This window comes from Ambystoma mexicanum, chromosome 14 (assembly GCF_040938575.1).
Source record: "Ambystoma mexicanum isolate Mex_15411 chromosome 14, UKY_AmexF1_1, whole genome shotgun sequence".
NCBI lineage: Eukaryota > Metazoa > Chordata > Amphibia > Caudata > Ambystomatidae > Ambystoma > Ambystoma mexicanum.
This window is the reverse complement of record NC_090940.1, coordinates 625,279,027-625,419,374: the sequence shown is the minus strand read 5'-3', so window position 1 is coordinate 625,419,374 and position 140,348 is coordinate 625,279,027. Positions and strand designations below refer to the sequence as shown.

Genomic DNA, 140,348 nt, shown 5'->3' with positions numbered 1-140,348 from the left:
CCCACCAATATAAGGGACTCCACCAAACTGCACACCCATCAAGGGCTGTATAAGCAAGAGCCACCCCCAGATATACGTGGCCAGGAGCACACTTCTTGACACAAAGACATTGCATGCACCCAACTGAACAAGTGGATGAAGGGGAGTATTGAAAGACCCAACATCATCAGAAACCCTTCTCTGGAGAAACTCATTGTTGGTAGATCTTAATCTACAGAAAAACTCAATCATACATAACGTGCAGAAATCAAGGAGAGCGAATAGCGTGTTCACGCAGGACACATCAGAATGAACAACATGCAAAAGAGCCTTGGTAAAACTTGGCCTGTTGCCCCACTGGGAGCCATCTCATTGGCTTTCCACTGCCGACAGACCCTAGCACCTAGAGCCACAGTGCAGTGGAATTGTAACCCATAGGTGGTCTGCAATGCACCTCCAGGCAGCCCACCGGTCATTAAGGTCATAACAGTGGCAGTTAGGTTAAGAGTGGGGTGTAACCTAAGGACGGGTGCGCTGGTCTCCAAATGTAGTCATTGGTCAATAGCAGCATAGGAAGGCACCCCTGATCCTCCCAAAATGTACAAGATAATGCAAAGGTGTATGCTGACAACATGCGCTTAGACCATAAACATCAAATCATTCCAAAAGCTTTCTAAATGAGGTATAATTCTTTAATGGTGAGATCTAGCACAAGCGACACGCGTTTTCGACCAATGGTCATCCTCAAGGCAACTCGTTCCATCAATTGGTTTCCCCAATAATGATGTGAGGCATGTACTCTTCCAGTATTAGCGTGAACTTCACAGGGTCCCTTAAGGTTGCCAAACCAAGTTTGGATCTAGTGTCATTGCACGATTCGGTACTTCCCTAGTAACTCAAAGTTATTCTCTGTCATGTTGTTTGTCCTTAGACCCAAATTACATCAGAATCACTGGTTTTGATCCTTCTTCTCAAGGTGCGATGATGGTAAAAATTGTGATTCTCCTCTTTCGATTATTCAATTAGGTCCCAATACCCATTAGTACCTCATTATAGTTCGGGCTCTATCCCACGTGGCTCATTGTACGATTTGTCTGCGGCTCCTGAGGAGGTGGTGCCCGATGAAGACCATGACATCCGTCCCCATGCACTGCTGTTTTTTTTGGTTTAGTTTTCGCAGTGAAGGCCTGGGTATTCTATGCTTGCCTGACCTTCCAGTCTTCAAAGTCTCAGAACACAGAAAATTAGTAGGATCAAAAATCCTGTCATGACACCCCATGCCAAGTGGCCCACTACTGAGGAAGCGTTTTACAAATGGAGGCTTTATGTGGAGGAGACAATGCATAGATAGGAATGTGTTGTAAGTCAACAATGTAACTATGGAAAAAGTTATACATTTCAAAAGATACAGTACAATTAGATTTGGCAGTCTCCACAAAAAAGAAAGTTTATAGCCAACTGTATCAAGCACTCCAAGAGGACTCCCAAGCCAAAGATATTCTCGACTCTTATAGCCCTGCTATGTGGAACCCTCAACCTGATCACCCTTTAACACCTGCATCTGCTTCACCACCTCCATCGGATAAGTAGATAACATTTTACAGCTCAGATCCATCCCACAGCAAATCGCTGGCATATAGCCCATATACTTCCATACAAATACTATGACGTCTACTTTGTGATTGCTTTCAGCCCCCTGACTAATTACATGATAGTTCGAACATTTCTAATCTTTCTGTATTGCATTAGTCATTTTTATAGCACCCTTTAACCATTTCTATTGCCTCAATGCACTTTGTGGTTGGAAGGCCCTCAGTGACCGTAGTCCATGTGTGGGAGTTTCTAAAGAGTTAATTAATAAGATGCATGTGTGCATTTTGCCAGGTTAGGACTTAGGTGGGCTGGCTAAGCTCCAGTAAGCAACCCGGAGGTCAGGCATGTGGGCAGGTGCTGTTGTTGGTTTAGGATAGAGTGCTAGTGCTGAAGATTCAATGTGTGGCATCTAGACCGAAGTTTTTCATAGGTTGGCGCTATATACTAATGGTAGCAGTGTTGAGGTACGCCAGGGGTTTCAGTGAGCCTAGGGAGTGAGGCCAAGGAATAGGTTGGGGAAGGCGCACTGTTTTCCTGCAAAGTAGGATTTCTGCTTTCCCAGGATTGAGGAGGTGGTTGGTCATCCAGTAGTCAATATCCAAGAGGCATGAAGACAGCTCTGGACGGTTGGAGCCTGGCGATTTTATGTTTGTTTTATTATTTGCAATGCGCGCCAAACTCAGAGGTAACAGGGTACAAGGGCAACAAGAGGGTTGTTCAGCTTAGGTTGCATATAGCACAGAGTAAAATACAACTATGGTTACAATGCTGTGCACATCATCAACATTAGACATGCAGAACAGCAAATATACACGGTATGTGAACACTAAATATGGGTAACACTACATACAGAGAATAGTTGGTGAGGGGTACATTATATATAGGTGTACTATATACTAGTAACAAGCTGTTATGCAGTACGGGATAAGTAGACAAAAAGAGAGCAGAGTAAATATGTCATACTCTACATGTTACATACTATAGCGGTATGTATAAATGGAAGCCTGGGAGATCACTTGTGGTACAGGTTAGTTGTCATGTTCCTTAATCCAGTAGATAATATTGGATCTGAATTGTAGGTAATGTAGGTCTTCCCTTAAGGAGGGAGAGTTCCAATGTTGTGCTGCTTTGACAGGAAAACTGCTCCCACCAGTCATAGTGCGTTTAAATATGGGCACCAGTAGAAGGTTAGAGTTGGCCTTTCTCGAAGGACGACTAGATGCTCGTCTAGTAAATCTAGCTGTGAGGTAGTGGGGGGCGGATTGGTGGAGACATTTATGAGTCAGGGAAACTGTTTTGAGGACGATCTTGTCTTTCGTAGAGAGCCAATTGACAGGTCTGAGATGTGGGCTTTCTTTGGGACACTTAAGGCTGCTCTTAAAGCGTTATTTTGCAGAATCTGGATCTTGTGTGTAATGTATTTGTTGCCTCCTACATAGAGGGCATTACAATAGTCCAGCTTGGACAGGATCAGGGCTCTTGCTAGAGTGATGCAGTTGTTAGATGAAAGGAAGGGCTTGGCTGCTCTGATTAATTTACAAGTGTAGGAGGTAGCAGAAGCCAGAGCATGTACTTGTTTTTTAAAAGTAGTGTTGAGTCTAGATGAAAGCCAAGGGTTTTGACCTCCTTGGCCACAGCAATGATATTATCAATTTTCAATGAAGAATAATTCTGATCTAATTTGCTAAGATTCGAGGTGGTGTTCTGTTTTGTCATCATTCAGGCATAGACTGTGCGAGGCCATCCATGCCTGGATGATGAGGTACACACTATTCACAAAGGCCAAATCCTTGTCGTAATCCCCCCGTCAGCGGGATGAGGGTGTATCATCTGCATAATTCTTGTAGGTGATACCCATGCCATCTAGACCATCGAAAAGGGGCTTTGTGAAAATGTTGTACAGAGTAGGAGAAACGCAGGAGCCCTGGGGCACACCAAAAGATATAGGCATGGGGTCCGCGGCTGCTAAAGGGTAGAAAACTCACATTGTTCTGTTGTTGAGGAAGGACTGAATCTAGTCACCTGCCTCTTGGGAGAAATGGGCCGCAGAGTCTAAATGGTTACAGAGATTCTTCTGGTCAACCAAATCGAATGCTGCTGAGAGATCAAGGAGCAGCAGTAGTGCTGTTTTACCCTCATCTCTCAGCGCATTTATTTGTGCCTTAAGGTCTACGAGCGCAGTCTCAATTCCATGTTGGGGTCTGAAACCTGACTATCGGGCTCCTAGAAGGTGGTTATGTTCAAGATAATGTTGGATTTGTAAGTATTCTATCTTATCTAGGATTTTTAAGTAGAAATGGCACTGTAGTGATGGGACGGTAATTAGTAGGTATGGATGGATCTAGATTTTGTTTTTTGAGGAGTGGGAGGACCCAGGAGTGTTTCAGGTTGATGGGTATAGTACCTGAAGTAAAGGAGGCGTTTATAAGTTTAGTGATGAAAGGGGAGAGTTTGCGGGGTGCATATTTTATGATTTGGGCTGGGCATAGGTCGCCATGGCAGTTAGAGGTTTTGAGAGTAAGGATAACGTTTTCAACGTCTTGGATGGATACATTATGAAAGTTAAAGTGGCGAGTGGGCGAAAGGGGGTGGAGGCAGGATGGTTTGAGGCACTAGCGCAATGGTATTGCTAGACTTGGGCGTAGTGAGGAGAGTGTCTTTTATTGTTGATCTTGGATTGAAGGGTTATTTTAATGCCCAGGGCGTTTTGTATGCCCGTGCACCAGTTTTTGTCCTTGAGGCAGGAATCTGGGGCTTGAATAGGGGATTCTACCTCTGAGGATTGCAAACAGCTCTTCGGTATTAGACTTGGCATGAGAAATTCAGAGGTTGTAGGTGGTTTGTTTGGCTAGGATGATTTATTTTTTATAGAGGGAGGCTAGTTTACTCAAGTTGTTCTTGTTGGACTCGGATGGATCGAGCCTCCAAGTTTTTTCACTTTGGCGTTTCTCTTGTCCAATTGCTTTCAAATGGGGAGGGATCCAAATGTTAACATGTTTTCGGGGTTTACTCTTTCTAATTTTCAATGGTGCTATGGAAACAAGAGATATTATTTTGTTGTACATATCTACCATAGTAAATGGGTCTGTGTGGTCGAAAATTGAGTTCAAGGAAGGTAATATCAAGGGGTTAAGATTTTCGGAAGTAATGTTTCTTTTATTTCTGGTGGGGACAGCTGGAGCTGCTATCAACATGCAAAGGGGTGAGGCCTCTAGGGAGAAAGATCAGATAATGGTCAGACCATGGCGGAGGCATTATGGAAGTGACGGTTGTAAAGAAATTGTGCTCAGCAATCCAATCAGAGTCCTGCCTTTGATGTGAGCGGCGCCTGTGATCTTTTGGGTGAATCCTAATTCCTCTAAGGAGTTGTGAATCCAAGTGGCATTTAAGTCTAAAGGGTCACTAAAAATGAGGTTGAAATCTCCTAGAATGAGGCATTGAGGAGTTCTTAAGGTTGTCGGAAAGGATGTTTGTTAGGTCTTCTTCAAAGCAGCCTAGAGGGCCCTGCGCCAATATATGAGGTGGATAGAGACAGTCTGGGTGTTAGAGATGGTAAGCTTGGCGGTGAGGGATTCACACGAATCTGTGTTATGAGGGGATGAAAGTCTCAGTGTTAGGTTGGTTTTAGCAATTATAGCAAGACCACCACCCCGGGAAGTAGTGCAATCTAGTTTTAGGAGGGTGTAATCGTTTGGGATAGCTAGCATAATTGCTGGACCTGCTGCAGGGTGGAGCCAGGATTCAGTAATGGCTAGGTGGTCTATATTTTCACTTTGTAGTAGGTCTGCTATTTCTGTAGCGTGGGCCACCATAGAGCAGGCTTTTATAAGTGCACCTTTTATCCCATTCTGTATAAGTTGAACCGATGATAACTGTGCCTTGTAGTGGCATTTCAGAGGGGTGATGGGCTCTCGGAAGAGTCTGCTATTGAGCTGGAGTGAGTGAGTCTGCTATTGAGCTGGAGTGGGTGCTGGGAATTAGTAATTTTGCGAGAAGTGGTGGTAGCATTACACAGCGCTGTTTTTGTTAGTGGATCATAAAGTGTAGAGCGGTGGAAGATGCATAACGTTCGCGTAGGGGGTAGTATGTAGAAATTGTATACATGGACAGTAGATAGTGATAGTATATGGGCACCTATAGAGACCAAAGATGTTAATAGGTTTTCAGGTGGGCTGATGTAGGATTAGGCATGTAGTATCACGAGTCCAGGAGTACAATAGGGCATCTGAGCACATAGCATGCACGTTGGTGTGATACAGTATAAGTACAGTCTATGAGGCTTGCATGGCATAGCAAATCTAACAGGATACAAATGTATATGAGCATATGGCTAGCGTGGAGTAAGATGACTATGCGATAGTGGTGATATGCTATGACACATGTAAAGTGAGTGAACAAGTAATGGATAGATTATACTGAGTGACATACTAAATGGCAGACATTCTCATGACAAAAGTAATTAGTTAATACCAAACAAGATTTCGATGCAACTTATAATAATGCTAGAAGGCCATTTACAAAGTTGGAAGGCACAACTGGAGTCGAGGAGGGGGACTTGCAGAAGTTGTGCGTCAGTGCACATATATGCATGAGCGAGATATGGGGTTCGAAAAAGATTAAAGCGGCGTACGTTTTACAAAACTGGCAGTATGCGTAACTCAGGTAAATGCAAGTGTAGTCATTTTCTGTGCAGGCTTTGCTTCACTCAAGTGGGCAGGCTAAAGGTTACCTTATTGAAAGATCGTGGGGTAGCTGCTTTGTGGCTTACAGGCAGAAAGGGAAGACAGCTTGCAGCGTAACACGCCGACACACCAGGTCACGCTTGGTCAGCTCAGTCAGAGGTTGGCTTTCTCTCTAGGCCTTACCTCGTTGGCCGGCTCTCACCTGCCGGTGATTCGTAGCGAGGTATGAAGTTGGCACAGCCAATCCAATGGCTCCTGCAGCCAATATGCAGTCAGGCACAGAGTAGGGACGAGGTCAGGCACAGAGTGCTCATACCGCAGCGGCCATCTTAAGATAGTGCGGATCAGTCGCTTTTCAAACATAGTGTGGACTCGCAGTCAATGTGCTAAAGGATATCGGCAGCATATGTAGTTGGGCTGCTTCTTAAGATAATGCAGGCGGGGTGCTTCATTTTAAGGATGATCTGGGTATCGTTGCCGTAGGTGAAGCAGGTGAGATTGTGGGAGTGGATGAGTGCGGGTCAGGGGGTTCAGATAGATGTTGAAGAGGTGAGATAAGGATGCTCCCTGTGGGACACCTTTTGGTACTGGTCATGTCGTCGAGATGAAAGGGCGGAGGAGCACGATTGGCAAGCGATTAAAGATGAAAGGAGATCCAAGTGAGGGCAGTGTCTTTGATTCCTACAGAGTGAAGCATGTTTAGGAGAACGGTGTGGTCTGGTATCTAAGGCAGCAGTGAGGTCAAGGAGAAGGAGTACAGCGCATCCATCTGTTCTTTTTAGGCCGTCCCAGACAGGCACTAGGGAGGACTCCGTTCCTCGGAGCAGTCTGAAGCCAGATTGGCCAGGGTGCAGGAGGTCGTATGCTTAAAAATGTTATATCATACAAAAAAAACGATTAAACAATTTATATGTACTTAATTCTCTATTTAAAACCCAATCATTTAAGAACAATTTTTTCTTTACACAAAGAGGATTTTTGAGTAATTCATTTGTCGATGAGCCAAACTCACAGAGTAAAGTCTCCGACTCAAGACGCCATGAAGACACAACATCAATTAGTGTGGAGGACATCGCCGAAAAAAGAGTAAACAAATAACCTACGGGAGGAAGCATGAAATTCCAGTATAAACGTAAACACCCCCAAGCTATTTCTAAAGAAGGAATACCCAACATGTGGCAAATATCAGGCAATGCAACGCCTTGAGGCAAATGTAGAAATGGTTTCCAAATTCTTGCTTCCACCCAAGCCCAATCTGTCTGTTCCAGAAACGTCTCTGCACCATAAATTGGTTTGGGAACGAATTTTGGATGATGACGGAAATTTGCCAAAACTTAAATCAAGTAGGCACAACTGAGAAATGACTGAAGTGGCCATTAAAGCCATACCTAGCTGGTGCCGGTTTCCCCCTTGTGGCTGATATAGTATCTCCCAAATATTTAAGATGATCCACCTTTTCAAGAGGCCTCCCAGATAGATACCACTGCAGACCTTCTCTTAGGTCACCACAGTTCTTTTTGGACAGATGACTAAAACTTTTGATTTCTCAGCACTAAGAATTAAGTCCAAACCGTTACAATAATAGTTTACTGCTGCAATCTAACTGGTGTAAAATTGAATAAAACTGTCCGCAAACAGCAAATAATTTGAAGAGACTGAGCCAAGTTTAGTTTTAATGTTGTCAAGGGCCAAATAAAATACAAAATGTACATGCTAAATAAAAATGGGGCCAAAACACAACCTTGGCACAATCCTCTATACAAAGAGGAAATCGACTTTGTATAGGAGCCCTGCTTTTCCAGACGCATTCTCATCCTATTGTTTGAATGGAGGGTAATGAGAATATTAAGTAGAGCCCGCTGACTGCTCCATGAGGCCATTTTCTTCTATTACAGGGATCTGTTAACGCAATGAAATGCTTTGGAACTATTGAGGAATGCAACAGTTATTAGTATCAGCCATTTGCTTTACCAATAATTACATAGCTGAATATTTTATTAAGTCTGGACTCCCTTTTTGAAGCTAGATTGATGTACACTAAAAATATTAGACAGTCTGGCCCAATCATGCAGTTTCTCAAGAAGAAAACCACTGAACATTTTATAAGACCAATATAAAGGGGTAATAGGCAAGCAATTATTTGGATCAAGTCTATTTAACTTCTTATAAATTAAAATAACCGTGGCATCAACACAAGATAAAGGAATAAAATGGAAGTGCGTGACTACACTAAAACACAAAAGAGGTGCAGATTTAAGGGTCTCATCCAAAAGGCCATCGGAAGTCTTACATTTTCCAAGAGCCGGAGAAATAACTTCCACATTAATAGATGAACATCACCATCCATGTGTGTCCTCCTTAAAAAGACTTGCGTATGGAGCATCCCCACAAGCATATCTCTTGGCTTAAAGGTTAGTAAAGTGATTGTCCCAAATCTCACTCCTGGGTGCAGTTGTAAGGAAACCCGAGTAAGTGGGGTTTTAATCAAAGACCAGAAATGTGGACCATGAGGGCGTTGAATTATAGCTACCATTCTTTCAGCATTAGACGTTTAAGCGCCCCATTAGCCTTTCCCCAATTTGGTACTTCTGCTTAAGCAGCCTAGTTGAAACAATACCAGAATCACCTGTGTTACAAAACCCTCTCACAGCCCTTCTTAACTTTTCTTTTTTAGCTGTGTTACAATTTTGACAATGTATTATTATTATTTTATCACCACCACCCCTGTTATAATCAAGGATGAATACTAAGTAATAGCCTAGACAAAAAAGGGGCATTATCGGCCAGGAATAAATTTGAAAAGCCACCCCACACAAAGGTATCTTCAACGAGGGACTTGAATCGATGTTGACATATGTGATTTCCAGAGAACGCCATGAGCATGTGCCCTTATTTGTAACAGAGGAATTGGACTATCACCTGATCACGCCAAATCGAATGAAAAAGCCAAAACAAACAGAATATGCTCAGTACCTGTAATCTGAGATTGAACTTGCATTGAGGAACACAAAGGAATTAGGTCCTGGGATACAAAAATACAACCAAGCGTTGAGGCTGTAGTACCATTAGACCATGTCACTATGGGAGGTAAATCACCACCGATGTTCCCGTTTAATATATCAAAATTCTAGACCTTCCCTAATTAATCTACCCCTCCTTTTAGCTATTAAAAGAACAGTTTGCCCTAACTTTAAAACAATAAAATTCCTTATTACGACATTCACTGTTAAAATCACCGAAAACAATGAGAGCCACCGTCATCACAAATATATATAGTAACAATATCAGATAATCACTTCAAAAAGACTCCAGGGTATTCTTTTTGAGGATTGAAATAGATGTGAATAACAAAGGAGTTGTAGTTATTACATCCATAATCACACCATTTAAACTTCACTGCAAGTATATTTGGGTTGGTATTTAGACAACATTCCCAAAGTTGCCTTATTCTCAAGTTGCAATGCGCACAAAAGACCACCCATAGGTGGCCCTTCAAACCTCTAGTCGCAGGCGTGTGACATAAGGTAAAACCATCCAGCATGGGTTTGTCCATGATCCAAGTTTCTTGGACACAAATTAAATCGAATGATTGCCACAACTCCCTTTTCTCTAATAGATGATGGAACCCATGTGGATTTCTCGATAAAATGTTGAAGTTGACATTATTTGGACTTCACTTTGCCAGATAGTTGTTTTTTGTATGAAGCGCACTCACAATCTGGGCCCAATCAGAGGAAACAGTCCTTGGATTTAAATGGGGCCGTAGCACCATCAGCAAATTGAGACTCCTGCGTCTGCCCAAAGCTCACCTTCACCAAAAGTGGCTCACGCACCGTCATTGGGTCATTCAGAGGTACTGTGGGCAAAACCCCATAAATAATAGTACCATCTGCCACTCTGCACAATTCATACCCCATCATCTTCAAATGTGGGGTACCAACCCATGTATCATTTTAGAGAAAAGGCCAATCACCACCCTATCCACTCTAGTGTGTTCCACAAATTCCACACATGCAATATAGATCTCCTTGAATAGTGCAAAAATTGACTATTTAGGGGGTAGTAACTTCTTAATCTAAATTAAAGTCCCAACATTAATGAGGATTATCGCCATACACTGGCTTTACCTTGGATGTGCCTATAGGACGGCATAATTCCTGCTCAGCATCCAATATTTTGTCCTCTGCTCCACCCCCCAAATACTGGAAATGCGACTGGTCATCTCCCTCAACACCTTACCACTTCTGCTTCAGTCCAACCTCCCAGCCTTTCCCCCTACCCTCAGACACTCTCCTCTCCCAGTTTCCACACCCTTGCTCTTCATTTCTCACCCAGTACACCTAAACCCCCAGCACCCACCAGACTCGAGACAAAAACTACCCACCTAAACCCCCATAAATGTTCAGTTCTCCACCCTCCCCAACCCCCCCCCCCCCCCCAACATCTCACATCCCTACCTCTGCCCACCTACTCTTCCCACCCCCCCATAGACATAACCCTCTCACTCAACACAAAGTCCACAGGCACCAGCCGCCCTCCTTACACCACCTCTACCACACCAATCACCCCATCAGGCACCCATGTCCGCCAGGCTACCCCTGAGATGAGCATCACGAAAACCCCCTTCCCTCACAAAGTTAAGTGCATCCTTTTTAATGCCTGCTCTGAAGCAAAAAAATAAGACAGCATCTTTGACCCATCCTCTGACCGACAACTTTGTCCGTGCAGCGCACAGAGCCTTTCCCTCCAGGCTACTCTCATCGCCCACAATAGACCCTCCAGAGATGGCGGATTGGCAATCCTCTTCGAACCCCATTTCTCTGTCTCACTCACCGAATCCCAGACATCCAACGCCTCCTGTGAATGCCTTCTGGTAAAACTCTCACTACTATCGGCCTTCACCCACAGCTTCCTACTCATCTACAGACCCCCTGGATACGACAGATATTTCGCCAACAATCTCTGTGACTCAATAGCTACATTCAGGTAAAATCACCCTTCTCTTACACTCCTGGGAGATTTCAATATCAATGATATGCCCAACAACCCCATGCCTTATCTGCTGGATGACAGTCTTGAGGCGCTCAACTTCTCTCAACGTACCACTGGTCCAACCCACTCAGGTAGGCACACCCTTGATGCAATTTTCAGCTCCCATGACCTGCTTTATATATCTTGTCCAAAACCACTCATCTGGACCGACCACTTTGCCATCCCTTTCCCTATCCACACACCCGCCCCTCCTCCTACAGCTCCCCCATCCCCCAACTCAAATGCTGGAACAAAGTCATGGTCCTCCCCGACATAGCCGAAGCCCCGCTTCTCCGTCCTCCTGCTACATTGCCCCGTGACAGACCCTTAACCATCGATTCCTTCGACTCCTGGCCTAACGACTCACTAGTTCCTCTCACCCCTTGCTCTCCACACCCTCACGCAAAGGACTATGCCCCCAAATCATTCACGCCCCATCTGAGGAATGTCAAAAATCAAAATAACTCGAACGCAAATGGCGAGCATCTAAAACCGATCTCAGCAGATCCATGTTCGCCCTGCACCACCTTAATTACAAATCCGAAAGGCCATAAAAAGCCTATCACAATAAACAAATTCTCAACTGTGGCAACTGCAGCAAATAACTCCACATGATCATATTGGAATTCGTAAAACCTACATGCACCTTTGCCCAATCCACCCCCACACAATCACTCTGCGATTCCCTCTCCCTACATTTCTTCAACACCGCACTTAATAGGATGGCAACGCTTAATACCAAACTGTCCTTGCTCTCCCCCTTCCCTTCACCGATCCCTCCTGATCCCATTTTCCCAACGCCCACTTTACCTATTTGCGACTCCCTCAAACCCATCTCCAGAGACGAGTTCCATGACCTACTATCAGTCAGCAAACCCTGCGGGTCCCCCCTCTAACCCTTGCCCCATTTCTGTCCTGAAAGAAATATTCTTTTACCAGCGCAGGAGAACAAGCGACAGCCATACTAAAGACTCCCTCACCTATGGCATCTTCCCTGAAGCCTTCTAAATAGCACATGTCAAACCACTTATAAAAAAAAGGCATCCCTTGAACCCCAGAATTACAGGCCCATCTCCAACACCAGATTTCTCACGAATCTCATTGACATTATTGCATACTCCCAACTCAACTCCTTTGTAGAATCCAACAATCGCCTCAACAATGCACAATCAGGCTTCAGACAGCGACATGGAACAGAAACCACTCTGATCTCGATCTGGGATGATCTCAAGGTCACTGAGGGCTGCAAAGGACGGATGCTCCTCGATCTCTCTGCAGCCTTTGACACGGTTAACCACTCAATCCTCCTTGACTGCCTCCACTCCCTAGGAATCCATAGCACTGCTCTCAAATGGATTGCATCCTTCCTCTGCAATAGGAAACAAATAACTTTCCTCTCCCCTTTTGTCTCAACTGCTTGCTCAGTGAATACTGGATTACCCCAAGGCGCATGCCTATCTGCTCTTCTGTTCAACCTTGATATGACCACTGTACCTGGAATCATCCACACACACAACCTCTCCTGTTAAAACTACACTGACGATACACAAATTATCCCAAGAAACCCCAAGACCTTGAAGCTTGTCTCCATGATATTGACCGATGGAGGACAAAAAAACCACCTCCTTTTGAACCCTGATAAAAACAAAATCATGGTTTGTGGCAATACTGCCCTTCTGCCACATCTGCTCCCATGGCACCCCTCCCCACCCCGCTGTTATATTAAAAAGCCTAGGCTACACTATGGACTAACCTTTCCAGTCAGATCAACGACGTGTGAAAATGCTGTCACTACCACCTCAAACTTCTCAGATGCATTTTTCCCTACCTCTCCTACCCCAACAGACTTGCCGCAGATATGTCCATGGTGATGTCGAGACAGGACTGTGCCAACTCCCTATACCTGGGAGCACCAGCATACCAATGCAACACACTCCAAAGAGGCCAAAACACTGCCACAAAACTTCTCCTCGTCCTGGGAGAGACAGACCACATCTCACCCGCTCTCCGAATCCTCCACTGGCTCCCAGTGAGATAAAGGGCCACTTTCAAGACCCTATGCATAACTCACCGAGCAGTGCACAAGACCAGCCCAACGTACCTACAAGAGAAGATAAACCCCTACCTCCCACCCTAAGATCAAGCACTGCCCTCTTTCTAGTGAATCGAACCTCTGTCAGGATCGTAGGATCCACCTTCTCAACCTTGGCCCCAGCTCTTTGGAACTCACTCACCCCTCATATTCAACACACCCACGACTATATGACCTTCCTTGAAGCCCTAAAAAGTGGCTCTTTCAGTAATGTCAATTATGACCATCTGAGGCAACTAAGACCTGCAACCAGATTACAATGCTCAGAGATCCAAAGCAATGACGCCACTGAATATGCTTAAGTCACTATTAAGCAAACATGCGCTTGAAATGCAGAACAGCAAGCTCCTTAGATTATAACTCCATCCAAAAACTCACCTCCCATATTACTATGCTTACTCTCTACACCAACACACAATTGGAGTACAGCTACACCCCTCAATCAATTTCGGCCTAGCTACTCACATACGAACATTACTCCATGAACACATAATTCTAATAAAACGCAGCTATATCCACGAAAACCGGCCTAGCTGCACACAAGCATCCTCCACAGGCCTAACGCAGCCAGAAACCAATCTTGGTGTCCATCCACCAGACTGCACATATTCAACTGATATCAAATACCACCACACCCAATGATACGCTGCAGCTACCATTAGGCAATTGCATTGGCTGCCCACATTATTGGTGGACACAAGGACCCTATGACACCTTACTCTTTCAACTGACCTGGACTACGGTCTCCAAGGGTGTTCAACCTACTAGCGCTTTGAGGTCATACCAATGATATATCGAGCGCTATATAAATGACAAAAACATTTGGGGCACAAATCGGGACTAAGGTAATATTGCAATTGCGCAACCTCATGTTTAGTCCTAGAAATCTACCATCTGCGTCTTGCAATACCTTAAGAATTTTCAGTGGGACTCTCCTGCGAAACAGAATTGCCACCCCCGCCCTCCCCAAGTTTTCAAGCCACTGAATGCAAAGTAGGCCCTGGGATATGCCTTACAGACCATGCAATCTTGGGGGAACAAGTGTCTATCCTGGAGAAACAATAAAAGGAGAGAGTGCCTCAAGTCTCTGAGACAGCATTTCCCCAATTTGGGGAATTAAGACCCTACACATTCAAAGTGATCTCCTGGCCCTCCCAATCTCGGTCAGTTTTGCATTTGCCCGCAAGAGCAAAGGACTATGCAGTCCTCCAGCATTGCAAATACCCATTCAGAAATCGATCCCAAGGTACGATGGTTGGTGTCCTACGATACCTCCCGCCAGATGAACGCACCATGCTAAAACTTAAAAATGGGGAAGTACCAGTTTACCCTTTCATAATCAACAATGTTGAAGAAACAACTCAAGTTAAAATTTAGAAAAGAAAACAGGATTCCCTCACATTCGTAAAACCACCTAAGCCCATAACTTCTAAAATCCCAAAAGTAAAAACCAAACATCCCCATATCTAACACTTCGAACATATGTCTGGGCACTGTACCAGAATGTTATCCCCATGAGCCCCAAAGGATTTACACTGTGCCCATCACATCAATACAAAGCTTTCTAACACTTCATCCAGGGCATGCATATGGCCCCATCCCAAGACATTTCCCCCCCTCCCCCAATTCATCCCCTTCCACCCAGCAACCCCAAACTTTCAAGATATCCCATCATATACAATGTTCTCTTCCATCAAAGAGAGAGAGGCAGTACGGTTCCCAGTCACCCACCATAGTCTGGTCAATGGTCAACTCATGGGTGTGGCATTTTCCTCCTCAAGTGGCACTTAGGACATCACAGGCCTCTGCAAGGATTGTTGAGGCGGACCCTTTTGTCCTTCTCTTCAACATCTCCTAAGGGGAAGGACCTAGCCCCCAAATTAGCACCTTTCCTGCCAGCCACCTTGTCCATAAACTCTTCCACTTCTTTATCCGAGGAGATCACATATCGATGTGCACTAAAGTCAAAGATCAGCTTGCAGGGGAACCCCCATGTGTAACAGATTTCATGTTCCCATCGCCAGAATGTGACAGGGCTCATCTTCAGTCTAGCTAGTGTTGACAGTGCTATATCCTGGAATTGTTGTAGGTTTGCCTAGCAAAAACAGTAAGGGCCTCGTGGGTGTGGCTGCCATCAGTATTCGCTCTTTCTGTTGGAATAAAAGTACTCTCGTTAGCACATCTGGGAGATTTCTCTGCACGTGGGACGGGTAGAATGCCCAGCTTTCTTTCTCAGCGAGAGGTTCGAGAAAAAGTGCTGTCACATACTGTACTAGCTCCTGATCTTCAACATGATGGGGAAGCCCCAGACTAAAGTTGTTGTGTCGTGAGCGATTTTCCATGTCCTCCTGCCTGATCTAGATCAGCTCAACTTGCTCTCGACCGTAAGCATCCTGTATTGAATTTCCATCTATTCTTGGGTAGTCTTGGATTGGGTAGCTTCTAAGTCAACTGGTGTTTTCTCTGCAGATCGCACATGATCATCAAGCTCAGCAATTGACCATGAAAATCGGTCGCTTGAGGCCTGTATTTCTCAAGATCTTTCTAGAGCTCAGACAACAGATTTCAGATCTGACTTAGTAGTCAGCACTCCGGCTGGTGCCTCGGCCGTCTGTATAGCACAAATTTAAGCTTTGGTGGCCAGCTGGTGCTTCCCTTTAGTGTCTTGGGCAGCAAGCAGTATTTATATCTCCCGTTTTGCCTTAGCAGGAGTCTTGGTCACATTGGCACAGGGGCAGGGTCATACTCATCAAGGGTCTACAAAGATATAACACCACCCAGACCTTCACTGGCTCCCACTGCACGCACAAATCACCTTCAAGTCTTGCTGCATAATCTTTAAGGCTTCGCCCTCAAGTCACCATGCTACCTCGCTGAGAAACTCAGCGTTTCTGGCAGACAGCGCACCACCAGAAGCCAGGACAAGTGCAGACTTGAAATTTGCCACTGCAAAAAGGAAAGGACCAGAAAAAGAGCCTTCTCTGCCCACACCCAAAGACTATGCAACCTCCTCCCCGTCAGCATTAGACTTGCTCCTACAATACAGAAAAGAACTCAAGACCTACCTCTCCAAAGAATCTCTCCTCCTCAACACCTAGATAAAATCACCCCTCACCCCACCAGACTTGCTAGACGCCAACTGCTCTGCCACCCGGGTCAGTTGTCCCTCCTCCATTATCCTATCCCCCACTGTACATCTGTTCAGTTGTTACCTCTGAAAGGCACGTTGTTATGAATCTGCACTGTTGTATACCTCTGCAAAGCGCTCCGTTGCTTTTCGAAACTAGGTCTGTGCTTAATAAACACCATAACATTAATAGTCTGTCCTGCGCTTGGACCGGGTTCTGTGATGAGGCTCAGATGAGGGTGTGTGGGCCTTTAGTCTCCAGCAGTATCAAGGTGCAATGTAGCAAAGCACGATAATGCAGTTGTTTGCCTTTGGAGGACCAGTCCCCACTCTGCACTGGTAGTCACCCCTGGGGGCAGATCATAAAGAGCAAGTCAGCCAAGACTTCTGGATACAGCAGGATCTCAATGGGGTTCCCTTTGCCCAAACAATATGGCTCTCCAATGGCATAAGCTCCCAGATATAATGGGAGATGCCCTCAGGGCAGATAGGTGGCAGTCTCCTCCTCCAAGTAGCTCACCACCAGGCCCCCAAGGAGACCAAGCAGTCAGACACGGGGTTTCCTGCTAGACGCTGGGCCCCCACAGGCCACCGTAGGGAATGAATGCTGTCTGCCTCAGCCGCGCGGTCCTTGACGTTCAGGCAAATCCATTTCCTTTCCGATCTTTCTTTTCCGCTCCTTTCTCCCTTAACACAGCTGAGAGTTGCCTCTGCAGGGCTTGGGATGGTTCAACCTCAACTCCTGCGTTCTAGTGGTGGTGTCCCTGACTGATTAGATCTACCACCTCCCACCAGTGACAGTATCAGGCAGATGGGTCAGAGCGCCTGGACACCACCTTACTATCTCGACTGAGTCTCACCCGGGGGTCTCGATTGCTGCCCAAAGGGCCCGAGACGGCCAGGTCTTCTCCCGATCTCAATGAAAGGCTCTCACCAACTGGAGTACGATGTTTGCCATGAGGCTCCTACCATGCCCTCCACCTCCTGGAATACCCTCTGGAGGTAGGGGAACTCGTGCTTGAGGAGAGTGCCCTACACACTCAACCAAAGGGATTGCCTTCCCCGATCATGCCAAAATGCAGTGGGGGCACTAGCACTCACCCAGGGACCTCTGCTTTGCTCACTCCTGGAGCTAGGCTGTTGCAAATGTGATAATCTTCATGATGGAAATATTCCACTTTCCTGTTTTCGAAACAATGTAACACAAAGTATTAAGGGCACGATTTGAATTTGTACAGAGGTCAGTACGACCATTGGAGAGTCAGAAGGACGCAGAAACTGATGATATTGCCAAGAATGATTTAGTAACTAATATAAGGCCCATCTTTCCCTATTGCTATGGCTTGTTCCCTACCTATATCACTAAGGTGCTCGCCAGCAAGTGTCCAAATTAGAGTCCACTGTCCCAAAAAAACACAAATCTAACTGATCCTACCACTATTCAAAGAAGCTATGGTCAGGAGAATGACTCCCTTCTCCTGATGATGCAGTGGGCTGCTTTTTTGTTTTTTTAGACTGTATGGTCTTAATATTCAACCTTTAGAAAGTCTGTGGACACCTTTTGTATCAAATCTTGTAACTCTGTTTCCCTTATCCGTATGGAGTAGTCTCGAGTGTGTTTTCCTGCGCTTTGCTTTGTCTTGCTCCTGCATTTATCTTTGTGGGATATATTTTGCTAGTTGGGATCTCTTCTGGGTGGTTAATGTTCTCTTTTTTTCGTTTATTCGGGGTATGCTGTCTTAATGGCTTCTCTTGTCTTCCGTTCATATTACTCCCTCTCTCTAATCTATTCCTTCAGAGCTTTTTTAACACAAAGGGATTCTCCCCTACTCCCAGGGTGGCTTTACCCAATCTGTAATGATCTCTTGGTCAAGGTTTCTCCTACTTTCCTCGTTTATGACAATTAAAATTAGTTATATTGGTATTTAGGGGTTTCGTTCCTTCCACTGGGACGAGTTCCCTTCTCTTCGTAGTATCCTCCCTCAAATATATTCCTCTCGTATCTCTTGAATTACAGAATATTCTCCCCGACCTCTCCCAGGGTGATCTTATCCTTGGTCTAACAGCCTCTTTCTTAGATTTACTTACAATCCACTTTCCCTTAGTGTTACAGTTCAGGTTTGTCAACTTTGCATTTTGAACTCCGTCAATTTCACTGGGACGAGTGTTCCACATATGCCATCACGGGGAACGGCTTAGGGAGTTTGTGACAGGAGGGGGGAGTCGTCCCCTCAGGGGGACGTTTTTCCAAGTGAGGTCCCACTTGCCCAGACCCCTATGCAGGGTCTTGCAGAGCAGGCTCACCCCCCCCCCTCTCGCCTCAAAGGAGGAGTCTCCCCCATGGGGAGAAGGGACAAATTTCAATGATTCGTCACAGACCGTATACTTTCCAGTTTGTATTTTGTGCAGCGCTGTTCATTAAAGATTATTCAAACTAACCTCAACCAAAATTGATCTTGGCATTTGGTATCACCAACAGTTAGCACAGACAAGAATTTGGCTGTTAAAATGCTGGTCTTTATTTTATTTAGCGCTTCATTAGTCCAAGTATGTAAGAGGTTTACCCCATGAAAAGGGTGGGCACCACGTGGTTAGCAATGCCTCAGTGCTAGACTGGCTTAGCTGATAACCTTAGTTGGCAAATATCTATGTGCCTACCGCGCGATTACAAATGTCTACCTTCCTTATACAGTTTAGAATCGCATGCAGTAGACGCCATCCATGAAGGCAAAACTTACCTTATAAAGTTTGTCATTTAGTGTACAGCAACCGTATCTCACTTGAATATGCAGCATTCGTACAGTTAAAAGCAGGGAGAAACAAAACCATGGTCTTATTTCATTCTGTTAATGTGACCAGCCTATTTGCAAAGTGAAATCCTAGCCGCCAGGTAAACCGTGAAAAAGTATGAACACTACACACGGAAAGGCGCTCTAACACGTTGCAAAATTACACCAAAATAGTATAAAAGATAAGAACACTTGCATGTGAATAAAGGAAAGGTGCAATCTATGTTGTGAACTTTATGAAAGATAAGGGAAAGGTTCAGTGTGGCGCAAAAGTCATTCAATGGTAAAAGAAAGTAGTTTGAATCTCATTTTGCCTTTTGGGAATTGAGGGCGGGAATATTGTTTTTCTACATTCACCGGGTTGTATCAAAATCCAATAAATTAAAAAGTCTTTCTTTCAAACAAGCACATCCCGAAATATTTGAACAAAAATACCCCATAATCCCAGAAACCCCTCTTTGACCCCCTTGCCTCCATTGCATCAGTCTTTCACAATCACGTTGCACTCTGCTCTCAAACATAGCATGCAAATAAAGGGGTGCATTCCACCAAAACAAAATGGCAGCCTTTCATTTATCTGCATTTAAGAAAAAATGCAACAACTAAATCTTTTTTTATTGGACTGCATCTTACACATGTCACAATCCCCTGCAATAGTTCTCTAGAGTCACAGCGGAAGGAGAAGGCGTCAAATTCAGACACTGCACACCAGTCCAGGTTTTGAAATATACTTTACATTTCGCATACTTCTGCAATACTGCAAATGCAATACAAATATATTGTTAGAGCTGGTGCACTGAAAGATACTATTCGTACAGTATACAAATTAGACACCTCTCCTTGGAAGCAGCAAGTGTCATTCCCCCACTGAACGATGCACCCAATCAGCCTTCTGTCTGAGACTGATCCACAATATGCTGGGCAACACAGTGAAGGGGGAATTCTTTAGCACCAACTTCCCACATTGAAATATTGTAACTGAAAGAATAATTTAAAAGCAAATTAAAAAAAAATACAAAAAAAGTGCTCCTTAATAAACACAGGGTAACAAATATGCCTTTTTGATTTTTGTAGGTGTCACAGTAGAACCAAGAAGGTGCGACTGGCTTCCAGCAATGTACGTTCTACCAAATGTGAGCTCATCTCATGGAACTGGATATCCATTCCAGAAATGTCAATCACCCACAAGGAGGTAAAGGAATTAAAAAAAATATATAAAAAGATCAGTAGGTTTTGAAATCTAACGTCGGAACAACTGAAGACCAACATTGTGTAGAAGCTCCACATTCTGCAGGATTTTTCCAAGTAGGACAATTAAAATTAAATATCTGATGTTTATTTACTTTTAAAGGAAAAAAAATGACAGCCGATCACATCTCACAATGACTGACAAACATTGCCTACATGTAAACTGTGGGACAGGTGGATTGGGGGTGGCTTATAAAACCCACATTGTTCAAATGGAAAAGGTGATAATTTCCTCCATTTAACATTGGCTTGAGCGCTCAAATCAAACCCAATTACAGAGCACAGAGATCCAAAGAAAATCAAAGCAGCTAAAAATAGGATACACAAAATATTCCAAAGCATTTTTGAACACCAAAGCAGAGCAAACTGAACCCAAATCTGAGAAAACTTGTTCCAACTGCATTAAAAGAGCTGTTCTTGAGCGATCCTAGCAATAATTGTGATAAAATAAAAATCAGACCAATTTACAATAATTTTCTATATTTTTCTTATAAAAATTCCCTCACTCCTAAAGAAACAGTGCATCCAGAACCAGCATAGATTCATTTGTATTACCAGCTTCCTTCTCGTAGCAGCTGTGCCAGGTTTTTCAAAACAACACCTGAAAACAGGGGCCTTCCAAACTATCTGTCTCACCTGGAAGAAGCATCCAAATTATAAAATCTGAAATAATTTATCAAATTCAGAATTTAAATAAAATCAGAGGTTTCTTTGCAAAGGGCAATGGCAAAGAAATGAAAACAAAAACGAAAGCATGCACTCAAACAAGGAGGTGAAGACACATACTATCTATACAGGCACTGGCAGACGCAATTTAAGTGTTACCATTACTGGTTGGAACACCCCCCTCCCACCCCCACCGCATACATTTTGTCATTCACTAATCACTGAGGTACCAATATGTAAGAATGGAAAATTTTGTATTGAAAAATAAAACCTAAAATTTAATTGTTTTCCCCATTTGGAAAACCATGGCAATTTTTGTATGAAATGTTTGTATGCTTACAGAATTTAACAATCAACATTGGCTCTATCCCACCAACAGCAACCAGACATTATGTTCCACAAACAGATTCTTTGTTAAAATGTTTTTTTTATATATTTTACAGTCAGTAGACTTGCAAATGAGTGAACATAGCTTGACTGTTAACCGGCACGTCCTGCAGACACCAGAGGAACTCCTTGCAGTTTGAATCTGTTTCGTCGAGGAACCCACACGCCGTCCACGCCTTAGTGCAACAAATAGGTGCGACACTCAACGAGACACTGACAAGATAAGAGCTGTATGGAAAATACTATGTCCATCGGCAAAGCAGTTCTGTACAAACTGCACTGCGTGCAATGAAGTTCTTTGCAGTGTTGAGAAGTTACTAGGTGCAACATTGTCCACTTAACGCAGCCACAGTTTAAGACGCAGAGCATCTACTCCATTTAAATAGTATCGGAACAGCCGTTTATCCCTCACAAAGCCAAGGTTTTCATAAAGTTTCAAAGCAGACTTGTTTGTGATTTCGGTCTCCAAGACAACCTTTAACAAAAGAAAGAAAAATGGTTTTAATCAAATTAACCACACTTACGAAATTTTTTTTTTTACATATGATAGGTTATTTATTTTTAATTATGATAGATGTAGAAGTTTCTTGGCAAACCCTAGTACAGTTCCACTGCTTACAGATCAGCGGGCTCATTCTTAACAATCGAATGGTGGCCCCTTAAATTAGTCAAGCGCAAACGGTTTTCTTCCTGCAGTTGTAGGACTGTATAAAAGGCAAGAGGGGACAGTCTTAAAGGCATTTTAATCTATGCAGTTCAATGTCAGAAACCCACGAACTCCCACCACCCACATGACTCGTGCCATTATCCCTACATTATCCCTAATCAGCAGCTAAAGAGAGTCCCACTATCCAGACTAAGGAAAACTTTGGTTATATGGTTGTGACAGCAGGAATGGATTGGTTGTACAGTGACACCATACCTCATAAGAAGTAATAAGTATATACCATTTCCCATACCACCATAGATGGAGCACAGTTGATTTTGAAATACCAGAGACCCATTTGAGCAATAGAGAAAGCATCAAACAGACAAGCAAGCTTCTATGGAGTGCTCTGGGATCCCTCTGCCATGCATAGGGGGCCGGGGCTCTTCACTGTGGCCGGCTTGAACATACCAGGGGCATGGTCAGCGCAGGTGGGATTGCAACATTGCGGCCATTATAGAGGACTCGAGCACCTAGAGCTTCTGAGCCTAATATGCTGTCGACTGACACGTTTGCCTTGACAGCAGAGGCTTTTAAGACAGATGCTCAATGGAAGGCAGCTGGTCACCAGCGATTTAGATGCCATTGGTCTCAACATCTTGTACTCCCACCAATATGGTGAAGAGGCGCAAAATTATACTAGCTCCATCGGTGGCATGAAGCCCCAATTACTACCACAAGATGCTAACACCAAAAGGCACAGAAACCTCATTGGACACTCGAAAAGAGTAGTAGGCCAAGGAGCGTAGGAAACAAAGTAAAAATGAGAACGTTCCCGGACCTCCACCTTCAAGATCGGCCCACTGGATTTGATTGCGTTAGCAGACTTGAACAGACATGAATTGAAAATCATACGTTCCTTGTTCTCCAGACTCCATAGCAGGGTATCTGGCCAAATGCCTTACCATCGAAAAAATTGCAGCGGAAAAAAAAGCAGCAAATGCATTTAAAGGTAAAGGGTTTAGTTTAATTATAATGGGTTTTAAAGGTTAAAGAAAAGGTGGTTAGGTGACCCCCTCATTAAAAAGTTTTTTGATGCATTTTTTTTTAATGGAATTGTAGGAATTTGATGCAATGACTAGGAACCTATTCCACCTAGGGGCTCAGCAACAGGTGACATTTTTACATTCAGTGAGGTCTGAGGGAGGTATGTGGCCAAACTATCAAGAGCCCAAGATATCTCTCAATTGGTTTGGCTGGGAGCGATGCAATCTATAGCACCTCTCGAAAGGGTTAGCATTTGAAAGGATGCTGTAGGAAAATGAACCAAGTGCCAACCACCTTTCTAGCCACCTGTTGCACAGAACCGCTAAGCATGTATGGTGGGGCCCGCTGGCACTCCATGCAATGCTGGGGTGCTTTGCTTCCTGAAAACAAAAAGGAAGCATACTCCAGCATAAAATGAGCACTGCCGTGGAGCACTCTGAAAAAACAAAACTATTGGGAGCCCTAAATTGCTGTCTTAGGTGCACTGAGAAGGAGTACCATCCTGCTCAAAACTAACATGACTTAAGATCAAAGCCCATCAAGAGATCCTGGATCTCATTTTCGGGATCAATGCCACCTGTGCACATGCAGAAAAGCAAGTCGCCCATACAAAGACTTGGAGGAGACATCAAACATATTGGGAGTGAAAATAAAAGCAGAAGGACTTGGGAGATAATGTTACTGCCAGCATAGGAGAGCAAAACCAACAACACGGCCATCAGATTTGCAAGCCCACAGCAGTGAGGAAGAGGTAGTGATCAGCATGAGTGGGGACAAGACACCACCACTGCTGAAACAATACATCCTCTACACTTGATGCTTACCCACTTGGGTGGAAGCATAGCAAATCTTCTCAGGAGACAGAGTATGCCAGACAGGGCGTATGCTGTGTGCCTGTCGCTGCATCCAAGGCGCAACACTGTAGATTCCTCAGGTACTTAGCAAAGGAGCAGCACAAGTACAATGTGCACTGCTGCAGCTTCACTAAACTGTGTTGTATGCCGGCCTGAAGACCTCGCTCATGAAAGCAAATTCCTTCAAAAAAGCAAAGGAGGATTTCCAGTTAATGGTCATCATCCTTCTGAGCATGAGGCTTCACAGGAAGCAGTATTCTCTAATGCCAAGGAGCCTCAAGGCTGGGCACAAACAGTGTAAGAATGTCTCCTCCAGAAGAAAGACTTTGATGATTATCATATCATAGATCATGGATACAGCAGAAATGCTTCAGTCACCAGTCCATTGCACACCCGTAAGGAGTCTTCCACTATGGCTCCATTTCTCCCTGGATCTCTACATCCCAAACAGAAGACTTAAGACATTTTGAAGGAATGCACCCAACCCAAGATCAACTATTCGAGAAGAGGGAATCCTGGAAAGATAAAGCAACATTCTCCATCAAACCCGATGATTAGAGCTACTTTTCAAGCAATTATTGTTGAGAACAGGTCGGAGGGGTCGAAGAAGAAGACATCTTGACAAGGTTAATATCACGAGGCGCGCCGAGTCTCCGAAGCAAACACGTTTGCGGAAAAAACGGAACTGAGGCTGCGGGCGTCGTGCATCCTATAACATCGGGTGACGTCGCCCTCGACTGAGGCTGTCGAGGGACATCAACCAGACGCAGAACGCCCTCTGCCGAAAAAGTTTCCGAACTACACAGCTGTGGACATTACATGTCAAAGATGTGGAATACGTTGGAGGACACAATCCATTCAAAAGAATTTGCAAATGGGAATAATTTAGTCCATACTTTGGGCACTTGGGAATTAAATTTTTCCAGGTTGTAAAAAGTTGCTCACATCACCTGGGTATGTTTTGACAAGTAAATACATTTTAATTTCAAAAACATTCGTATTGTTCTTGTAAAATATGCTTTGTGCCCTGTAATTACCATAACTTTAATGGGGTTTATTCCGATGGACTCGTCAGAGAAGAGAACAAAACAGCAGGGCTCACCTTTGTGGCATGCTCTTTGTTGATGCCTGTGGCTTAACTCCACCAGCACAACAGGCACGAGTGGCAGATACCTGCTTGCACACGTTACCCCTTGTTTTGGGAGTAAAAACAGACACGCCGCTTATCTGGAGAAGTTTCATCAGGTTTATTAGACAGAGTAGCATTTTTACTGAGATTTGCACCCTTGGCTAATGTGATTATCCAAGAGAACCAAAGAGAACTAACCTCTTTACAAAATCATAACATTCATTAAAAGCAGGCAACTGCAAAAACTCAATGAGCCCACGCCATCGCGCAATACAACTTTCTCGCAGTGCTCCAATTCGATCATGTAGTTCTTGTGGACATGTAAATCAAATTGGATCTTTTTTGGTGCTTGCTATTTGATTAATGTTAATTAAAGAAAGGTAAGTTTGGTGTATATTTGGAGATCTCACTGTTTGCAAAATAGTCCAGGTAACACGGGACACAAAAACACACCTAGTTTTACAATGCCATAAATATGAACTTCAAACCCATCACTGTCCGCAAATGAAAACACTAAATGAACAGTGCAAAATCTTTTAGCAAACTTCAGAATGTAACTTTTTTCTTGAGTAGTGGAAAATAAAGTCAGACAGGTCCAAACAACTTAAGCAACCTCTAAAGGCACTCTGTAAAGCTGCAGTTAATGATTCAAGCAAGCCCCAATCCTCAACACAAGTCTGGAAATCTTACCTCGTCACAGTCGCCTTCAACCATGGCATAAATAGCTTTCTTAACCAAGTTTGTACCTGGAAGACAAAAGCATTAAGCGGTTAATCTTTATACTGCAAGTAACATTAGGCAATATCAATGAAACTTCTAAACGCCTTCCCTGTTCTCTGCCATCCCTCGCTACTTAGTGCAAATCCTCCCTCTTTCCAATCTACCTTTCGCCTCCTTAGCTGCAGACTAGCAGTTCAAGCGATTTGCATGCATTGGCAGTTTATCGGAGAAGCCATATATCGCTATGAGCTGCCAAGCCTTGCACGATGTGGCATCTGCATACAGTATTGCAAGCTATAAAGACAGCCCATGCTTTCTTTACCACTATTTTGCTTAAGATTTCTATAGTATTTTTCTACATGTGCTTCAGCCCATCAAAATTAATGTTAACAGGCCTGCACGGATATTTTAGTCTTTCAGGGGTACAGAATGAGGTGCATGTTTTGAAAATGGCACATGCCAAAAAAACAAAAAAAAAGAACAAACCTAGAACTGTAACTATACCCAACAAGCATATCCCTTCCATCTCCAATGGTCCGGGCGAAGAGTCTCGTGCTAAACGTGGGGCTAACAAAGGGCAGTTTTGTTCGGCTCTCGCGTTATTAGAATACATTTGAGAAGTAACCAGAACAGGACTGCGAGACTTGTCCTTGGCCTCAAGCCCAGGGATTGTATGTCTCCAGTTCTGAGATCTCTTCACTGGCTGCCCATGGCTGCAAGGATCAACTTCAAGACCCTCTGCATCGTCCACAAGGCGTTCTGGGGCCCGAGACAGCACCACGTCCTTCTCAAGCTCTCCGCTCATCCACCTCCAACTCTCCAAGCAGAGAGTTGGGGGCAGATCTATCTCCTCAGCTGGGACCTGCCTCGGGAACAACCTCTCTGCCTCTCAAACTTGAGCAGAACCACCAGTTTCCTGGAAGCAAGTCAAGACCTTCCTTTTCGCTTCCGCTTTCCCTCTTCCTCTCCCCTGCTGATGCACCCGACTGCTACGCACACTGGTCACCTTCTGAACTCAGGCCCAGGCTCCTGCATGTCCAGTTGCCCTGGCACTGCCTCCAGGCTCCCCAGCATTTAAGGGTCTGTATCTGCAACCCTACAATCCCTTCTCTCTGCACTTATCCCACTGGATGCACTTGTGAGTTAACTGCGCTTCCCCCTTTCACCCCCCCCCCCGCCACTTCTTCCCCCTTCCCTGCACTTGCGCGATCTGAATGACAAGGCCTAGTAAAATCGTTATTTTGTCCTCCCTTTGTTTCCCCCTCCTTGTCTTGTTGTGCCTAGAAACACTTGTGTACAGGCGCATTATAAATGCCACATCATATCAAACAGACTGCATAGAGGAGGTCTCCCAGGCACAAAAGCAGTCTACCCACGCATGAAAGCAGTCTCCCAGGCACAAAAGCAACAGCAGCTTTTTTGGAATGGGTTCCACGTTTCAATTACCCAAACTCCAGGAGTCCGAAACCTCATGCTTGCATTATGAGCTTTTGGACCATCAGTATTAGCCAGCGTAGTCAATGGTGGGCGACATGGGGAGTTAGAGAAGAGGCACATGGAGCAGACTCCTGGTAATTCACAATGTTGCCTAATTTGGATCACTTTGGATTTCACGGGACATGAGTAGGGCAATTCGGACAAGCACCACTTGCTTTCAGTGCTTTTAGAGGCAGATGCACTCCGCTGGTGAGGTACAATGAGGCAGAGATCTCTGGGGAAGCTGTTGGCACTCTTGCTCAGTCTATTTGCCTGGCATTTCCGACGGGGCTCATTCATGGGCAGATCACAGCAATATGCAAATAACTATCCTCCTTGGGTTTAGCTTATGGAGATAAAAAGTGTTTGAAGGGCTCTGAGTGGGTTGCAGACCATAAAACACGTAATGCTAGAATTTGCTTTTTTTTTTCTCCAGAGTCGGGAACTTGTCACGTTTCTGGTGAATCAGAGGAGATGAAAGCTTCCACTAATCACTAACAAAAAGTAGGTTTTCAGATTACATCAGGCCTGGCACTAGTCTCCCCCCCCGCCCAAAGCCCACTCCCCCCCACCCCCCAAGAAAGGAGGCCTTGTACGTGGGACCCGAGAGAGTGGAGGCATTGTGGTGGGGGTATTTTGTTCTAAATGCGACGCAGGAACTGCAAAGAGATTAACATTCTGAGAGGCTGCAATGCAGGAGGCAAGGCCAAGAGTTGTTTGCTTTCCCTGGACAATGATCTATGCCCCACATGATATGTGCACCTATCAGCAAACCCATAAATATCATCACATTCATCCTGGTGTACAGACTACCGACATACGATGCAACCTTCGTTGATAACTTCATAGAAGCCATCACCAATATAGCCATCAAGCACGAACATCTAATCATCATGGGGGACAAACATCTGGTTTGAAAAAAGTCCCGCCAACTCCCAAAACTCACTGATTGGACAACTTACAACCATGAAACTACGACAGCTGGTCAAAGGGACAACACACTCTGCAGGACACAACCTCCACGCAATCTTCGCCAAGGAAAGACTGATCACCACGTTACCACCGATACAAATACCGTGGAGCAACCATCTCATCCCATTCGTGATCAGACTGCCAATGCAAATCTACCTCCACCTGCACTTGAAGAGTGGAATTACTAAACTATGCCCTGAAGAGGACCCTATGGGTCGAAACACATGCTGGCACGCTTGTGTATGGGCTCACGTGTTTGTCAAGTTCTGTATCGGAGCATTATAATTGATCCAAGGTTTTACAAATCTCATGAGCATAATTATATTTGGAAATTCAGTTTCCAGGTTTTGCGCGTTGAATTTGAACTCACTTGTTTTGACAACCCTGTATTCGAACACTGCAACTGTCCCAAGGTTTCACATATTTCAGGAGTATAACTCCTCTTGGTTTTTCAGGTCTCAAGTTTCATGAGTTAAATTGGAATCGGCCACCCTCATTAGAGCTTATCACATGGTCTTGAACCCATTCAAGAATGAAATGAGCGGATGGGCTCACTCACATTGATATTAATGTAATTGTCTGAATAGGATTTTCAGAGCTTTTGATCTTGTTATGCAATATCCTTACCAATACAACTTTTCACTGTTTCTTGCCAAACCAAATTGTGAAAATACTTGCTTTATTCTTTAGAGGAGTGCAGCGTGGCAGAGGGAAATACCTTTATCACTTCGTTATTGGTGGGCTGGGGTTACCCACCCGACCTGTGTACCGCAGCCACACCCATTTTCCATTAATAAGATTACAAATACAGTAAAGAACGTAGCGCACTACAAACCAGGAACCCCACTCCTCTTTCACGTTAATAAAACGATGTTGCTTGTACACACTTATCTGCAGAAGGAAGCCGGCACAAGGTGGCATAGTGGTGGTCATAGACTTATTTGTGCATAAAAAGGCCCTCACTATCCCCATCTCATAAGAGGTGTTTCCCTGCCTCAAAACTATGTCAAATCAAACTCCACCGTCCTGTATCACAACCTATTTCTATCCCTCATAATGCAACTAAAGGATAATCTAACAGAAAGTACCTTCTCCAGGAAAATGTCTCCCATCTCCTGATGCTTGGGTAGCATTTTAAAAGAATGTTCTCTTGCAAAAATAATGCCAGGGGCAATGGCGCTCTTCCACTGGCTTGCAGGTTTCACAAAGCCTTTATATAATTTCCATGTCCATGATAATGGCTCCCTTCTCCTGCATATATCTATACAGTTTCCAATAAAGCCAGGGGGGGGAAGGACTCCCTTCCCCTGGCGTCGTGGGGACCAGGAGAATGACTCCCTTCTCCTGCATTTCTTGACACAGTTCGCAACAAGGTCACGGGGAATGACTCCCTTCCACTGACGTCTAAAAAGTTCTCACAATCTTCAGCTTCATGTACACTTCGCCACTTTGTTTTGGTGTCCTTTGTTGATCACTGGACTTGGTGTCTGCTTGATTGCTCCCTTTTGTTGGGGGCTCCGACCCGTCTCTTGTGGTCAGTGGACGGTTGCCACTGCGCCAAGGGAACTTTCCTTGGATGCTTGGTTGTACTGATTAGGGCCTCCAACCCGGTTATGATGTTCAGTGGGCTTATTGTTGCCACTGCGACGAGGAAACCTTCCTCTGGTGCTGGGTATACAATTGTTAGGGTCCCCGACCAGTCTATCTTCCACCCCCATAACCCTTCTGGTTCTGTTGCATCTCCAGTTACCGTTTGAGGGCTTTCAGCAAGCCACTGGGATTGCCTGGCACTGGGGTTCTTCTCTCAAATGCACCAGGCTCCTCACTCCGTTCCACGCTCTGGTAGGCTGCTCGGCTCACTTCTCCGGCTTCACGTTCAGGTCTGTGTCAGCTGGACCCACGGAGAACTCCTTCCATGCTTCGCTGGCATCCTCCGCTCTCCTCTGACTCTGGTCTGCCCACAGCATTTGAAACTCCCGCTGGTTTCTGCATCTGTTGCCTCTCCCGGCTGGGTTTGACAAGGTAAAACATCCTTCCATTTCTATTGGAGTTTTCATCTTTGGAGAATTACAAGTCTTTTGTATGTTTTACTGAGACCATCTCTATGCCTCCCCTCTGGGCGTCCCAGTACTACTGGACCGTAACAAGTTACACTATAGAATTGCAGTATAGTAAGGTTAACTGGTGCTGCACTGGTATACTGGATGATGGGGTTATTAAGAGAACAAGGAGGTTGTGGCCCAGAATATACGTCCTCATAACCAAGAGGGGAGCCCTCCCCTGGAAGGTCTTCCCGCATGTTAACGCCCCTAGCGGGAATATTGGTTAGCGGCCGTGCCACCAAGAGCTCCCCCATGTGGAGAATTGACTTTATTGAAAGATTTGTCCCAGGGCCCTTACAAATTCTATTGAAAATATATATTCTGCTGCATTAACAACTTAAGTACGAGTGTAAAAAAAAAAAAAAAAAAATCAGGTTGGTAGTAAGTAAGATTTAATTCTGGAGGGGAGAGTAGTAACATTAAAACGTGATAGATGCAAGGATGTCAACTTAACATTACCACTCATTGCTCTGCACTACATTCCATGCCATGCCATAATTCTTTAGTATGTCGGTGCCATTACAGAAGGATCAAGACATAAGCAAACGGCTCTTGGTTCAACCATCAAAAGGTGCAGTTCAGTCTCAATTGCTAGTCTATGTACCCTCTTCACTGGAACACAAGCATTTTTAGGCTTTGTGGTCTCACAGTCCAGCAGTTTGGGCAGGGCTGCTCACATTAGTGGAAGGGCCAAGGCCGATTCTCAGATGGTGGTATGGAAGGCTGACCAGAGCAATAACAGTTATGAATGATTCAGAGACTTACACCCATCCTTTAGTTTTTCCTGCTAGGTGTAAGCCAGAACCTTTGCAGTGGAACACACATAGGATGAGAGAAGATACGAGGAGAGACACACATCCTACGAGCAGGTTTGGTCATTCACTCACCCATTGACTAGCTATGGCTATGTGGAGGCCTATGCAGTGATTGAACTTGGGATGAGTTCACCAGGAGCAAAGAGCAGCTCCGGGTACCAGGCATAATCAGTTAGGCAGGAACTACCTGCGGAGAGTACATGCGTGCAGCAAATCTAACTTCATTCTAGGGGATTTTAACTGTGGTTGCTTCAACCTCTTGGATGCATCAGCTATGCTATTGAAGTCTACGATGGCCGACCTTCTGTTTGAGCAACCCGTTACATCATCCACCCATGAAAAAGGTAAAACACGGGACTGGGTTCTATCTCAAAACATCTGTGTTGATGTACATAAAAGTCAATGCCTGTGGTCGGACCATCATCTTCTGGATTGGAATGTCACCATCTCTCCGGTCCAAAAAAACTTACAGAGGGGTGTAGGGCCACCTTTAGAAATATCCATAAACTTACTCCAGCAGCTATGGCCCCTTTCTTTGCACCTTTGGTAAATGACTTGGCTAACCTTAATTTGGCAGAAGAACTTTCCAATGTCTACTGTAAGACACTGGAACTAGCCGTTGAAAGCTTAGCGCCAGTATAATCACATTTAGTTACAAAACCACCTGACAAAAAATGGTTTACGCCTGAAATGCGGGTCCTTAGAAATAATGCTTGTGTGGCACTTACTGGGATACATCCAAGTCTAACAAGCATAAACTCTTATTTGCAAGCTGTTAAAGACTATAAAAAAGGAATTATGATCTTCGCATTTCTGCAGCAGCGTCCAGCTCAAAAGGAGCTTTTTAGGACCCTTAAAGAGCTTGAAACCACCTTTTCTCTGCCTAGTCAGATGGTAAAAAACGCCATATGGTGTAATAATATCCAGGAGACTCTACTGGATAAATCAGAAAAAACACAGGAAAGTATCAGTCTCAAAAATAAAGATTATCCAATGGGTGTGAAAATCGTCTCGGAACAAGCAGTTCCTAAAACCGTACCAGAGTTTACATTCACGACCATATCAGCAGTATTTGTCGCAAACTCAAGCCCACTAATTGTAGGGGTGAGGTTTGCCCGGCTATTACTGTTAAAGCCTTTGCTCCACATTTGGCGCCTATGATTACAAAGTTTATTAATGCCTCTTTTAGAGAAAACTCTGTCCCAAGTAATACAAAACAAGCGTGGTAATCAAGTATGGATTTCACCACTTATAAAAAAAGCCTTCTCCTGATCACAGTATAGTGGGCAACTATCACCCCATTACGAATGTGCCCTACTTGCTGAAGATCCTAGACGAAGTGGCTCATCTTCAGATCTAAGCCTTTCTGTCCGCTCATGACATCTTGGGGTGCAAACAATCTGGCTTTAGAAAAGCCCATATTACGGAATGTACCCTCTTAGAGCTCAAGACCAACAAAATACCAACCATGGCAGAGGGCAAACTACCATGCTCATGCTTTTGGATCTCTCCGCCACATTTGATCTTGTGGATCACACTATCTTGCCAGAGAGATTAGTCTTCTGCGCATTTCTCCAAACCAGCGATGAGTAGGTGAAATCTTTCCTTGCGGATCGCAGAGCTAGGGTATTTTCTGAAAGTGTCATGGCTGAGGAGTTCACTGTCTTATGTGGGGTCAGGGTCCCACAGGGCTCACGCATGGCACCCATCCTTTTTAACATCTGTATGATCACATTATTCGAACAGTTAGATAAACATGGTGTGGTGTGCGCAAACTATGCGGGTGATAGGCAGTGTCTTGTGCCCATGACTGGCGAGTATGCACGTGATTCTGACTCGCTAAATTCTGACATTTTCCAATCATGGATTCAAGTAAATAATCTGGACCTTAATGATTCTAAGACGGAACTTCTGTTGCTGGGCACTGCAATGCACTTGAAGCTTCATGCGAAATATCCATCCTTTAAAATTGCAGATTGTCATATTAATACCCAGAACAAGGTCAAGACACTGGGTGTGATCCTGGATCAGGAATTGGCTATGAAAACCCAGGTTAATTATCTTGTCTCCAGCACGTATTATTTGAAGCTTTTAGCTCAACTGCGGCCCTTACGGTCATCGGTAAACTGTGCTGCAGTGGCTCGTGCCATTATCGGAGACAAGATTGATTATTGCTCCAGTCTATTGCTTGCTATTTCCAAACAGGATTTGACCCGGTTGCAGGTGATCCAGAATAACGCTGTGCGCATTGTGGCAGGACTGAAAAGCAGAGACCACGTTACAACGGCTAGTAGAGCATTACACTGGCTCCCCATTCGTACCCACATCATCTACTGCATGATGTGCAATACGCAGAATTGTATCTCAGGGCAAGCCCCCAATTATTTGGCCAGTCGCATTCCGCGCCTATTGGCGCGTCGAGTGCTTAGGTCAAATAATACTGGTTTATTAGAGACACCGAGAGTGCATCTGTCTTATGTGGAGCATTGATCTTTTCCACATGCTGCTCCACAGTTGTGGAACTTGCTGCCGCTAGAACCGAGGTTACGTACCAACCTGCAGCTTTTCAAGAGCAGATTGAAAACCCATCTATTTGAATAAACTTTGTCCAATAATGTGACTGCGCGTCTATAGGACCACCCGTCTCCACCCTCATTCCCTGCGGATACTTTCTGTTGTGGGTTTGTTTGTCCTGTTGGCGCCATCATGTCTCCGGGCTCGTTATCAGCGCCTTACAAATATAAATAAATGTCCCTTGGCTGAGTTCTTTATCCTCCTCGATATACATTCACAAACATACACAGTCAATATCACATATCTAGGTTTGTATGACACCATTTGCCACAGGGGTCAAAAGTAGCTCCTGGTACTTGTTGGTTTCAAGCAAACTAGGCTCCCTGTGGCTATAACCAGGAGCTAAAGAGCTCCCAGCTCCTGGCAGTTATGGACCCTGCCTATGGCATTACTACCAGCTACCTACCCCTCAACGCCGAAACATACCCTTTGGGAAATCTTTGAGCAAGCTCTACCACAAATTAGCATCAATCTCAGTGCTGTATAGTACCCGACAGTGTTCTAGCTAAGCATTCTTTTGAGTTAATTACTTAATTGCCTCTGTAAATGAGCTCCATGTGTGATAATCTCTTAATGTGTGTCTTCAGCTGTCAATTCAACAAGCAATATCTGTGCCAATGCCTCTGTTCCTTGCGCAGGAGTCCTGTCTAAAACAAGCAATCGCAAAGCCAGCAGTTTTGGCTCGTGACAGACATTTGCCAGGCAATTACATCATATGCCCAGGTATTCGCAGTGTTCCCCTGCTGTTCCCATTTTATGGCCGGGTGATACCCTTGTGGCAGTGCCTGACAAATGCCTATCCATGCCTAATTAATAAACGCTGAAGATGTTGGCTTTGTCAATGCAGGTTGTTTTTAGTTTTTCTCCCCAAGTGAAAGTGCATATGCCCAGATGTGGGTGCTTTGTTTTCTTTGCCTGGGGAAATAAGCTGCACCTCACAAGGCCCTACCTGAAAATGGCAAGGCTAGGATGGCAAGTATGGACCCGTTTCAGATCTTCTTCCAACGAGTACCAGTGGGGTTCCAAACTAAATAGAATTTATCTTTGTCTGTGTGAAAGCCGAACCTGAACTGTCAGAACATTTAATGATTCTCTCTGAGAAGCACTGTGAGAGTAACTAGTTGGCATGCAAACAGAATACATCATGTGTATTGTGGGTCTTGTTTGGAAAGTATGGTGTAAATCATGAGTGCTGGGTGTTTAGGCAGTGCTGTAAATTGAAATTATTTGCTGTGGGACCCCCACCAGTGATGGGAGGCTTGATCCCATCCCGGCACCCCAATAAACATTTGCCTCTAAGAACATTAATAATTTTCACATGGAAAATAACAAGAGAAGGAATAAGTTACTTGCCTGTAACTCCGGTTCTCCAGCATTGGTATCGTTCATAGATCCACATGCTATGAATATTCCCTGTAGTCAGGCTGGGAATCTTCGGTAACAGAGCAGTGTAAACTTAAACTGAAAACTTTCAGTCACTTGTGCACTCTATCCTAGTCATTTTGGGTCATACTGCTCTCAGATCACCCACCTTAGCTCCTTTCTGTCGGCCATTTTAAGATTTGGCAGTAAGGGCCAAAAGATGAGTCATGCGAGGGTTGCATGTGAATCTATGAAAGAGACAATGCTGGAGAACTGGAGTTACAGGTAAGTAACTTATTTCATCTCCAGCATTGGTTCATTCATAGATTCACATGCTGTGACTAGATTACAAAGCAGTATTACACCACCACCCATGGGCGGAAGCGAGCTCCCAGCATAATTTAACACTGGAGACTTACCCACCTCACGCGAACGGTCTTCTGCAGAACGTCCGTCGACACAGTAGAACCTGGTGAATGTATGCACCAATCTCCAGGTGACTACATGACAAGTCAGGAAGCGGAATTCCAGAGAGAAAAGCAGTGGCTGCAGCTACTGCTCTGGTAGAGTGAGCTCGCGGCCTGCTGGGCAGCGGTCTAGCGGCTTGCTGATAGCAGAATGAGATGCAGGCAGAAACCCATCTTGCAATGGAGGACTTTGAGAGAGCCTTCCCAGGCCCAGAGGTCCAAAGGAAAAACAGTTGATCGGTTGTATGGAAGGACTACACGCCACAATGTACACGCCACATAGAACTTCCAGGGCGCGCACAACATCCAGTGTGTGCAGTGTTCGCTCTGCTGGAGATGTTGGTGTGCCAAAGAAAACAGGCAGAACCACCTGCCGAGTTAGGTGGAAGGCCTTTGCTTTGGCACCAATGTTGGGTTGGTATGTAGGACATCTTTGTCCTTGTAAAATGTCAAATAGGGCGGTTTGCAGGTGTCAAAGTGGTCGCTCCCTGGGGAGCCACACGTTTTTAACAAGAGAAGCTGGTTGTTGTGCAGTTCCCACTTGCGCCAAGAGCGTAACTCCCTGCTGAGGGACTCCACCAGAGTGTTCTGAATTCCCAGTAGATGAAGGGGAATGAGAAACATGCCCTTCTGTAGAGCCCAACGTCACAGGGCTTGGAACTCCCTGGAAAGCTGTGGGGACCTTGTTCCTACTTGTTGCAGACATTGACATTGTGTTGTCGGTGTACATTCGTACCAGTTTTCCCCCCAAGAGGGGAAGAAAAGGCTTCAGGGGCCAATAAATTGCTCTTAGTTCCAGCAGGTTGATGCGCCTGCTCTTTTACTCCTCCGACCAAAGGCCACTGGTGTGTTGGTCCCGACAGTGGGTGCCTCAGCCCTCCAGTGAAGCATCCGTTGTGGTGGTGGCGTGATGGTCGGGCAACCTGAAGGGGGCACCCGGCACCAGATGGTCCCTCAATGACCAGCAGCGAAGGCTCAGTTTGAAAACCGGTGTTAAGAGCAATCCAGTCATCCCAGAACACTGAAGCTTGGATCCAGCGGGCATCCAGGAATTCCTGCACCCGTCTCATGTGTAACTAGCAGTTGATCAATGGGATGCACGATGACAACACCCGCAGCAGGGATTTGTAGTTGCGAACTGGCATTACCCGGGTGCTGATGAGACAGCGTACCTTGGGTAGAAGAGCTGCCACCCCTTCTTCTGAGAGTCCGGCAGTGCAGGTTTAGGTGTCGAGGTTTGTTCCGAGATAAGAGTGCCTGTTGAGATGGAACTAGGCACGACTTTGGGAAGTTGGAGAAACCTAGTTGCTGTAGACACTGTATGGTGGTGGCAGTGTTGGTTTCTGCCAGCGGATAAGAGGGGACTCTTACTAACCAGTCATTCAGAAACAGGTAGACATGAATGCCCCTTTGCCGCAGGGGAGCCACTACTGGCGCAAGGCATTTGGTGCACACACGTGCAGCAGGCCCAATGGAAGGGCATTGAACTGATAATGTACTCCTGCCACCACGAAGCGTACGTAGCGCCAGTGTGAAGGCAAATAAGGATGTGAAAGTAGGCATCCTCGAGGTCGAGGGATGCAAGAAAATCTATGCGAGGTTGCTGGGACACACCTGCTTTAGCATGACAATGCAGAATGTTGGCGCCTTTAGGAACTTGTTGAGCACCCTCAGATCCAATCCAGGCCTCCAACCCCTGACTTCTTGTGCAGACACATTTTCCATACCAGAAAGTAGAGGAAGCATACTCCTGTGCCCAGCTCGTCCTTGGAACCTTTTCCACTGCGCCCTTCTGCTGCAGAGCTCGCACTTCTTGAGCAACATCTCTGGTTTGTGTGCGGGAGGAATGTCGGTGGATAGCCCATGAACTCCAGCGAGTGGCCATGCCGGAGAAGGGATGGCAATCGTCAGTCGGGATGTGTGCCCATTCCTCCTACCACAGGGGTGCTGAAGTGGGCGGACATGGCCCTGGGCTGGTCATGCTGGTTTGCCGTACTGGCCCTTGGACTAGGAGTAGCCACAGCGTTGCTGCAAACCCCTATAGGACTGGGTCTTCTTTCCGTACTGTACCCCGAGTACAGGGTTTTATAGGAGGAAGACTGGTACATGGCACAGTTATCGCGCAAAGTCCTGCCACAGTGCCTTTTAGCTGAACAAAAGGACTGGAGCCTCTGCTGTAGTGTGCCCAAGGAGCGATCGGTTTCAGTGTTTGTTTTTATGGACTGTAAGGACTCATCCACCTTCTTTCCAAAAAGTGCAGATCCGTCAAAGGGCGTATCCACAACCCTGGACTGAACGTTGTGTTGAAAATGTATGGCCTTGAGCCAACTCTGCCTACATAGGACCGCTCGATTCACTTGCTGGCGAAACTCTTTGTCGGCAATGTTCACAGGAACTGTAATGGCATGATCTGATGCGAACTCGCCGTCATGGAAGATGTCCAAGGCTTCTTGCTTTTTGTCATCTGGCATTAACTCCAGCAAGAGACCCAACTTGTACCACAGTTCACGATCATAAGGTGCGAATATGGCCATTGCATTAGCCACCTTGATAGCTGTGGTGGTAATGATCTTCTTACTGAAGAGGTCAAGGCCTTTGCCTTCCTTGTCTGGGGTAACAGAGCAGGATGGCAAAAGGTTAGCAGACCTTTTTCTGGCAGCCTCTGAGACAAGTCTGGTGTGGGTTGGGTGCAGAGGCAGCACTCTCTCGGGTTCTGTACTTCGCTGAACCAGTCTTTTAGCCAGGGCAGTTGCGGGATGCATGATGGTGATAAGGCCATATGCCCAGACTTCTTCCAACAGAGCGAGTTAGACATGACAAATATCCTGCGCTGGTACAGCACTCTCTCCTTCAGCACAAGGCCGAACATTGTGGCCGCCTTGGACATGAGCATGGAAGGCCCTTACTTCATCAGGAGGAAGGTGAGTGGAACGTCATCTGGTCCACCATCAAGATGGGGGTTGGGGTGTGTGTGTGTGTGTTCCAGTACCCAACAGCCTCTGCGGTACAGACTGGTGCTTACCCCTTCTGGGGGGACATGGGATGTTATCCCTTTGCATGAAAGGTCCAGGGGCTCCTGAACAAGGGCAACTGGGGGCTGGAGCAGGCAGCTGCTGTTGCAAGGTCACCCCCAAGTGGTTAGAGTAGATAAAATGTCTAGTGACATGTCTCTGTGGAGGCAGCGATGGCTCTGGTAGATCAATGGCTTGAGCTGAATGTAAAGGAGTTAACGTGGTAGCCTAATCAGTCTTGCCTCAACCCCGCAGTGAACTTCTGGAATGTGATGTCCTGCATGCTGGCGACAACAGTGACATAATAGCCTCCTCCACATCTGATTTCGATAGACATGGCTCTGGCACCACAATACCACCTCCAGCAGGGCCACCCCAAGGTTTGGGAATGATGCCCATGGACGGGCCAACAATGCAGACACTGTTCTTGTGTGGGTGTGACACAAGTGACAATGGCAACAATAGTATGGGAGGAACCACTTTTGCCCATCAATAAGGTTGACCGTCATCGACGAGGGTATCACCGACGTGGACAGATAGTCGACAAGATAGTTGTGGTCATGGCCATTGATGTTTTCATCAATGACACGGTTGTGGTTGATGACTGTTTCGTTGATGACAAGGTAGCCGTGGCCGTAGACTGCTTTGTTGGCAGTATGCAGTCAGATGCATCAACGGCTTGGGGTAGTGGACCTGGAGTGAGGCTTGGTTGTCGACGAGGACTGGCTAGTCGACGATGAGCCGGTTTTCAACATTGAAAGTGAAGAGTGGCCACCAGACTTCGACAGACTTTGAAGACTTGCCTCCCTGGAACAATGGAAAAGGCCTTGGCTCTCTGCTGACACCCTTTGGGCACTGACCTTTGGTGAAGACCAATCCTAGTGCGAAGATCTGGGCTTGTCGCTGGGGGTGCCTTTATTCCTCTTCTTGCTGGTGGTCTGGACTTCAAGCAACCTAAACCTCCTAACTAGAGGTGGTTCGCTGCGCCGTCCTGCCCCACCTCAAGGAGGCATGACTCCATACTAAAGCAGACTCAGAGGTTCCACCGGTGTCCTCGAGCAACGCAACGATTCCTCAGCATCTTGTTGGAGAATGACTGGCAGATTTCACAGTCTTGGATGACAGGTTGTGGATGAAGGCAGTAGAGGCAGTCATCGTGGTGATCATCCATGTAGACATTCTTGAGTCCACAGCGGCTTTTCCTTGTGGATTGCACCATGAGGTAGGCTCAATGCACAGACAAAGCTTTGTCTGAGATTACCTGCAGGAGGAATGGTCCATGCAGGTAGCACTGTCGCCGCCAACGCCAGTAGTCTAGTAGATGTCGAAAAATATATATTTTTCATAGAAAAGTTGTTAAATTCCAATTTTAATTGTAGACAGGTTGAAGAGATGGAGGACTCCCTACACTATCATTCAGTAAAAAATCTGAAGATAGCCGACAGGGGAGGAGCTGAAGGAGGTGTTCCTATGGAGTTTGAGCAGTATGATCCAAAATGACTAGTATAGAGCACAAAAGTGACTGAACTTTTCAGTTTAGGTTTACACTGCTCTATGTAACTGAGGATTCCTAGCCTGACAACAGGGAATATTCACAGCATGTGAATCTATGAAAGAGCCAATGCTGAAGAAGGTTTTGTTTAATGTTGCGGGCAAAGTATAAAAGATACATGTTTTAAAACTAAAAAACAGCATTTAAATATTTCCTAAAGAATGTAATCAGATGTGGATTTAACATTTGGACAATGGACAAATGCCCATATCCCCCCCCGCACCACCCCCCCCCCCAAAAAAAAAAAAACACCCTTATGCCCCTCACCTCAAACACAGCCAGGGCTGCACAGGCCCTGCCTTAATGTGTCTGAGAGGCAGATTATTTACAAGAGGAAGTGATTGGAGATGCAAAAAGGTAACTGCCAGTGACCATTGTTGTGACACTTTTTTCTTTAATTATATAAGGTGGGATTGTTGGCCAACTAGAAATTAAGGGGATGCAGAACAAGCTATGTGAAACAATGACCTAGTCATGCATTTCATTTCACTTTGTCTCATGACATTTTTTGTAAGTTCTCATTTTCTATGCTGGAGCTTGTAGGCTTCCATTTAGGTTGAGGAAAATAAAGCTACAATCATAGGGGGGTCATTTTCCAAGTCTAGCAGAGTGGAATAAGTGGTGCTAAAAGCATTAATCGCCACTTTTTATGCGCTGCAGGATTTTGTATGATTTGGCAGGCAAAGTTGGAGAGCAGATCAGAATTGACACGTTTGCCTGTTCTTACATGTCCGCAGTGCAACGGGTAAGGTGTTTATCGGACACTTTTACTCGCTAAAAATAGCCAAATACTCCCAAAACACAAAAACAGGAAGTAAAAATACTCCCAACAATAAAGGACCTTGGGGTCCTACTTTCACCCACACAGCTCCAACTTCAAAATCTTATCTGGAGCACTGCATGTCCCCCTATCGAAACCGATTGGTTTTCCACCAGCATGTATTTTTTCATGTTGGTAGAACACTGTGATAAATAACCTTCAGGAGACAGGCAGGTGCTGAGAATTATATTTATTCCAACTGGATAAAGGGTCCTTAACAAATCAAAACATAATGTCCTCTGGTTCACTTCACCAGGGTTTGATCCCTTCAGAATATGGTGAGGCAGTCCTCAAGATTTTTCTATATCGTGGTGTCTGGATAGGCCCACCACTCTGGCCTTCGTTCCTCCTCTTCGTTCCTTCCCTGCAAAATGAGAGAACCTCGTCAGTTTCTTTTGGCGGGCTTTTATGGGCTACCTTAGCATCAAGCCCCCACCAATCGCCATCAGCCCTGACCAGCCGGCATCCTATTGGCTGCTGCCGGATTGACCCGCCTCCCATAAAGGCTGCCGTGCCTGCATGATTCCAACCAATCCGCTGGGAACTGTTGAGGCAATCACGTGACCCAAAATATGGTCGCGTTGGGTATGGGTGGGCCCTGGCTCCAGGCGTCTTCCAGCCGCGATCCGCGGCTCGCTGAAGGGCGGATCGCCCCCCTTCCTTGTCAGGGAGGGTCTCCGTTCCCCTCCCGTCCCTAGGCCTGGGATCTCTCCCGGGCGAATGCGGCAGCGACGCGCCGCGTCCCCGAGCAACGGCCCGCCCTCCGGCAGGTAAGTGCAACGGTGACACGCCGCGTCGCCGAGCATCGGCTCGGGCTTCCCCGCTGCCGGCGCAGGCGACCGCCGCGAGAGGAGCGGTCGGTCCGCCGCCTCGGCTCTTGGTGCCCCCAGACCCAGGTGCGCCCATCACCCCCTGCGGGGGCCAATGCGCATCCCGACACATACCCACCCCAGTCCCAGGCCGATCGGGCCGGGAAGCGCACCTAGACAGGTAATCAGCCACCATCTGGAACCGGGCCGGTTTGTGAAGCGTGAGGAAGTCAAAAGGTTGCAGAGACAAAAACCAGCGGAGCACCCTCTGATTAGTGTCTTTATGCTGCGCAAGCCATTGCAAGGGAGCATGGTCCGTGTACAAGGTGAACCGGCGACCCAACAGGTAGTATCTGAGGGAGTCGACGGCCCATTTGATCGCCAGACATTCCTTCTCTATAGTGGAGTACGCAGCCTCATGTGGCAGCAGTTTCCGGCTGATGAAGCATACAGGACGCAGATCACCCTCCTGGTCCTGCGAGAGCACAGCCCCCAAACCCTGGTTTGAGGCGTCCGTTTGTAGATAGAAGGGTCGTTGGAAGTCTGGACAACAAAGAACAGGGTTTGAAGAAATCCTAAGTTTCAGGTGTTCGATGGCGGCCAAGGCGTCCTTGTTGTTTGTCAGGTTTGGAGCACCCTTGAGCCTCAAAGCATCGGTCAAGGGGGCAGCCAGAGAAGAAAAGTCAGGTATGAACCTCCTGTAATACCCAACTAGCCCCAAGAAAGCCCGGATCTGCTTCCTATTGGTGGGAGTCGGAATGTCAAGTATCGCCTGAGTCTTGGACAGTTGCGGTTTCAGGACACCCCCACCTACTATATGTCCCAGATACTTGGTTTCGCGAGTTCCGATCGTGCTTTTCTTTGGGTTTATATGTAAACCCGCCTTGTGCAGATCGGTCACCACCGCTTTCAGATGATTCAGATGAGCTTCCCAGGATTCGCTGTAAACCACAATGTCGTCCAAATAAGCTGCCGCATACCCGTCATGTGGTCGTAGGATGATATCCATTAGCCTTTGGAACGTGGCGGGGGCGCCGTGTAGTCCAAAGGGTAGGACCTTGTAATGATACAGTCCCTTCGGCGTGGAAAAGGCGGTTTTCTCCTTGTCCTGGGAGCGCAAGGGAATTTGCCAATATCCCTTGGTTAGATCTAAAGTGCTTAGAAACAGGGCCGCTCCGAGGCCTTCCAAAAGCTCGTCCATGCGTGGCATCGGATACGCTTCGTACTGAGAAATAGAGTTCAGTTGTCTGTAGTCCATACAGAAGCGTGTGGATCCGTCCGGCTTGGGTACTAGCACTATGGGGGAGGACCATACGCTGTTGGATTGCTCTATTATGTCCATCCGCAGCATTTCGTCCACTTCGGCCGTGATGACCCGTCGTCTGGCTTCGGGGATCCGGTATGGCCTAAGCCTTATAGTCTTTCCGGGCTCTGTGTTGATCCCGTGTTCTAACAGACCGGTGCGACCGGGCAACGTAGAAAAGGCATCGGCGTAGGGAGATAATTTGTCCATGACGTCTGCTTTCATGTCCGGAGAGACGATGTCGCCCCAATTGATGGCTCCGAGGGTATCGGGAACGGTGTTCACGGTTTCCTCTGAACCTGGTTCCTCGGGTTCTGCGAACGCACTCATACTTGGTTCGTTCCACTCCTTTAACAAGTTGACATGGTATACCTTGTCGGTGGTGGTCCTGTCAGGTTGATGCACCCGATATGTGACTGGGCTGAGTACGTCGGTGATCTCGTATGGACCTCGCCATCTGGCCAATAACTTGTGGGCAGAGGTAGGTAAGAGTACCAGTACTCTGTCCCCAGGTTTGAAAGTTCTCATCCGACTTCCCATATTGTAGTTCTTTTCTTGGGACGATCGAGCCTGGTCGAGGTTGGCTTCGGCCAAGGCGCGTAGAGCCGTTAGATGGGTTTTTAGCTCCTCTGTGTATTCCGTGAGTGACATCTCCTCGCTGGCTTCCCATTCCTCCTTCACCAGATCCAATATTGTCCTGGGTTGCCTTCCGAATAGGAGTTCGAAAGGGGAGAAACCAGTGGACGACTGGGGTGTGTCCCTTAACACCATTAATACCAGAGGCAACACCCGATCCCAATTCTTGGCGTCTGGTCCCGTCACTCTCCTCAGCATTTTCTTGATGGTCTGGTTATAACGTTCGACCAGCCCATCTGTCTGGGGATGGTATACCGAGGTCCTTAGTTGTTTGATCTGGAGTCGTTCGCATACCTGCCTTAAGAGGACAGACATGAAATTCGTGCCTTGGTCCGTGATTACTTCCGAGGGCAGCCCCACCCGAGCAAAAAACGGGATAAGCTGGTCGCACAGAACCCTGGCCGATGTCCCTTTTAATGGAAATGCTTCTGGGTATCGGGTGGCGTAGTCGACGATCACTAACAGATATTTGTACCCCCTGCTAGCGGGTTCCAAAGGACCGACGATGTCCATACCGATCCTCTGGAAAGGAACCGTTATGAGAGGCATTTTTTGTAGCGGCGCCTTTGCTGGTAGGACACCGCTGGTCAACTGACATGTAGGGCAGGTTTTACAGAATTGGGCCACTTCTCCATAAATGCCCGGCCAGTAGAAACGTTTCAACAGGTTTTGCTGGGTCTTGAGGGAAGCCATATGTCCGCCGCAAGGATGGTTGTGAGCCAGTTGCACCACTAGGGTACGATGTTTTTTTGGCAGCACCAACTGCTCCTTGGCGACCCCGTCTTCGCCCTTATATCTGCGATACAGCAGACCCCGGCGTAGTAGGAACCCCGGTCCCCTGGCTAGATCTGGTTCCCCTTCTTGCGTTGCCCTTTCTCTTGCCACCCGTAGAGTCGGGTCGGTTAGGGTTTCCCCCCTAATGGTGTCTTCGTTCTCCTCCAAACTCCAGTTGATGGGTCTGGTCATGTAACTAGCCTGACACCATTCCATCCGGGTTCGCCTTTTCCGTCCCTGCCAGGGGCCCCGGGAAGTGGATTCCGTCCCTGGGGTATTGGGCTCGGGTGGAGGGTCCTTCCTATCTTCCAGAGCCTTCAAGGCCTGTTCAAACCCGGGGAGGTCAGTTCCTAACACCACCGGGGCAGGTAGACATGGCAGGACGGCAGCCTTCAAGGGAGTGGTTGTGTCGTTTAGTTCTACCACCACCTTCTTCATTGGGTAACACTTTACATCCCCGTGAATACACCTGATAGGCACTGTTATGTTAGACAAGTATGGTGTGCTACTCACGGTTGGTGCAATGGCGGTCTGTCGGCTGCCGCTGTCGAGTAGAGCACGCACAGGTCTGCCATCAACCCTAATGTCTACCACGTAGGGTCCCGGGATGCTCTCCTCCGCTCCCGGATTCAGGTACCCGATGTCCATCGGTTCAGCTGTTCTCCTTCTGGGGCAAAACCTGGCAATGTGCCCCCATTCGTTACACTCGTAGCATTGTGGTTGCTTGTAACCAGGCGCTGCTAATGGATGTTTTTCCTCGACTCCTATCTTCTTGTCTTCGGACTTTCTGGGGTTGTCATCAGCATGTCTCCATCTCGTGGTCAGGGTTCTGCCGCCCCTAACCGTAAGGGGATCGGACATTGGGATCGCTATCCGGGCTGTTACCGCAGTTGGCTGTAGCTTCTGGTGGCCCGCCTTCTGGTATGCCGAGGCAATATCCACCGCCTCAGTCAAGGTGGGTCGGTGGTGCTGCCTGACCCACCTCTGCATCTGTCCGGGCAGGGCTTCGATGAACTGCTCCAGGATTATTTTGTCAAGAATGGGTTGATTAGCAGGGGTTGGAGGAAGTAGCCATTTCTCGACCAAGTCCTTTATCCGGTAGTATAACTGGCGCGGGTTTTCCCCCACCCTGAGTCTGGTCTCTCTCAGCTGTATCCGGTAGGCTTCTTCGTCCAAGCCTAGACGATCCAGAACCGCGGCCTTAATTTCCCCGTAAGGTGTACTACCGTTGGGGTTCACCGCCTGGTAGGCACCCTGCATCACCCCAGAAAGAAGAGGGGCGACGTACTGTCCCCAACGGTCGGGAGGCCATTGGGCATTTCTGGCGATCCTCTCGAAACTGGTGAAAAAGAAGGCAGGGTCTTCCCCCTCCTTGTATTTCTGGAGCAGAGCAGATGGCACCAGTGGTTGGTTTCTGGCATTGGCCACCACATCCGTGAGGCGGGCTATGGTCTCGTGTTGTTTGTCCTGGGCTGTGGTTTGTAGGGAGCCCTGTAACTGGATGGCTTGCTGAAAAGCTTGCCTATCTGCGGCCGCTTGTTGGGTTTGCAGTTGTACTAACTGCTGCAGTTGCTGCTGCCCTTCCGATAGGGTCTTGATCAGTGCCTCCATGTCGTTGTCGATCCCACCTTCGTCGCCAGTGTGATAAATAACCTTCAGGAGACAGGCAGGTGCTGAGAATTATATTTATTCCAACTGGATAAAGGGTCCTTAACAAATCAAAACATAATGTCCTCTGGTTCACTTCACCAGGGTTTGATCCCTTCAGAATATGGTGAGGCAGTCCTCAAGATTTTTCTATATCGTGGTGTCTGGATAGGCCCACCACTCTGGCCTTCGTTCCTCCTCTTCGTTCCTTCCCTTCAAAATGAGAGAACCTCGTCAGTTTCTTTTGGCGGGCTTTTATGGGCTACCTTAGCATCAAGCCCCCACCAATCGCCATCAGCCCTGACCAGCCGGCATCCTATTGGCTGCTGCCGGATTGACCCGCCTCCCATAAAGGCTGCCGTGCCTGCATGATTCCAACCAATCCGCTGGGAACTGTTGAGGCAATCACGTGACCCAAAATATGGTCGCGTTGGGTATGGGTGGGCCCTGGCTCCAGGCGTCTTCCAGCCGCGATCCGCGGCTCGCTGAAGGGCGGATCGCCCCCCTTCCTTGTCAGGGAGGGTCTCCGTTCCCCTCCCGTCCCTAGGCCTGGGATCTCTCCCGGGCGAATGCGGCAGCGCCGCGTCCCCGAGCAACGGCCCGCCCTCCGGCAGGTAAGTGCAACGGTGACACGCCGCGTCGCCGAGCATCGGCTCGGGCTTCCCCGCTGCCGGCGCAGGCGACCGCCGCGAGAGGAGCGGTCGGTCCGCCGCCTCGGCTCTTGGTGCCCCCAGACCCAGGTGCGCCCATCACCCCCTGCGGGGGCCAATGCGCATCCCGACACACACCAATGAATTCCTATAGAATCCGCCTGACTTTCACACCATGGTAAAAGCAGGCAGATTAAAAAAAAAAACGATTATGGATGGCACCCACAATCGTTAATTGTGGGAGGGATTTACAATTTGCAAGACATGTAGTGGGAAAAAGTGTTTCAAATGTAATATTTAGCAGCTTTTTATGCTTTAGCAGTACTTAAAATTCAAATTGCCTTTTTGCAAAAAACTGCAAACACGAGTTGTCCCATCGGTGCAATTTAGGATTCAAAACCAATTGACTTATTTTTCGTCAAAACGTTTCTACAATGATGTATACAAAGTCAGGTTGGTTTATCATCTGACTTTTTAAAGTAATTGTAAAAAATGTATTATTTTAGGTTTTCAAAACCAACACGTGTACGAACTTGATCTTGGAAGATGCTGGTCTCATTACAGGTGTGGCAGTCTGGAAATAAGGGTGCCGGCAGCAACGTACCAGCACCCTTTTCGATCACCACACTACAAATCTGCCGGCAGTGGTAATTATGCCCGGCATGTCTGACCTGCCAAGCACAACAGTCCCAGTATGCAGACCTGTCATGGAAGCAATGGCACCGTTGGCAACAGTGCTGGTGCTTCCGTGTCCCCATACCCATGGAGTCCTATTGGACTCCATGAGAATGAGGACTTAAACTTTCCCCGCCTGATATCCCGGTACTTGTAATGTCCTGGTGGCACCGGGATATCAGGTGGCGGGAACGGTGTTACGAGTTTCCAGTAGCAACCCGCCAGTAACACCGGTGGGTCACCGCCGAACTTGTAATGAGGCCCACTGTCCCTTACATGAAAATCAGGTGCTTCTAGAAGCGATTTAGTTCACAGAATAAGCAGTTCCAAAAAAGCCTCACTCATGGTTTAAAACGCTGGGCAGCACATGTTTCAGGACCTGCCAAGAACAAACACACTGCACCTTTCAGGCCACATTATTGAACAAAGCCATCATGGACAAGTCCATATTATAACCAGTACATAAACAGTATGTACCAAACAATGATGTACCGGGGCATGGCATGGGAGGAAGGGCCCCTACTCCCTGCCAAGCCCCAACGGGAGTGATACCTGGAAGCTGGAAACCCCTCAACCTGCACTGTCAGCCGCCTGATTCCCCCACCTCCCCTTCACCCTGGCTCACTCTCCTACATGCTAGCACTTCATTGTGAACTCATCTCAATTAAAATGTTCTGCAAAAATGCAACAAAAAAAAATCAAATGTTGAGCTTCGAAATGTAATTTTGTTAATGTATTTTTCCGGATCGGGAGGGCATTTTTGGCTGGGTCACGGATCTGGGAAATTAATGCCAGAACTTTCTTTAGGGTACACATACACTTGCATACACCCAATGGAAAAAAATTGGGGCCCCCCGATCACAAAGCTGGCCCATCCAGATGATAATTCCCGGAGCCGGGCCTGGAATACGCACATACCTCCAGGAGTTTTGGAAGGAGGTGGGAAGACAGAGGGGTTGGTTCTTCCACTCCAGATCTACGGTGCAGGAAATCACTGCAAAGAGTAAACGGTCTACAAGTGTGCAAACCGTTTGAAAGCAGGGGTCCACGCTCCCAGGAAAGCCATCTGGGCTAAAACTCTCTATACATTCAACCAAACTCTGTCCACCGGCACCTCTAACCCCTGCTGGAAAGAAACACCTCCCTGCAGCTGGTGCCACAGATCTCTCTCAGTCAAAGCTCTTGCAGCAGTATGCCGAGAAGCAGTGTTGTGAATCAGCTGTTCAAAAATGCATAGAGAAACCATTGAGCCCAAAGCTCCATTATAGAGTTGGCCATTTTGTAGACCTGGTGCAATATTGCTGGCCGGGAAACAAATCGCAAATATTGCTTTTAAGAGCTTTTGTTGCCAAGCTACTTCAAACATGGTTTCTTGCACTTCCGAGTTATATTAGAGAGGTTCTGAACCCATAACTGCTCCTCAGTGATGCACAACAGTGCCCTCGATTGGCCCATTGCATCTCATCTAGAGCAGTTTTTTTACTGGTGCCATCTTGGAATGGTAGAACACGCCCCGCCTTACACCCGTCACTTATGCTCCCTAAAATTTGGCAAATACTACCAAAAAAGTTAGGGTGTAAAAATAATCACAACAAAAAATAGAAATACAGCAGAGACAAACCAACGCGAGAGGAAAGGCTCTGAATAGACCTGATCCGAAAAGAAAATGCAAGTTAAATAGGAGTATTTTCACTTGCATGCATTACTAGGCAAACGAAGTAGGGTGTTTAGTTGTACAATATATTTTACTCACCTAAAAAAAAAGTGTAGTCCCAAAAATATGAAGTAAAATACTGAGCTTTGGAAGCACCTCACGTTGTTAGTTACTTTCATGTCTCTGGAGTGCTTTTCTCGTTTGTTTGGCATTTAATGAGTGAAGAAATCGATGGATTCCATTATAGTACATACTCGATGTGATGTAACAAGATATTCTAGTGAATTAATCTCTCCATTACATTATTGGAGCACTCTAGGCGGATTTTAGAACAGAAAGGCCAATTTGGTGTTTGATTTAAAACCTGGTGTAAGAGGTGCTACAAAACGATGGCGATTAACTGTAGCAAGATGCGTCTCGTGAACATGGGCACATTACACATTGGTGAGAAATGGAGGAATTCACGGCGCTGCTCTTTGCGATCCTGAGCAACCAGACAGACTCCTCCTGGCTGTTCTGTTGGAAGTGTAGAATGAAGCACATTAGAGGAAATCCTTCTAATTTCTGGCAAGGAGTAGATTGAGAGCTAATTAACTCATTTTGCGGCAAATATATGTGGGTTGGGGAAGGTGAATAAATTATATAGTGCGGATAAAGGGATCTATAAATCTTGTTTTTGAATGTGTTTTTGAATGTGTTTTTTCTTTCACTGGTTCTATTCGTTTCTATTGCCCTATTCAGAATCAGTTCAATATATGTACGTTTCATGTTTTAACCCACATCAACTTTGATGTATGAATGTGTTCTCTGGTTCTCCTTTCCCCGTTTGTATTAATATTAAATACTAATTCAATTTGTAGTTTACTTTCACTGGTTTGTCTTTTTAAAAAAAAGTGACTCTTGAGCACAGGAAAAAGTCCTCTCAAAGTGTATCGAAAAAATAACAATGAAATGAAAATTGTTCCAAAAGTGGATTTCTTTTTTGTAAGTTAATCAGTATTTTCTACCCCATATCCACATTAGCTCCAGGGGGTACCCCTATCATTTGTATTACAACTCGCCAGAGTTAGGCAGTTTGGAGGAGAAACGAATGACCTGCTCATGGAGATGAGCTTGGCTGTGGAGGCTGTTGTGGAAGGAAACGCATCAAGTGGCGCCACATGTTGAGTTCAGCGTCAAGATAAACCCCAATTGTCTCAACATGCTTGGAGACCTGGATGGTAGTACCTTCCATGCGGAAAGAGGAGTAGGATGGGTCCAAGAGTTGACAGTGAGAGGAGCTCACGATGAGAAGCTCAGTTTTCTCATCGTTGAGGCAGAGGTTGTGGGAGGCCATCCAGTTCTCAACGACAATATATGGTTGATTGTTTTGACATCCGGGGCGTATTCTCCGATATAGGCAATAGAACTTGCGTGTTGTCTGCAAAGTTAGTGTAAGGGATACCCAAGGCTCTGAGGTGATGAAAAAGTGGGCTGGTATAGGTGTTATACAGGGTGGGGGAGATACAAGAGCCCTGGGGAACACAAGGAACAGGTATGGAATCAGCAGTAAAGTCGCCAAGGCCCTAGCAGTACACTCAAAAATGATTTAATCCAATGAGCCGCCTGATGAGAAAAATTGAATTTTGTCAGGAGGTGTTGGCTGAGGACATCGTGATCAATGAGGAAAAACACTCTGAAAGATCTAAAAGAAGTAGGATAGTCATGTTGCACAAATCGCGGCTGCTATCCAGCTGGATTTTTAGATCCAAGAGTGCAGTTTCAGCACCTTGTTTGGGTCTCAATCCAGACTGTCTTCAGCCTAAGAGCTGGTATTGTTCTAGGTAGATTTGAATCTGAGAATAGACAATGCAGTCAAGGATTTTGAGGAGGGAAGGTACTGTGGTGATGGGCCGATAGCTAGTAAGGAGGGTTTCTTGATGAGGGTTGAGACCCAGGCTATTTTGAGGCAATTCGGGACATTGTTGGAGGTGAAGGAGACGTTAAGGTCATCTATGGCTGGTGCACGCAGAGTTTGATTATGTGGGCAGGACAATCATCACTTCGGCAGTTGGAAGGTTTGAGGTGGTGGTATCTTCCATGGAAACCAGGGAGAAATTGAAATGGGAGGAGGTGAGGGAGAAGTGGGGCAGAGCGGGGAGGCGGGGACAGAGCTGGTGCTTAGCTAGGAGCGGTTTCTTGGTGGCAATTTTGAGTTCGTGGATTTTTGTTTGAAAGGGATGCCTGGATTGTTGAGCACCAAGCTTTGTCGAGGAGGACAAGAGGTGGTAGCTGCAGGGGTTTCCAGCTCTTTAAGAATGACGAGTTCCTTGGAACTTGAGCTGGTTTTGGTAATCCTAGTATTGAGTGATTTGGCTTTAGTCATTATGGGGGTAGTGTTGAAGTTTTTGGAGGCTGTGAGGAAAGCATTATCGTTGACTGGTGTGGGGATTTTCTTCCAGGTGTGTTCCAAGGCACGTTTGTGACGGCGCAGAGTAATGAGTTAATCAGAGAACCAGCTGCTCTTCTACCTGGTTTGGTGGTTCTAGGCTTAAGGGGTGTGTGTTGGTCAATGGGGCTTGCGAGTCGACCGGTGAGGGAATGCAATGGGGTGTTTAACCAGCGTGAAGCTGGTTTCAGTGAGTCTGCACATATTGCGAGAGAGGGTTGCTGGGCTATGTGCCAGTTGAGCATGGGATAGAGAGATCACTAAGAGTGGTCAGACCAGGGCCAGATGGACACGATGGCCACCGAGGTTTAGTGTGATGATCCAATCCAGCGTGTGCCTTTTAGAGTGGGTTAGGGAGTTGGTGAAGTGCATGTCTGTGAGGGACTTTGTGAGGTCATTGACTCTACTTTCTGATGCATCATTAAAGCCTAGCTTGAAGTCCTCTAAGACTAGAAACTCGGTGGCTGGTTTGATGAAAGGGGAGAGGAAAACGGGGCGGTCAGGTTCTGGGCAGTTCTGGTGGTTGGGTTGGCGGTAGATGAGGTTACCGACAGTGGTTTGCGGGTTGATGAGAGGCTTAGACAAGAGCAATTTGTAGAAAGGTTATGGATGGGTAGGGATTTCCCTAAAAGGTCAGATGTTTTGCTGATGAGGGCGACACTGCCTCCAATTGTGGCTACTCTATCTGATCTAAGGATGGAGACATTTGGTGGACTGGCGAGTGAAAGGGACGGTCCTGCCGCACTGTGCAGCAGGGTTTGGGTGATAGCCATGAAGTAGAGGTGGGGTTGGTCTATAAGGTCATGGGTGATGGTGGCGTGAGCACAGAGGTAGTAGGCATTAATCAGGGCACCATTGAGTTGTAGGTGTGTGTCCCGTGGGGGCTCACTCTTGTGAAGATCAGGGGTAGCAAAGAGTGGGCGGGGGAGTGTCTGACGGCAGAGGAGGGGGTCTGGTGTGGAAGGAGATGCAACAGATTCTTTCTGTATCCACAATGGGAAGTGTGTTGTGCCACAGTGCGAGTTCTGGGCCGACTTCTGGAGCGCAACTTGAATAATCTCACAGTGCCTAAGCAAGGTTGTGAACGCGGGAGACTGGTGGTGTGGGAGTTGGGTTTGTGTGCTGCTGAAGTAGGACTCAACCTTTCAGTGAGTGCTGACGTGGGGTATAAGCAAGCAAGATGATTCAGTGGAGGATTGATGAATTGTTAGCGGTGGTGTTGGAGGGGCGAGGAACGAGGCAGTTGGGGCCCCTTGTGAAGCTGGTGAGCGGAGACATCACGGGGGGGGGGGGGGGTTTAGGGATGCTGATGACAAACTTAGTACAAATGCAGTGGTGGTCTTGTTTTTGCAGGTCTTTCGGCCGCTGCCATTAGCTAACTGGGGCAGCAGAGTATCTTGCAAGAGTGTGTATACATGCGCAGCATTGGGAGCGTCCTGAGCAGGTGAGGCAGGAATGGTGTAGGGGTAGAATAGGGAGACTTCAGTGTTGCTTGGTAACAGGTTAATGCCACAGGGGTTCGCTAATGTGTTATCTACAGGAGTGCGGGAGCATCTGGCACACCACAGGGATAACAGTTCAGGCCGGGGAGGAATGCCATTGGGGCTGGTGTGGGGCGACACACAGCTGTAATAGTAGCAAGGACGACACTAGTGTACCTTACTCACTGCATGGGTAGCATGGCAAAATGGAGACAAGAACGTGGTTGGGGCTCGTATGGGGAGACCTACCGGTTAATATTAGCTGGGACGACGCTCGTGTGCGCTACTCACTGCATGGCTAGCATGGCGCAATATAGGCAAGAATGCCATTGGGGCTGGAATTGACAGTATGGGAAAATACATAGGAGGGTGGTTCAGTAGAGGATGAGGTGCTATTCTAATCACTATGATAAATGTGAGGAGCAGGAGTCGTATCAAGGAAACTAAGACCGCTGTACGAAGCTTGCTTGTGTTGGAGAGGTGGATAGATCACATGGATTGCCCTGTGGCTTACATCACAGAAGACGTAGGGATCAGACACAGCCATACGTGGACAGCAGGGTTTGAAAGTGAGGGAAGCTGGGAGCTATTTAGCTCCTGCTTCTAGCCTAGTAGAGCCTGGGTAGCTTGAAACAAACCGCTAACAAGGAGCTACTTTTGACTCCTAGGGCCAACGCGTGCCTTCCAAACATGTAAATGTGACATTATCTTTGAGTATTTGAGAATGTTAATACAGAAGAATTACAAGAAACCTAATACACATTTAAACACAATGGTTCATACAAAATGGACACAAAAATAAACGTGCATCGCTGGTAGCTCATGGTCCCTGCGGTAGCCGGTGCCTACAGGAGGATGCCCAACACCCAGGAGCTGGTTGTAGCTCCTGCTCATCGAATCTCAATTTCAAACCCTGGGACAGGCACAGACAGACATCTCAAAGGGCCTTAAAGTCAAGCCTTGCTGTCGTGCAGGCATCGCCAACACAACCTCCACCTCTCCCTCTCCTTCACTCTTGTTACGGCACTAGCACTGTCCGAGACCTAGTAGTAACGTAATTGTCAGATTCTTTTCACCCCATTCCTCCCTCTCTCTTGTCTTGATGCTTCAAAATACTTTTTGCTGTATAGGGGCATTAAAAATACCCAATAAATTAAATAAAACCCGGATGCAAAATCCGGATGCATGTTGATGGGAAAGGAGGTTTGCAAGTTTCTTTCTCCCCCAAGAAAAATAAAAACTATGCAGCCCCGGTTCCCATGACATTTTACAAAGTTGCTGATGCATGGAGGTGTGAATCACTTGTTAAGCAACTAATGGTTTAGTGCAAAACTGGTGTGAGTAGGCCCTATGTTTCTCAAATTTGTTTTAAGTTGGAGAGTTTATTCTCAAAACAGATCCACTCATGATGACACGACTTGTCTTGTATCCGTTTAAGACTGCATGACATTAGCCAAAGAAGGGACGTAATGTAAGTTCTAAATCAACCTTAAAGCAAAGGCATTCTTTCATCCGAGACTAGATACCTTCCATAGCTGGACTCCCACCACACGTTTCCCTCGATGCCAGATAAAATCCTCAGTTCCCTTATTTTATTTATTTGCATTTTTAAAGCGCTCACACAACCCGGGGGCATTGAGGCGCTGATACAGAATCGTTTTTTTTGGTCTTAATTGCATATTTATAATGTGCTTAAATACCCAGAGGTTTCTAAGCGCGGACCCGGGGATCAAACCTGTGTTGCTTCGTGTCGTCTTGCTTCCAAGGCGAGCACGTTGCCACTGAGCTATCCTCCCTGGTTTGAAGTCTGTTTCCTAGTGGTTTGTTCGATGTCCGATGCCAACAAGAAGCAGTTCACTTGAGGCAGAACTATCCTGTTGCTACTTTTCTTCATAACTGTTTGCTCCCAATAAGCCGCCCTCCAACAGCAAGCCTTCCCCCATACTTTATTTGTTCCTTTGATGAATAGTACCCCAGCTGCGTGCCACATTACAAAAATGCTGAACACAAAGCTCGCGAGGGGCTTTCGTCCATGTTTTCTATGCATGACCATGTAAAATAAACCCCCAAAAAAGAAATGCCAGCATTTTCAACAACATTGATACCATACGATATGCGTTATCCTTGCACAACAGACAGAAACGCGACTACACCCAGACATAGGCATGTCCCAGCAGGAAACAGCCAAGAAAGAAAAAAGAGTAGCAAAGTGATGCACTGGCTGTATATATTGAAGCAGGCACTCTTGTTCAAGCTGAAAGAAACCCGATGTTCTCCAGACAAAATCATCTTCAAATCTAACTCGAGCGCCCCCGAGTGTGCCAAGGCGCTCAGTAGTAACATTTGTTTGCTTGCAGCGCCCCCTTCTGGAGACATCCTTCAGGCATCCCGTTTTATCCTCCTTGAAGCCTACATTAACACGACCTGTTCTACCTGGTCATGCACAACACAATCGTTTTTCCCCAAAAGGTGGTGCAAACCTTGCAGGAACTTTAAAGAGGCCATGCCATGCCATGCTTTACCCACCTATGCCATTCCTTCTATATTTGGAATCCACAGCTAACATGGCTATATAACCTCTTCGGAACATCTTTTTGTGCATATCCAACTTGCAGACGATGGCACCTACGCACTCCTCCCCTACCATGGCCTGAAAGACAGAGAAAGGTTTTAGGATTCAATTTCTAAAAGACATTGAAAGGCAGCCAGGAAGGGAGCAATTTGTCCTATTCATTAAATGCGTTCAATATGAAAAACAAAGCACCCCAGGAAGCAACTAATACAGATTGGTATCCAGTGATTTGAACGAAAACTTTACTCGAGGCATTTTTTACCAGAAAAAAAGACAAAATATATGGGGGGGGGGGTAAGGGGATAAAACAGGCGGGGAGGGGGCTCAGAAGGATTAAACACACGGGGAAACTTTTGGGGGAGCCCTCCCCCAAATAAAAACTAAAATCAGTAAATTATGCCTCGAATACAAAGTTTTGGGTAAAATCACATGAAAGCATCCAGATTGCACGTGATAAAGTATCCCATAAACACGATGCTCTTAAGTGCTTTCCTTAGAGGTGTGATCCAGTGCATTTATGGCCCGGTGCGGCTGTAGGGCACTGGGGCTCTAATTCAGAGATTCTTCTGCTCCCCAAACCTCATGAAGTCTATAGGCCTCAGCGGTCGGCTGCAAAAACTGGCAACACTTAGAAATGGGTAAAGTGCTTAACAATGACATCACATTTAACCTGGTTCAAGTGACTATATTAGCAACAGTTTAAGTAAGCGAAAGAAAAAAAGGGGAGCAAGCTATGTCAGAAATAATCAGGAGAGAGAAAATAGGGGGCGAAGAGAGAAAAGAAATGAAAGGGGATTAAGTAGGGAGCGTGAGAGCAAGAATGTGAAAGACAGGCTGACTGGTAGAAAGAGACTGGAAGTCATGATAGAGGTGTGTGGTGTAGAAAAGAAAAAAGGGGGAGGGGAGAAAGAAGGGAAACAAATAATTAGAATAGCAAAACTGAGACAGTGGGAGAAAGGCGATCAAGCAAGAGGGGACATATGAAAGGAGTAGCAGAGCCAGCCACTGGCTTGGTGGGGCTTGAGGGAGTTGAAGGCTGAACTCTTGCTCAGCCTAAGGGCTCAAGGGGGAAAGCCTACAAAGTATCTCACTTCTGAAAGATAAGACGGGCTCAGCAACAAACACCTAAAAGCTTTGCCTGCCCGTATCAAAATACCAAGTTGAGGAAGTCTGCTCAGCTTTCAGAAGGATTACACGTTCAACGATTAGCGTCTCTTTGTGACACTAAATATCATCTCAAAGTGGCACAGCGCCCTGCTTGAATCGTCCCCATGCCCTGTAGCGGATCTGGAAGAGAGTGGATGGGTTTGGTTAGTTGGGAGGAGAAAGAAATGATTGTGCGCTTGAACGCTTTCTAGGTGTGAAGCGAAGGAGGCATCAAAAGGGGCAGCCTCGTGCCTACAGAGTGGGCATTTGTTGGCCAGGGGGTGGAGTAGGTCAGATTGAGTTTAATATGTACTTTTGAGGTGTTGAAGTCTGGTGCAAGGACCTTTTTTCATGTGATGTCTTCCAATTGTTTTTGAGCGCCAAGCAGTGTCCTTAGCAGAATGCCGGGGATGGTATGGTGGGCCATTCGGTTATGTCTGCGCATGTAAGTCATGCTATTGAAGTGTTTTCTCTGCTCAGCGTAGGTTAAAATTTTGTTCTGTTGAGCATTGAGGAGCCAGACTTTAAACTGTGGACTACTCTTAGTAGTGTTTCCCACTGTCTGGCCACCATACTGGAAATGTTTAAGCATATGTGCACCCCTTTACAAAAAAAAAAAAAGAAAGCTGCTGTGCTAAATCTTCTAGTTTCTAACACTAGGTTGTTTCTCGTCTCTGGTTTGTTGAGTGTGATTTTGTTTTGAAGGAATTCTGCATCTAGTGCTTTGAAGCCGATGCAGACGGTGGTATATTGGATGCACTTTTTTTTTTTAACTGGTAGCCAGTGAAAAGCTTAGAAAAGCTGGTATTGTGCGTTCTCTCCTGTAGGAGTCTGGCTACTGTGTTTTGAATCTGTTGAAGTAGTCCAGTATACCTGGGTAAAAGCTGCTGCATAGTCGATTCTTGAAAGACCCAGGGAGATGATGGGCAGCACTCTGTGTACGACGGAGAGGTAGGGCATAATCGGTTACACATGGATGAGATGGTACAAGCCTTTTTTAAATATAGTGTTGACTTGGGGTTCCAGCCAAGTCTGTTGTCCATCAATATGCCTAGGTTCTTAATCACAAGATTGGTTTCGGGCAGTTACCTATTTCCAGTGGCCATCAGGTGGGGCGACTAATTATTTCTGGGTTCAATTTTGGGTAATTGGTCTTCATTCGTTTATTTGCACGAGGCAGCTGCTGGAGATTATTCGTTATTTTGTATATTATTTGCATGTCATCTGCATAGTTTTAACCAATGAGGCCATAAGACGTTATGCTCTTCATCAAATGGGTCATATTGATGTTGAAGAGGAGCGTCAAGAAGCTTGATCCATGCGAGACTCCACGGGAAGTGGTTCAAAATGGAATGGGGGCAGGTTTTCTGTTGCTTCTGTTAGGAATGATCTCATCCATTGTAGAGTTGTGATATGGCGTCCGGTTTCTTCAAACCGGAGTGTACTGTGGGTTAAAAGTGCTGAAGGGTGCAGAGATGTTGAGGAGTAGGAGTGCCACAGTGATGTCGTTGGGTGGAATTTTGAGGTTGTCCCAATTGGAAACGGGTGGAGATTTGGAGCTTCTTACAGGTCTCTTCTAGGGATCAATCTAGTAAATTAATACTGTGCATGCTCCAAGGTGTGGCTACATACATAACGCTTTAGCATTTTGGATAGGTAACAACTGCCCGTTACATTTAAAAAAAGCAAAGGGTGGCCCCAGTTTGTGATGCAAGCAATTTTCTCAGTGATTAGATTAGGATTATAAATCTCTACAAAAAGGTACACTATTTTAAAAAGACGGCGGTGCAATATTTACCAATAAGTTAATTATAATTCAACCTCACCTGTAGGAATAGTTTGCTGCTTTACACAGGCACCACCCCTCTAAAAAAAGTTTACATTTAAATAACGATATAAAATCACAGCGCATAGCAAATAAATCCGCCCGGATTTGAGTGTAATGTGGGATACTGATAGATGTAGATAAAGACTTGTTTCAGAGAGGAAATTAGTTTCCACATCCATTTTACAATGACAATTAATGCAATGTTCCACATCCATTTTACAATGACAATTAATGCAATGACGTAAGCACTTCGGTATGATTACAATCTGCTTACGGCAAACATGCATTAAAAAAAAAAAAATATATATATATATATATATATATATATATATATATATATATATACATATACAAGTTTACAAAATATTATTCATCCTAAAGAGGCCAAGCCAATTTTACCAAGAATGTACCCATCCTTGTAATGGTCACAGCAGGAAGTCAGAAGAACAAGTTACTTACCCCGGTAACATTCTTTCGACTTGATGTACCTCCCATGTATTCCCCATTGATGATATATTCAATATCCAGCTTAAGCTGCTTCGGAAATTTCTTGGAATCGGTTTTTCAGCAGAGGGTGCTGTGCGTTGATGCAGTCGACTCGGTGTCCATCCGTCTTGAGGATGTCATCATCGAAGGTGTACATGGCACGCGCATCGTCCGTTGGCTTCAGTTCAGTTTTTTCTTTCAGTAGAACTACCAGCATAAACACGGGTTAGACCGCACTAAGCTTTGAGGGGGAAAAAGCTGTAATATCATGGGAAATTCTACTGTGGGTTATGTTGGGAGGGCGCGGAGGAATACGTGGGAAAAACATCCAGTCGCAAGAATGCTAACAGGGGTAAGTAACTTTTTCTTCAAATGGATTGTGTCCTCCCACATATTCCTCATCTTTGATAGACTCCCAAAGCAGTTTTTGTTTTGGTGGAGGGAGTACGAATTTTATCAATGGTTTCCATGCACCTAAGGGAGGACAGCTTTTCCAAAGCTTCCATTCGGTCTTCGGGAAGAATCAAGCGGTAATGCTTCGTGAACGTGTGTATTGAAGACCATGTAGCTGCCTAACCAATGTTTTTAATAGGAGCATCTCTTTAAAGAGCCGAAGAGGTAGCCATGCCCCTGGTGGAATGGGCCCTCAAGCATTATGGAGGATATTTGCACACCACCCTGTCACATTCTGAAATTGCTAGAATGATCCATCTTGATGAGGTCCGTTTTGTTACCGCATGACCCAGTTTGTGACCTGTAAAACCCATAAAAAGTTGATCATTCAGAGGAATTTTGGACAATTTAGAAATGAAGCAGCTTAGAGATCTACGTGGATTTAATGTGCGCAACAGCTCTTCCTCCTCGACAGGATGAGGTGGCGGGGAAAAGTGGCTAACACAATCTTTTATCCCACACGAAAATCTGAAATGATCTTAGGCAAAGATGAAGGCTTAACCCCCAGGACGACCTTGTCCTTGTGGAATACTGTAAAGGGTGGTTTAGAGGATAGTGCCTGCAAATCACTCACTCTACGGGCTGAAGTTTGTGCTACTAACAAAATGGTCTGGAACGTTAGTAACCAGAATGGACATGAATGTAGAGGTTCAAATGGTGCACGCATCAAGACATTTTAACATCAAATTAAGGACCCAAACGGGAAACTGAAAAGGAGATAGAGAACACATTGGCGAGTCCCTACAGAAATTGTTATCGCCAGTGGCATCTTAAAATATGGAGTTTCTTCAGATGAGCGCTTAAAGATGGATAGCGCCGCCAAATAGCCTTTAATTGTTCCAACCTGCAGCCCCAGACTGGCTAGGTACAGTAAAAAGGATAATAGTAAAGGGTCTACAATCTTGTCTCTGCACCAGCTGCAGAATTTGTTCCAACAGCAGCGGTACAAGGACTTTGTTGCTGGCCTTCTGGCCGAAAGCATAATTTATTTATTTGCATTTGTAGAGAGCACTACAGCCCTCGGGCATCGAGGCACTGCGAGAGTAAGAAGCTTTAATTCAGGGTTACAGGAATGCGGGCCAACAACAATAAATCTTGGAACAGGTTACTCAGTAGCATAACAAGGCACATCTATAAGCATATAGATAAAGGAACAAGTGCAGGGTCATACAAAAAGCTTGGTTTTGATGGCTCTCTCTCCATTACATCATCTGTGAGGTCCCAATCCTTGTAGCTCAGCCTCTCAAACCCATGCGTGAAGGCTGAGTATCTTGACCTCTGGATGAAGAACCCAACCCTGCTCTCGCAAGAGAAGGTCCTTTCTTTGTGGAAGACGTATTGGAGGGCAGATGGACATGTCGAGAAGGCCCGGGTACCACGTCCTCCTGGCCCAATCAAGGGCAATTAGGATCCGTTTCCCGAATATTCTCAACCTCCTGATCATGCGAGGAATGACAGGGACTGGAGGAAAATTATACAGCAGTGGAAACTCCCAGTCCACGACAAAACACGTCTCCTAGAGTTCTTCTTGGAGGAAATTCCCTGGAGCAGTACAGTTCGCACTTCCAGTTGACACTGATCGCAAACATCCACTGGAGGGATTACCCAAAGGGTGGAGATCTCTTGAAGGACTTCCTGAGCTAGTTCCCACTTGTGGGAAACTGCCCTGCCTACTCAAAGCGTCCGCCGCTGTGTCGTCCTCCCCAGCTACGTGAACTGCCAATAGGGAGATTCCTCCTTGTATTGCCCAGAACCAGAGCTGCATTGCCTCTCTGCACAGTGGTAGTACACCTCTCTTGTTGAGGTAGTACATGACCACTGTGTTGAGAGGCATCCGTCACTAGTGTTATCTCCGACCACAGTTGCCAAAAGGTTCTCGCTTTAAAATATTGTCTTTGCAGGCCCACCACAGAAGATCCTGTGCGACCCCGCTTGGAACCTGAAGTAGGTCTGACATGTTGCCCGAGAAATGAGACCATTGACTCAAGAAGTCCATTGAAGGGATCTCATTCCCAGGCGAGCCTCCGGCACCAGAAAAATGCAGGATGCCATGAGGCCGGGCAACCTCAAAAAGTTGAAGGCCGAGAGACTCTGGGCCCTCTGAAACTTGGACACCATCTGCAGAATGTCTGAGCCCTCACCTCGGGTGGCAAGCTCTTTCCCAAGGATGTATCCAGTATGGCCCCAATGAATTGGAGCTTTCGAGATGGTATCACGTGGGACTTCTTATAACTGAGGGAGAAGCCCAGTCTGAAGATAGTGGCAAGTGACGTTGAGATGACCCTGGACTTGTTCGGGAGAACGCACCCTGATCCGCCAATCGTCCAGCTAGGGGTAGGCATGAAGCCCCCCTCGCGCCAGACTTGCAGCCATCACCACCACCAGTTTGGTGAAAACCTGCAGGGTGGAGGTCAGCCCGAAAGGCAGAACCCATAAACTGATAATGAGAACCGCCAACGCCGAGCCGCAGGTATTTCCTGTGCTGGAGATGGATGGGCACATGAAAATAAGCATCATGAAGGTCCAATGACACCATCCAATCCTGGAGTTGGAGGGCCTGAAGCATCTGATAAAGTGTGACCATCTTGAACTTGACCTTCCTGCAGAACTATTTCAAGTATCTCAAGTCCAAGATGGGTATCCGTCTTCCGTCCCTTTTGGGTATTGGGAAATATGGAGAGTACCATCCTTTGTTCCTCTCCGCTAAAGATACGGGCTCTATAGAATCTTTCTCTAGCAGGGCAAAATTTCCTGCACAAGGAGCAGATCTATAGAAGGGTTCCCCGGTGGATGGTTCTGAGGTCTTTGAATGAAGGGAAGGCAGTATCCTTGGGACTATGCTTTCTAATGTCCAAGCATCCAAAGTATGTCTCGCCATTCTTTCAGATGCTGAGACAGTCTGCCACCCACTGGGGTTTGTGATCCAAGACCTCAAAAGGTTTTGAGAAGGCTGAAGCAGCGGCTGTTGGTAAAGATACCCCTGCGTGAACGGGCTTTGCATCTCTCCCTCGTCCCCCACAAGGAAATCATCTCTGGCCACTTTGACTAGCCATTCCTCTCGCTCTTCCAACTGAGTAGTCGTGAAAGGATCTACCCCTTTAGGAAGGGCCACTTGGGTGAAAGGGCTAAGGCTGCCTAATAGCGGGACCTAAAGATTTTGCTGCCGCCTTCAAGGTCTGCAGCTTCTCGTGGCTTTCGTCAGCCTTGCTGTCAAAAGGCACGTTTAGAAGTCTAGATTACTCCATGCCAAGTAATCTACACCTTAGACATCAACTGACTGTATGATGCATATGCATGTTCATCAGATTCAGGTTTACCAAATTCTAACTCTGCTGAAGTGTCCACTCCACTCGCTGTTTGTAAATTTTCATAAAGATCTTTTAGCCTGGATTCCTCCGATATAAAGCTATCAGGGACATTTGGTGTACCATATTGTAACCCAAATGGCACATTGTTATACGATGGCTGATTGTCCTCAAATAGATGTTAGTGCCTTAAAACATTCCTTTCTAGGTAAAGTAATATAAGTTTTATTTGGCAAGGGTGTCGAAGATTTCAAAAATGTTGAACCTGACCTCAAGGAGCCGTTGATAATTTCAATTAAGTCGTTTGATGGCACCAAAGGTTTCGATGGCATAGACGACCCCTTGCGGCTCGAAGCACCCTTTGATTCCTTATCGCGTCGAGGCCTTGCAGGCTCGCGATGTGGGTCCAGCCTTCATCCCGGGCTTGAGGGCGCGCGGCATTTGGTTCGAGCCCTTTCCTTGCCGGCTTTAGAAGGCACGGTAGGAGCATGTCATGTCGAGGGTTTTTGTTTTTCAAACATTTTCAACATTTCTATCCTGAATGCTTCCCATTCGGCAGCAGTGGAGGCCTTTGTGGGACAAGATATAGCTCGTCAGGAGGAGTCATGAAATCGAAGTGGGCGACTTATGGTGCTTCATCTACTACTTCCTCGACGAGTGGTGGGAGCCACTCCTCGACCTTTTCACCTTCTTCCTCCGAGGAGAGTCGCCTCTTGCATTATCCGAAGATTTCTTCGATGGGGTTATCTTGGGGTTTCTACCTACCACCAATTTCCCCGGTCGCTCCTTCAGAGCTTTTCCAGCCATCGATAGGCATTTTGAGCATGCCATGGTCTTGTGCTCCACACCGAGACACCACAAGCACACGCAATGCAGATCGGTTATCGACATCTTGTAACTGGAGTCCTGACACTTTTTAAACCCGGTCTTCGGGGTAGTCTGCGTTGAAGATGAAGACATTTTCGAATTTCGCGAATTAAACTACTGAAGCGGGCTGTAGTTCTCCAAACGTAAGCTTACTCGGAAAAACAGAACTAAAGCCAACGGGCGCTGAGCATGCTACATATACTTTAAATGACATCATCCTCGAGGCACATTGAGTCGACTGCATCAACGCACAGTGCCCTCTACCGAAAAAGAAAAAAACCCGAAGCAGCTGAAGCTGGATACTGAACACAGAGATGTAGAATACGTGGCAGGACACAATCCTTTTTAAAAAAGCACCATTAGGATCAGTCGGCAGAAGCATTATATATATTGTGGCATGACGCTTTGGTGTTGCAACTTGGTGCTTACATGACAAGCTGTCAATAGGTGCCCTGAAATCTAATCTTGGTGAATTCCATGATTGGAAGACCAAGTAGGGGAGAAAAAGAAGGTGGATTTAATGGGGGATTAAAATAATGTTCCTGGGATGGCCATTGGGGAGAGCCAGGGCAAGCGGGAATCAAAATGGTCAGTGATAAAGGTGGTCTTTTTGCAGAGAGTCTGGCCATCTCAGATCAGTGGCAGAAGTATTGGTTCAAGGAGCAAGGGGGAATAATTAGGGTGCATCCTTTCAATCTTTTGGCAGCCATCCAATCACTAGGGGCCACCACATTTAAACTCTGTGGTATTCACTGAAATATAGGTTATGGCAGGATGACAGGATAGAGTTATAAAAGGGAATTTATATTTGGATGAACAGATTATTTCCGTGCAGTTCTGAAACTATCACATCTCAAAACAACGGACACCTCCACTGATAAAGTTTTGCACCCCATCAAAACACAGCAAATTGTCCTCCACAGCCAATAAAGAACCACATTTGTCTAATGTACTACACAATGCAAAAGCTCTGTTCTTGTGGTGTGGCAAGTGATTTGCACCACACCTTCATAACAAATGTTTACGGTTTGAGACGCACTAATGTATGGGCGCATAGGACAATGCATCGTTTCATTATATATTTCACAGCAGGGGTAAGTTGCAAACTGCTAGTCAGCGATTAAAATGTCCCCTGCCACCACAATTCTGAATATATTCACAGCACAACATTTCTTCCTCGCCAATTATCACAAGCCAATGGCTATTGGCGAGTGCAGACTACAGAACATTTTGCAACATGTTAGTTTATCACTGTCCAGAAGTACAGATTGTGCATATTATTAAGAGGCCGGTGGTCACACTTGCCATATTTTGCGTAACCAAAGAAAGTATACTTTATTGTTATGTAGCTATACATGATCACCATTAACACTATACAAAACAATAAAATAGAAGCAAAATGACTAGCAAGATCATAAAAACAAGCCTAATTCATATACAACCAATTAATGAAACAGCAGCAATGTTAACAGCATTACATAGCAGCATAAACATTCAACGTTACTATAAAACAATTAAATCTTGAATCTAGTGTCATGGATATATGAAAACGGTTCATACACGGACAATTAAATGACATTAACTTAATTTGCAGCTTGACTGTTACAATTGCAATACATATAAAAACGCAACGACCACCAGTACAAAAGTCGTACGACCCAGAAGTTTCCCCTGTAAGGCATTACACAAAACAAATAAATGCTTTAAGGTCTCATATTTGCCCTTCTCATTACAAAATCTATGGTGTGCATGTGCCAGTAATAATGGGGCCAAAACACCAGCCTGTTTACACTCCCAACTCAAATGCCCAGTGAGTCTTATCCCTGCAAACCCCCTATGGTCGCTATCCAATCCAGCTCAAATAAAAGGCGCTTTACTTTTCCAGGATCATCCACGAAATCTGCTTGGAAAAACATTCTCATCAGCAGATTAGAGCAAAACACAGAACATTCACATAAAAATGTATCCCTATTCTTATCCATAATTAATTTTAAATCATAAAATAAGGAAAAAATGGGTCGAAGGACACAAGTTTCCAACGAGTTCCACAAGTAAGGGAATAGATACGGAGCTAATATTTAATAGCTTGCCAGTGGAATAGAATTGGGGGATCCTCATCACTCTCCTCCAGGTAAAAAAATCTCAAACCCAGAACGAACTTACTTATATTCAGTATAACATTTTTGGAACAATCTTCCCTTCATAGTATTTTAAAATGGGAATTAGGAAGAATGTCCTGTATTTTACATACACTCTACATAACCATTTAAGGAAGTACCCATTTGTTTTCTAAAGCCGGTCTGCCATTTTTTTTAGTCTTTCAGATTCTCTTTCCCAAGTTTCTAGATGCCAACACTATACCAACGAGTTCAGATTTTTTCCACAACCCTGCAGGATTAGACTAGGCTGTTTCAGTTAGCAATAGAGTCGCAGCACCACCTAGTAGCAATCCATGGCAGTTAATCTCCACCATAATGCTGATGTAGACTTTATTCCATGCCAATTGAGCAAAGGTTGAAACATAGTGACATGTAAGATAACTCAGTGACTTAAGCACTTGGTTCAGATAAGTTTGTGCAATTGGCAGCGTCAGGTTTGAAACCCAGGTGAGGTAACACAGCCCTTCATCTGTAAGAGGTCAACCCGTACCTTTAATTGTTTATTAATAACAATACCTGGTGATTAACTGTGATAAATTAAGTCTAACCGTTTTATTTATTATGGGATTCAATTTTTAGTAAGCCAAGTAAAAATTGTATAATGGATATTTTAAAGCAGAATGTATGGAGTCTGGGGGGCAAACGAGGGCGATTAATAACTACAGTACAGCCTTTGATTCGTTTTTATGAGGGTAAAGTAGTACACAAGCGGTTACATGGAGTTGAAGTTATGCAATCTTGGGTTTTAGAAAAACTAGAATATTAGGAAGCGTTAATATGGAGAAAAGTGTTGGGCCTACCCAACTGCGCATCTATGGCTGTAATTAGATATGAGTTGGGGTTAAGGTCCCTAATAGCCAGGACTAATTGGAAATATATGTTGTATAAACGCATTACTCCACCAGAAAATGCAATCTATGCTGATATGGAGCAGTTAATTTGGGGTAGAAAGTGGAAAACTGAATAATCAAGCGTTTGTTCAAATATATTGGGTAATTTGGGTTTCGTTCCAGAAGATTTCAGATAATTTAATGTACATAAAGTGTGCACTTTACAGTAAAGATTGGCAGTAATCGATAAAATTCACAATTATTAATCTTTATAAAATCTAAAAAATGATCATAAAAACATTGGTGGGTTACCATCATACCTGAATTTATATCCCAATAAGAAGGGTTGCTTGGATGAGATTGTGTTTTGATTTGCTCGTGAAATTTTAGTTAGAAAGAATGTTTGTTACAATGATAAAGCCTTTTTGTAAAAATGTTAGTTCCATGGACATTTAAAAAAAATATTGTAGATTGCCTTGAAATATAAGCAACTTGTAATTTGGATGGTTTATTTATAGAATTGATTGGATTGAGTGTGGCATTATGAACATATATGCATTGAATGGTCATTCAAACACTGTAGTCATAGCTGTATTCTTTAAATCTAAATGTAAAGATTCATGATTTTTATGCATCTTTATTTAATGGGTATGTGTAATGCACCTATACAGCAAATGGTGCTTCAAGGCACAACAAGACAAGAGTCGGAGGATGAAGATTTACAAAACAGTCCTACTAGGCCTGGTGTCATTCGGAACGTGCAAGTGCAGTAACAAGACGTCCAGGGGAATGGGGGTGCCAGCCAGAGAGGAACATGCAATGCCAAGGAGGGTAAGAAGTGCATGTTGAGGGTAAAGAGTGTGTAGGTGCTGGGGGGCATGGGCCAGGGTAGTGCAGGTCCACATGCTAAGTGCAAGGACGGGACTGAAAGGGCCCTGTAGGGGTGCAGGCCCCACCAGGAGTTAAAGGGGGAGGGAGCCTGGTGGGGCAAGTGCAGATTGGGGGTCGTGACAGACCAAGGAACTGGGGTAGACTGGGCAAGAAGGGCCTGGTGCCCTGTATGAATCAGAAGGAACCAGGCAGCCAGTCAAAATGTACCAAAGGGGGACATTAGCAGGGGAGGGGGAGAGGGAAGGAAAAAGAGAAAAGGAGGGTATTGAGAAGCGTCCAGAACTTAATGAGATCCAGCTCAAGCCTGAGAAGGGCAGGGAGGCCATTCCAGAGGGAGGCTCCCGCGGAAGAGCGATATCGATCCCCACGCTGCATGGGAAAGCTTCTGATATGCAGAGAGTTGGAGCTAGAAAGGGTTCTATAGCAGGGAGGGATTTAGGGAGAGCGTTTGGTGTATTGGGGTCCCAGGCTCCAGAAAGCTTTGTGGGTGATGCAGAGTCTTGAACTTGATCCTTGCTGAAGTTACGGATGGTGCGAATGTCGCAGATGGTGCGAATGACGTAGATGGTGCGGATGCAACACCTGTTCGCCATGATGTTACCAAATATCTGTATTCCCAATATATCCTATGCACCTGGCTTGAGGCCAAGGATAAGACTTGCAGTCCTATTCTGGATTAGTTGAAGGGGGCGAAGGGAGGATATATGTAGATTGAGGAAGAGGCTGTTGCAATAGTCCAGCCTAGAGAGGACCAGAGCTCTGTAGACATTGAGTTTCTGGGGAGGGGGAGGAAGAGATAATGCCTCTTAAGAGTTGCAGCTGAAAGTGGGCCTTCTGTGCAAGCTCTGCAATGAGAGAAGGAGAGAGGAGTCTGAGATGACACTAAGATTTTTTTCATCACAAGAGGGGGACCCATGGAGGGCGGCCAGAGGGAGCTGGGGTCGCAACGGTAAGGATTTGTCTTATTGGCATTAAGGCAGAGATTGTTAGCAGCACACCATGCCTGAACAGCAGTCAGACAGTCAGGAATGAGAGCAAAAGAAGAGGAGACAGTGGAGGGAAGCTTGAAGGAGAGCCACTTGTCCACATAAAACTGGAAGCGAGGAGAGATGTTAAGGGAATAGTGCGCTCAGAAATATTATTGGCTGAAAATGATAGGCAACAGTCTAAAACATAGTTTAAACATATTTTGAATGAAAGTTCCTACGTAAACACTTTGAGCAAACGAGGCTCAAAACGTTTACATGGGTGCGGCGGCTTTCTCACTACGGCGGATTTTGCGTGCCGTCTCCTGGGCTCCCCCAACCCAGAGGGAGTCCAGGAGTCTCCAAGCGAAAGCCGCCACAGGCAGAACAACAACGTTGTTGTATTTGTAAATACTGCAGCATTTACAAATACAACAACGTTGCATTTCTCACTGCGGCAGCTTTGGCCTGGAGTCTCCTGGACTCCCTTACGGTTGGGGGAGCCCAGGAGACGGCACGCAAAATCCGCCGTAGTGAGAAGCACTGCAGCATTTCAAAACACACCTGCGTTGTGTTTCTGCCTGTCTTGGCTTTCACTTCTCCCGGGCTCCCATGTGGGAGCCCGGGAGACTCAAAGTGATAGCCACGCAAACATAAATACAATGTTTTAAAAGCTGCCGTTTTTTTTCTAAGTTTTGCGGGCTCCTCCAGCCCGAAAAAAATCAGAAAAAATAAAACAGATAGTGGACTTTTTTCAAAAATATAATTATTACCCATCTTTTTAGCGAATAATATTTGAGTGCACTATTCCTTTAAAGTTTTTTATACCGCGCACAGGTGCCACTTGCGGGGGTCTCAGCGATATGGCGATTCTGTGAAAAAAAGAATGAAGGGGGTAAGGTTAGTGGGAGGAGCGGGAAAAGGGCAAGGGTCCTGTGATGTGCTGTTTGCAGCTTCAGTTCGGAAGCACCGTTCACTGAGCCTAGGTGTGAGCTCCAGAGGCAGCAGTTACGTGGTGTTGTGCAAGGTTGAGTGTGCTATGTCTTGTGGTTGCATTGTGAAGTATGTGCCGTTTGCTGTGCAGAGCAGTTCTGGTTGCCTTTAGTGCAGTATGTGAGAGGTGTATGATGAGGTTGAGCATTAGTATTAGTTCACCCAGATGTGAGAAATGGTTAAGCAATAGTTGGTCCAGATGTGTTAGAAGGCCAAGCAGTAGAAATCACCTTGATGTGAGGTACGGCTAAGCAGTACCAATTACCTAGATGTGAGAAATGCCTACAATGTGGGCACTGCAGTAAATGCAGAAACTAGATTTGCGAAGAGCCCCGAAGATGGGGACCCAGGGTTGGAGTGGAGAAGTGACAGGACTGACTTATTATCTAGCAGAACTTGGTAAACTATGTTGAGACTGAGGGGGACAGAAGTGCTTTCCGGATTACTGGATTGCTGTATGGCAGATATCAAACGGGCTAGAGGGGCAAGGTAGATGTTGAAGAGCAATGGCGATAGGATACAGCCTCGAGGGACACCGCCAGTGAAGAGTGTGATGGGGAAGAGAAAAGGCCCCAGTTGAACCTGGGATGGTTGGTCAAAGAGGAAGGAAGTCAAACTGTCCAGTGCCAGGTCAGCAATGCCAAAAGTATGGCAGAGCAGATTTATAAGGGTGGCATGATTGACCGTATCAAAGGCAGAGAAAGGGCAAGAAGGATGAGAATGGAAGGGATTTGGTATCAAGATTTGAGAGCAAGTCTTCACGGATGTTCAAGAGTTCAGTTTCCGTGCCTCTAGTTGCTCTGAAGCCAGAATGGTGGTCGTGGAGACAACCAATAGATTCAGTGTGTTGGCTCAGCTGGCAGAGGACCAGCTTCACTACACAAGACTCGAAAAGATAGGACTTGGTCCTTTATCAACAGTTATCCATTCATCTGAATGCCATCAATTAGTTCAAAAAGTACACATTTTAATAGAAATTACAAAATTGTCTAAAATACATGATTAATAATCATATGTATCGTATTTACAAAGACAAACATCATGCACAATCAATTCTAAAAAATCTTAGATATACTGACGTTACTGATCTCTAATTAAATCCCTGTTGTGTAGTTCTTCTAGATCAGAGTTACGATTATGATTCATCGTTATCTTTTCTATTCTTCTATTCTAATTCTATTCCATTATTAGAATTAGAACATCCCTTCACTGGAATATTCAATTCACTCAGACAGTTTAATTAATTAGACTGAAAAAAAATTGACATGTTTCAGTCTTCTATGTGGGTTTTGGGACTTTCTTCAGGAGTGGTCAATGTGAGGGGTTACAAGTGGGCTTTGGCCAAGTTAGGAATCCTCTGGCCTTCTCTTAGAGATGATAGTAACTGTTGATAAAGAAACGATAAAAAAGAATCAATTTATGTTTCTTCTGACATCTTTAAAAGTGTCAAAGAAGACTACAGGGTCCTATTGGTTACCTGGTCTTCTTAGTGTGCGGGCTTTCTTGATTAGCAGGCGAAAATTTGTCCACATAGGTTGGGCGTTTTTCTTACGAGGAAGGATCTTCCTACAGAATCTGCAAACAAATAAATGTTTTATTTGCAAGAAAGTTTCTTACAGCCTTCAGGTTAAAAAACGCAATGCATTCTGGTGGTCGTAGTTCCTTTGAGGGGTCATTTAGTTAAAAGAGGTGTGGTATCCTTTCAGTAGTGATAGGTACTCGTTTATATAGATTTCTAAACATTGTGGCGAAACCTTAGTGGCATTTCCATTGTGCATAAACTCTTAGAAAAGGTTACGTGTTGTCCGCTTACCATTAGGTTTAGTCCAAAAAGCTCTCTTCGTGGTTTTCCTTGCCGCGGGGTTTTGCGGATGTGCTAATAGTTTTCTAGCTTCTGTCTTGCGGCTTCTACAGGTGGTTTCTGAAAACAAACCACAGGGAGTATGTCCATTAGTTATAAAGGGATTCCTGTTTTCCGTTACTGCAAACGGATCGAAAAAGGCTGCAGTTCAACCCTTCTACAGCTGTTCTCAAGCTAAAATTTAGCAAATCAAATGCTGTGTTATATCTTACTTCTATTTAGCTCAGTATTCAGAGTGGGTTACTGCGTGTTTAGTGATTTACCTCTTACTTGATCTCTTGATATACCCAATGGTGCCGCTGAGGGGTGAAATGGTATCCCTGTGAGCTGGTGTATTGTAGGAGCTGCAATTGGCTCCTTCTGCACGATCCTACTTCATAGGAGCTCGCACTTGTTGTGGTTCGTGTCTACGTTTCGGCCGCCATTTTAGGAGGTCTAAATATAGCTCTCTAGTTGTCCTTTTTTTAATGTTATAATTAAAGGACCTCTAGTCTTTTTAATCCTCTAACTCTGCCACTGACAGATGAAAAATGATTATAAATTGAGACGGTCAGATTTTTAACCAATCTATAGACTCATTGAGTCCTATTTTATCACTTTTTGTTATAAAAATGAGTTCTTTTTCAAGCAGAATTCTGCTTTTTGTATTATGATCACTCCCTTGTACCATTAATAAAACGGTCCAGCTGAAATTTTCATAACCGTGTTGTGCTTCACCAAAATGTTTTACTAGAGGAGCATTGATGACTTTATTTTTCAAACAACTTTTATGTTCCAGCATCCTGGTTTTAACCTTCCGGTTTGTTTTCCCTATGTAGTGTTTATTACACGGACATGTAATCATGTATACTACATATTCAGAGTTGCAGTTAGTCATTAGCTTTTGTTTCCAAGCGGTGGGTAGCCCTATGTCTATTTCTTTGGTTTTGTGGGCTAATTTACACATTGCACAGTTAGTGCATGGGTAATGTCCACTTATAGGTTTTAGTCCCCAGGTTTCGGTAAGGCTCAAGGTTTTGATTGTTTTTTCTTTAAGTTTGTTGCTGCTCACTCCGTTCCCAATTGTCTTGGATTTTTTGTATGCAAAAAGAGGAGCTGGAATCCCTATTTCACTCTTCTCAAAGATTTTCCATTGGGTTTTGACTATTTGTCTGATTTTCAGACTCAAATTCGAGAAAGTATTGACACATACTAGCATGTCTTCTTGAGGTTGTTTAATTTTTACTTCTAGGAGGGCTTCCCTGTTATTCACCGCTCTTTTGGCTGACTTTTTAAACATTTTTTTAGGGTATCCTCTCTGTTTTAATTTGGCCGTTAGATTTTTTGCTTCTGTTTCAAAGTCTGCATTTTGGCTACTATTTCTCTTGAGTCTTAAAAATTGGCCATATAGAAGGTTATCTACGTGATGGCTGGAGTAGTGTAATAGTGCATTTTTTTCTGTCTTTTTATGGTAGGGTTTGACCAATAGGCGCCCATTCTCATGGAAAATAGTGAGGACACTATTACACTACTCCAGCCATCACGTAAAACACTTGAGAGATAACCTTCTGCATAATTCTGCATGAAAAAGAACAGAGACTCATTTTTATAACAAAAAGTGATAAAATAGGACTCAATGAGTCTATTGATTGGTTAAAAATCTGACCGTCTCAATTTATAATCATTTTTCGTCTGTCAGTGGCAGAGTTAGAGGATTAAAAAGGCTAGAGGTCCTTTAATTAGAACATTAAAAAAAGGACAACTAGAGAGCTATATTTAGACCTAAAATGGCGGCCGAAACGTAGACACGAACCACAACAAGTGCGAGCTCCTATGAAGTAGGATCGTGCAGAAGGAGCCAATTGCAGCTCTTACAATACACCAGCTCATAGGGATACGATTTCACCCCTCAGCGGCACCATTGGGTATATCAAGAGATCAAGTAAGAAGTAAATCACTACACACGCAGTAACCCGCTCTGAATACTGAGCTAAATAGAAGATATAACAGCATTTGATTTGCTAAATTTTAGCTTGAGAACAGCTGTAGAAGGGTTGAACTGCAGCCTTTTTCGATCAGTTTGCAGTAACGGAAAACAGGAATCCCTTTATAACTAATGGACATACTCCCTGTGGTTTGTTTTCAGAAACCACCTGTGGAAGCCGCAAGACAGAAGCTAGAAAACTATTAGCACATCCGCAAAACCCCGCGGCAAGGAAAACCACGAAGAGAGCTTTTTGGACTAAACCTAATGGTAAGTGGACAACACGCGACCTTTTCTAAGAGTTTATGCACAATGGAAATGCCACTAAGGTTTCGCCACAATGTTTAGAAATCTATATAAACGAGTACCTATCACTACTGAAAGGATACCACACCTCTTAACTAAATGACCCCCCAAAGGAACTACGACCACCAGAATGCATTGCGTTTTTTAACCTGAAGGCTGTAAGAAACTTTCTTGCAAATAAAACATTTATTTGTTTGTAGATTCTGTAGGAAGATCCTTCCTCGTAAGAAAATAACGCCCAACCTATGTGGACAAATTTTCGCCTGCTAATCAAGAAAGCCCGCACACTAAGAAGACCAGGTAACCAATAGGACCCTGTAGTCTTCTTTGACGCTTTTAAAGATGTCGGACGAAACATAAATTGATTCTTTTTTATCGTTTCTTTATCAACAGTTACTATCATCTCTAAGAGAAGGCCAGAGGATTCCTAACTTGGCCAAAGCCCACTTGTAACCCCTCAGATTGACCACTCCTGAAGAAAGTCCCAAGACCCACATAGAGGACTGAAACATGTTGAGAATTTTTTTGTCAGTCTAATTAATTAAACTGTCTGAGTGAATTGAATATTCCAGTGAAGGGATGTTCCAATTCTAATAATGGAATAGAATTAGAATAGAAGAATAGAAAAGATAACGATGAATCATAATCGTAACTCTGATCTAGAAGAACTACACAACAGGGATTTAATTAGAGATCAGTAACGTCAGTATCTCTAAGATTTTTTAGAATTGATTGTGCATGTTTGTCTTTGTTAATATGATACATATGTATCTTTTTAGAGGGTTTAATCATGTATTTTAGACAATTTTGTAATGCCTATTAAAATTTGTACTTTTTGAACTAACTGATGGCATTCAGATGAATGGATAACTGTTGATAAAGGACCAAGTCCTATCTTTTCGAGTCTTGTGTAGTCTTAAGTCCCAAAAACAAGATAGGACTCCACACTTGTGGAATTTGGGCTCTCTCCATTGTATTCCCTAGAGGACCAGCTTCTCCAAGAGTTTACGCAGGAAGGGGGTAATGGAGATAGGGTGGTAGTTGGAAGGGCAGGAGGGGTCAGCAGAAGGCTTTTTGTGGAGAGGGTGCACAAGGAAGTGCTTGAGGGTTAGCGGGAAGGAGCCAGTGGCAAAGGAGGGATTGCAGAAATCAGCCAATGCTGGAACAAGGGAGGAAATGTTGTCCTTGAGAGTGCTCGAGGAACAGGGGAGCACCTGTTTGGAGGAGACTGTCATAGAAAGGTCTTGACTAGAGACCTCATCCGGTGGTATGGGCGAGAAAAGGAGAGTAGGATGGGAGAGATCTGAGAGCAGGTGACGGAGAAGTGAGGGGTGTTGAGGAGAGCAAGGACAGGACATCCTGAGTTTTGGTTATGAAGTGACAGTGCAGAGGGTCAGGGATGGCAGAGAAGAAGTGGAGCATGCAGTAGGAATAGAGAGTTCCTAGCAGATTCTGACAGTTCAGCCGTGTTGCTAGTGGCCCCACAGATGCGGGCTTGGATATAGGCCTTCTTCGAGTGGATGGGGAGTCTATTGCCTTTGGAGCAGGCGGCAGGCCAGTCTGTCAGAGGATGTGCTAGTTGCCTGCCACTTCTGCTCAGCAACTCTGCACTTGCGTTTCAGAGAGGCTAGAAGAAATCATACCAGGTGTTGCGCTTGGAGGCAAGTTTCATACAGATCCTCATGACAGGGGCGAAGATGTCCAGAGTGTTGGAGATGGAGAGGTGAAAGTTGGCAGGGATGTGTCAGTGTGAGTCAGTGGCTGGAGTGGGAATGAAAGTGGCAGCAAAAGCAACAACTGACACTTGCTTTTATCGGTCGAATGACAGGAGACTGGCAGTGCGGGCAGAGGCTTAGTTGGGGGACCCAAAAGATCCAGGTGAGAAGACAGGAGAGCATGGTCAAACCAGGAGAGTGGTGTAGTGAGAGGGTTGGAGAAGGGGATGTCTGCAGAGAGGAGAGTATCTAAGGTGTGTCCGGCTGAGTGCATCGGACCAGAGGGAAATGGTGGAAGAATGGTGAGGAAAAGAGTAGTAGAGGCTGCAGAAGAGTCCAGAGGCTGCGTCAGGGGAGTCAAGGTGAAGGCCAGGAGAGAGGAGGCGAGGTCAGACCACGCCGAAAGGAAGAGAGACCGGAGCAGCGGTCCTGTAGATGGTGGCAAGAGTCAGCGAGAGGATTGGAGGGACACTAAGCCTACAGACGAAACATTTGAAGGAAGAGTAGGAGTAGGTCTGAATGGGTATGATAGTAGCAGGGGCCCATTCAGGGAAGATCAGGGCCACTCCACCTGCAGACCAGGAGGCCTGGGCTTAGAGAGGATCTTGTAGCCCTCTGGGAGGAGTGTGCCAAAAATAGTGACAGTGTTGGCAGTGTACCATGTCTCTGTGAGAGAGAGGATGTCATGGCCGAAGTCTTCAAGGAGGCGACAGATGTCAGAAAAGTGTTAAACAGCACAACGCAAATTGGGGGTAGATATGTGCAGGTGGTTGCCACCTTTTAAGGACTTCTGAGGAGGGTACAGGAATGTGGTATGCCCGTCGGTGGTGGCAAAGGGAGGAGTTGCAGGAGAAGGGAGGAAGTTGATGAGAGGTGGAAAATACCCATCAAGAAGGAGGTTGTGCTGAGAGCCCTGGAACATGACAGTGCCATTCTGGTAGACAATGATGCCCCTAGGGGATGGGAAGTATGAAGAGTACCCATCGGGTTCCACCATTAATGGGCAAAGAAGAAAAAGGAGAAGGACAGACCATATGGGGGGTCCAAAGGTACAGAGAGGGGACTACAAAGAGGATGTCAGTGACAGTCTGCCTGGAAGAAGTGTTGACATATGTGTCAGCAATGGGCAGGACTGTATTGGAGACCAGGAGATATTTCTTGAACTTTTTCCTTCCAGGCTTCAAGAGAGATAGGATAGGTGATAGAGTAGTAGTTGCAGTAGATAGGGGGAATAGAAAGCACCATGGAGGGAGCAAGCAGAGAGATGAAAAGGGGAGAAAAAGAGGGATAAACAGTGCAATGCCCGACGAACTAACAAGGGGGCCTAGCAGCAAGACAGGCACAGGCGAATTTGGTGCATGAGAAAGGAAGTCCAGGCCAGTGAAGAGAGTCCTGCCGCAGGTGGAGAGGCAAGCAGTTTGTGCTGCTTTTTTCCTATTTTTAATTCTATAACCATTGTCTAATGATTCATTATTTGTAACATTGTGACTGCATTTTTTCAATCACATACAATTTTTTTTAAATGAAGAACAGTGCTCATTATAGTACTTTGACCCTTGGTTAGTAAGAAACAGTATCCTTGGTGCACATGGAGAACTGAGGGGTCAGGTTATGTTACAAATCTGCATGGTCTTTGGGTGTTCTGAAAGATGTTGGTTCTGGGAAGAGGGGAAAAATACAATAGAATTTGCCGCTGTGTTGACGCGTGCAAACCAGAAGTACCAGAGCCCTGCAAATAGTCTGTACAGCCCTCCAGATAAGGCATGTACCTGGCCTTTGTACGCACTCCATTCTTGTAAATACGACACCTTTCCTTTTCCTATTTGTATCCATTACGAGGATATCGTTTGCAGCACACCCATAAATCATTGAGTTCACCGCTGTCATCCAAATGGGTTGAGCATGATCCGTTTCACTTTCATCTAGCTAATACTTCGAGTCTGTAAAGTGTAACACTGTCACTTTGTTCAAATGCTTTGATTTTCTGTGTTACAATGTTAGAATTTTGCATCCCTAATGTGCACTGCAAATTGCTTTGGTACCTCAGGGGGATTCATTATACCAGGCATTCTTACTGAACCAGATTTTGAGGCTTTGTGTAGTAGAATGTAAAAGTGTGTGCTAGCCAGGGCTGCATTTTTGTGTTTATCGCTGCTGTTTTCATTGGTTTTAATAGAGACTGCTCTGCCGAAGTATAATTTCTTCAAGTTTACTGGTGATTAACATAGGCATTTCATACTAGGTTTTTCTCTTTATTTCACAAGCACATCAATGGCATTTAATGGTTTGAGGTTTTTGTTTCACGAGAGCCTCTGAGCAAGCAGCTATTTGCATCTCTTTATGAATGCTTTTGATGTTCAATTAGTAGATATGTTTGGTATAGTTTTAAAATATTTCAAGTGATTGCACGAGTGCGTCCGAGTGCATGCATGAAAGGGCACCTTCCCTTGTTAGTCACAGCAAGGCACGGCAGGACGTGTGATATGAATGTTACTTTTACTACCTCACCGTCCACTGCACTAAGCAGGTAGAATTCAAACAGATAGGGAGAGGGAAAAATCTACCAGCAATTCTTGGATGGACTTTTATGTAATTGTAATGGGACATTAGCAGCCCCCCCCCCATAAGGTCTAGCTATTAATTTTTAAATGAGACCAAGTCAACACTTACTAACATTGCTGTATCTATTTTTAGTAGGGTTGACTGTACTAGTACTTCTCAACAGCTCTGCTATATATTTAAGCACAGTACCCTAGCTGCTCTGTGGAGCTACCATATGGGACAATTACTACTGACAGCAGAGCTAAAGCACATTTAGTGTCGGCATAACCAGATTTCTTAGCAGGACTGCTATGTTTTGGAATAGTAGCTGCATTTTTCAACAGTGACATTGTAATGACGCAGAACCAACAAGTGTTTGCAGTTTCAGTATGTAGCTAACGCACTAAAGAGAAACAGTCTCTAATCTCTGCCCCCCACCCACATTCTCCTGCGGTGGACAGTGAGAGATAAATTGGATTGCTGCAGTAGACTTCAACGCAAACCGCTCAGTATTGTGCTTTTCCTAACTTCTGATTCTCCCATGTCTGACTATTGTGGGTCAATTCCAAATCTAGTACCTCTAGAAATCTCCTGCTTCATGTGTAGGATAGTTCATCGAAAGAGGCACGGAGCTTGGACAAGCCAGTTATGCCAGGTAAGCAATGCATGGGACTGCTAATGCCCCAACCCTACAAGCCTTTCAGACACGTTAGTTTCCCGACTAAGGCTGTGAGGAAACTTAGTTCAGTGGGTTGATAAACCTGCCACACAAATCAATGTTTCAGCTGCAAGTTCCAAACAGGTCAACAGCTCGGTGAGCTCATGCATCTGCATGCAGTAACATGCGTTAAAGATGGAGATAAAGGGTTTGAATTGTAGCAGAACTGACTTATCTTTCCAGGAGGGTAAATGCTTGATGGTTCAGAACTATTGCATCTCATCGGTGCTGCCAAACTTGACATTCAGTGCAGGTAAAGCATGTGCATGAAAACAAGTTCACCATCTGCTGATGGGAAACAAATCTGCAATGTCCAGCCTAGGTTCCAAAAGCACATTTGAATACATTTTAAACAGAACACCCCCTAATTTTCAAACTGAACTATATTTATAGATGGAAAATGCATGATCAGCATGTATTACTTACTGCTATGCCAAGTTCCAAATAAGAAGAAAGGAAGAGCAATTATGAGCCTAGGAGAGACAGGAGAACAAAGGGCTAAAGTATGGGCAGACAGAGCCGAGAACGTAATGGAAAGGAGGGGGTGCTAGAGTAATATAATGTTAGAGAAAACAGAGGAATTAACACAAGCGAGAGGCACTAGTTACGGAAATGGAGACCACACGAGAGGAGATAGCAATAATAGTATTCAGAGACATGATATACAGAGCAAGAGACCACAACAAGAAGCATGAAAACACTCACTAGTGAGAAGTAGAGCAACAAAGTAGGAGACTGGGAGAAACAGTAGCAACAGGAAGCGTAGAGCCGAAACATGAGGAAGAGCCCATGAAACAAAGAGGTAGCAATAGTCAGAGGGGAAAGGCATAGTAGTGATGCTGGAAAAGAAAGTGTCTATTTATGAATACCCAACTAGCTGCTATATCGTTTTGTAGCTATACTGTCATGAAGATGATGCTAGATAACAGACACCTTCACGTTATTGCGCGAGAGCATTTTCTACAAGTGTAATAAATTATTTGGAGCAAGATAACATGAAATACGACTATTTTGAGTGTTAATTAGTCCAACATTTAGAGAGAATTGTGAACATTAGCCTGCGTCGCAGCGAGACGGGATTGTGAATGTTGACAAGTGCTGCACCTGGTTAGAATTTATGAACGTAGGCCTGCGTCAAATCTAGATAGGATTGTGAATGTTGCCAATGCCACACCAAGTTAGAATTGTGAATGTTGGTAATGCCAAACCTGATTAGAATTATGAACATTGGCCGACACCTGACCCTGGCTGAATTGGGAATGTTGGCAATGCCACACCTAGTTGAAATTGTGAACATTAGCCTACGCCTGACCCAGGCATAATTGTGAATGTTAGCAATGTCACACTCTGTTAGAATTGTGAAAATTAGCCTGTGGCAGATACACTGATACATTTACCACAAATACCACATTTAGATAGAACCTCGAACATTAGACTGTGCCAGACCCCGATAGAATTGTGAACAAATGCAACCCAAGCAAACACTCTCATCCCATATCATTACGCTTACTCTACACCATCACACAATACCCCTGATCAATTCGGCCTAGCAGTTTGCATACGAACATTACCCCATAAACACCTCATCACTCTAATAAAACGCACCTACCCCATGACATTCGGGCCTAGTTGCTCACATAAGCGTCCTACAGGCCTAACGCAGCCAGAACCCAGTTTGGGTGTCCACCCACCAGACTGCACACATTCAAATGATATCTTCTCCACCTAACGCTAGGATGCAGCTACCAATTGGCAATTACATCAGCTGCACACATAACTGGTGCACCCACGCACCCTACAACATTTTCTCCCTCTACTGACCTGGACTGCGGTCCCCGAGGGCGTTCAACCTACCAGTGCTTTCAGATCATACCAATGATATATAGAGCGCTATATAAATGCCAAATAACATAACATAGTATATGTCCAACACCTTTTACTCTCTTGCATAGGTGAATACTAATTTTTACGCTCTTGAATTTGGATTTACTCTTCAAATAGGAAGCAAAATACTCCCAGCTCAAAATCCTATCTGTAGCACTGGGCCTAAATCCAGGTGTCCTGTGACACTAGCACGGAGGTCCAGAGAGTTCATTGTGTGCCTGTGATGCCAGGATGCATCGGTCTGCACTTTTGAAGATTAAGTGGATTATTTAAGTGTTCAAAAAGGTAGCAGGCGCCCCTCTCCAGAAAGAACATGGCATGATAACTGGTTCTCATATGCAAATGGATATTTCCCATCTGTGAAAGGTACCGTGAGCAAAAAGCGATGGCTGCAGACGCTCAAAGTGGGGGGAAAAAACCACAGAACAGGCTATCATGTCATGTTATTTCTGGAGAGGGGCACCTGCTACCTTTTTTGAAAAATGTTTGCAAGGAACTTGGGAACCCAGACGTGGACCCCCTGCTCACACTGAGAGGCACAGCTTCACCTCACTGTAGAGGCCCAACAAGGCTCAAATACGTGTATAGGGTTGCTGTTGGTTCTCTTGTTCAGAAGGGAATTGCCATAGCATTTCAGTCCTGGACTGCCCATGTGGACGGGACAAAGACTGATAGGCAAATGGTTATTTCCCATCTGTGAAAGGTACAGCGAGTAAAAAGTGAAGGCTGCTGACCCTCAAATTGGGGGGGGCGGGGAAAAACAGAACAGGTTATCATGCCATGTTCTTTCTGAGAGGGGTGCCTGCTACCTTTTTTGAAAAGGGATTATATTGATGTAGCATTCTGCGTGAAGCAATTTAGGAGGCTTATTCAAATTGCTGTGTACGAGTATGCTTCAATGGCATGAGAATAATGTTTGACTAGTGGGCTATTTGGAGCATCCATCTGGTGCAGCCATGGCTTCAGTGCCTAACTCATGAGAGGAGTTGGTATGGCAAACCCTTGCACAACAGTTACACCTCTGTAGTAGCCTACGCATTCCTTAGTTGCATCTTGTGCGTCATATTTTGTCTCCCGTCTGACTGTGCGCCCTAATGTCTGCAGGCTTTCGGTGCTATACAAACTAATGCGTAAAATAAAAACCTTTAGCGGCAAGACATGAAACCAGAAATGCCACATGTAGATTGTGCTTCCATCAGCAAGATAGGCGCCTTCTTTGGCTCCCTACATCTGTTATATCCCAAATGCAAGACTGCACTTTGCCGTTGCTGGAACAATGTGAACGAGAACGGTAGCAAAAGTTCCTAAGTGTTAAGAATAAGTTTCGCTCAGCTTTGCACACCAATTTTTATTTTATCCAAACAACGACCACCACTAAGGTGGGTAAACAGTCCAGAGTCTTGCCTTGGGAGTGAAGATAGTCTGGCACTAGCGTCTGGAGGAGAGATAATAGCATAGAAGCCGACGCTCGAATGACAGATCCACTTGCTATCCTCAAAAACTCCTACATAGCTTCTACAGTTTGCATCACAGCTGCGAGCTACATTTTGTATATGCTATATATTTCGGTCTAAAAACACCTAGGTACAGGAGATTTATAAATACCATTCTAGTAGCTCCTGTTCACCAAATACTTTTTCGACCGCTGCATGTTACAGAATTACATTTTGAGACACCTGTGCAATGACCTGCAATGCATTCGTAGGAGGAAGTTTCCCAGTCGTTTAGAATAATCTAAAAGATTGCACAAAAATAGCAAGGCTCTTCTCAGAAGGAACTTTTTTTTTTTTAATAGGACTGTATAATCACTCATTCACACTACTATTTCTACATAATCCACTGAAATGTTACCACTCTAATGTTGAAAACCGAGGAAGGGTTGAAGAGCAACGCACGTAACATGCCTGGGTTATGAGACTTGGTGCTTTTAACTCATTTGGATGCCAAAGAACGTCCTTTAATCTCATCCAATTACTCTTGAATATTACCACAACACATTGTGAAGTCGTTAGCACGTAGTTAAAGGCACCCTTCCGCGCAGGGGTCAAGAGGGCAGCAAAGGGTCACAGCCTCTGGAAAGGGGTCACTTGCCAAGTGGAGTCACTGGGAACTAAGGACAGCACTCAGGTGTCAGAAGATTAGCCAGGCAGAAGGGTGATCACAGCCCCAGTGTGCCAGGCCAGGCCAGGCCACCCTCCCCTCCCCCTGGTGGGTCAAACTCACCAGGAAGCAGAGCTGCGGCCAGTTGTGGATGAAGTACCTATATGTGTAGATGGAGTAGGGCTCGGATAGGTCTTTGGTGATAAGTCTCATGATCTCGGGCATCTGCAGCTCGGACTCGTAGCGCACGTAGCGGATGCGCGGGCCCCGGAGGCTGCAGGCTGCCAGCGCCCCCTCCAAGCCGTTGACGGCCAGGGCCCCAGCGCTCTCAGTCCCATGACAGCCGGGTTCGGGCTTCGGTGCACGGCCCTTGCTCCTGGTCGGCCGCAGGTGCCGCAGCTCGGGTCCGATAAGCCCGTTGGGGGGATGATGGTGATGGTGCCGGTGCGGACCCTTGGCGCTGCACTCCGCTTCGCCGTCTTCGGGGCCCCTCCAGGAAGCCCCGGGCCCCTCCTCCGGGCCGGGAAAAGCCGTGGGCAGCACGCTAGGCCCGGGCGGAAGCTCGGCGGTCATCGTGCGCAGAACAAGCGGCCTGCAAGGCCTCAGGCCCGGCCTGTGGCCGCCGGCACCCCGCCGCCCATGCTCTAATCCGGGGACAGTCCTTCTCCGCCGCCGCCTCCAGCCTCTGCTCTACACGGCCGACAGCCGCGGCCTGCGGGGAGCAGCACTTCCGGGGAGGCGCGCGACACTTCCGGACCGACTTGCGGCTCTTCCGGTAACGTGATGCGACACTTCCGGTGACTTACGGCAGAACGCGGTCACAGTGAGGGGCCGGGCGAGCTGCCAGCCAGCCGCCATTAGGGGCAGGGAGGTTAAGGCAGACCTGTCCGAGGGTTGCGGAGAGGCCCCTCGCGCATGGGGACCGCCTCACAGAGATTAACCGAAGAATGTGCGGGGCACAGAGCCCATAGAAGGGCCAGGAGGAAGGTTTTCACAAAGACAGTGAGGGAAAATAGTGTCCTTGGCATGAGGGACATTTTATTAAGAAGTTAAAAATGGCAATTTTCTTATACAGAAAGAGAAATCCGCAGCCTACCTCCAAAATATTTATTATTTTTTTGCATTTTCAAAGCGCTCCCACAGCCCGGGGGCATCGAGGCGCTGTTACAGGAAAACGTCTCTTAGTTACGTATTTTAGAACGCAAAGCTCTCAACTCACGCTTTTGGCGGGTGTCAACCGCCTTGTAAACAGCTGACTCACCCATCAAGCCGCCTGCACGTCCATTCGTTTCATTGGGCCTCTCACCCGTCAAAAATAAAATCGGGTGTTTTCCCCGCCTTTGCGACATAAATGGTTGAGAGCTATCTATAACGTGCTTATTACCCAGAGGTTTCTAAGCGCTGACCCAGGGACACGCTGACCCGAGGACCGAACCTGTGTTGCTTCATGTCGTCTTGTTTCCAAGGCGAGCGCGTTGCTGCTGAGCTATCCTCCCGGATACATTGATACTAAATAGGGAGGGTCGGCTATAAAAAGAAGGTAAGGGCGTGCTCAGACATATTCCAGCTGCGATCTTCTTTATAGAAAAATCCAGTTAGCTTTATTTTACACATGTACAGTTCTTTGGGGCTTCAGTTACTATTGTATTAAGTTCATAGAAGGCTGGCCATCCTCATTTGCTTCAGTTTAGACACCCAACAGACACATTCAACGCACCCATTGCAATATTCTCCTGAGCTGGCAGACATTCTTGTGCATCAGCGTTCCACTAGCATAAATGGATGACCAGCAGGACAAGAAGGCATTAACAAGTCACGATGCTGACATGTGTGAGGGTCTCTCACAGGGCAGGTCGGAGCCTGAAAACCTGATAAAGACTCCAAAGGGAAATCGGGTGAAGGGACCAAAATTCCCAGGGCAAGAGGCTGCCGTAAACCACGTATAATCTCACACGTAGGGTGCCAGATGGGGAAGCTAGGTGGAATCAAAAGCAGAGAACTGCTCAATGGAAACCTGAAACCATAGTTGGTGAACATGTGACAGAAATTAATGGAATTTGTCTTTATTTAGTGTTAAGGTAGTAATCTATGTAAGGATTGTTTTTTTGTATTTTTTTAATTTGTGTACATGGTTTAAAATAAAAGCTTACCCAATTCATAAAATATCAAAGCAGCAGACAAATGTGCAATTTCATTCAGGCCGGACAATATCTTAAATGTCTTCAATACATCCCAGTGATGCTAAGGTCAAAGATATTGGACTAGGTTTAAAATGTAATTCCAAAAACATGTACGATTAAAGATCCTATAATTTAAACACCTTCCAAAATATTTACCAGTACAGTTTGTGGCCTATGTAAGGATTATACACTACATGCTGCACTGGCAGGTACGGGACCCTTGCATGTTGCTGTAAATATATAGGTTGTAGAGGGCAATTGTAAAGGAACATAGTCCTTAAACACATGACAAAGGAGGCGGGACTATGAGAAAGCAGTATTTCTTTAAAAGGGTGTAAAAAAGGTCAAGGGTCTCTGAAGCTTCGTAAATGTGACTTTCCATATTTGTTAATATTCACTTAACCTTCAAGATCTCATCGGTTCCAGCCTTACAGCTTCTTTCTACTTATCAAGGGTAGAGTTTGAAACCCTTTGAATGCGTTCTTCTAATTACAAATCTTGCTCTATGAGTGCAGAGGCCTCTATGTTTGTCAGCATGGCAAGAGGAACCACCTTTAAAAGATACCAGGAAGAGCAAAGTGGCAATTTTCTAGGTTTTCTGTAGCCTTAATAAATAGGTCGAGATGCAGAGAGAGAAAACATACTTTTCCCAGTGTGTCACACAATGTTTGTTATATGGGGAAAACTTGGGGCTTGCTTGGGCAGGTAGAAAACAGAAACAGAGCAGGGAAGGGCAGTGGACGGAAGGGGGTGCTTTGGGCCCCCACTACTGTCGCCAGTCTCAGTTGGAAGTTAAGGATATCTTTTTCTAATCTGATCATTTTATACATTTTCAGATACACCACAGAGTTGTTCCTTTGTGATGAGGAAAGCATGCAAGCTGACACATGAGATAAGTTCACAGAAGCGGAACACATTTACAAGAAATGGCCTGGAAAAAAGAGCCAGTATTGAAGTTTATGACAGACGTCTTTGTTTGTTTATTTCTTTTGTATAGCGCACCAAACCCAAAGGTAACTGGCAGCAAGCAGTGCATGGTCTGAGATTTAAACTCAATCTGTTTCACACCTTTGAGAGAACCATTAAATGGGATAAAATCTCTAATGTTGGACACAAACCATGGTGTAGATTTTGTAAGGGTAAAATCTGGATAGAAAATTTGAAACACCTTACAGTATATTGTGAACATTTTGAAACCTTGCGATATACGTTAATCGGTCCACAGGTTCTAGGTATGACTCAGGAAGCAAGGGAATGGTGTTGGAAAAAATTCATGTGGGGATACTCAATGAAAGTAATAGTTTTATTGTGCGCATTTCTTGAAAAACTGGAGATCGAACTAGATGAGAAAGAAAATATGAAATAATTCCTAACGTTAAGTTTGTTAATAATTTAAATGTATGAGAAAAGTACGAACTTGCCGTACCCATTAGCAAGTTAAACGCATGAACAAAGTATGAATTTGTCCTATCTATTTGGATTCATTCTACAATACGTATTATGATGTATAATGATGACTTCATTTTAACATATTATGAAATTGATTTAATTTTCTATGAAATGTTTTTAACCAATTGAATTTGACGATGTTGTAAATGTTTGTTAATCAAACTTTAAAAACAACTTTTAATAAAAAAAAAAAATAAAAAAAAAAATAGCGCACCAAACCCAAAGGTAACTGGCAGCAAGCAGTGCATGGTATTTGTTAAGCTAAGGTTACAGGAAATACCATACGTCATTTAGAGAAAGGCATGTGCAAAGCTTTGGAAGCAAATATTTCCATAACAATGGGCCATAGCTGAAAAGGAGCAACCTCCTATATTCAGGGTCTGCCAAGACCCCCCGGTTTGCTTAAAATATTTGTATTACTGGGTGATAAAGGTTGACTCTCTTGGCAAGACACTGAAAGACTGTAAATTGCACCCACTTCATGATGGATAGCCAGTGTAAAAGTTGAAGAAAGCTAGCAGTGTATTAAGAATGTCTATCCCAAAAACCAGGTTATTGGCTGAATTCTGGATGATCTGGAGATGTATAATAATTTAATAATCTGACAAAGTAGGCTTAGATAATGCCAACCTGAAGAGAAGAGCAAGACAATCCTAAAGGGAAAGAGAAAGTGGTGCAGAAAACTTGAAGCCACTGTTCTTTGCCAGGAGACTGCATGGGGCACGCAGTCCAGAAAGGGGAGCAACATACGTTGGGGGCCAGCCAAATACCTTATTTGCCCTGGGGCCTTTTAGGAGATTTTTCAGGACACGACCACTTAGAGGGTGGAAACCTGATGTAGAACTTTTCTGTGGTTTCTGCAGACAGTGGGTTATCAGTGGGAGTTAGGAAGCAAACAATCTCAGGAGAACATGAGTGTCCTACAGGGTGCAAACTACACCAGACCGAAATAGAGTGGCAGATTAACGTAGAGTCACATGAGAATGTAATACAGGTAGAGAAAGGTGAACAAACGTATCGCAGCACCACATAAGAAAAAGTAGAACATTGACACAATCAAAGACGTAGGAATGCTGAGTGGTGTAATGGAAAGATGAGATGGGACCACAGAGCAGGTTGAAACACGAGAGAAAGTGAAGCTACAGCCTGAGAGGACAGTCAAAACATGACATGGCATCATAGGGAATCATGGTAACCTGACAATCCTAGAATGGTCGAAAACCAAACAAAGCTAGACTGGGTTGAAACATTGCATAATACTTATTAGGGAGATTTATCATTTGTTTGCTTCATCCCTTCTCCCAGTGAGACCCCCAGCACTTTTTGCTGGACTTCTGGACCCTTTTCCTCATATTCTAATGATCAAAGCCTTTTTCCACTCATTAATTCTTATGAGCTCTGTCTTTTGGAACTCTGTTCTCTGTGTTTTACCTTTACTATGGAGTCTGCTTTCCTCCATATCTCTTTTAAGGCATCTGTATTTTACTTTTGCCCCACAGTTCTTTATGTGTCAAGATTGCTACAAGACATCCAGCCCAAAGTGTTCGACCACGGGTCTTGCCCTTTTTAAGGAAACTCAGTTCCTTTGTTAAAGAGCCAAACTGCCCGTTCCGAACCCGTGCTGCCATGTTGCCATGACGACTATGGCGTCCTCTCCACAAACAAAACTACCGCGCTTTACGAAGGAAGAGGAGCCAAATGAGGTCGCGGCTACTCGTTATTTCGCTTCCGGGTAGCCGTACTCGCTGTATCTGATTCGTCTGAATCACAGCAAGCTCTCGTTCCCATGTCTTGACCCCCTTGACTGCACCTGTTCTTTTCCTGGCCTTTGACCACAGTCTGTGTTTCTTGAACTCTTTTGCTTCCTTGTTTACCTGCACTTGGATTGTGTTATGAAGACGAATGAGCCTCAGGTAAGTCTTCATATAAGTAATTTATTTAAGTAAAAGGGATGCAAAGACCCCCCACAGCTGAGGACCCTTCTGCTCCAGTGCAAAGATACCAACTGACAAACATAGAACATTGAAACACATAAAAGCTCGCAGGTCGGTTCTATGACATCACCGGAGCTACTTGAATCAGATTAACATAGCATTCTAATTTATGCCTATTATGCATTACTTCCTGAATTAGCAACTTCACAACACATCTCCCCTTTTTATTTTTAAAAGATGCACATGCATATCCCCATTCCTCACCATTGGCTCACCTCACCTCGGACCTCTCTTCACAGTAGCAACTCTATTTTTGTTCCAAACCTGACCACCATCTACTCGCACTGCACCTTTCATAACTGCAATTACTCTAACTGGGTCAGAGTATAATGGCTCTCCCTTCCTCTTTACCACACCTTTCTTTATTCTTACCCAGTCACCTAGTTCCACATATAATTCCTTTCTTCCTCTCTTCTTGTTTTCTCTCACAACCCATTCACTCTTCTTCTTTTTCATAACATGTCTTACTTGGTCAATAACCACATCCGAATCTCTGCTCCTCCCTAACCATGGAGGACATGCCATAGAGGACGGTTTTCTACCCCTCATTAACTCAAAAGAGGACAATCCAGTGGTTGAGTGTGGCGCCATGCGCAAAGCCCACATTCTATTTTGAATGGTTACTAACTTGTCGAAACCACACTGTTCACCCATTCGCACACTCTCCATCACACATCTATTCAACCTTTCTACCATTCCATTAGTTTCGGGATGATATAATGCTGCCCTCTTATGGTCTACTCCACACTTCTTTAGATATGCAGGGAATACACCTCCCACAAATTGAGTTCCATTATCCGTGAGAACGCTTTCAGGTAACCCTTCATTAGCAAAAATTTCCTGCAACACTTTCACCATGTTTTCTCCTGATATTTCACGAACAACCCTGAATTCTACCCACCTTGAAAATAAATCAACCACAAGCACCACATACTTTCCTCGTCCATATCCTAGCTCAACAGGACCTAAAATGTCCATTGCTATTTCACTCCAAACCTTGGTTGGAACACCTACATCAATGAGGGGTTGTTTTCTAGCTTCCACCCCCTTCCCACTCTTGATGCAAAACTGACATTCTGCCAAACGATTCTCAACTTCCCTGTCAAATCCCGGCCACCAATAATCCGATCTCAAAACCCCCTTGGTTTTGGTAATCCCGATATGACCAGTATGTGCTAGGTCGATAATCCTTCTCCGTAACCCTGCCGGCACAACTGCTCTCTCCCACCTGAATATAACACCATCGATAACAGATAATTCATCCCTAACCTCCCAATAAGGTCTTTCCTCCTTGGCCAATTCAGATTTGTTGGGCCATACGGACGTCAATACGTAAGCAATTACCCTGCTAATAATTACGTCCCTTCCAATCTCTGCCAACCACTCTTCTTTGGACACAATTCCTTCATTGTTTACAAATACCATTTCCATTTCCATCTCCTCAATTGACTCTTCCTGGTCTGCAACTTTCACCCTTGAGAGATTGTCTGCTAACCTGTTCTCCTTCCCGGGAATCACTTCCATCGAAAATGTGTGCGCTTGCATTCTGGTAACCCACCCGGCTACCCTGCGTGACACCTTATCCAAACCTTTACTTTCGAAAATAATCTTTAGAGGCTTATGATCCGTGCGTAAAATGAATTTCATGCCCCACACAAAATTTTTGAACCTCTCAACTGCCCAATAACATGCTAGAGCTTCCTTCTCAAGTACGGAATACCTTAACTCTGCACCTTTCAAGCCACGTGATGCATGTGCTATTACTTCTTCTGAACCATCATCCTGTTTTTGTGAAAGCACTGCACCTAGACCACCCTCACTGGCATCTACTGTGATGATGGAACACCTTGTATCAAAACACCCTAACGGGCGGGCCATGTCAATCTCTTGTTTGATCCTTGCAAATTCCATATCACACTTTTTGTTCCATATAAATTCAACACCCTTTTTTAGAATCTTCCTCATTTCCAACACCTTTGAAGCATAATTCATGACGAACCTTTGATAGAATTCCGTCATGCCCAAAAATGAACGCAGTTCACTTTTGTTAGTTGGTTTTTCAATCACCTTTATCGAATTTACAATGCTCTCTTTGGGTTTCACTCCCTCATGTGAAACTTCATGGCCTAAATAATCAACTTTAGAAACAGCGAATTTACACTTTTCTTGCCTCAACGTAATTCCTCTCTCCTCAAAAATTTTTAACACCTCAAGCACTCTCTTGTCATGTTCTTCCAGCGTTTCCCCGCATACTAAAACGTCATCTTGGAAACAAAACACCCCCTTCACACATCTGAGCAATCGATCCATCACTTTTTGAAAAACCGACGAGGCCGATGCTAATCCAAACGGCATCCTTCTGAACTGAAAAACTCCCTCGTGAGTGATGAAAGCAGTATATTTTCTACATCCCTCCTCTAACTCAATCTGATGATAAGCTGAAGCCATATCCAATTTTGAAAAGAATTTTCCCCGCCCAACCATGGTTAACATTTCACACGTTAGGCAACGGATGTCTGTCCACCATGACACATTTGTTGAGTTCACGCATGTCTATACACAATCTTAGATCTCCTGAACTCTTTTTAACAACAACCACCGGGGACACCCATTCAACACCTCCTGCCTTCTCAATTACACCCAACTGTAATAACTTCATCAACTCCCTTTTTACCCCTTCCCTTAAGGAAAATGGTACTGGCCTGAGTTTTGCAGCTACGGGTAAACTATTTCGTTTTAGTACAATTTGGTGTATAAATCCTTTCACTTTCCCCATGTTCCCATTAAACACCCCTCTGTGCTCTTCCACATATTTGCATGACCCTACACACGGTTCTGACACCTGGAAAACCTGCTCAACTTTATTGGGATCTAGTCTGATGGCCAGATTTTTCTGCTCCCTCCATCCCAATAATGTCTGACCCCTTTTTGTTATGTAAACCTTGCCATTGCATTTGCGTCCCTTGAACTCAAATTCGCTCCAGAGATACCCCAATAAGTCGGTCTTATCTTGATTATAACCACCTGGGTTTATATCTGGTTTTGATAAACTGGACACTTCTCCTTTCATGTCCTTCTCAAACACACTTTTAGGAACCAAAGTAATTTTAGACCCTGAATCTGCCATCATGGATATCTCATGGCCATCTACTCTGACTAATGCATATGGACGCTCACAATCATCCATGTTTTCGCTCTCAGACACAACATTTACAGTGTTAATCACAACATTCTGCAATGGGATGGATATTTCTTCAGACGATCTTCCATCTTCTTCTTCATTTACATATAAGACTTTCCTTTGGTTATTCTGTCCAAATTGAAAGTTTTTACAGCAGTTCGCATAATGCCCCCTCCTTTTGCACCTAGAACATGTAGCTTTGCGACCCGGGCACACAACAGATGATGCGAAATGTGTGTTGCTAGCACAACGAAAGCACAATCTTTCATCCTTCTTCTCAGTCTTCTGCACTGTCTCTAGACCTCTTTTCTCTTCTCCGACTCCACGACTTGACTGCCGAGTCTTGGACTTTTTCTTTGGCTTCCCATCCGTCACACTTAAGACTTCAGATTTGTTCTCCTTTGTATCTCCTATCTCATTCCTAGATAACTTGGCTACACATGCTAAAGAATGTTCCACTCTTCTTGCAATGTCCAACACCTCATCTAAATTAGGCTCATCTCGTAGCCATATTTCCTCTCGAATTTTATTTGCCCTGCAATGTGTCATAAATTGATCTCGTATGTGTTCATCAAATTTCTCTTGAAATTTGCAAGACAGCGCAAGATGTCTCAGTGCTGTTACATATTCTTCCACCGATTCTCCAGCTGCCTGCATACGCATGCGAAAATTATAACGCTCTAATATAGTGCTGGTCTTTGGGTTGAAGTGCTTATCCAGCTTCATCAAAGCCGCGTCAAATTCGTTCATGTCATCTCCAGAACCATCACCTTGGGGTTGTGGGAGCGTCTCGTATACTCTTTGACCCTCATATCCCAAAAAATGCAGTAACAAAGCTAATTTTCTCTCACTTGAGTAAGATGTACCCCCAGCTGCTTTCAAATAGTGCATAAAGCCTTTGCGCCATTGGGCCCATAGAATCTTAACCGGTCCTGGAATTGGCATAAAAACTGGTGGACCAGCGATGCCCGGTAATCCTGCCATGCTGCTGAGAAACACTCCTAACTGGGACAATGTACAGCTTTGTGAACACTTATTTACTGTAAGAGGGCTCTCCACACTAGAATGATTTAAGTAATCACCCAGCAAATTTCTACAAGCTCATCTGCTGGATTTGCAACTGACAGCAACTGTTGCACCACTACTGTGTGTCCATCTGATCTTGCGTTTTGTTTGTGCTGCTCTTTCTTTACCGTGTATACGGTATTGTTCTCTGCTGTGCCCGCCCACTGCCTGCCCGTCACCGCTGGGCCTCTTCGATTTCGTAACGCAGAACCGTTTCCGCTCACAAACGACGTGAGCCTCCTCGACACACGCGGGTGCTGATCCTTCGCTTCGCACTACAGAGCAGCAACAACCGTGCTGCTGGGCTAACGCACTCCTCCCCGTAATGTACGCACAGGGAGTTATGGTCCGGCCCCACAAAGTTCACATATGGATTCGACAGCAATGCGGGCCTCGGACGGCGCTGGCAGGGCAACGCGCGCGTCACTTACTTGGCAGTGGGCGGCCGGCTCACACTGGGGAACAGTATCCGGATACGTTGTTCACAGGCCCCGCTCCTGCACAGCCTCGAAATCAGGCGGTCCGGGTCTCCAGACGACCGAGATCAGCAGGGGAGGCACGGCGCTGAGAGCACGACGCTGGAATCTCCCTCGGAGGCCACTCAACGCTAGGGGAAGCGGAGCGACTTACGCACTGCGGACTGGTCGTGGGGGGTCTCCTAAAATCCCATCCTCGTCGCCATTGTTATGAAGACGAATGAGCCTCAGGTAAGTCTTCATATAAGTAATTTATTTAAGAAAAAGGGATGCAAAGACCCCCCACAGCTGAGGACCCTTCTGCTCCAGTGCAAAGATACCAACTGACAAACATAGAACATTGAAACACATAAAAGCTCGCAGGTCGGTTCTATGACATCACCGGAGCTACTTGAATCAGATTAACATAGCATTCTAATTTATGCCTATTATGCATTACTTCCTGAATTAGCAACTTCACAACAGATTGTTTACACGTTGCCAAACCCCGGAACACTAATCGACCGGCCCTTGTCTACTGTTTGTTACCTCCTGAACTGCTTTCACGTTGCCGGGCTCCGGAACGCTATTTGACCTGCCTTGCCTGCCGTTCTGCATTACTGTCCGCACGCTGCCGAACCTCGGAACGCTATTTGACCTACCTTGTCAGGATCCGAGTCCACCTCCCCTTTCTCCTCACCTGACTCCTCCGAGGTAAATTCGTAAGGATCCGTCTTGGTCTTGCTGGGTTTCTCTTTAGCTCTTGGTCCCTTGCCTTTCTGAGTTCTAGTCTTCTTTTCGTGAAGGTAAGGTCTGGCCCCTCCGGAGGCCACCCTGACAGAGGAGTAGGCCTGTCACAGGGGAACTCCAGGGGGCCAGCCTCAGCTCTAGGGAAAAAGCCCGTAGGCAGAAAAAACCCTAGTCCGTAGGTGGGTTCCGAAGATGGGATCTTTAGATGGTACAAATCCTTAAGGTTGAATTTCCTGGATATTAGGTAAAAGGACTTACTCAGTGCTACTGAGAGATAGGTAAGGAAAGGAGGATCAAATATAGTCTATGAAGGTTAGCTGAGAATATGAGAAGAATATCTTGTCGAGTCAGGAAGAGGAAGGTAGGTATGTTCTGAGTAGCCCAAAACAGCATAGTACAATATGACTACGGCGGAGAAGGAAGGAATAACCCCGCCGGGAACCAGCACGCCGAGAAGGCAGGGAGGTAGGAGTAAGAGCCCGAAAACAGCGTAGTGCAATATAACCACGGCGGAGAAGGAAGGAAGAACCCCGCCGGGAAGCAGCACGCCGAGACGGCAAGGAGGTAGGAATAGATAACGCAGAAGCGGCAAAGCGCAGCGCTTCTGCGCTCGTTAGAGACAGAATATACAAGACTGAAGGGCTGAGAGTGCAGCCGATAGCGGAACCAGCTAGGAAGCTCCTGTTAAAGGACACGGAGACCCGTGCAAGAAGCACCTCTGTGGCCGGAAAAGGAGGAAGACCAGGCAGCGGTAATGTTAAAAAAAAAGAAAGTTAGAGCGAAGGGATGAGTGCGAGGAGGAGAGGCACCGTACCAGAGACAGCGGCGGTGACCTCGAATTAAAGTAGAAAGCTAGCGAACACGGGAAAAAAAAGGCAACAGACAGAGATATGAACGCACAGGGAAGGAACAGAAGGTATAATATCAAGGGAGTAAACACAGGATGGCAGTAGTCCAAAGTCGGAGCGTTGAGAAAGTAAACAAGCCACAGATACAACGCGCCGAAAAGTGGGCGGAGCCTGGTTATATAGGCTCCGGCGCCATGTTGGATGAGGACTAGACCGTTCACCGTCGGAACCGCCAGCGGTTCCAATGTTTCCAATCCTGGATCCTGACAGTATACCCCCTTCCTCTCGGGGTGCCCCCTGGCTTACCCAGATGAAGGTGATGAAATCTTCTTAGGAGCCTAGGGGCATGAACGTGGCTTACCGGTTCCCAAGACCTTTCTTCCACAGGATAGCCTTTCCAGTGAACCAGGTATTGGGGCCGACCTCTGTGGTATCTGGAGTCCACCAGGTATGCCACTTCGTATTCTTCTGGAACAGAATGTACCTGGGCTCGGCTCTTACGGATGGGTCTGAGGAATGGGTCTACCTTGTATTCCTTGAGCAAGGAAACTTGAAAAACCGGGTGAACCCTTTTTAGATAGTCAGGGAGTTTGAGTCGAAAGGCAACCGGGTTGACCTGTTGGAGGACGGGAAATGGTCCAAGATAACGGGGGGAGAACTTTCCAGCGTGAACCCATCTAGGAAGAAATCTGGTCGACAACCAGACTAGTTGTCCTGGTCCCCATGTTGGATTGGAAGCCCTATTCCTATCAGCCCATCTCTTCTGTGATTGTTGGCTGAGTTGATGTGCCTTCTTGGCGAGTTCGTGTACTTCCTGGAGTTCTTGTAAAACGCTGTCCAAAGCGGGAATCTTAGTGGCTAGGGAGCCAAACCCGGGTAAATGTTGGGGATGAAAACCATAGATACACAAAAAAGGACTCATTTGGATGGTGGTATGCATGGTATTGTTATAAGCAAACTCTGCTTGGGAAAGGAAACGGTACCATCTCTCTTGTTGTGAACTGCAGAAACACCTCAAGTACTGCTCCAGGCTCGCGTTTAACCTCTCGGTTTGCCCGTTACTCTGGGGGTGGTAACCCGAAGAAAGGGCTCTGTTGATACCCAGGGTTTGGCAAAGCGAAGCCCAGAATTTGGATGTGAACTGAGGTCCACGGTCAGATACTATGGTCTGGGGTAGACCATGTAGACGAACGATGTCTCGGAGAAAGGTTTCAGCAGTCTCGGAAGCAGATGGTATTTGTTTAAAGGCTGAGAAATGGGCCAGTTTGCTGAAGGAATCAATCGTGACCATGATCACCGTCATACCCTCCGAGGGGGGAAGATCGACGATGAAATCTGTAGATATATGTTCCCATGGTCGTGATGGTAGAGAATGTTGTTGTAAGAGTCCGAGTGGTTTACCTGTTCTGTATTTGTTAGAGGCACAGACTGAGCAAGAGGTGACGTACTGATGTACATCGCTCTTCAATTTAGGCCACCAGAAGCCTCTTTGCAAGAGTTCATAGGTCTTTCTGATGCCAGGGTGACCTGACAAGGGAGCATCATGGCACCACGAAAGGACAAGCTTCTGGAGATCTTTGGTGGGAATGAAAAGGGCGTTTTCATGATAATACATTCCATCCTTGCCTTGGATGACCGTGGCGGGTAGTTCTGTACCGGACTGGTAACGAGGTATCAGCTCCCGGAAAAAAGAGACAGTGGAGGCTAAGACTTTGAGATTGGGGAAAAGGCGGTCATGTCCGTCGTAGGTTCCTGAGCTGTTCCCGATGCTTCGTGATAAGGCATCTGCCTTTTTGTTTTCTGTGCCTGGGATGTAGGTTATCATGAAATCAAACTGCAGGAAGAAATATGCCCACCGAGCATGTCGGGCATTGGTGCACTCCATTTGTTGTAGCACTCTGAGGTTGCGGTGGTCCGTTCTGATCACGAAGGGATGGGTTGCGCCCTGTAGGAGATGCCGCCATTCTTTGCAGGCTAACTTGATGGCCAGAAGTTCCCTCTCCAAAACTGAGTAGTTCCGTTCACTACTGGTGAGGGTCTTAGAGAAATATGCCACCGGGTGTTCGTAGCTATCAGCTGTCTTCTGAAGTAGGATGGCACCTACTGCTCCTATCGAAGCATCTGTTTCCAGGATGTATGGTTTGGTCTGGTCCGGCTGTACCAAAATGGGAGCGGAGGAGAAGCTTTCCTTAAGGGTCTGGATAGCTCTCTTTTGTTCGTCCCCAAAGGCAAACTTGACTCCCTTCTTGAGCAAGGACGTGAGGGGAAGCACTAAGTTGGAAAATGTGGGTATAAATCTTCTATAAAAGTTGGCTAACCCTAAGAAGCTTTGTAACTCCTTGATAGTGCTGGGTTCTCTCCACTCCATGATGGCCTTGACCTTAGAGGGGTCCATCTCTATGCCTTCGCTGGATAAAATGAACCCCAGGTAGGATACTGAAGTGGTCTCGAATGAACATTTCTCTGGTTTTACCAAAAGCTGGTGTTCAAGAAGACGTTGAAGTACCCTCCTCACCAGTGACCTGTGTTCGGTTAACGACAGAGAGAACACCAGGATATCATCCAGATACACCACAACTGAGACAAACAACATATCTGCAAACACCTTGTCCATATACCTCTGAAAGATGGCTCGGGCGTTGACCAGACCGATCGGCATCACCCGGTATTCAAATAGTCCGAACGGGGTGCGGAACGCGGTCTTCCACTCGTCACCTTGTCTTATTCTTAGGAGATGGTAGGCACCTCTTAAGTCCAGTTTGGTAAAATATACGGCTCCTTGTACCGCCTCCAAGATGTCTCGGATCAACGGCATGGGATACCGGTCTCTGATCGTCACCTTATTCAGCCCTCTGTAGTCTATGCATGGACGCAATTCAGCACTGTCTTTCTTAGGTATGAAAAGCAAGGAGGCTCCACAAGCTGATCTTGATTCCTGAATGAGTCCGTTCTGGAGATTGGAGTCCAGGTATTCTCTCAAGACCTTCCTTTCTGGGAGTGATAAAGGGTACATCCGCCCGAATGGAATTACGGCTTCTGGTACTATGTCGATACCACAGTCTTCTGGTCTGTGGGGAGGAAGTTCACGTGGTTGAATATCTACGAATACCTCAGAGAACTCGAGATATTGAGTTGGTACTGAGGCTATGATTGTCGGACCCAGTATAGGAAGTGGTTCTGCTACTGGGAGAGTGGAGGAAACTGTGCTGTGCATACAAGTTGATTTACAAAAGAGTGAGTCGAAGCTTACTCTATTTGCCTTCCAATCGATGTGGGGATTGTGTTTCCTTAGCCACGGAATACCTATGACCAGAGGGAAATGAGCCGCTCTGATGAGATCGAACACCAGGTATTCCGAGTGGTGGCTCATCTCCATCCTTAGTGGTATTGATTCTGAGGTGATAGGTCCGGATGATAATGGTCTACCATCAACACCCTCAACCGGAATGGAAGTCGTCTTGTGTTTGGTGGATACGTGGTGTTCTCTTGCCCAGTCCGCATCCATGAAGTTACCTGCAGCACCACAGTCCAGCATGGCAAGTACCTCAATGGGATTCAAAGGTGATAACCATAACCTGACCTGGAACACCATCAGGCTGTTTTCCTCAAGGTTGTTCATGGTTCTTGAGTGGTTGCAAGGGTACTTGGCACTTCCCCCGAGACTTCCCTTGCTGTAGATCGGGGGTTGAAGTTTTCCTTCCTCCTGGGTGGTACTTCCGGGCAGTTTCTCAACAGGTGTTTGGAGGAACCGCAATACATACATAACCCGGACTCTCTTCTTCGTTTACGCTCTTCCGGTGTTAGGGGTCCTCTTGTAGTTCCGACTTGCATGGGTTCTTCAGACGAGACGTTAGTCCTGGTTGTAGGAGAAGGGTTCGGTAGACTGATAGTAGGAGGATTGATCCTAAATTGTCTTCTTTCTTGCCGCCTTTCAGTTAGCCGGAACTCGATCTGTAACGACAAAGTCATCAGCTCTTGACAAGACACTGGTCGGGCTACTCGCGCCAGTTCGTCCTTGAGCTCGTCGTGAAGGCCTCTCCGGAATATTGTTTGTTGGGCTGAGTCGGGCCAATCTGCCTTAGCCGCTAGTCTCTGGAAGCGGGAAATGTAGGTTTGGACGTCTGTGTTCCCTTGTTTGACGTCCAGGATAGCTTCTAAAGAAGAGTAGAACACCTCAGGTCTGTCGAATCTTTCCTTGAAGCCCTCTACGAAACGATCATAATCAGTCAAAGAGGGGTCATTTCTGGCCACAAGAGGAGTGGCCCAAGCCAGAGCGTTTCCTGTGAGATTGGCAATGATGAATCCAACCCTAGCTCTTGCCGATTCATAGGCATGGGTACGAAAGGCAAAATAGACACCACAGGCATCAAGGAATTCTTTCATTCCTCCCGGATGACCGACGAACTTGCCGAAGGAAAGGGGCATCGCTGGTAGATCACCACAGTCATCTCTATGTAGGACTACCTGCTGTCGGAGTGCTATATTCTCTGTCCTCAAAGCCTGGACTTCGACTGTGAGGTTCTGCATCGCCGCCACCAGTTCGTGGTATTGTTCCAAGGAGGCCATGTTAGGATTTGGCGTTGTATGCTGTCAGGATCCGAGTCCACCTCCCCTTTCTCCTCACCTGACTCCTCCGAGGTAAATTCGTAAGGATCCGTCTTGGTCTTGCTGGGTTTCTCTTTAGCTCTTGGTCCCTTGCCTTTCTGAGTTCTAGTCTTTTCGTGAAGGTAAGTTCTGGCCCCTCCGGAGGCCACCCTGACAGAGGAGTAGGCCTGTCACAGGGGAACCCCAGGGGGCCAGCCTCAGCTCTAGGGAAAAAGCCCGTAGGCAGACAAAACCCTAGTCCGTAGGTGGGTTCCGAAGATGGGGTCTTTAGATGGTACAAATCCTTAAGGTTGAATTTCCTGGATATAAGGTAAAAGGACTTACTCAGTGCTACTGAGAGATAGGTAAGGAAAGGAGGATCAAATATAGTCTATGAAGGGTAGCTGAGAATATGAGAAGAATATCTTGTCGAGTCAGGAAGAGGAAGGTAGGTATGTTCTGAGTAGCCCAAAACAGCGTAGTGCAATATGACTACGGCGGAGAAGGAAGGAATAACCCCGCCGGGAAGCAGCACGCCTAGAAGGCATGGAGGTAGGAGTAAGAGCCCGAAAACAGCGTAGTGCAATATAACCACGGCGGAGAAGGAAGGAAGAACCCCGCCGGGAAGCAGCACGCCGAGACGGCAAGGAGGTAGGAATAGATAACGCAGAAGCGGCAAAGCGCAGCGCTTCTGCGCTCGTTAGAGACAGAATATACAAGACTGAAGGGCTGAGAGTGCAGCCGATAGCGGAACCAGCTAGGAAGCTCCTGTTAAAGGAGGCGGAGACCCGTGCAAGAAGCACCTCCGAGGCCGGAAAAGGAGGAAGACCAGGCAGCGGTAATGTTAAAAAAAAAGAAAGTTAGAGCGAAGGGATGAGTGCGAGGAGGAGAGGCACCGTACCAGAGACAGCGGCGGTGACCTCGAACTAAAGTAGAAAGCTAGCGAACACGGGAAAAAAAAGGCAACAGACAGAGATATGAACGCACAGGGAAGGAACAGAAGGTATAATATCAAGGGAGTAAACACAGGATGGCAGTAGTCCAAAGTCGGAGCGTTGAGAAAGTAGACAAGCCACAGATACAACGCGCCGAAAAGTGGGCAGAGCCTGGTTATATAGGCTCCGGCACCATGTTGGGTGAGGACTAGACCGTTCACCGTCGGAACCGCCAGCGGTTCCAATGTTTCCAATCCTGGATCCTGACATACCTTGCCTGCCGTTCTGTTCTGCATTTCTGTCCGCACGCTGCCGAATCCCGGAACGTGATCTGAACTGCTCTGCCTCTACTGTTCGCACCGGTCTTCCAACAAAATCTTTCTTCAACATCTCAGATTCATCATGCCGGCTCCAAAGGGGAAAACAACCGAATTCTCTACACTGTGACATCATCACCACTTTGCCTGAGTAAATCTGCATACCCAAGAGAATAGCGCACAAACTAGAGACTGACACCCTGCGGTCAGGTCGTTAGGCGTCCTCGTTTCGTCGGGATAGTCTGGGACTAGAGACTGCCAAATTTCCGTCTAGGCGTCCTCGTTTCGTCGTGAGTTAAGGATAGGTTGGGTTTGTAGATTTTTCTCAGTAGTGCCTTCCCACTGTCTACCCATTGGTAAGTCTCCTTGGGCCTCATTACAACTCAGGCGGTAAGGGGTTTACGGCGCCGTAAACAGCGCCGACCCTTACCGCCTGAGTACGAGGTCCCTTAGCGCCATGGCGGATTTAACACCTGCTTTTAGCAGGTGTTAAAATCCATGGCGCTAAGGGACCATGGAGTTAATTACGCCACCATAATTTACGGTGGCGTAATTAACGCCTTCCCCACTCCCATTATGCCCTATGGGGCAAAAATGGGAATGGGGAAGGGTAAATGGGGATTGGGGACTTACCGCCCCGCCAAACTCGGAATGGGGCGGTAAGTCCGCCAACCACCATGGCGTAAACGTAGTTTACGCCATGGTGGTAAAGTCACGGCCCAGGCGGTAACTTACCGCCTGGGTCGTAATGAGGCCCCTTGTCTGTTATTTCTCCATCATAGAAATTCGTTATTGTCATTTATTATCACTTCCTGAACTTGTCTTTCCTGCTCTATCTCTTGAATCTTCTGATATACAATTTTACTCCTACAGCCCATATTCTCAGTGTACGTCAACACCCACTACAGCGTTCCTTGATCGGCTTCATTGTCTACGCTCCACGGTGTCTGTGTCCATCTCCAGTTACGGCAGTAGATCCATCTTTCGACTAATTGGTTCCTTTGTAGTTTTACTGGGAAATACAAAGGGACACATTGGTAGGAAGAACTCAATGGCTACTCTTCGAGTTCTTCTACCAGGCCTCCTGATCACGAGTCGGACTAACTTGACATTATGGCCAGTTTTGCTGGGAACCCTTTGGTTTCTCCTTTGAGATGCTTTCTTTATCCTTACTTTCTACTGTTCTTAAGGCTAGAGAGATACTTTATATCTCTCCTAAAACTTTATGTTCTGAGAGATTGGCACACACCACCTTCTGTGGAGGGCCAAGGGGATACTTAGTATCCCCGTTCTCTGTTCGTCTGTGGATTTTAAGTCACATAGACAAAACTCTAGTTATGGCTGGTGGCAGTGGACGTGTTCTACCAACTATTGTCTTCTTTTTTTACTGAAGACTGTTCACAGCTTCGGTTATGCACAATAGGGTCATCTAAGTACTAACTTGGTGGCTCCTTTTTTTTGTTGCAGTTTCTAGCGTGGTTGTTCTTTGTTCGACCTTCTTGTACCATTCTGGGAGGGGGAGGTCTGTGTGTGTGTTTTGTCTTTGGCAGGAACCCTTGGGTGTCCCTGCCTAGGCTCCAGTGTGTCTGGGCAGGCAGGAAGTGGGGAAGGAGCTATTCACTCCACTACTTTTTGTCTGCCGGAGTGCCTTAATGGAACCAGTTCCCACTTGGGGTCTGGCTGTCCCGATTAGAATAGCCACTCGCCTCCTTCTGTAAACTGCTTTAAGAGATTGCAGAGGAGTGTGTGCTGAAACTGAATAAAAGGTGAGGTTCCTGAAGTGAAAGGCAAGTCAACCACTGGAAACTGAAGTAACCGAAAAAGAAGACAACCTGAGACACCTGCAGACCTTTTGCAATACCGTGAAGCGACTACTGTTGTCCTGAACCTATTTTCTGTGCGACAGAGGAACTCCGAAGAGGACGACTCCTTCCCTTTAACTGGTGGGAACAACCAGTCACTAGACGAAATGCAATCCGTATTGGTGAACATAAGAGGTGCATCAGGAATAGAACAGTCACTGCCCCAATGATAGGATTCTTTTGATGGCTGGACATACTTGTGACAAATTAAAATGATCTGTTCTAAGGAACATACATTGGAGTAATGAGAACAAGCTAGATAAATTGAGATTAGCAAGAGAGGAAATGCGTCTGATATTTCTTACTAAGAGCCATGTGGTAGGAATGAATTAAAACATTCAGTGGCACAATCTGAACGTGGAACACAAATGTCCATCTTTCGGTATTTCTATTGAATGGTGTAAGAGCCCCTCAATATATTTAATATAGTTAAAATGATGAGTTGTAGTAACCATTAAGACGTTCTTCCTTCTTCTTTTTTCAGATTTAATTTCAGACAGCAACTAGTTTTGACTGTGTAGGATGTGAAGAGTCGATATAATAATACGCACGTTACCAAGTATTTACTGCGCCATGTAGTCTATACTCAAATTATTAAAATAGGTGACTTTTTACCAATATGCCATACCGACGGCCCGTGTAAGCCGTTCACTCATAGGTGAAAGACCGAGCATTACCTACCTAAAATGGCTGCTAATGGACTGCGGGATATGCATGAGTAAAAATGGCCACCGGATACACGTACGCAAATATTTAAACTGGTACACCAGGCCGCAAGGTTGGAATTACTGTACATTGAGTTGCAGAGATGGCTACGCACAAATGTATTGATCCATCGGCTAAGCAGGTAAGAATATCAGAGACTTAGTGCATAATACTTAAGAACATTTGGGCATCAGATGTTCTAACCGCTAGCACATTGTGTTTCATGAGCATGCGCTTGACCAGCATTATTTGTTCTTCCAGAACAGATGACAACATGATCCCTGGCTTAAAGAGAATGCAACCTTCGTAGAACCCGTTGGCTATCAAGAAGCCACAGCACCCAATGTCGATCAGAATAGAATCAAGCTCTGTTCCTTAGTCCGCCCTGCTTACTTTTTTCAAAAGGAGCGTAGTAGGTTGTGGGATGTGATTCCATTGTTATTGAACATGTCGGTTCACGAGGTGGCATATCATTGTGGGGAGCAGTCGTATAGTTACCTCTGTGTTGTTTCCATGAATCATGGATGGAAATGAGATTATCGTATTTTGAACTGGGAACATCAATTATTTTGTAGATATCCAGTATTATATACCTTCTGCTATTGGCCCAAGACGTGCGCGAGGACGAAACAATCTAAGGTTCATTTAACACTCATGTTTAGGCTTGATCCTCCCGAGTAAGTACCTGTTCTACAGTGATATTAAATTGGCTTTTACATACATACGACATGGGTAGTCTTTGACCCCAGGTCCTTGCATTTATGTCCCCTTAGGAAGTGCATGATGAGATAAATTTAACTCCTCGTGAAGACCTATTGCAAGCACAAACAGTAGGTACAAGAGTAAAGAGTAAGCTATTCATGTCACTATAATAATTATGGGCCATGATCAGCTGGTCTCTAATTATGTCAAGTAAAGACCTGTTCTTGTTTGTTTCACGTTACAGGACACCAAAAGTTAATAAGGTAGCAAACTACTCCCATTCTCGAAGTTGTGTTGCTTTAACAACACAGAATAGAAGCAGAAAGCCCCTGAAGAATTTCTTATAATTGTACATACTATTCGGATAGGAACGAAACATTTTGGGTTGTTACCAGCCTTAATTGAAAGACTGTAGGATTTGAAATAATTTGTCATCTAGGCACTTTATTCAAGCTCTATATTAATTCAGCTGTGTTTCATGTATTAACAAGTGTCGTTCGATTTTTCTGTATTTCTAGTTGTTTTTGCACTGATTTTGTCATCTTTGTCTTTATATATATTAACAGAAGGTTTTAGCAAAATCACATTTTTTACCTGTATTTTTAATTTCTAGTAGCGCACTGCATTCTTAATAAAATATTGAGTGATTTTGAGAATAAAAAAGAGCAAATTGAATATTTTTTCTCTTCATATTATTTTCGAGAGTGGTGCCCTGTAGTACTGAAACACAGCATCCAGTCCTTTCTTTTTAGTGCTTGGACGAACTGCAATCTGAGCCAGATAGAGCCAAAGTTAAACTATATGAGTGGGATTGGATTCTTAATAGAGAACGGTGCATGCAACTTCGGTTGTTTAAAGAATATGGCTTTTTGTGTAAGAAATTGAATGTTATCGAATCATACTTAGTGAAATTTCTGAGTGCAGAGGCAAGAAATCAACACTTAAGATTTTGAATGAATCTGTGGTATACAAAAGAAATAATGTCTAGGCGTGGATTTTGTAAAAAAGATGACAATTACTGTAGATTTTGTAAACAACTTTCAAATACTGAAACCCTGAAACATATACTGACGGAATCGGAATGTAATCAACTAGTTGATATCAGAAACAAGTATTTTTACCATCTACTTAGTCCCTACCGTCAGGTAACAACAGAAGTAATGTGGAATTTATTGCTTCATTGTGAACATACTTCTATAAGGCTGGCAATTATGAACTTTCTGAATGCATTGGATTTGAAGGAAATGGATAAGGTTGTTCAACCTGGGCACTCCTAGTTCTATTATGTGTATTTCTTTGATTTTTAGTTGCAATAATTCTATGCACCAATGCCGTATTGTGCAAGATGTCTTCATTGTTCACTGAGAATTCTTTTCTTCTCTTTTAGATTATGTTGAGAGATAATGTAATGTTGTATCGTTTAATTATGTGTATTTATGAACATTTTACTTTTTGTATAAAATTGAAAGGTTGATTTAATCAGCCAAGTTAATTAAAAAAAAAGAAATCAGAGCCATCTCCCGGGGTGCGGTGCCTCTCCAGAGCTGCGGAACCCCAATACCAGGAGACCTCCGACAAAATTGAAGTGTATCGTCTTTGATAGGCCGAATCCATCCAAGTCTTTGCTGAGCTCCTGGTGAACCTCCAGAGACAAACCGACTCATCCAAGTCCCCTCAGCAGAGTGCTGGACTCCAGGAATCGAAGAAGGTTGACCGGCGAATCGTGTCTTTAGTGGTGCTAGAGAAAAGGTGCCAAAACCACAGACTGACCAGAAGAGCTGAAGTAATCCATGCCAAAGGTCCTCCCTTGAGACTGCTGCTGAGAAATCCCGTCCATTGTCCTGCCTTTAGTCACCAGACCAAGGAATCCGGAGTTCAGGTCCAGCGCTGCTACATCGAGGAGAATCCAGCCATAAACATTTCTTCAAACATAAGGTACTGTGGGTAGAAAAGGCATTGCTTACTTTAATCTGAAAAGTCACTCCTGAGCGTGGGAGTGCACATAGAGGTGTCCAGGGTGCCCCCCTCTTATCTCCGACCCAAGCTGCTGCTTGTGTCCCTTTAGCAAGTCCTTTAACAGGGTCTCCAATGTTGGTTTGATCTTCTTGCATCTATAGGCCTAGAGACTAGAAAATAGCCAGATGAGTTTTTGTTGTTCTGCTGCTTTACAAGACTTCGAGCCTCTCCATTCTGCCTTTTAGCTAGGGTTCTGTTTTTTTGGACTTTAAATGTGATTACCGTATTTCTTCTGTCTTACGCGAGTGCACGGTAGTACCAATAATGCGGTAGAACTGTCATTCGTGTCAAACACTGTAACAATTGTAACTGCAAGCAACTACAAACTAAGCAGTGGCCTTTGTAAAGTATCTATAAGTGGGTCCCAGCAAAGGCACTGCTCAGGACTTGAGCAGCATCAGGACTACAGGCTGCAATCTGAGCGCACAGACTCATACAAGCTGCTGCATCCATCCAAATTTGAATTTCGAGACTTTAAGATTAGTCTGTCTACAATGGCCATCATCTGCAAGTCCGCCTTCTTACTGTCTGCTACTAAACACCAGTCAATAGCGGAGCGTGGACAAGTAGGTTCCATGAATGTGGACCAAGACCAGGACTGGGAGCGTTCTGGTACGTACATTGTGTCCTTTGAGCGCTGTGTAAACTTGCCTTGTATTTGGCAAGGCGGTAAACGCACTGCCCGTGTAAAAGGACTATTGTACATGAATCAGCCTGATTTGGCCTGACTTTGACGAAAGGAGAGTGGCAGAGGTCCTGTGTCACAATCAGGGGCGATATAGCTAAACCGCCCATTGGTGATCTTATCTGTCTCCTGAGACCCCTTTTGAAAGAGTGAAGAGTTTTACTGTTGAGATCTTCGCTTCCCTTCCTCTTTTCGTGTGGGGGTGGGCCAATGTAATTGCCAACTGCCAACGTGTTTGCGACCGTGGCTTCAAGAGTGAAAACTCCTACGCGTGCATTGGGGCAAGGGGGGGAGTCGGACTCAGGCTGCCCCTTAAGTCGGTCAGGCGTACCTTGTCCCTTGCACGTCTACGGTATACTTTTGGCTTGCTTTGGCTTGTTTTGACTTGTTTTGATTTAAGTATTGCAGAACTGACAGTTTTGGGTGGATGTGAAGTAAAGTAAAGCAAGAAAAAAACAACGGTGCTAAAGAACGAAAGACCGAAAAAATGTTCTTTACAGCCTCCTCACATTGATCACTGCACGAGGCACGTAGCTTTTCTGAATCTGTAATATTGTGAATGACAATTTAAACTAAGTTATGCTATACAACGATTTCATTGACTGGTGAAGTTCGAATATTGTATTGAATTGTAAGGATCTTTTTTAAATCAGCCATTAGTGTTCTTTTAACCAATTATATAAACATCACAGATCATAAATAATTTTTATAGAGTCTGAACATTTTATGAACTTGTAATTTTATTATTGTCTATTTTTGTATAGTATCAATTGCACCATACTGCACTGTACTATACTGCACCTTATTGAGGTGTACGTGGGGCTTCTCTTTAGCTCGTTTTAAAACTATACGTATTGTTTTTTTACTACGTAAGTGAAACTGATAACACACAGGTAAAAGGAACTCAAACGAGGTATAAACTATAATATTGCAATGGCTAAAAGGAAAGCGAACTCAAGTTTGGGCGAAACAAACGTAAAAAAGAATGTGGTCAACCGGGTTAATTTCCACAGTCTCAATCGGTATGGGACAGTTACCTAAAATATATATCTGGGAAACTAGAAAAATAAATTCTGCATGTGGAAAGAGAATAAAGGGAAACCAGGTTGTGTTTGCCCGAAGAACAAGAGGCAAACCCCCGAAAAATGCTGCATTATCGACAGAATTAAAGGGCAAAAAAAACGCTGATAGTAATGTAGAGACAGAGGACCGCATATCAGGTGCACTGGGATGGATGGGTGTCCGGGATAGACTTCCTACAGTAATGTTGGCGAGTGCACAAACTGTGGAAACTGATCATATAGAATTGCTACAACAATGAAATCAGCACAAGAGTGCCAAGGCCACTTCAAACCAGGGAAACATTGAAAGCCTGGCTAGAGAAAGTGAAACCCTATTAGAAGCTGTAAAGGGCCTAGCGACCGATGTGGAACGATTATGTGATAAGAGTGAAATGGAAGTCTATGATACAAGTGTGGTCTCTGTTCAAGATGTTAGCTTGGTTGCTGTAGGCGCTCTTGCAGAACAATTCAAAGAATGTGTCAGCAAAATAATAAAAGATTCTATGCAGCCGATATGGGACTTCCTAAAAAAGCTTAAGGCCACACTATTCACTTTCCTAAATGGGATGGACAGTATGACCAAACAAACAAAAAATGGGGTCTGTGGTTTGAAATCGACACTGGGGCAATATAACAACTCGGGTGGAAAAAAGGGAACGATTAGTGGGGGAAATGAGGGGTCAGATGGTTATCTGAGCCAAAGTGTGGCCATTGAGAAGATACCCAAAAATGGACAACAGATAGTAACCCCATTGTTGTGTACATGGTTAAAGGAGACCTAAACTGAAAAATGCGAACCAATCCCGACATTAAAACCTGGGGGAGGGTTGGATAACCTTTGGGTAAATACAAATAAAACCAGAAGGTTGCAAGGGAAGCGGCCTGATAACCCTATGGATGGAAATGTGACTCTAAATCTGCAACCCGCAGTGGCACCATTGGTGGGTATAATAGTAGGGGTTGATCCCTTGTCTAACAAAGCACATGAAACCACAACTGGATTGATGAATAAAGTTGCCCAATGGATAAACACCCATATATATGGGCAACAAATTAATCCAGGATCTATATCAATTGCCTGAAGGGTGGGGTGGGTGGGAGTTGCAAATAAATCTATCGAGGATGATTGTGTAATTGTTTCTTTTGACTCCACGCACGTGGTGTCGTATATACTAGGCTCAGATTTAAGATACACCTCAGGTGGCTCTTAGTATAAGATGGTTCCTTTGGCATATTTTTACCCTAATCCGACCTTGGTTGCCCAATTTGGGAGGGATTCCTCCAACAAATACTCGAGTGGGAAAATATTGGCGAGAGACCACGAGACTCAAACTATAAAGAGAAGGGATGCCAAAGAGCAAGTGGTGCAAAATAATATCCTTATAGCCAACAGATTTGACCTCTTTTCGACAATAGAAGAACTAGATTGACCACGAGAAAACTCCCCCACAATGGTCGAACGCGACACTCTGCCTATGCCCCCAACATCGCTGGAAGGTGAACCAACAGTATCAGGGATTGTAAAATCGGGTGTCCTCACCAAAAATCTCTTTAGACCGGCAGCCAGGGTGCGTGAGCACGATCGATTGTGTAGAAATAGTGTCAATATTGTCATGGAATGTAGCGGGTGCCAAGGGGAAACTAACTGACAGTGCTATAAAACAGAAACTGAATGGGTTTGTGATTATTCTCTTACAAGAGACATGGGAAGAAGAGGAAATAGTCTGTGATGGGTATCTGGTCTATCAGGTAAAGGCAAAAAAGGGGCTAAGAGGGAGGCACTATGGTGGTCTGGCATTGTTGGTGAAGGGCTCTCTTGTGAGATTATTGAAGTAAAAGTGGAAGTGATCCAAGTTCTTAAACTGACTAGACTGGGGGACTTCCACTGTACTGTATTAACATCTATAATAGCCCCTCAGAGAAAGATGGCTTAGGACCTATTGAAGCCCTAAAAGAGGTCATCGATAGTTATTAAAACACACAAGAGATAAAGATGTAATGATTGTGTGTGGAGGTGACTTTAACCTGAAAATTGGTAACGGCCCGACTGAAGGTCTTTTTGACCAGAACAAAGATAGGGTACTAGGAGTCCCTCCCCAGAAATGATGGATAAGAGGATGTGTGGTGCTGGGCTTCGCTTGTGGAATTGGATGATGGAGTCAGAACCCAGAACAACCAATGGTAGATTTGAGATTCATGGTGCTATCACCTTCAGAAGCACGAGAGGAAGGTCAGCTATAAATTATTTTCGGGTGTCCCCCAATATATGAGGATTGGTAAAGAATTTTCAAATAAGGGAAGAATTATATAGTGACCATTACGTTTTGGATTAGTTATTAATTGGGCAAGTATTAAGCTGAGAGGTAATCAATTCAATCACATATCAGAAATTGCCTCTGAAGGTAATACTACCAAAAGATTGAGATGGAACAATTCTACAAAAGCCATGCCGGGTATAATAATAGTTAAAAACAACATGGTGCTCATTGAGGCACTTTTGAACCCGGATACCAACCCTGTGGTAACAGTACAAACTTTTATGCACCTGATGGGAAACATCGAAGAGGGATGCATCGTGAGATGTTTGTCCAAAGTGAATAAGGGGCCCATGGTGGGATGGCTTAATAAAGAGTGCAGACTGGCAAAGGCAAATCTACTAAGCCTGCTAAAAAAAACAGAGCCCCCTCAGAGGGAGATTGTTCGGGTAAGGCAAAGTATAAAGTACAGATTAGAACATGCAAGATAGAATTGGATATTCAAGCAGGGGACAAGCTAGAGATAGTGAACAAAAATAACGATTCACGTAACTTCTGGAAGGAAGTTAATGGACGCCTTATATATGGGGATAAATTAATGGGACTAGAGTCTGGCATTCAAGACCACATATGGGTGGGCCACTTTAGTAAGGTTTACCAAGCACAGGAAGGGAATAATAATGCGGCACACGTTCCTCTGGAAAACCAGAGGCACGTGTACAAAGTAAAGGGTGAAGTTAACCTATCACTCACAGAGGTGACAAAAGCCATTCAAAATGCAAAAAGATGGCGTGCCCTGGCAGTGAGGGAATACTGGCTGAATTCTACCAAGATAATGGCGAATTGTGGGGTCCAATACTAACAATATTGTTTAATGCAATATTGAGTACACACTCTATACCAAAGGAATAACAAAGAGCAATCATTGTACCAATTTATAAAAAAGGCTGTAGGAAAAAAACTACAATCAAACTGGCCTATATCCATTTTGAACACCAGCTTCAAAATGTTTGGGAAATGTTTACTCTCCAAACTGAAAGAGTGGGTCACAACTTAAAACATTTTAGCACCGATCCAACAGGGGTTCAGGCCCAAACTACTCACTCTGCATAAAACAGGAACCCATATACTTACATTTATGGTCCTGCGCACTGCCTTGGTTAAAGTAAATCGGAACAAATTGTAGGACGTGCTCAGGTCATATGATTGCCCAGTTGCTATTTTGGATACATTGGTGGCTCTGCATAGGGAAAACAAGGTCTGTATCCGTTCTAGTAGTGAGGGACATTGTACAGCCTGGTTTCTGATTGAATCAGGGGTAAGAGAGGGGTGTGTCTTGGCACCCCTGCTCTTTTCCCTGTACATCAGCAAGCTCTTGGAGAAATTACTGGCGTGCAATACGGATGTACCAAGACTAGGAAACATGCTGATTCCAGCATTAATGTATGCTGACGATACAGTAGTTATTGCACAGACTCCAAGAGCATTGCAAATTTTGGTGAACAAATTCTCGACCTATACGAAAAATATGGACCTACATGTTAATACCTCCAAATCAGCAGTGATGATGTGTCTAGGGAGAAAAAGAGCGTGTACGTTCCCAAAAATATGGTGTGAAGGATTAGTGATCCCAAGAGTGACCCAATTTCACTATCTTGGGGTGCGATTTAATGAGAATTGTAATGGGCATGCACATGTACAGAAACAGGTCCCAGTGATGAAAAAATCGGTTGTTGGTATCTATAGATTCATGAAGCAGCACAAGATTATCAAGGCGCTCATTTGGACCTACAGAATGCTAAATCTGTATCATAAATGCACATTTTTAAATGAACTGTTGCTTGTACCTCTAGGCTAGGGGAAAAAGGTTGTGTATTGATTTTGAACCGCTCTTTTCTCCTTTTTGTTTTCTTTTTCCTTCTAATAGTATATAATTGTACCATGTAAGTGATATTGTAATGAATGAATTATTGCTATGCGTTTAAGCTTTTACAATTATTGGTATCTAATGGTCATGTATGATGTATCTTTTATGGACTTGGACATCCCTTTTTATCTTTTAGCAGCATGATATTGTGTTTTGTAAGTGATATCGTAATGAAGAATTAATGCTTTTTGTCCAATTTTCTATAACTGCTTGTGGCTAATGGCAGTGTATGATGTATCTTTTATGGTTTTTTTTTATTTAATCTGAAATAAATATAGAATTATTTCTATGTGTTTTGGTTAAATGTATTAAGTATTTAAAAGCATATCTTGTGTAAATATAATGAATATATATTTTAATATACATTTATGTGTAAGTGTTTTTTGGATTGCATTACTAACCAGGTTCAGTGTACTTACCTACAGCTCACATCTTCCTCTCATGATAAGCCTGGCTAGGTTATAGTGACTATTTCGATTGGCTTATTTTCGAATGCCATTTTCTCGAAACCTCGAAAACATTTTGCCGAAATAAATGTTTTCGAATGATTTTTATTAAAGCCCTGTTTTTGTTAACACTTTTTTTACTAACGAAACCCAAAAAAATATATATAAATTTTAAAAAAGACATTCGAAGGGGGGTGTGGCTTGGAGCCAAAATGGTCGGACCAGCTCTATGAGAGCTCCCGGCTGTCGCCACGCATCCACCAGAAATGCACCGGTGAAAGACGACCCTCATTGCATTCCGACGGAGTCCCTGATGGCAGAAGCAACTCCGCTTAATTAGAGCTAACCCCGGTCACTCTACGAGCCTGGGGGCCGAGGCAAACCCGTGAGGATTGCGGTGCTGGGGGAAGACGGGAACCCATGCACAAAATGGCGGTCGACACCATCTAGCAGACCCCCGAGCCGGCGCAGTGCCTCGGAGCTGGGTTTGTTGACAACCGAGTCCCAAGTGCTCCGGGCAGACCATCGGCCCCGGAGCAGAGCCGGGAATTTGGGGTGATTCTGAAGCGGGTCTCGGGGTCTGTGCAGAGGAGGAGACGGGGATCCGCGACCTCGGAGGCTATGCCCGCCCTGCCCCTGCAGCGCCGGCCGAAGGGCGGGAGGAGAGAGGCAGAGAATCAGGCGGCCCCAGTCCTCAGCAGAGCCTCGTGTGAGTCCTAACAGCTGTGGAGCCAGCCAGCCCGCGGCGAAGCAGTGCGGTGGGGGCCCCCGCTGCCGTCCCACACCCCGCGCCTCCGGACCCAGCAGCTGTCCACCATCGCCCGCCAGTGAACCAGCGCTGTTCCAAAGCCGCCGGGGGAAGCCCGGAACCGCAGCTGCTGCAGCTCCGCTCCAGCCCAGCGGACGAATATTACGGGGACCATCCGAAGTAAGGTAGGGCAGCACCTGCCGCACCAGCCAGAAGCCCAACGGAATCTCCGCTGGCCCAGGAGGGGCCAAGAACAGCTTCGGTCAGAGGGAGCGGACAGGGTCCCTCCCCCTCCCAGTCTCCACGAAACACCAAGAGAGCCCCGTCGGGCCCTGAACCCTCAAAGGGGGGGGCCTCATCAAACTGTCCCGAGCCGGTGTGCGGGTAGCAGTGGCACAGGGTGCGCTCCTCGCCGCTTCCTCCCCTCCTCTAGGAACGAAACGGGTGAGTTGGCGCTGGGTGGCCTCTCCCCACTGCACAAGTGCAACCAGCATAACACGGAGGAGACCCAACTGGGGGCCACTGACATCTTGGGCACCAGACGCCACCGACCCCGCTGGTGGCCCTCCGGGGCTCTGAACCATTACCAGGACTCAGCAAGTTCCCCGTAGCAGCTGCAGGGGGCGACATTGAAGGGGGGGGCAGCCCCAAACACTTGTGGCCCCCCAGCTCAGGAGTGGAGAGTCAGGGCCCCCGAGGACCCTCACTGTACAGTATACAACGCCCAGGCGTGGCATGGCAGGGCAGGACGTTCCACAGACCCCAGCTGACACACCGGCCACTGGGGTGCAGTAAGGTGGTGCAGTGCAGAAGTTCTGACCAACACGCCCAATGGAGACAGCAACTAACTGGGTCCCAGTGAGCGACTGCTCTGGGCTCAACGCAACACATCAGTCTGAAGGATCGGGCCCACCAGGCACCAGCAAGCCAGGCAACCAAGAGAAGGTCTACACCACCCGTAACCAGGGGTGCCAACAGCACCAGCAAACAGCGAGCTAGCACGAGGAGAGACTGCCACGACCCATACAACTCCCCCACCTGATCCACCTGATCCAGGTCGGGACCACTCGGGACCTGCCAAAACAAGCGAAACCCTTCCTCAAGGCTTCCCTCAAGGCATCACAAGTGCAATCCCCCCCCCAAATATGAAGAAAGCACTTAAAGCCACGAAACAAACGGACATCTCTACCCTACTAGCAGCCCCGAGCACAGACAAGCCTAAGAGGGGAGACCATGTCTGCAAACACACACACGGAAGCGGACCCTACCACCATGGCACAGACAGTAACCAAATCGGATCTGCAGGAGCTCTTGCAAGCCCTCACAAAAGAATACCACAAGGGCACGAAGAAGTCATGGGAAAGATTACAGCTCTAGCCAAACGGGTGGGGGAAGTGGAGACAAGAACCGAAGAGGTGGAGGCGACCCTGTGCGAACACGGGCACGAGATTGGCTAAGGTTCAGACAGAATCGCAGCACTCAAAGCCAGATGTGAAGCTATGGAATTGAGGCAGGAGGACGCTGAAAACCGCTCTTGCAGGAATAATATCCGCCTAAGGGGAATCCCGAAGACAATCTCGGACACTGACCTGCCCCGCTATATCAACGACCTATTCCGCTTTATCCTAACCCTCCCCGACGACGCCCCACTGGAGCTGGACAGGGTACAGCGAACAAGAACCAGAGCGAACACAGCCACCCCGCCTGATGTCCTAGCCAGAGTGCATTTCTACAAAGTTAAAGAAGGAATCATGAGGGAGGCCAGAGACTCCCCCTGCGTCCTCTTCAGAGACGTTTCTATCTCCCTATACCAGGACCTAGCAGCCATAACACTAGCACAAAGAAAGGCCCTATAGCCCATCACGGACTGGCTCAGGGAAAAGAAAACCCCTTACCACTGGGTTTTCCCCACGGCCCCAGCGTTCTCCTGGGAAGGAAAACCCCGACTGACCAGCACCCTGCAGGAGGGAGAGAGGCTTCTAAATTCGGACCCAGAAGACGACTTCCAAGCCCAGGACACATCAACCGGCCAGCCCGAACAAGGAACGCTGACCCCTCCTGGACCAGAGTGGTAAGACGCTGAAAACTCTGGGGTCCACCAATCAAGAACAAGCCAAACGGCTAGAATTGGGCACACCTCCCAACAAAGAGTTCAGGACAGAGATGCCGAACAGAAGCCTATGAAAGGGGACAATCCCCAGTATAGTGCAGGACATGCAACCCTAGGAACTGCCGGCGATGACCTTGGAACATCGGAGACTTGCCGTTTCACCAAATAACAGTTGAGGCACCGTTGCCTCCAAATCACAAGGATGCGTTGGCCCAGCCGGATGCCCCGTTGGCAGAAAGCTGACTTTAAAGGCCTTAAAGACTTTGATTGTTTGGGGACGGGGGGGGCTCAGATACAGGGGACAGCGATCAAAAGCCCAGCACCACACAGGGGAACCAATGTACTGGAGGTATTGCAGCAAGGACAACCCAAGGAACACAGAAGCAACCCCACCCCAAAAGATGGAGACCACTAAGGAATTAACTATGATAATGTGGAACGTGCAGGTGCTAAACTCACCTAGAAAACGGAAGCCGGTGGAGCAGAGACGCAGCCACCTAGAAGCAGACATTGTGTGTCTCCAAGAAACGCATCTCCTGCAACTGGATGAAAAGAGAGAAAACTTCTGCCAATACCCCACGAAATTCTTCGCCTCTTTAGGCCAAAAAAAAGGTGAGTAGCCATACTTCTCAGTCGGGCGGTGCCGCTACCCCAAATCTCGGTTAAACGCGACCCAGCGGGGAGATACATATTGCTCAAGGGACTCCTGATAGACTTACCGATCACCATAGCAGCAATATACGCCCCAAATTCTGGGCAGGACCGCTTTCTCAGCAGTACTCTCCCCACTATAACCTCCTTCATGGAAGGGCGCCTCCTAATTGGAAGAGACTTTAATCTCACCCCAGACCCTAGCATGGACAAGACACTTCCGCCCTCCAGGGAGGACTTTTCCCTGGCATTGGGAATGGCAGAATTTCTGAGGGACACAGGTACCGTCGACACCTGGAGACTGGTTCATCAGGGAGAAAAATATTACACATTCTATTCCCACGTACATAGAGGCTATTCAAGGATAGATCTTCTGCTAATGACCAGCGCACTCTTCCCCTGTATTGAGGACATACAAATTGGCTGCAGAGTCATATCCGATCACGCCCCAGTCATAGCCAAGCTGCAAGTCGAAGGCCTTCCAGCACCCCCGCAGAGAGCCTGGAAACTCCAAGACTACGTCCTAGCAGACACAGCATCAAGCACCGAGCTACAGGACTCCCTGGTGAACTACTTCTCAGAGAACTCAGCCAAAGGCAGTTCGGAAGCCATGGTCTGGGAGGCAATGAAGCCAGTCATCAGAGACGTGGCGATCAACTGCACAGCAGCGCAGAAGAGAAGGCACCAAATCCAACTCGCCAAGCTAGAGGCAGAAGTGGGTGAAATAGAAGCACGATACAAAGCCCGCTAATCCTTGAAAGTAGGCAGAGAACTTAAAAAGGCGAAGACAAAACTGGAAATGCACCTGGCAGACCAAACCGCCCGAGCATTAGCCTACACAAAACAATTCTACTACAATAACAGCAATAAAGCCAACCGCCTGCTGGTCCAGAAGCGGAAGAAACTGCATTCCCGAAACAAGATACTAACGCTTCAAGACCAAGGAGTCAGACTCTGCTGCACAGAAGCAGAGAAGATGGAGATCCTCGCTAAACACCACAAGGGGATCATGTCGGGCCCTGCCACAAGCAAGGAAGCACAAGTCCAATACCTGCAATCAGTCCGGCGAGACCCTCTGCCCTCACAGCTCGACGCCTTGGAACTACCAACTCCGCCGAAGAAGTAGCGTAAACAATCTGTTTTCTGAAAAACACAACCCCAGGCCCTGACGGTCAGACTGCCCAATTCTACAAAAAGTTCTCCTACATCCTGGCCCCTCGCCTTGCCTCGCTATACAACACCTTCTTGAACTCCGGGTCCGTCACCCCCTCCATGGAGGAGTCCCTAACGGTTCTGATACTAAAACCAGGAAGGAACCCGGAGCTCTGCTCCTCATACAGACCAATCACACTACTGAATAACAACGCAAACATCTTCTCTAAAATCCTGGCAAGCAGACTAACAAAACACCTCCCAGAACTGATCCACCCAGACCAGACGAGATTCATCCCAGGTCGAAGCACCTTTGATAACACAAGATGCACCCTAAACATTATCGAATACGCAGGCAGAATGGGCAAGCAAATGGCAGTCCTGTCACTAGACGCAAACAAAGCATTCGATATGCTAGACTGGGGATACATGGAGGAGGCCCTAAAGCACTTTGGCATTGGCCCAAAGTTTCGGAAATGGACCCTAGCCAACTATCAGCGCCCAACTACAGTGCTGAGGATAAACGGCAGCAGATCATCCAGAATCCATTTCACCAGAGGCACGCGGCAGGGCTGGCCGCTATCCCCGCTCATCTTTGCATTATCCATGGAGTCGTTCACCAAGCAGAGTTTTCCAAAATCCCTTAATAAGCGGACTAATGGTTAGAGGAGAAGCATACAAGATAGCTCTATACGTAGACGACGTCCTACTATCCCTGACCAAGCCTAAATTATCCCTGGAAGCGCTCTGGAATGAACTGGCCAACTTTGGAGCAGTGTCAGGGTTCTCAATCAACCTCGGAAAATCTACAGCCCTGGGAATCATCATCCCAGGAGACACGATAAAATCACTAGCCACCAATCACCCCATTCAGTGGACCAACTCACACTTCACCTACCTGGGGGTAAATATACCAAAGAAAATAGAGGAAGCGTACAAGCTAAATTTCCCCCCGTTGTTGAAGGAGCTCCAGGCGGACCTAATAAGATGGCAAAAACAAGAAGTGTCATGGCTGGGAAGAATAACAGCAGTAAAAATTAACTTGGTACCAAGGCTGCTCTATCACTGCCAGGCCCTCCCAATCTCCATCCCCAGGAACGACCTGCAAAAGCTCCAAACAAACATCATGAAATTTATCTGGGAGGGTAAGAAGCCGTGAATAGCCAGAAGGGTGGTGACGAGGAGCAAGGGGTCGGGAGGCCTAGGAGCCCCAGAAATAGAGAGATACTGCCTTGCCGCCCAACTCTCACCAGCTTTTACCTGGAATCTAACTACCAACAAGCCCCGCTGGGCGAAATTAGAGGAGGACTGGTGCCGGAGCCCCCCAGAAGCGCTCCCGCACATCATCAGACCCATTGACCTCCCCAAAGAGGGGCCCCTAACCGCAACCAAGAATACAGTTGAAAGTTGGAGGAAGGCAGCCAGGCGGTGGAACCGCGGAAGCACAAGAGGCCCCCTATCCCCGATCTGGGACAACCTGGACTTCACCCCCGGAATAGCGCCCAATGACTTTAATCACTGGAAAATCGGAGGGCTAAAGCATGTGGGAGACTTTTACGAGGGGTTAGCCCTGCTAACTTTCCAAGAATGCAAGGTGAAATTTGGGGTGCCGGAAACAGAAAGATTCCGCTAAATCAGATCCGACACTGGCTCTCGCACGAGCCCATGAAAACTCAGGGCTGCAGAGAGTTAACAGCACTGGAACAAACACTCACAACGGCTCCCCCCAGAGGGAAAACATAGGCCCTATACGGACTACTAGACAGAACTGATCCCGACAAAAAGGAGGCATACATGGAAAAGTGGGAAAGGGACATCGGCAGGACAATTGAAAGTGAAGAATGGGGACACATCTGGACCAGAACACAGAAGAGTTCGAAATGTGTCACCAACAAGGAAGGGGCGATCAAAACCTGCTACAGATGATATTTAACCCCTGAGACTCTGAACAAGAGCAACCCAGCGATCTTCCCGCTATGCTGGAGAGGATGCACAGACACAGGCACGCTATTCCACTTGCTTTGGACATGTCCAGTATCCATTAAATACTGGAAGGAAATCCTGGACCTAATTAAGCAGATCACAGGCCTAATGATTCCATGGGATCCAGGAATTGTCCTACTGGGTAGCACAGGGGAGGGCCAATTTCCACTTACCGGCAATTTAGCAAGCCTATGCACACAACTTCTCACAGCGGCAAAGATAGCTATAGCAAGACTATGGAAACATCCAGAGGGTCCTGCTGTGAGCCTGTGGTGGGCAAATGTTGGGACATCGCAGCCGCGGAAAAAATAACCGCCATCCGCCTGGGGAATAGAAACAAGTTTTTTTACACCTGGGCCCCCTTCCTAGACATTGCGGAACAATTCACGGGTATGGCAAGAAAACCACCGCCCCTCCACTGGATGGACAAATACGAATAAAATAATCTAAAGACCAGTCCCACAGCCTACTTCGAAATCGCCACCCTGAGTGCCACTATCCCAGGATCAGGACCAGCAGAGGGCAAGAGGAACTCACAGAAACACACAGCCCCAGTCAGGTTCAAGGCAAAACCTCCCCGCAAAGACAATTACCTAAAACAGTTCCCCCCAAGGACTACAGCACCCCCGATTGTTGGTCCCCCAAGGTTCCCTCTTTTCCTCCCTACCCCCTCTTAATTTGGGTTTGGTTATGTTTTGGTTTAACATGCTCATCTCGAAATGAACTATGCAATAAGTGAAATAATGCACCTGAGACATTATGTTTATTGATAAAATCAAATAAAAAGATTGTTGGAAAAAAAAGACATTCAAAAAATAATTTTCAGCAAAATGTTTTCGATGAAATTGCATTTCGAAAATATGACCGGATACTGCCTGGCTGCTCTGCCACACTACTGTTAAACGAAGCATCGCCTGAGCGCTGAGTACCTGATCTTCCTGGTGAGTGATGTGGAGAGGCCTCCTGTCTGTTGATGTATACTGAGGCAAAGAACCAGCAACGCAGGGTACCCAACCCAACACCCTTGTGGTTGACTCAAACAAGTCGGGGCTGGACTGGCTCCCAATGCCACGGGACGGCACTTCTCTGCACTGGCAGAGAAGGCTGAGATGCACAGGTTGCAGAACACACGATGATGAGGTTCAACAATGGTGCAATGAACTGGTTCCAGAAAGCAGGGTACCAAGCAATGACACAAGGCAGGGCAATGACAAGAGGCATGCTAACAAGGGGAGGCCAGAGAGTGTTAGGAGAGGGAACCCTGGAAACCAGAGAAGGAAGTAGGGAACCCCAGAAAGAGAGTGAGGGAACCAGAGGGCAAGGACCCAACCCAGTCCCAGGGCAGGGATCCCAAACAAGACCCAGAGGAGGCACAGGGACCAACCTGCCAAGGAACAGGCCAACCAGATGCAAGGAAAAGAAAACAAGGTAGGTGCGAGGAACAAGAACCAAGAAACTAGTCCGGAGTGGGGAATGCAATCAGGGAACTGACCGCATTGAGACGTGGTCTGTTCTCACAACCGGAACCCAGATAAAGGCCCTGGTCCAAAACGAGGCTTGGAGCGCAAGCCCTGGTTCCCAAGCAGACTGCACATGCGTGGAGAGTTGGGCACGGACGCATGCGCATGCCTGTACCTGCGATCATGGCTGCGCCCAAGGAGTGGACCTAACGGGCCTGAGAGAAGCGCCACCGGAGCTAAAACCTCCATGTCGCAGTCCACTGGAACTGGCAGCCCACCTCCCAGTTCTGGTGAGTGGCGTGACAACTACCAAGGTTCCATGGGTAGTACAGACTGATACTAAGAGGTGGGGATCTACAAACTATTGGTATAGTTTTATGAAGTCTTACTTCCCAGTGGACTTTAGGAAAACTCTCCTAACAATACTTGAAGATCTGACAAAATAGGGCCTAAACGAGACTTAAGCAATGATGAAAAAGTGATGTTAAACCTGACGTAGGACATAAACATACAACAGTGTCATAGGGTCCAATCCGGACAGTAGTTTAGCTAGTTGAAATCTGGTAGTCATAAAAGAGGCTGTAAACAAGACATATTGTTAAAAGGTGGGTGTGGAATAGAGTTGGAAGTTGAGAGAACTTTAACAGCAGCAGGTGTGATCCAGCTGAGCAGTCCCAATGGGGAGGGAAACCAGTCATACAGTCACAGTGTTTGAAGGTATCCAGACATACGGTCATAGAGGGTGGTGGAAACCTTACAAGTAGTCACAGAAGGAGCTAAACATCTGGCATGGAGTTACAGTGTAGGACTTGGAGCTGACATTGTCAAACTGGAGACGGGGTGGAATCATCCCCCATAAGAGTCATAATGTGATGTAAATGCCTAGAAGGGGCTGGAAACCTGACGGGTGGCAAGTGAAACAGTAACATAGTAGGGCTGAAACATATTAGGTGTCCATAAAAGTGCAGGACAGTGTCCATTTTATGCATACGATCTTATTATAGGAACAGCCGGTTTTTCCAATGAGGGGACAAGGCTTCACAGAAATAAGTTAGTGGAAAAAATAGACAAATGGAATACTTTTAAGTTGTTTTTTCTGATATATAAGTCTAAGAGTTGTGACAATGTCTATGTCAGACGGAATGTACTGAAATGTAGCGCCTTCCAAATTATTTTTCAGTGGTTGTCAGAATCTGCACTCTCCTAGATGGTTTCTAATCTATTCATCAAGATCAAACTCAAATATGTCTTTCTTATTTCTCGGTTTCCTTCAAATAGACTGTTAATTACAAAAATGTTCTCTCTGTTGCTTATACTTCTGGGATGTCTGATTTAAATACCTGTTAGCAGTATCTCTTTGCTTTCTACTACCTTAGAGTAGCCACGTGATTTTGCCTTCTTCAGTCCTCTCATGGTGCATTTTCAGAAATCTCTGCTCTGCTTCAAAGTTCGCAGACCTCTTGAGTTTCAGTTCAACGCTGCTCCGGCCTTTTGGCTCAGTGTCGTATCACTGCTCAAGTTCTCTCAAGGTTTCCTTCTGCTTCGTTTTGTCACCTTCTGGCTTACAGTCTTGTCACTTTTTAGGTTCGCACATTATTGTCTCAATCCATGACGTTTGACCTCTTGTCGCCGCTTTGGCTATGGGTCTTATAAAATGTTAGGTTCTCTAAGGTTCCATCAGCTCTTAGCTTCTTTCAACATTCGTCACTCCTCCAGGTTATCCCACTGTTTCCTTACCCTCTGATTCAGCAACTCATCACCATTTAGTTGAGTGTTATTCATCTTTTGGCTCTATCTTTCAGAATTTTTCCAGCCATCTGATTAAGGGTTTTAGCCGCTAGTGGCTCTAACCGTTGTTCTGGCTTCTTCATTTCTCTTAATTCAAGTTTCGGCCAGATATAGCCACTCTCTCAAGGTCTGGTTGTCCAATCTCTTTGGTCGCAGAGATCTCCACACACAGCCCCTCTCCTCTCCTGTCTGTCCGTTGTCTCCCGCTCTGGTTCAGGAGCCAACCTGTATATGGGTTTGCCTCTTTCTCACAACATCCTTACTTTTGAATAGGCTTGTGTTGCATTTTTGTTCTATTTCTTGGACCAGTTAACCAGTCTTTCCTTTCAGAAGGCATCTGCAGGAAGTGATAAAATGGCTGGTCGCTATTTTGAAATCATTTCCTTAACCAGACATGGTGGACCCACGTCCTCTTTCAACCAGATCCTGCAGTGACTACATGCCTCTTGTGCCACTCAGAGCCTCTCTGTGTGTCCCCTCGTAGTTCTGAAAGATGGCTGGTATTATGGGCTCACTGCCTTGCAGTCGTTTTCTGTAGGCCCTGGTGACATGCCGTTAGACTTACCAATGCATAACTGCCCATCCTGACTCTTTGCCTGCAACATTAAGATTCTGAGCAAAGTTCGGTGCAAACAGACTGTGGTACTTCCTCAGTCTTGCAGCTTTGCTGCATTTTGTAGCAAAAGAAAGCAACGGAAGTCAGCACAATACGATTTCATGGCCTTTTTTTCCTAATCAAAAGGAGGGGCTAATCACGGTGGGAGCACGACGGTCCAACGCAGTCAGGCTCATGTGCAGATAAAACCTAATAAGTCTGGATCAGCATTAATGGCACAAAGGCAGGAATACACATGTAGGAGCAGGGTCTCACCAGGGTAGCACACAGTTGTTGAGCACAGCTTCAGTGTCTTTCCTCAAAGTAAATGGACATTGTTATATATATATGGGTTGACTGTACTAGGGGAATGTTAAGTGTTGCTATGGGGATGATGAGCATTCATTATATGCTGTCATTGGGCTTTGTATGGTTGAGGTCACAATGTACTGCTATGGAACGTAGACACTTGTTATGTATTGTATTTGAGGCAGTTGGAGATCTGATGCTGTGCTGGTTGGGGGTCTCAACTACATGTCTGATTCATGTTCAAATAAATCTCCTTGTAATCTCACCTGGTGTGTCTTGCCTCGCTACAGACATGACTGGGGACCTATATGATAATGGTGTCGCACTTCAATGTGAGGTGTCTTAAAATATGCGGATCCACGGCCGCTGCTGCTGAGGTCCATGCACACCGCAGCAATCAGAGCTTCTAAGGAAGTCTCTTTGTAGGACACCAATATCATACCCTGATGAGGACATGCTAGCCACAGACTGCCACCCTCTCCCAAGTTCAGAAAACAGGCTGCCAACAGCGGTGAATGCACATTACTCAGTGGCTCACCAAGTGCTTTCTCGGCTTGAAGCATTCCCAGTCTATCAGGTACCATAGGTTTCCAGAACACTTATGGTAGTACATGATCTTGTTCACTGTGTACTCTTTCGTACCATCAGCCAGTACTGGCAGAGGGTACGCAGAGTCCCTGATGCACATGGCTTGAGCGGGGACACGTGATAAACTGAATGTATCCCTCAGGCTGTGTGAATGGTCGAACTGAGATCCATAGGAGTGATGGCTTTTTTAATGCTCTGCATACAGACCTGCAGTGTAGGGAACCATTTTGTACACCTATTTATGCCCAATTGACAGGCATACCTTGTTGCTGGTCTGATACGGAGGGGACTACCTGCAAAATGTACTGGCATAGGGTTTTGTGCGACCTGCAAATATCACAATGCATCTGCCTAGACTGTGCACACACGATGGGTGATGTGGTTAGCGACTGGGATTGGCAAATTGTTGGGTGCCAAAACAGGAATTATGTGAGAATGAATTTTCTGGAAATGCATACAACCTGAACTTATCCAGGAAGGATTACACTGAGCCATTGTAGAAAAGTTCTCCTGACAAGAAGAACCATTCCATCTGGTTTTGAAGACTGAAAACATTTAAGTATTGCTCCAGTGTTTGGTTCAAATGCTCAGACCATCAGTCTGTGGGTGGTAAGCATAAGAGAAATACAGGTCGATGCCAAGACCTAACGCCTCTAGAACCAGGACGTGAACTGCAGATCCTGCTTGGATATTGGGATCGAAGAAAGACGGTGGAGCTGGTATATGTGTAGAAAAAATAAACAGCCTAGTTTTGCAGATGAGGAACCCTCGACTGGCCAATCTTTGGAAAGCAATCTATTACCACCATGCCATAGCGGTCAACGGGCAGAGGTTGCACTATAAAATCAAAAGAAACTGTATGCTATGGATGTGTGGGGATGGGCATAGGCTGTGTGACTAACCCAGAAGTCACGTCTACTCCCACCACTGCCCCCAAGGGAACACCGCTCCAATACTTAAAGTACAAGATAACCAGAAGATTCTGGAGCCTTTTGATACTGTTAGCACTGATATGCCATACCAAACGGCACATCCTTAATAAATAACCCCAGCTACATGTATCATTGGTACTGAACTATATCCAACGTTCTAGTTGTTGCTTAACAAGAGGAACTGGCCCTCCCATAACAACATCCGGAAACAGAACTGGTGGTTGGAGTAGTGGCAGTAGAAGTTGTAGCAGCAATAGTGGTGGTTTTTCTAATAGTGGGTGTGAAGGAATTAAAGACTCCCGTGGCGTTGCAGACAGCCCCTCGGAAGGGGCCGCCCTTAGTGCTGATGCCCACCTGGTCCGGCCTAGTGAAAAAAGGGGTGGGAGGTGGGGGAGGAGACCTCTGAGCTCACCGCCCAGGGGGGATAGGGGGCGGTTGCATCAGCAAGGGGCGACACTGGGACAAGGCACGGCCAAGGAGCCCCGCTTATAAGGGTGGCTTGCGCATAGGATCGGCCTCTTTGGGTCCTGCTCTTCGTTGGTGACACACGCCCTCTTTGCTTGGTTGGGGCAATATATGTTTTTTTTTCAGATTTGCCCAGCAGATGTTACATGGTGCATCCCTACAGAAAGCACTGGAGGTAAAACGTAGAAAGAACGGCACCCAGGAGTATTAGACTCAGGGGAGAGCCTGTGTAAAGGGCAGGGCAAGGGGGCTTGGAAGACCTTCCAACCGCGGTGCGGGTAGGGGTTTGGGGTGCATCGAAGGAGAATGAGAGAAAACAGCAAATCTGAAACAAGGGGAGGGAGATGAACCAAGGGAGTTAGGGTAAAACGGGGCTCTGGGAAATAATGAGGAATCTAAGATTGGGGGGAAAGAGGGACGGAAAGGGTGGCGGTAGGAAGGAATTGGGGAAACGGAAGGGATCACCGTATGAAGAAAAATGGGAATGCAAAGGATGGGGACATTGGAATGCAGTGGGAATTGGGCCAAAGAGGAGCAGGGAGTTGGAAGAATAGAGGAGGACCGTTAGGAGCTGGGAAAGGAATGAAGATGGCGAAGGTAATGGCTAGCGGGAGCCGGGGGGAGGGAGCAAATGGGGGCTGGCCACGGTAGGGGAAGGAATGGGAAAAAGGGAAGGAGCTGAGCAATGCGAGGATTGGGGGAACACCGTAGAAGGGATGAGGGGTTTGGGCAGCACTGGGCTTGAAGAAAGGGAAGGAATGGGGGAAGACTCACAAAGAGAAAAGGGAAGAACGTGAGGGGGGCAGGAAAACGATTGTGGGAAAGCTAAGATTACAAAAAGGAAAGTCGTAAAGTGAAAAAAGTAAAGGTGAAAAGTAAAGTGAAAAAAAGTTAAGTGTTACATAAAGTCAAAAAATGGCGAGGGGCAGAGAGGGACATCTAGGGCCTTAAAGGGGGGGGGGGGCGGGAGATAGCATGACATGCTCAGCGTAGAATCCTGAGGCATGGCTGAGAAACGGAACACCTGTAAGACAACTTCTGGCTTTATGTATGTTTAATAAAGTTTGCTCTGGCAATTTTACCGACCATTTGGGGATCGGGAGGGGGGTCACAGGGGTAAGAGGAGTGGGAGAATGGAACCTGGACACGATGTGGCAGATGACTGTGGCTAAGAACAGTAGAAGCAGTCGGCGTGCTAAGAGAAAAGAATGCAGGAAAAACGCTGCCTCGGGATGAAAGAGCAATGAACTTTCTAGAAGTTCAAAAAGAAGCCTGTCCAGCGCGGATACATTGTCGCCGATAGAAAGCGATGAGAGGTTTGCGCATGGTGTGATCAAAAGAGTCGAAGAAGAAACATTGTATCCGGCTGTCAGAAGTCAGGAGTGAACAATAAGGCCTGCGGATACAATGTGACACATGGACGAGGAAGAAAACCCTTCAGAGGTGAAGCATTCTACGGGCTGCCGTTCTCGGAGGGAAGGCAGTGAACAGAGAGCAAAATGGCAGCCAAGCAGCAGTGACAAGGTGGTCCCACCGGGAAGGCAAAGGAAGTGTGACAAGGAAATAAAAGCTTTGAGTAACCATTCACTGAAACCAGTGGAAAGGTGTGAGAGGAGCCTTTGGGTTTTATGCCTTGCAGGAGGCAGTCCACCCCAGTCAAAAAGGAAGATCATCCTGGAATCATTCTGAAGTCATCCGATGACTCCATTCTGGAGTCATCCATGGATAGTTCAGGAAGATCATCCTGAAGTATGTGTACAGGCCCAAATATTTAATCAGGTGATGACTCTAGAGTCATCACAGAAACTACTCCAGGAAGAATTCAGATTATTTCCAGTGATGATCTTGGATTACTCCAGGATGACTCCATGACAACTTCAGGATGAGTTCGGATTACTCCAGGATGACTTCATATTCCTCTAGGATGACTCCATGACATAATCAGGATTACTCCAGGATGACCCCATGAGAACTTTAAGACCGGTTTGTAATTGTGAATGATTATTGCAGACAACTCCAGGATGAGTTTAAATGATTTCAAGATGCTTCCAAAAGATTTAGGAAAAGGGTTTTGATTACCCCAGGATGTATCGCTTTGGAGTAAGATTGGTGGTATTATTTTAGAATGACTCTAGTTGACTAGCTGAGTTTACGACACCAAGAGGAGGCGTTTATAATGATCAGGAGACGCCCTCAATAATAGTTGGGGAGACACCAGACCAGGCAGACAGGACACATCATAAGACAACGTCCATCTGGGGAAATTGTAACAGCGCCCGTAGAGATCCTGCCGGGGCCGTAAAGTGAATAGCCGAGAAATGAGCCGTGTCACGGGAGTCACACCACAGGTACTGCATGGGCAGGGTGGAGGGTGAGCACATACGCAAACTGTAACGCACTACAGGGGTGGAAAAAGGGGTGGGAAAAGGTCCTCTCCCCATTACCCCCCAAAATCTTGTGTGGCACACAGCCAAACGCAAGACGAATAACTGAAGGCCTGAGGCAGACACGCTTTCTTGCTTAATAAGGAAACCTCAGCAGGGTCCAAAATACATGAGATGTTAATGTTAAAGGTACTTATATAGCGCACCGCCACCAATGGAATTGGTCCCCAGGTGCTCAGGCGGATCTGCAAACAAGAAGGTGGGGGGTGAGGGGTTAGTCGGGTGAAGAGGAAGTAGGAAACTGAGAAAAGTGATATCCTGTTTGCAGCTTCTGTTCGGTTTTCACCGTGCGCTGAGCTTGGGTGTGAATATCGCATCGATGTGAGTCCTCGCGTTCTGTTGGTGCGAGTTATGTGTTGTTTGTTTGTTGTTGGGGTGTGGTGAAGTCCATGCGGTTTGATGTGCGAGAGGTTGGTTGTGTGGATTTTTCTGTGAGTTAAGTATGCAGAAATTTGAGCTTTTGAGTAAGTGGGATGCATAATTACTCTTCCTCTTCCCAGTAATTGGGGGGAAAAGGGAAACCACAGGTGCCACAGGGAGGGCGAGCCAACTAATTACAACAAAACCATGCAGGAAAGACCAGGGGATGTGGAGTGCCCCCCTGCCATTTTCAAGCACCCTTTAAGGGTAGACATTTGCTTCTCCTAAGATTGGGTGGACTGACAAGTAGGAAAGTCTTACTTGTGATACTTAGGAATTTTGTGTTGGGGGCACTTTTTACATGTATTCTTTTTCCTTTGGAGCATGGAAGCAAGGACTACCAGGGCACTGTCAAAGAGCAGTCTAATACAGATTGTGTTTCCCTTGTAGGATGTATTTGGAACATATAGAGTGTTAGGGTCAGGTTAGGGGTTTGACACAGGACAGTAGATATTATTTTGGACATTCTGACCAGAACTGTCTCATTCGTTCGTTTTGTTGAGGTAGGGCTACTCGGGCATTTTTCCATCCCTTTTATTATTTAAATAAAAGTTTGTGGAACCACCAATCTTGTGTCCGTCTCCTTACTCAATAAACCTGTTTTTATTTCCTGGTGTGCATTTACCTTCTTCCCACACTGCACATGTGTGGCCATTGTAGGTCTGTCCATGACTGCCAGGCCCATCGTTGAAACAGGTTCACTCTCTTCTGACTCCCAGTTTAGCCTGCTAATCTGGAGTCCGGACACTACAACGATACAAAATATTTGGTGGAAGGAGTCAGTAAATGTAGATGGTGATTATGGTTGGGCAACCCCTACGGAAAGTGAAACCCATGTGTTTTTAATGCGGCTGGGTTCAGTAAGCACAATCCCAGAGTCCCTCCACAAGATCTGGTGGGGAAGTAGAGAGAGAAAACACATTGGGTCTCATTACAAGTTTGGCGGTAGCCTTGCTGGTAAAATAGAGGGCTATTACAGCCTTGGCGGACCCTGTATTTCCCCATTGTCAGGCGCTGGAATTTTTTACTCCCCATTCCCATTTGAGTCCCATAGGACTCAATGGGAATGGGGAGAACCATTCAGAATGGTGCTGGTGCTACCATCAGTGTCTGCTCGTGGGTGCCGGTACGCCCGCCAGGTGTCATGCCTTCGGGTCGTTCCTCCGGCCATGTCCCGTCACCCAATCACATGACCACTCTCTCCCATTCACCTGTCTCCCGGGGCTCACGCAGGCAACCCAGTTTGGCTCGCGCGCTAGCAAAACAATCGCCATACACTTCTCAGTCGCACTTACGGCCGTTTCTCCATTGGCAGTTGCCATGGAGACTAGACAGCCGCTCGAGCGGTAACACACGCGCTCGTACCGTTGTGGCCCGGTCACGTGACTTGTCTATACGGTCATGTGCCCCAGGTTCGCGGTCACGTGACTCCATTCAATGTCATATGACCAGGAAGTAAAACGGTATTTAAACTGTGCAGTGCCTGTACACCACGCTTCACAGCTGATTTCCTTGGAGACTCTGTCTGGCTGACCTACCCGTGTTACTTACCCGGCTTCCTTGATTCTCGCTCTTGTTTTTGGACTTCTTGTGGATCACGCTTGGCTACGGCGACATCGGCTCCTCTGTTCATCACGGCTTCTGACCCCGGACTGAATCACGGACTTCCTCTGGATCTTGCTCTTTGTTCTTCCATTGATTCTGGCTTCAGACCTTTTTTTTGCTCAACGGACCTCTCTTGGATCTCCCAGATTGCCTCGCTGCACAGTTGGTCACACTTCCCAAGTGGTGGTTGTCATCTGACTAATTGGGACCCTTTCTCCAATACAACACTCTCCAGGTGGAGACTGGCGAAAACATTCGGACCTATCCCTTAGGGTGGGTCCCTTGCCTACGTGAGTCCCGGAACCATCCTCCCTTTTAGGTTCAACATCCTTTTCATCAAGTCCCCGGTAAGACTCTGATTGTTCTCTGTTTGAATACTTGTAGTGCCCTGCCTGCTTGGTTTATAATCATTGCCTTCTTTCACAGCTGCCTTGGGGTTCCTAGTACTTCGGTTCCGGCTTCGGATCTTCTCCACCTGTGGCCTCAAGGGTTGCACAGGGAGTGTTAAGTGATTCTCCCTGTGCGGCACTTGGGGACGGAGGTCTCCTATATCTTCACGACTCTCAACGCATAACAGACTGTGAAGCCTGTCGTGTAAGATATGGAGGGTGCCGCTGAAGACCCCCTGGCCGCTGTCATCCAAGCACTTACGGTACTACGGGCCGACATGGTGGCTGCTAATGCAGCGGTCCATCAGCGTCTCGACCTGTTACAGAGTGCCCGGCATCCCTTACCCGCAGATCCGGAGCTTGGTGACGCCACTCCAGCATCTGTACCCCTTGCACACCCACTCCCGACTCCCCCGGCTCCCGTTCCGGTGGTCCTGCCCTCTCCCTTTCCTTTGGCTGCCCCAGAAAAGTTCCATGGGGACCCGAGGAAGTTTAGGACTTTCCTTAATCAGTGCAAGTTGCACTTTTTGTGTCGACCCCTTGCTTTTCCTGACCCCACCACCAAGGCGGCATTCACTCTATCTCACCTAGCCGGCACGGCTGCTGCTTGGGCAAACCCACTGTTAGAAACCGATCATCCTGCCCTCTATGATTTTGACCAGTTAGTATCAGAAATGTCCAGAGTGTTTGACACCAGATATAAAGCGCAATCCCATGATCTAGAATTGCTGGACCTGTCCCAGGGTAAGGGCTCCCTCATTGAGTACATTACACGATTCAATCAACTGGCAGCCGAGACCTCATGGCCCGAAAGCAAAAAATCGGTTGTTTTCTATAGAGGGCTAAGCAACCCTATGAAAGACGCTTTGGCTATGGTACCATCCCTACCAGTTCAGTTCCCGGCTCTGGTGGATTTGGCTCTCCAAGTGGACGCACGGCGCTCTGAATGCAGGGCTGAGGCCGGGTTTTCCCAGTCTGCCAGCTCTGCCGTCTCATCGTCTTACTCTGAGTCCACCAGCGAGCCTATGCAAATAGGGGGTGTTAGGAGTCCCATCACCTCAAGGGAGAGGGAGCGCAGAAGGGCTGAGAACGCCTGTTTTTACTGCGGCTTGGGGGGGCATTTAGTGAAGGAGTGTCCTCGGAAACCCAAATCCAAGAAACCGGATTTTCGTCCAGCTCGATCCTAGATACGGGGGTAGGATCGAGTTCTCCATGCCCTTCCCCGAATCACACTCCATCGTTTGGTCGAATCAGGCCTATTCAAGTAGAAGCCACCATACAGCCTGCCCCTGGTATCATTCATCCCGTACAGATCACTATTGATTCCGGGGCCTCCGGGAACTATATTGACATTACTCTAGCCCAAACACTGAACCTACCTTTGATCAACAAACCCCGACCCGAACCGGTTCAAGCAGTCGACGGGACAGAGCTTGTTTCTGGTCCCATTAAGCAACAGACAGCTCCCCTCGTCCTGACCATCCAATCAGTCCATCAAGAATCCCTCCACTTTGATTTAATATCCATGCCCCAGTTTGGCATCATTGTAGGAATACCGTGGTTACGGGAACACAACCCGCATATCGATTGGGGAACGGGACACATTCATTTCGAATTCGAGCTCTGTCAGAACTTCAGCTTACCTGTGGACAGAGAGACAGACACCCCAGCATTAGCTCTTGGTGCGGTTGCCCAACTATCATTACTGGGCGATGAAATTCCCCCTGCCTCACACATAGTGGGTTTAGTCACCAATCACATTCCTGTGGTTTATCGGGATTTCAGCATGCTATTCGATCAGGGCTCCTCCGAAGTACTCCCTCCTCACAGCCCATATGATTGCCCGATTGACTTGGTTCCCGGGGCTGTGGTACCCTCGGGCCGCATCTATTCTTTGTCCCTGTCGGAGGATCTGACTCTTAAAGAGTACATCGATAAAGCGCTGCGCCTGGGTCACATACGACCGTCTAAATCATCTGCAGCTAGCCCCATATTCTTCGTGCCCAAAAAAGAGGGCGACCTTCGTCCCTGTGTTGATTATCGTCGGCTCAATGCCGTCACTTGTAAGAACCGTTACCCAATTCCACTCATCTCTCCTCTTCTGGACCGGTTAATCCATGCCTCCATATACACCAAGTTGGATTTGCGGGGGGCCTATAACCTCGTCCGCATCCGAAAGGGAGACGAGTGGAAGACCGCCTTCTGTACGCGGTATGGCCTTTATGAGTATACGGTCATGCCCTTCGGTCTATGCAACGCCCCGGCCACCTTTCAGCATTTCATGAATGACATCTTCTCGGGCATCTTGGATATGTTGGTGGTGGTGTATCTTGATGATATACTCATTTTCTCTCACACTCTGAAAGAACATATTCAACATGTACGAGAAGTGTTGTCCCGGCTGCGAAACCACTCGTTGTTTGTGAAACCCGAAAAATGCTTGTTCCATGTATCTAACGTGGAGTTTTTAGGGTTTAACATTACACCTGGTGGTCTGGCCATGAATCACACCAAAGTACGGGCGGTCCTCGAATGGCCAACACCAAAAACCCTAAAAGCCTTGCAATCCTTCTTGGGTTTCGCTAATTTTTATCGGCGTTTTATCTCTGGGTTCTCTTCTCTTGTGTCTCCTCTCACATCCCTTACCAGTCCTCTTGTTCCGTTCAAGTGGAAGGAGATACACCAGCAGGCCTTCGACGCATTGAAGAACGCCTTCACCACGGCCCCTGTGCTCCAGCACCCCGACCCTGACCAGCCGTACGTTGTTGAGGCTGACGCCTCTTCCTTCACATTGGGGGCAATCCTGTCACAAGCCTGTCCCACTACAGGACGGCTTCATCCTGTAGCCTTTCATTCACGCAAGTTCAACCCTGCAGAAACCCACTATACCGTAACCGAAAAAGAGCTACTGGCGGTAATGGACGCCTTTCGGACCTGGCGTCATCACCTGTTGGGGGCCAAACATAAGGTCACGGTATACACCGACCACAGAAACTTGCAAGACCTGGCATCCCTGAAATGCGTAAACAGTAGACAGGTCAGATGGCACCTGTTCTTCGCCGCTTTTGACTTTCAGATTAAACATCGCTCTGGCTCTGAGCATAGCAAGGCCGACGCTTTGTCTCGCTCCCCTGGGGGGGTTTCGTTACCGGTGTTTCCTGACACACTCTTACCCCGGGGGCATGTTGTTTGCACTTGTACACCTCCTCTAACACTACTAGAGGAGATTCGTTCTTGGGTCAAAAAACACCCCGATCAATTGTCGGAATGGGATCCCACCTTTCACAACGGTCTGCCGTATGTACAGGACCGCCTAGTTCTCCCTACCACTGACACCAGAAACCTAGCCCTGGAGTGGTCCCATGACGCCCCGATCAATGGTCACCCAGGCCAGGCCCGTACCTTGGACCTCTTAAAACGCTGGTGTTGGTGGCCTTCCATGAGACGTGACGTGGGCTGTTACGTAGACTCATACTCAGTTTGTGCTCAGGGCAAACATCGTAGGGGTCGTCCATTGGGACTTTTGCGCCCCTTACCCATGCCACCAAAGCCCTGGCACACCCTGAGCATGGACTTCGTGACCGATTTACCCAGGATCCAAGGTTATGACACCGTGTGGGTAGTGGTCGATGTCTTCACCAAGATGGCCCGTTTCGTCCCTTGTCATGGTATCCCTTCTGCCCCTGCCTTGGCCAAGCTTTTCTTTGATTCCATTTTTTGTCTATACGGCCTTCCATCTGTCCTGGTGTCCGATCGTGGCTCTCAGTTCACTTCCCGTTTCTGGCGTGCCTTGACCACTCTGCTAGGCATCGATGCACGGTTCTCCTCCGCTTACCACCCAGAAACCGATGGTCAGACGGAAAGAACAAATCAGTCCATGGAACAGTATCTGCGTTGTTTGATGCTGCAGCAGCAGACGACCTGGTTGCAGAACATCCGTTATGCTGAGTTTGCCTATAACAACGCTACACACTCTTCCACTGGTTTCTCTCCGTTCTATGCCATGTATGGTCAGCATCCCCGATTCCTCCCTGTCCTCGACATTTCACCCTCCGAGAACCCTGCCGCAGCAGCCTGCATTCGGGATATGACGACCCTCCATGCCCAGGTCCTCGTTCATCTGCAGGAGGCACAGGCCTCCATGAAGGCCTCCTCGGACGCTAGGCGTACCATGGCCCCTTTGTATCCCGTTGGTTCCCGGGTTTGGTTGTCCTCCCGACATCTCCACTTGAAGGGCTGTCGCAAGCTGTTGCCCCGTTTTGTGGGTCCTTATGTTGTTTCCCGGGTCATCAATCCGGTGGCCTATCGCCTGGTTCTCCCTTCCTCTTGGCGGGTTCATCCTGTGTTCCATACCTCCCTCCTCAAGCCCTGTCCCTCCTCAACACGTCTTCGCCCCTCTCCTGCCCCTGTTTCCCTGGAGGTTCCTGATGTTTTCGAGGTCTCGGGCATTCTGGGGTCCCGTTTCCTTAAGGGTCGCCTGCAGTACCTGGTCGATTGGTTGGGTTATGGTCCGGAGGAGCGTTCCTGGGTCTCTGCCTCGGATGTCCAAGCCCCCCGGCTGGTTGCTCAGTTTCATCGAGAGCATCCTTCGTGCCCACGGGGTCGTGGGCCTTTGGGGGGGGCTCTGTCATGCCTTCGGGTCGTTCCTCCGGCCATGTCCCGTCACCCAATCACATGACCACTCTCTCCCATTCACCTGTCTCCCAGGGCTCACGCAGGCAACCCAGTTTGGCTCGCGCGCTGGCAAAACAATCGCCATACACTTCTCAGTCGCACTTACGGCCGTTTCTCCATTGGCAGTTGCCATGGAGACTAGGCAGCCGCTCGAGCGGTAACACACGCGCTCGTACCGTTGTGGCCCGGTCACGCGACTTGTCTATACGGTCATGTGCCCCAGGTTCGCGGTCATGTGACTCCATTCAATGTCATATGACCAGGAAGTAAAACGGTATTTAAACTGTGCAGTGCCTGTACACCACGCTTCACAGCTGATTTCCTTGGAGACTCTGTCTGGCTGACCTACCCGTGTTACTTACCCGGCTTCCTTGATTCTCGCTCTTGTTTTTGGACTTCTTGTGGATCACGCTTGGCTACGGCGACATCGGCTCCTCTGTTCATCACGGCTTCTGACCCCGGACTGAATCACGGACTTCCTCTGGATCTTGCTCTTTGTTCTTCCATTGATTCTGGCTTCAGACCTTTTTTTTGCTCAACGGACCTCTCTTGGATCTCCCAGATTGCCTCGCTGCACAGTTGGTCACACTTCCCAAGTGGTGGTTGTCATCTGACTAATTGGGACCCTTTCTCCAATACAACACTCTCCAGGTGGAGACTGGCGAAAACATTCGGACCTATCCCTTAGGGTGGGTCCCTTGCCTACGTGAGTCCCGGAACCATCCTCCCTTTCAGGTTCAACATCCTTTTCATCAAGTCCCCGGTAAGACTCTGATTGTTCTCTGTTTGAATACTTGTAGTGCCCTGCCTGCTTGGTTTATAATCATTGCCTTCTTTCACAGCTGCCTTGGGGTTCCTAGTACTTCGGTTCCGGCTTCGGATCTTCTCCACCTGTGGCCTCAAGGGTTGCACAGGGAGTGTTAAGTGATTCTCCCTGTGCGGCACTTGGGGACGGAGGTCTCCTATATCTTCACGACTCTCAACGCATAACACCAGGTCAGACCTGGCGGGCGTGAAGGTCACGTGAGTAGATCTCGTAGTTTTCCGGTGCGTTAACAACGGTACCGGCAAGCTTACTGGTACCGTTGTTACCGGACCGGCAAACTTGTAATGAGGCCCTTTGCCTTTTATCAGGATGAGAGCATCCCTGAACTTGAGGACCTGTGACCCTCTCGTGTGAGGCAGGTGGCTGTTTTCACTTTTTGATCTCCTGGGTGATCGGTCACTACGAAATTGTGGCCGTGCGGAATAGATGCCACCCGCTTGTTGCGCATGTCATTATTTTGCAGTATTAACGGTCAGAAGATTTTTGTGATCCAAGTAAACCAAAATCTGGTTTTTGGGTCCCTGGAGGTAGTGCCTCCACTTCAGAAAAGTAGATCGGAAGTCTAACAACTCTTTGCTCACGAAGCAAAGTAGTGCCTTTGAAGGGGTGCAGTTCTGGGAGTAGAATGCCACTGGATGTACATGCCCCTTTTGAGGACATTGCTGGGAGAAGATTGCAAGCAAGAACATGTTGGTGGCATCAGCCTCTGCAATGAACGGCACATCAGGGTTCGACTGTAAACAGAGGCCGTAGTGAAGGCGACTTTAAATGCCTCAAGTGCTTTTTTTGCATGGGGGGACAGCTGATATACGCGCTGTTTTTGGTACGTGAGGTAAGGTGTGCTATCAGGCCGAAAAGTTGTAAATAAATAATTGATAGAAAATGAATGAATGCCTGTAGATTCTTCAGGTTTTGCAGCACGGTCCATTCCAACACAGTCGTCAAGTTGGCCCTCTCCATGTTGGCCCTCTGCCCTTTTAATATATAGCCCAGGAACCTTCTTTTTTAATAAACAAAGCATTTCCCCCATCTCAGAGAAGAGGCAGAGCTTGTGGGGTCTCTGTATCACTTGCCGAGACAAGTACAGTACCTGCAGTACATATCATTTATGCAACTACTTGGGTGTGGAATAGACAACATGCCCTATAAAAAGATAACTGAAAACACGCCCATAAAGTCTCGAAATACCTTGTTGATAAAATGTTGAAAGGTAGTCGGCGTTGCATAAGCTTTTGCGATTACTGTATAATGGCACAAACTGTAGCAAGTACCAAAGATGGATTTCTACTTGTCATCCGATTTTATGTTTAATAAATTGTATGCTCCATGGAGGACCAACTTGATAAAGATCACTGTGCACTGTACCTGGTTCAGAAGCATCAAAATGGAAGGATGAGGTTAGTGGTTTCTAACAGCAATGCCCTATAGTCGATGCAGGTTTGTAATTTACCCCTTTCTTAGGAACTAAAAAGAGGTGCAACATTGCGTGAGACTAGGATTAGCGTATAAACCCAGTTGAAGGGTAATAGAACCGGTACTGATGAAGATTGTGGTCTTTGGCACCTTTAAGGCATACATAGGTCTCCATAGCTCTGTTCCTATCCGGGCTGGACTACTGCAACAGCCTCTTTCTCAATCTACCTTTATCGTCCCTTCACCCCTGAAGGCAACGACCTCACCACGTGTCCCAATAATAACAATAATAGTCAAGTATAATACACCCCGTTAGGGAATGAGACCAAGAGATAGTTTTGCAAGGATAACAAAGTTTATATAATATAGAAAATGTCAGCGAAGAACTCTGCTGCCCGAGAGCGCTCTTCCAAAAATTACACAGGCAGCACAATAAAAAGGCACCAAGCGTCATCAGTGATGCAATACATTGGCTACACGTTCGACATGGTTGATTGGCCGGAGGCTTATACTAAGCTCTGCTCCATAGGGGATGCCAGGACATCATTGGTTGTTGCTTCCCAGTTGATCTTGGTGCACGTGGGTCAGCTGGGTTCATCTCCGCGTTGAAGGTCAGGGCGGACAGGCAAAACATTACTAACTAATCTAAGCTAAACAACAGGAACTGACAATTCAAGAATAATAGGAATCACCTGATCAGTGCATGAATGGGGGTACTTAGAAAAAAGGGAATAATATAGGGGCATTCAGGGCGTCTTTGATACCGCAGTTCCTGCTCCCAGGTGCCTCCCCCTTGGGGTTTGATCTACCGTCTACCTTCCCTGGTGCCTCATGATACGAACAGATTTTTGTTGCTTTTGGGAGAATATACTTCTGCACAGGATTAGATCTGTGGTGGTGTTCTGGAATGGTCAGTGCGAGGGGGTCAGATGTGTATCAGCTTGAAAGGGATTGGGGGGGTTGGGGCTGGTGGACCCTGGCCTGGTGGGGTGGGGGTTGAGAGGGCACGGGCAGTGTAGTGGAGAGGCCTGTCCCTGTCTCGCGCTCTTCGCAGAGCACAATCATCAGAAAAGATACTAAACATTTGCAACATTAAACGGGGGGACTTCTGTGAGAACAAAGCTTGTGGGGTGTAGATGGCGTGGTCCCTCTGTGTGAGATGCTGGGGATGTGAAAGCCGCGGTTTTGCAGGGTAGTGGTTTTTAGGCCTAGCAAAAGATGGCGACTGGACTAATACAAAATGGTGTCTCATTGCAGGGACATATGTGATGTTATTCGTCTAGTTGTCTATGTTATGCAGTGCATGTATGCACCGAGGGTGTGGGGGTGGTGTCTCCCCTCTTGGCTTCCACATGGTTTATTGACTGCGGTTGTGGCAAGGGAGGTGGGATAGGACCATCTCCTTCCCAACACCCCCTTCAACTAATCCAGAACAGGGCTGCAAGACTTATCCTTGGCCTCAGGCGCAGGGACCACATGTCTCCAGCCCTAACATCTCTCCACTGGCTCCCTATGGCTGTGAGGATCAAGTTCAAGGCCCTCTGCATCATCCACAAGGGTTTCTGGGGCCAGAGACCCCGCTACATCCAACTTTCTCTCCCTAAATACCTACCTGCTAGAGCCCTTCGGTCTTCTAGCTTCAACTCTCTGCAGAACAGACACTTCTCCAAGCAGAGTGTGGGATAGATCTCTCTCCACAGCAGGAGCCTCCCTCTGGAATCCTACCGCTCTCAGGTTTGAGCCAGTTCTCCTTAAGCTCCCGGAAGCTTCTCAAGACCCACCAGCTCCAGCGCCTCCTGGCCCAGTCTACCCCAGCACCCTGTCATCCTAATTCCCCTCTCCCTAACTTGCACTTGCCCTTCCAGGCCCCTTTATCCCTGACAAGCCTGGTGGGGTTGCATCCCTACCGTGCCCCGTCCACGCCCGTCCACGCACTCAGCATGTGGTCCTGCACTCCCTGCATCCCCTGGGACTTGCCCACCTGGCCTCCCCTTAGCACTCGCCTAGCCTCATGTGCCCTCGTCTTCCCCTCCTCCCCCCTCTTGCCCAACACCTCCCGGACACCCTAGCACTATCCCTTCCGCCAAACCTACTCCTCCCCCCCACTGCTTCCCCCTGCACTTCTTGTTAGTGCACTTGTACGATCGGATTGTTTTCTTCCCTGTCCACCCCCGCACCCTTTTTTGTCTTGTGGCGCCTTGAAACACCATTTGTTGTATCAGCGCTTTCCAAATGACCAGTAAATAAAAAAAATGTGTAATACATCACTAGATTTAATGAGACAATCATAAGTCCTTTGTGATGGTAACTTCGCTGATTCTGTCTTGTCGAACACATCTCAAAAGTCCTGGTAACAGTCAAGTAGCATGGCTTGTACAAAACTAGGTTATAAATTAAGCTGAACAATTACCCAGGCAGTTTGAAAGATGAGGGAGCAGTAGAAGAAGCCTACTACACACATGCTACAGACGTGTGAACAGAAGGCCATTGTGCATTTTTCCTAATCCACACTGGGGTTGTATCGGGAGAGACATGGCGCATGGCAATCTGAAAATCACATCTAAACATAGAGCATCCGTGATATTGAATGATATCAGTTTGGTGTGCTCCCCGGAAGTCGTTAATGCAAGCTCTTCTGAACCCACCTACAGCTTGTATTTGTTTGGGTCGTTGTTTAACCATAGCCGGAATGTGGCGTTTCCGCGTCAATTCCCCATCCATGTGCACTCCTGGAGCCTCTGAGTCCAGAAAGAATGAAGAACTACAATCTTCTGCCCTCTGATGGAGTGAACGATAATAACAGCAAAGTGCGTGGGACGCTGAGGACTGGTTGGGAGGGATCCAGATAACAGAAACCTTGTACAAGCAGTCCTCGTGCTTGGTCATTCTCCGACTTGGCATGATCAACTGGGCACGCTCAAGTAAAATGTCTTGCCTTGCCACAACTGCACGGTCTTTGCTTTACGTCTCAGCGCCTTACCTCCAGAGTCAATGTTCTATGTATTCCCATGTACCAAAGTTCTCCACCTAATTTTGGAGACCGAGAGTGTGTTGCTCCAAGGAGCCATAGGGCTAGCGGTTGCTTGCCCCGCTGGAGGTATGCAGGGGATTCCCAGAACCACTCCACTTGATACCCACACTAAGTCAGCACTAAGTCAGCGCGCAATCATAGAAACATACTCACCAAAACTTATGACGCCAGAGAAGGAGTCAGGCCCAAACCCCATGAGGTTTCACTAATCTTAGTATTGGTACTCCTAAACAGTCTTTCCAGCTCTTTATCCAGACCCAAACATCCAGCAGAGAAAGGAATGCCTTTCCCTACAAGGGAACCAAGTTGCAGCATTCTGAATTCACTGTTGGGTGTGGTAGTACATTTCTTTCTTCAGCACCAAGGCCAAATTAAACGTTTCAGAGCATGAGTCGATGCAGACTGTGAGAGTAGCATCAATAAAACCAATGAGGTTTTGCATTTTAAAGAGCATTGTGGGAAGATTAGAATGACCAAGGAGCTTTATATCTGTGAGAGTTGCTGGGTTTGGCACAGATTTCCTTTTTTTGTTTTTATTACAAAGGTCTCCCTAACAATAAAGCTTTT

General features: G+C 46.3%; 1 protein-coding gene across 1 annotated transcript; it reads right to left on the bottom strand.

Moving 5' to 3' along the window:
* Positions 1-20,613: 20,613 nt before the first annotated feature.
* On the bottom strand, positions 20,614-83,684 carry NAA30 (N-alpha-acetyltransferase 30, NatC catalytic subunit). Its single transcript, XM_069638078.1, has 4 exons — positions 82,905-83,684; positions 55,725-55,848; positions 25,961-26,016; positions 20,614-22,069 (listed from the first exon to the last, which is right to left on the bottom strand). The coding sequence occupies exons 1-4, from the start codon at positions 83,352-83,354 to the stop codon at positions 21,932-21,934; spliced, it is 768 nt and encodes a 255-aa protein (XP_069494179.1). The 5' UTR covers positions 83,355-83,684; the 3' UTR covers positions 20,614-21,931.
* Positions 83,685-140,348: the final 56,664 nt, after the last annotated feature.

Coding starts and splice junctions, on each gene's coding strand:
- NAA30 (XM_069638078.1), bottom strand. CDS start 83,354: ATGACCGCCGAGCTTCCGCCCGGGCCTAGCGTGCTGCCCACGGCTTTT. Junction 26,017..55,724: donor ATATAGAAGGAATGGCATAG/GTGGGTAAAGCA, acceptor TTTGTCTTCCAG/GTACAAACTTGGTTAAGAAA. Junction 22,070..25,960: donor TTGAAGGCGACTGTGACGAG/GTAAGATTTCCA, acceptor CTTTTGTTAAAG/GTTGTCTTGGAGACCGAAAT.